This window comes from Sarcophilus harrisii, chromosome 2 (assembly GCF_902635505.1).
Source record: "Sarcophilus harrisii chromosome 2, mSarHar1.11, whole genome shotgun sequence".
Lineage (NCBI taxonomy): Eukaryota > Metazoa > Chordata > Mammalia > Dasyuromorphia > Dasyuridae > Sarcophilus > Sarcophilus harrisii.
This window is the reverse complement of record NC_045427.1, coordinates 601,805,200-601,949,378: the sequence shown is the minus strand read 5'-3', so window position 1 is coordinate 601,949,378 and position 144,179 is coordinate 601,805,200. Positions and strand designations below refer to the sequence as shown.

The window sequence follows — 144,179 nt, the reverse complement described above, 5'->3', positions numbered from 1 at the left end:
ATGGTTTTGAATAGATGCTTGATTATTTTAAGGAAAAGTCCATTTATTCCTATACTCTCAAGTGTTTTTAATAGGAATGGATGTTGGATTTTATCAAATGCTTTTCTGCATCTATTGAGATGATCATATGGTTTTGTTAATTTGGTATTAACATGGCCAATTATATTGATAGTTTTCCTAATATTGAACCAGCCCTGCATTCCTGGTATAAATCCTACTTGATCATAGTGTATTATCTTGGAGATGATTTTCTGTAGTCTTTTGCTAATATCTTATTTAAGATTTTAGCATCAATATTCATTAGGGAGATTGGTCTATAATTTTCTTTCTGCTGTTTCAGCCTACCTGGTTTAGGTATCAGTACCATGTTCTGTGTCATAGAAGGAATTTGGTAGGACTCCTTCATTCCTTTTTATCAAATAATTATATAGCATTGGGCCAATTGTTCTTTAAAGTTTGGTAAAATTCCATGTAAATCCATCTGGTCCTGGGGATTTTTTCTTAGGGAGTTGTTTAATTGCCTGTTCTATTTCTTTTTCTGAAATGGGACTATTCAAGCAATTACTTCCTCCTCTGTTAGTCTGGGAAGTCTATATTTTTGGAGGTAGTCATCCATTTCATTAGGTTATCAAATTTATTGGCATAAAGTTGAGCAAAATAACTCCTTATTATTTCTCTAATTTCCTCTTCCTTGGTGGAAAGTTCTCCCTTTTCATTTTTAAGACTACTAATTTCATTTTCCTCCTCCTTTTCTAATCAGATTTTACCAAAGGCTTATCTATTTTATTGGCTTTTTCTATAGAACCAACTCTTAGTTTTATTAATTAGTTCAATAGATTTTTACTTTCAATATTTTTAATTTCTCCTTTTAATTTTAGAATTTCCAATTTAGTATTTGATTGGGGGTTTTAATTTGGTCTTTTTTAGTTTTTTAGTTGCAAGCCCAATTCATTAATCTTTTCTTTCTGTTTTATTCAAGTGCCTTCTAAGGATATAAAATTCCTCTCTTATTACCGCTTTGCTGCATCCCACAAATTTTGGTATGATGTCTCATCATTGTCATTATCTTGAGTGAAATTATTAATTGTATCTATAATTTGCTGCTTCACCCAATCATTCTTTAAGATGAGATTGTTTAGTTTCCAATTACTTTTGGTCTATTTCCTAATTTTTGTTGAATGTAGTTTTTATTGCATCATGATCTGAAAAGAGCATTTACTATTTCTGCTTTCTTGCATTTAATTTTGAGGTCTTTATGTCCTAATATATGGTCAATTTTTGAATAGGTTCCATGAACTGCTGAGAAGAAAGTATATTCCTTCTATCTCCATTCAATTTTCTCCAAAGATTCCAACATACCTAATTTTTCTAATATTCTGTTTATTCTTTAATTTCTTTCTTATTTGTTTTGTGGTTTGATTTGTCTAATTCTGAGAGTGCAAGGTTGAGATCTCCTACTATTACAGTTTTGTTGTCTATTTCTTCTTGCAACTCTCTTAACTTCTCCTTAGGAAGCTGGAGTGCCATACCACTGGTGCATATATGTTTAATATTGATATTGCTTCGTTGTTTATGCTACCCTTTAGCAGGATGTAGTTTCTCCTTATCTCTTTAATTAGATCAATTTTTACTTTTGCTTGATCTGAGATAGGATGGCTACCCTGCTTTTTGACTTCACCTGAAGCATATAGATTTTGCTCCAGCCTTTTACCTTACTCTATATGTATCCCCTGCTTTAAATGTGTTTCTTGTAAACAACATATTGTAGGTTCTGACTTTTGATCCAGTCTGCTATCTGCCTCCTCTTATGGGGAGTTCATCCCATTCACATTTACGGTTAGAATTACTAAATCTGTATTTCCTGCCATCCTAATAACCCCAGATTGTGCTTTACTTATTCTTGCCTCCCCAACCTCTTTCCCTTTTTAAACTTATGTACCCTCTTGTATCACGATACTTATCCTCTTTATAATCCCTCCCTCCCTTTGAGTCTTTCCCTTCCTTCCTTATTATCTTTTCTTTTCCTTTTCCTCTCCCCCGTTTTTAATGAGGCGAGAGAGAATTTTCTCAAAACAAATGTCAATTATTTTTCCTTTGAGCCAACTCTGATGAGAGTAAGATTACACAATGTTCCTCCCTCTCTAAATTCCCTCAGATATGATAAGTTTCCTTAGCCTCTTTGTGGGATGTGGTTTCTTTTATCCCTCCTTCCCACCTTATTCTGCCATCATCCCTTTTCCATATCTACTCCCTTTTTATGTTATATCAGTACTATCAAATTTTACATGTATTTTTTGTATATCCACAACAGAAATACACTTCTCAAGAGTTATTTTACCTTTTTCTGCATCTCTTGAGTTCTATTCTTGAGATCAAATTTTTGTTTAATTCTGGTTTTTCTTCAGAAACAAATGGAATTCATTTGTTTCATTAAATGTCCATCTTCTTCCCTGGAAGAAAATGCTCAGCTTAGCTGGGTAGTTTATTCTTGGCTGCATCCCAAGTTCTTGTGCCTTTCTGAATATCATATTCCAGGCCCTTCTTTCCTTTAATGTAGAGGCAGCCAGATCCTGGGTGATCCTATATTGTGGCACCTCGGTATTTAAATGGTTTTTTTTGCTGCTTGTAAAATTTTTTCTTTTATCTGATAGTTCTTAAATTTTGCCACAATATTCCTTGGTGTTTTTTATTTTAGGGTTTCTTTCAGAAGGTGTTCTGATGAATTCTTTCAATGCCTATTTTACCTTCTGATTCTATTTCATCTGGGCAGTTCTCTTTGATGATTTCTTGTAAAATAGTATCTAGGCTCTTTTTTTCATCATAGTTTTCGGAAAGTCCAATAATCCTCAGATTATCTCTCCTAGATCTATTTTCCAAGTCTGTCATTTTAGCAAGTAGATAATTCATGGTTTTTTCCAGTTTGTCATTTTTTTTGGTTTTGCTTGACTGATTCTTGCTGTCTCAATGCATCATTAGTTTCAATTTGTTCAGTTCTAATTTTTTAAAGAATTATTTTCTTCATTAGCTTTTTACTTCTTTCTGTATATGTCCAATTGAGTTTTTGAATGTATTGTTTTGGTCTGTGGAATTTTTTCCATTTCACTAATTTTTTTTAGTGAATTATTTTCTTTTCCAATTCACGATCCTACTTTCTTGCTGTTCTTTGTCTTTTCCTTAACACGGATCCTACTTTCTAGTGAATTCTTTATTTTTCCAATTCACAATTCTTACTTTCCTGTGATTTTTTATTTTTTCCAATCTACCAATTTGCACTTCCTGGGAATTTTTAACTTTTCCAATCTGTATTTCAGGAAGTTGTTGCTCTCTTGTAAGGCTTCTCTTTCCTTTCCCCATTTATCTTCTAACTCTTTTGAGACTTTTAATGGTCTCTTCTATAGAGAGCATTATGTAAAGGAGGACAGTCTGATGCATTTTTGCTGTTTGAGGTCTCTTCAGGTTTGCTGACCTGCTCTTTTCTGCATAGAAGCTGTTGATTGTTCTTTTCATCTTTTTATTCATGTTTTAAAGCCTTTAGGGTAGGTCTCCTAGGGCAAGGGTTACCAGCTTCCTCTGCAGAGCAGGGAAAGATTTAAAGCGATTTCCGGCTCCTGAGGTATGGAGTGCTCTGGGTGAGAGTTTCCCTTCCCCAATAGGAAGTGGATTCAGCACTGGCCGAGCTATCAAACTGCTTAGTAGGGCTGAGTGGATTATCGATTGCCCTGGCTAGAGACTAAGGGTGAAAGTGTCACTGCCCCAGGCCGGAGCCTCTTGTGGGACTGAGTATTAGCAGCTGAGCGCAGACCGCCTGGAACTCTGCCCCAGTGTCTCCTGCCCAATGCAAATCGGCCCTGGAAAAGCTCTATGGCCCCAAGCCGAGCTCCCCACTGTTGCAGATTGAGGCTAACCGGGCTGCGTCCTCCTGCCGTGCAGGATCACAACTGCCCCAAGGAAAGCCCTTACTGCGGGTTGGGGCTGCGCTTGCTGCTGAGATTCTGTGATTTCACCCTCGGTTTGAGACTCTCCTCGGAACCTAATTTCTCTCCCTGTCTGCGCGATCTCCCCTGGCCCCGTAACCAACCTTTTTTGGCGAGACTGCAGATTTTCTTTGGCAGGTGAGTTGTTCTACTTCTTATCTTTACGAATTGTAGCAGTCAAGACTATTTTTGAGGCTCAATATAATATTGGTAACGAGGGTAAGAGAAGAGCTTAGAAAGTCGCTTGTGTCTTCTCCGCCATCTTGGCTCCGCCCCGGCCAGTGATAGAACTCATATCTATGGTCCATGGAGTTATGAAAGTCAGATGTGATTGAATAACTGAATATTGAAAAATATCTTTCTATATGTATATCCATGTATCTATCTATCCATCCATCATCTATCCACCTATCTATCTTGGCAAATGACAAACAAATATCATGATAGAGGACTATTTCAATAGGAGCTGGTGTATAGATTATAGATAGCTTAACAGGATGTCATGACCTCTTCTACAAAGGGGAAAGGGATTTAGAAAGATCCAGCTGAGAATGGAGGGTCTAAGGAGAGGAGAATATGTTCTCATAAGATTTACAAAAAAAATGTTTTTCAAAGAACCTTTAGCTTTACTGGGGAATGTAGCAGAATGTAGGGAATGTAGCATTTCCTTCATGCTACTCCTATACTAAGAAATGCTGTTCTTTGGATGAAGCAGAAATCACTTAGGTGGTGATAGAATCAACTAAATTTTTTCTGAAGCCATCAATATTTTCCCAATGATATGTGTGAGATAGATATTTTATATATCTTGATAGCAATATGATTTCTGAATGAGGATACAGATTTTTTTTTGAGGTTTTTAAAAAGAGCATAGGAATTAACTTGTCTTTAACAATTTAAATGTAATATCTAATATTGGATGGGAATCAACTGAATGACTTCATCCGACCTACCCCCTGAATCAAGAGAAATATTACGCATTACTGTAAGTCATACATACCATTTTGGAGACAAATTTGTCTTGCTTTTCCTGTATACTATATTCCATCTCTCATTCCTATACATTTCTTATACTTTTGAACAGATTATCTTCTGGATTTCAAATGTTCTCCATTTTCACTTGAATCTTTTCTGGATCCCTTTCTCCCTTGAAAAATTACTTATCTTCTACAATTTACTTAAATGGAGTTCACCATGATAATTCTCAGCTACTATTATCTTCAATTATCTTCTCCCCATTCAAATTACATTCTAATTTTTTTTCTTTCTTTCTTTTTTTTTTTTTGATGAACAAGTTGGGTAAGAGAGTATTTTTTTTTTCATTTTTAAATTGCCTTACAATTTTGTAATGTTTGTATAGACATTGCTCCAAATAAAATGTAAGTTCCTTGAAACCAACATCTATTTTCTTTCTGTATTTGTTGTATTTATAACTAGCTATTAGTGGGCATTTAATGAATTCATATTGAATTTCATTTTATTTTTAAATACATGAATGATTTATTAAGTTATTTAATTTTTTCAGTTTCAAATTTTCTTCCTCCTTCCCATGTTTTCTCACCTATTAAACAAGAAATATGATACCTTCTACACGCGACATCATGCAAAATTTTGTTTCTATATTTACTATGTTGTACAAAAAGGAAAACTAAAGTGAAAAATAAGGAGCACTTATTTCATTAGTTCTCTCACTAAAGGTGAAAAGCACTTAAAAAAATACATGAATGCTTTGAAATTCTCATGGATCTTTGCACTAATCAGAATAACTAAATATTTCACAGTTGATAATAATTATAATATTGTTTGTATGCCATCAATATTCATCTTGTTTTGCTGACTGTACTTTACATCCCTTCATATAACCCTTCCCAAATTTTAATGAAAACCTCCCTTTCATAATTTCTTATAGTACAATAATGTTTCATCAGAATCATATTTATTTAACAATGTTTCAATGGGCATCCCTTCAGTTTCCTACTGTTTGCCATTACAAAATGAGCTGCTATATTGCCTATTGTTTACTTTTGACAATACAAATCTGGAATTTTTGGTTAAAGAATTTGCACAGTTTTAGAGCCCTATGGATATAGTTCCAAATTATTCTCCAGAATGATTGGACTAGTTCACAACTTCACCAATAGTGCCTATTTCCCCATGTCCTTTCCAATATTTGTTATTTTCCTTTTCTGTCATTTTATCAAATCTCATAGGTGTGAGATAATACCTCAGAATTGTTTTAATCTGCATTTCTCTAATCAATAGTGATTTTTGTATACTGCTGAATTTTGGCAAAGGCTTTTTCAACATTTATTGGATATAATTGATTTTCATTATATGTTATATATATATATTATATTATATATATTACATATATATAAATATAATATTATATATTATATTATATGTTATATATATATATACTCTATATACATATATATATATATATGAATGTATGTATAATCAAGTACTTATAGTTTTCTCATGATCTCAGCCATCATTTTTTATATCATCCCAACAAAATATATTTATACCTATTTCTTCTATCTTGTAGATTCCTTTTAACTGTCTTAATGATGATAAACTTCTAGAGGATTACATTTTTTTCCTTTTGGAAATGTAAATGATTTAACCTTGTTAAATTCATCATGAATTTTTACTTTTGCTTACATTACTTATTATGTCTCTCTTGAGTTTCTGTGCATGTATGCCAAATTTCTTATTCAGCTCTGAACTTTTCATCAGGAATGATTAGAGGTAATTATTTTTCATTAAATGCCCTTTTTCTTCCCTTTGCAGTTATGCTCAATTTTACCTTCTGGAATGTCCTCTATTCTTTTCTCATAGTAGCTGCTAAATTGTATGTAACCCTGCCTCTGCCTTCTTGATATTTGAATTGTTTCTTTTTGGCTGTTTGCAATATTTTCTGCTTAACCACAGAATTCTTGAGTTTAATTATATTTTTCCTAAGAGTTTTCACTTTGAGATCTCTTTCAAGAAGAGATCAATTGATTCTTTCAACTTTTATTTTACCTCTGATTCTAAGATATTGAGACACTTTTCCTATATTATTTCTTGAAATATAATGGTTAGGCCTTTTTTTTTTTTTGATTATGGATTTCAGGTAGTTTTATAATTCTCAGATTATCTCTTTTCAGATTACTTTCCTCATCATTTTTTAAAATGATGTGATATTTAACCTTCTTATTTTTTCATTCTTTTGAATTTGTTATTTTTGGTTTTGGCCATTTGGCCAAATCTGTGTTTTAAGCAGTTATTTTCTTTAGTATTTTTGTATATATTTTGTGAAGCTGTTAATTTCTTTTCAAAATTTTCTTTTATTTTTCTCATCTGCCAATTTTTCTCTGCTAATCTTATTTAATTGGTTATTTTTTACTTTAAAAAATCTTTTGTAAAAGGTTTTTAGCTCTTCTGGACATTTTATTTTGTGTGTGTGCTGCATCCAACATTCATTTTTCTATGATGCTTTCCCTGCAGATATTTTCCATCATTATTTAATTCTTTATGTTTCAAGCTTCCCTGTCATTACAATATTTTTTATGGTCAGGCTATTTTGGGCCTATTTTTTTAATCTTATTTCTTGATTCATGACTTTATGTTACAGTTATGCGCTGCTTACCTCAGTGGAATGGGATGTCAGTGTTCCAAACATTGGGATTTTTTCCCCTATTGTTACCATAGCTGGTTCTGGAGGACTTTAAATTTTTGGTGCTTCCAGGTGTCATCTTGGAAAAGCTGTGACCACTGCTATCTTGGTCCATGTCATTGTCCCTACTCAAGGTCCCACATTTTACTGATCAGAATTCCTCTCAGAACTGCAAATTGTACCCAAGTGGGGCCATTGCTCCCTCATATTAACTGTTTCTCTCCAATTTCAACCTTTAACTATAAAAAGGGGAAATGAAGTTGCCCAATGACTCCCTGGCCTATTATTATTAGTAACATTAACATCCTTTATAATCTTTTTCTTACGAGATCTTCACTTCCAATGTTATATCTGGGAAGTAAATGCTCTTGATACTCTTCTATTCTTTTCTACTCTTTATGCTTCTGTTTCCAAAATCCACAACTGTTGTCAATACCTGTTATGCTCCCAGTACTATAGGCCTCCTCTTCAACTGATGTTTAAAGTTTCTCTAGGCTGCAAAAATATGTCATTTCAATCTTATTGGTTATGCTGATTAAGAATTTGATTTGATGTTTTATTTAAAAGTTTTTTTTAGTGAAGAGTGTTGAGAGGGAACTTGGATATAGTGTTTTCTTTCCTCTGATATCTCATCTCTATTCCTTTAAATTTTAAAGAGGATCGTCTCTTTGATCCATCTTTTCCCCAGCACTTACTCTGTATGTGATCTTTGCTACCAAATCTAAAATATGAGTTCATAACTGGGACACTGACACATTGTTGGTGGAATTGTGAATAGATCCAACCATTCTGGAGAGCAGTTTGGAACTCTGTGAATACTCTTTGACCCAGCAGTGTTTCTAATGGGCTTATATCCCAAAGAGATCCTAAAGTAGGGAAAGGGACCCACATGTGCAAAAATGTTCATGGCAGCCCTTTTTCTAGTGGCTAAAAACTGGAAACTGAGTGGATGCCCATCAGTTGGAGAATGGCTGAATAAGTTATGGTTTATTAATGATATGGAATATTATTGTTCTATAAGAAATGACCAGCAGGATGATTTCAGAGAAATCTGGAGAGACTTTCATGAACTGATGATGAATGAAATAAGCAGAACCAGGACATCACTGTACATGGCAACAACAAGCTTATACAATGATCAATTCTGAGGGACATGGCTCTCTTCAACAATGAGATGATTCAAACCAGTCCATATTGTTCAGTGATGAAGAGAGCCATCTATACCCAAAGAGAGGACTGTGAAAGCTGACTGTGGTCCATAACATAGCATTTTCACTCTTTTTGTTGATGTTTGCTTGTATTTTGTTTGCCTTCTGAGGTTTTTTTCCTTTCTAGATCTGATTTATCTTGTTCAGCAAGATAACTGTATAATTATATATACACATATTGGATTTAACATATATTTTAACATATTTAACATGTATTGGACTACCTGCCATCTAGGGAAGGGGGAGTGGAAGAAAGGAGGGAAAAAATTGGAACAGAAAGTTTTGCAAAGGTCACTGCTGAAAAATTACCAGTGCATATGTTTTATAAATAAAATGTTTTAATCAATCAATAAATAAAATATAGGTTCATAAAAATCATAGATTTAAAGTTGGCAGAAATTTTAGAAGTCATATAGTACAATTTTCTTTTTTTAATATAAAAGATATGAGGTCCAAAGCAGCTTAGTATTTGTCTCAGGGATTTCATTTATTTAGATAGCTTCTAAAAATTGGAAATCCCTCTGCAAATACACATTGGCTTACTTTGCAATTTGTAGTCTTAGAGATTGTTTAGTTGCTATGAGGATTATTAACTTTTGCATGCTTACATAGACTGTTTGTAGAAGAAGTTGAGTCTTGAAATGAATTTTTTTTTATTTAAAGGATGATTCTCTAACCATTTTAACCAAATTCATAAAGAATTGAATACCCAGGGCAGCTAGGTGGCACAGTGGATAGAGCGCCAGCCCTCAAGTTAGGAGGACCTAAGTTCAAATCTGGCTTTAGACACAACACTTCCTAGCTGTGTGACCCAGGGCAAGTCACTTAAGCTGATTTGCTTCAGCAAAATAAATAAATAGATGAATGAATAAACAAACAAATAAATAAACAGATAGATAGATGATAGATAGATAGATAGATAAAGGGACTGGAGACTCTCTTCATCAATATTCCCATAAAAGAAAAACTTGTAATTCTGGGTGACTAATGTTAGAATGGGTACAGGTTATTGGACATGGTTATAGACAAGTTATAGACATTCCTCCAAAGATGAAGAATTGGAGGAATGGAAAAAAGTAACAGCATTGGTACTTTACAATATAGACTTGAATATCTCATGACCTTTTCATCACTAATAATATCTTTTGTATAACTAAACTCACTGAAACTTCATGAATACACCCATGCAACAAATGTTAGCATTTAATAGAATATGCTATTGTAAGAAGAGAAAGACATGATGTGAGAGTACTGTGTGATGCAGAATGCTGAATTTATCATAAACATCATTTTCAAGGTAATTATTCACATTCAACAAAAGCAGCAGCTCCAAGGCAAGGCAACTAACAGAAAATTTGATATCAACAGATTAGAATGTTTTTATCGACTGGAACAGTTTATTGCTTATATGGAGGGAAAACTGAGCCAACACATGGTTGGCAAGAATGGAGCAGAAAAGGAGTGGACAGATTTCAGAGGTTTAGTATGTAGCATTTACTTATGTGGCCCAGAATACTAACAAACACCAAGATTGAATTGATGAAAATCATGGAGGAAAAAATCATGTTTAAAAAATAAATGAAAATTTTAAAGTGTTTACCAGTAGGAAAGTTCTTCCATCTCTAAGAAAGCAGGATTTAACTCTATCAAAAGTAAAGTGCAAGTGAGCTTAGAGAGATACAGGATTCTTGGCTTAATGAGAAGACAGATGTAATTCAGGTTTATTTTGACAGTAACAATGCAAAGAGCTTTTGTGATTCCCTGAATGCTATTTATGAACCAAAAAGCCATAATACATCTGAAACATACTGCTAGTTCAGTTAAACTGATTAATGATAAGGATACAAATTGGGAAAAAGGGGGTGAGTATTTCCATATTGTGCTCAATAGACCTTCATCAATCAATGATGTAGACACTTCAAATTGAAGTCAACTTCTCTCTAACCAAATTTCAAACTCAAGAAGAGGTCTTGAATGCCATTACATTCCTCTCTGGAGGCAAAGCACCTGTTGCTATTTCTATTCCAGATGAGACTTACAAAGCATTTACATTTATATGTTGATGTAAATCTTTCAATTTATGAGAAAAGGTTATCCCCCAAGGATTCAAGGATGCTTTGAGTGTCCTCTAAAAAAAGATAAAGGAAATAGATTTCCTGGGACTATCATTGCCTTTCTATTAGACTTTCTTTTAGTCATTTCTGACAAGATTCTATCAATAGTTTTGCTTAAAAGGCTATTGCTTCATCTGAAACATGGTTATCTATCTGAAAGCCAATGAGTCTTCAGACAGGCATGAGGACTAGTAGATAAGGTGTTTGCTGCTTGATAATTTTAGGAAAAATGCTAGTAACAGAACATAAATCTGTTCAAAATGTTCATCAATCTGAACAACTTCTTTGATGTTGTCAGTTATGAGCACTTATGGAAAATTATGGCCAAAGTTGGTGGCCTGGAGAAGCTAATTATCATTGTATATAAGTTTCATGATGTCGTGCTTACAGAGATTGAGAGTAATGACTAATGATCTCATGTTTCCAATGGAATGTAGAAGGACTTTGTGCTTGCTCCCTGGTTTTTAGTATGAAGTTTTAATTAATGAGGTCAAACCTCTTTAACAAGGACAAAAATGGCATCAAAGTCAGTCACCACACTGGCTAAATTATTTAACTTGAAAAGGCTACAAGCCAAGACTAAAGTGGAGAAAGAGTTGGTGCATAAAGTTTTTATTTGCAGATATTTGTGCACCCTATGTGGCCTCTGAAATATAATAAAGTATGGATTAATTCTCTGCTGGTTGTATCAATTTTGGCCTAAAGCTTATCACCAAGAAGACAGGTTTGCTATCAGTCAATATTACACCATCCTATACATGGACTCATTAGTTACAGCAAATGAAGAAAAATTAAATGCTGTGGATAAGTTTGCTTACCTTTCAGAGATATACACGTAGAGGATGATGTTAAAGCATACATTAGCAGAATTAAGTCAGTTTGGAGGAACCTGCAGAAGAAAAACATAAGAGAGGTGAAGTATTAAACTGCCTACTAAACTGAAGGTCTACAGAGCCATTGTGATGACCTCAATATTGCATAATTGTGAACCTTTTAGGAAACTGAATTGCTTCCATTTCAATTTTGAATCTTAATTAAGAAGATTCTGAAGATCATTGTCAAGATAAAGTACCTGACACAAAGGCTCTTTTTTGAGCTAAACAACAAAGCAATTAAACTCTATTGCAGAGCCCAATTGACTGACCAATGTCAAAAGTGTGTTTCCCTAAAAGACTATTTTATGGAAAACTCACGTCAGGCAAGAGCTCACATGGAGGTAAGAAGAAAGAGAAAAGGGGGCATTTTGAAGGTCTCTCTGAAGAACTTTGGAATTGATTGTGTAACAGAAGATACTGGCAATGGACTGCAAGGATAGTATGCTCTCATCAAAGAAGGTGCTATGCTCTATGTGCAAAGGACAATTGGAGTAACAAAAAACAAAACAAAACAAAATAAAACCAAACATGAAATACACAAATTTAGAGACATCTTTACTCTAACTATGTGGACTATATGGGTCTGATCTGTAATAAATCTTCCCTGCCTAATATTGGTCTGAACATCCACAGTTGGAGACACTATACCTTGACTCCAACATCAGTATGTCATTTTTTTCTTCTTTCAGGACAAAAGATAAAACCCAACCCACACAATCATGCATAGGTATGAGTGGGTATAGGGTATGGGTGAGTATGGGTGAGCATGTATCTTGGATATATTATTATAAAAATGTTAAATTTATATCTATATATTTAATATATAGATATTTATATACAAACACATACATATACATTTATACATGTTCATACATATATACACAGAATATATGTATGTATATATATGCATATATATTTCTATGTGTATATATGTATGTATATACACATATAGAAAAGTAGAGATAGATTTGTCTCTATCTATCTATGTGTCTGTCTGTCTTTCTATATCTCTATCCATCTATCTATTCACGGCAAGATGTGATAGAATCCTGACCATGGAGTTACGAAATCTATACTTTGATCAATAATTAGCTTTAGTCCTTTAGACCTGCTTACCCAATAATGAGTCATGGTATATTAGACCTTTTTAGTCTCCCTCTTAGACATATATTGGCTATGTGATTCTGGACCACTCTTTTGACCTCTCACTACTCAGTCAGCTCTTGAAGACTAACAAAGGTGACAGGATTTCTACAGTATAGTGATTTAGCATATTCCCTTCAATTCAATAGGTCTCCAACATCATATTGAGTAGACACATGAAGTTTTTTCTTTTAATCAGAACATTGGTTTCATAACAGGTTGATATATTATACTTCCACAGCTAAATGAGACTTTTTTTATTTAAAAAAAAAAGAATCTGCCAATATACATCAACAGAAAAATATCCTCATTAAGAGCCCCCATACAGAAAAAAAATCACAAGTTCTGTCAATAGATTAAAAAAAACAAACAGAAACTAGGACTAATCATCCTATCTCTCTGAAATTGTTTTTTCCTCTTTAAAAAAAATTCTATAAGTTTTTAGGATCCTTTTTAACTTTAGAAGTTTCTACATCCTTACTTCTGTGCTTTCTATAAATTTTGTTCACATATACATATATATGTATGAATGAGATAAATTCTCTGTGTGTGTATGTGGGTATAATTGTGTCTAAATAATATACTTACTGATTGAAAGGGGCTTTCATTATTTTATTTTTATGGTACAAATGAGAACAACCCAGTGTTCTTTGAATTATTGATATATATTTTATAGTCTTATTTCCCAGACCTCTTTAATATATAGTCCACTCCCTAATTCCACAAATTGCATGGAAGAACTTCTGAAAATTACCTTGATGTTCTTTCCTATTGAAAGAAGAAAAGTGCCTTCATTATTTTTACACGTGTATTTATCGTGACAAGTTTAAGGGCAGGCACAATCATGAAATTAAATTAATATTATCCAATAAGTGACAATAAGATGGTGTTGTATATGTATTTATTTGATTTGGGGAATGTTAGTTGAGACACATTTTAGTTGTCAACAAAAATAATAAATCATTTATGCTCTGTACAGCATATTTCCATCATACAAACTTATGTGGTACTTTAATATTTCTGCCACACATAGGAATATCTGTTATCATCACACAAATTATAAATAAAACAGATTATTCTATTCTTGATAGCTAATCTGGTTCAACAGATAAAGAATATTAATGCATATTTGAATTAGGTTTAAAAGTTGAAAGTAAACCCTTAATGTTTCAAAGAAATTATTGAATATGTTGTTCTTTTGTTCTAAAGGATAATTAAATCTAGATTGTTTAAAATCTTCTCTTATTTCTTTAGAATATGGATAATCAATCCAATTCAGATCCTATTGAATTTAGAATAAGTAAAGATGGAATCAATCCCACCCTGCAAATTATTTCCAAACAGTTATTGAAACTTTATGTGTATATACATTGATTCAGAATTCACATATTTGTGACATAAATGCTTCAGGTATACAATTTAGCTTCTACTGGCCAAATTAGGAATAGAAAATCAGAAGGGTCTAATGGCTACCTGGCTAATTCTGTTCTTATGAGTATTCCTTTCTTATTTAACTAGAAGTTAGACTATTATAAAGAAACAATTATACTATTTTTTATATATTACCAACAAAGCCCAGGAACAAGAAATAGAAAGGGAAATCCCATTTAAAATAACTGTAAGGGCAGCTAGGTGACGCAGTGGATAGAGCACCAGCTCTGAAGTCAGGAGGACTTGAGTTCAAATGTGACCTCATCCACTTAACACTTCCTAGCTCTGTGACCCTGGGCAAGTCACTTAACCCCAATTGCCTCAGCAAAAAAAAAACAACAACAACAACAAAAAAAAAAAAAAAAAAAAAAAAAAAAAAAACTGTAGACAATATGAAATGTTTGAGAAACTACTTTTTGACACAAAGCCAGGAACTATATGAATACAATAACAAAACACTTTTCCCACAAATGAAATTAGATCTAGACAATCAGAAAAAATATCAAGTACTCATGGGTAGGATGAGGTAATATAATAAAAATGAATATATTACCAAAAATAATCTACTTAATTATTACCATACAAATCAAAGTGCCAAGAAATTACTTTGTAGAGCTAGAAAAAATAATAGCAAAATTCAACTGGAACAACGGAAGGTCAAGAATATCAAAGCAATTAATGAAAAAATGCAAATGAAGGTGACCTAGCTGTTTTCAGATCTAAAGCTATATTTATATTTAAATGGTCATCAAAATCATTTGGCCACTGGCTAAGAAATAAAGTAGTAGATCAGTGGAATAGGTTAGGTCCATAAAATATAAAAGTCAATAACTACAGTTATCAAACTACAGTGTTTGATAAACTCAAAGACTACAGCTTTTGGGGTAAGAATTCATTATTTGACAATAAATTGCTGGGAAAACTGGAAAATAATGTGGCATAAACTAACCATTGATCAGCATCTAATATTACATACTAGGATAGGTCAAAATGGAGTCATGATTTAGACATAAAGAGCGAAACTATAAACAAATTAGGAGATCAAGGGGTAACTTCTAGTTAAATCTGAGATCTATTTCTCAGATTTGGGGAGAAGGAAGGAATTTATGGTCAAAGAAGAACTAGAGAACATGATGAAATGCATAATGGATTTTGATTACATTAAATTAAATGAAATTTTTGCTAAGGCTAATGAGGCCAAAATTATAAGGGAGGCAGAAATCTGAGGGGGAAATTACAGATAGTATTTTTGATAAAGGCCTCATTTCTAAACAATATATAAAACTGACTCCCATCATTCCTCAATTGAAAACTGATCAAAGAATGTAGACAATTTTCAGATGAAGAATTTAAAGCCCTTTTTTAGTCATGTGAAAAAAAAGACTCTAAATCACTATTAATTAGGGGGAAAAATAATTCTAGATGCCACCTTATATCTCTCAGATTGGCTAAGATGACAGGAAAAGATAAGGATAAATGTTGGAAGAGGAGTGAGAAAACTGAAATATTAATGCATTGGTGGTGCAGTTGTGAAATGATTCAACCATTCTGGAGAGAAGTTTGGAAGTATGCTCAAACGGCTATCAAACTGTGCATATCGTTTGATTCAGCAGTCTTTCTACTGGGTCTGTATCCCAAAAAGATCATAAAAGAGGGGAAAAGTCCCACATATGCAAAGATGTTTTTAGCAACTCTTTTTTTTATAGTGGCAAGGAATTGAAAATTGATGGATGGCCATCAATTAGGGAATGTTTGAATAAGTTATGATATATTAATGTGATGGAATATTATTGTTCTATAAGAAATGATGAATATACTGATTTCAGAAAACTTGAAAAGATTTTCATGAATCAACAGTGAGTGAAGTGAGCTGAACCAGGAAAATAAAGTATGTAATAACAAGAAGATTATATGTTGATCAACTTTGCCAGACTTGGCTCTTCTCAACAATGTAATGATGAAGGCAATTTCAATAACTTAGTATGGAAAATGCTAGTTGCATCCAGCCAGGAACTTTATAGTTTCTATATACAGTCTTTATAAGTTTAAAGCATAGTAATTTCACCTTTTTTGTTGTCTATATTTTTCTTTCTCATGGTTCCCCCTTCCCTTTTTGGTCTGATTTTTTTCTTTCATTTTCTTGATAAATATGGAAATATTTTAATTACACACATTCAACCTATATCATACTGCTTGCTGTCTTGGGGAGGGAAGACATAAGGAAAAGAGGTGAAAAATTTTAAATGAAAATTTTTACAAAAATCAATGCTGAAAACTATATTTACATATATTTGGAAAAATAAAATATTGGAAAAACAGAACAGAACAAAAGAACAACAGTTATGCAATTTTTTAGCTTTTGTTATGTATTCAACAATTTTCCCCAGCTTCTTCCTTGCTGCTTTCAAGCATTCCCACATTTCACTTATATTAAAACAAACAAGCAAAGGAAAACAAAAACAAAAGAAAATAGCAACAAAAAACTGCATTTGACCAACCATCCTTTTTTAGACATTAGCATCTTATAACTCCTTTTTTTGTCTAAACTTGTTGAGAAAGCAAACTACAATCCTTCATTACCTTTATGCTCACAGTATTTTGAACTATTCACTTTTTTGTTTTCCTACATTATAACTCAACTAGAATGATCTCTCCAAAATAAGATGCACACTTAATTGCAAACTTTTTTGCTCTTGTATCAGTCTTAATCCTTCTTTATTTTTCTTCATCCTTTGACATTGCTAGTCATTTTCCATTCCTTGGCACTCTCTCTTATATAAATTTTCATGACACTGCTCAGTTCTGCTTAATCTGTTTAACTGTTCCTTCTTAGTCTGCTTAGTTTATTCTTCCTATAAGTCATTTTTACTGCATGTCCTCAAAGATAACACTTTCAGTTCTCCATTCTACATCTACAACATTTCTTGATGAGAGCATCAGTTTCTCATAATTTTAATTATCATCTATCATCAAGATGCGTCTTGAAGTTATTTTTTAATACATTTTATTTGATCGTCAGTATTAAATGACTATTTATTGAACATCATGAACTGGATAATTAATAGCTATGTTAGGCTCGGTCTTTTTTGACTAAATAGTATTTTTCCCAATTACATGCCAAGACAGTTTTCAATTTTCATTTTTGTAAGATTTTGAGCTCCAAAATTTCCCATTCCTTTATTCCATTGCCCCTCCCTAAGACAGAAAAGAATCTGATATTGGTTAGAGATGTACAATAACAGTAATTAAAATTCCACATTAGCCATGTTGTGAAAGAAAAAAACAGTAAAGTCAGGAGAAAGAAAGACACCAAAAACAAAGTAAAAATCATATACTTCAATCTGCATTCAAAATTCACAGTTCGTAATTTTCTATCACAAGTTTACTGGAATTATTTTGGATCATTGCATTACTGGTAAGTGCTGAATTTGTCATAATTGATCCAGTGTCGCACAAAGTTGCTGTTACTGTGTACTATGTCCTCTTGATCTTGTTAACTTCATTCAGCATGAAATTAGCCTGCTCATTATTTGTTACAGAACGATTTTTTTTTTGTTTGTTTTCATTTGGCTTTCTCTAATCAATAGAGAAGTTCTATCTCCCAGAATTCAAATAAAGAATATGGATAGAAAACACAAGCAGAAGTAAATATATCTTAATCTTAGTGGAAATTACTATCCCAGGAGGTAATGGGAACATCTTCCTCTCAGAGATTCAATTCATATGCTTAATGGCTAATATTTGGCCTGAAATAGAAATAATTCTAGCAAGTTTTGGTTAGATTATATGGCTTCTTCAACTCTTTATAAATCTGAACTCCTGTAATGTTATATACATATCAAGATTTTGGTTTGATTTCCTGATAAGAAAAGATGAAATGTGAGAAAGCAAATATCTTAGAAAATAAAATTAGAAAATTTAATATATAAAAAACTTTGTTCTTTCTCTAGATTCCTATATTAATAAAAGTGATTGGCAATGTACAGTATTTTGGAGTAGGTTAAATATCTGATAATACCAATACAATGATCAAAAACTATAAGGTAGGGGAGGATTCTGGGAATATGGCAGAGTAAATTGTTAAATTTCAAGCTCTTCCAATTTCCCCTATAAATAATTGCAAATTTATTTTTCAGGGCAAACATATACTTAAGAAAAATCAAGAAGACTTGGGGTAGAACTGGGGTCCTCCTGATATAACCAAGAAGATCTGAAGATTGGGAGCAGGGATTAAGAGTGCAAACACCTCGGGGCTGGCTCTGGAGAGCCAGGGGGAGCCCTGGGACTAATTGGGTATGGCTCCAGCCACACTGCTGGAGGAATCCATGTCTGAGTCTGGTAAGACTGAGGCAATTTTGACTGATTGGGAATGTCAGGCCCACCTGTATTGCTGAGCTGTGGTCCTGGGTGAGAAGGAACAAGCATACCTGTGGGTACAGAGGCAGCAGGGCAGAGACACTGCAGGCTGCCGGCACTTGCTGCAGGGAGGGGCTCTTGTTTTGGGGTTCCTGGTTGTAGTGGAGAGAACTGAAAAGAAGCTTAAGACACCATTTTCCTCTCCCCCAGGATTAGAGGAGCTTCCACTAATAATTCTTAATTTAAAAAAAGAAAAGTAAGCAGCAAAGAAGAAATAAGCTCACTATAGAAACACATTATGGGAACAGGGAAGACTGGAGTTAATCTTCAGAGGAAGACACAGAAGTTAAAACAAAACAAAACAAAACAAAAAAAAACCTTCTACCTCAAAGAGGAATGTGAAATAGCCCCCTGACGGAGAGAATTTATAGAACTCAAAAAATAATTTAAAAATCAAATGAGAAACATTGAGGAAAAATAAATAAATAAATAAAAACCATCTATGAAAAATAGAAGATGATGGGAAAAAAATGATAAGCAATTAGAGATGTAGAGTCTGAAAAACTAAAATAATTATTTGAAAATTAGCAAGAGGAAGCTAGTGAAGGTATGGGAGACCAAAAAATAACAAAACAAATGATGAAGAATGAAAAAAAAAAAGAAGAAAATGTGAAACATAAGAAAAATGATAGATTTGGAGAACAGATCAAGAAGAGAAAATATAAGAATCATTGGACTGCCTGAAAGTAATGACCAATAAAAGAATCTTGACACAATAATCCAATAAATAATCTAGTGATAGAACATGAAAGGAAAGTAAAAATACAAAAAAGTCCACCTGATCACCACCTCAATGAGATGAGATTCTTTATAAAAAACAAACAGGATTATTGCCAAATTTTGAAACCTCCAGCTCAAAGAGAACATTTTGCAAGAAAAAAACGAAAAAGAAAAACAAATTAAATACTTTGCAATTACAATTAGAATTATATAGGATAGCAGCAACCATAATAAAAAATCACATGTCCTGTCATCATATCTACTGACAAGTAGTAGTAGTAGGCCTGCAGCCAAAAATATCATATCCAGAAAAATTTTTTATAATATTGAATGAGAAAAAATGGACATCCAATGAAATTGCAGATTTTCAGGACTTTCTATCAACCAAACCTAAACCTGATAGAAAATTTAGCCTATAAGAGATCAATTTCAAGGAACTCAACATGGACAAATTGTTTACATATATTTTACATGAGAAATTTATAGCATATGTTTAAGATTGACATAAACAATTCAACAGCTTAAAAGAAAGACTGAGGCAAAGTTAAAGTAAAAATATAAACTTTGTCATACAAATGAGGTACAGAGGAAGAATAGACAGAGGCATTAAAGGGGGGAGGAAGGTTTATAGTTTTGAAAACCTACTTTTTTCAGAAATGAGTTAAAAAGGCAACACTACATATATGTTATGAAGGGTATAGAATCTATACTAAAATCTATAAAGAAATAAGGGGGGAGGGATGGGCAAATAGAGAAGCAAAGGCTGAGGGAAGAAATACAAGGAAGGGATCCACGGATAGGGGGAGGTTAAGTAATAACAAGGCAAGTTAGGAGCAGAACTAAAACAAAGTGTCAGCAGGATTAGGAAAGTTATATACTTGTCTATCTGTAGGGATATATGTGTATGTATGTGTATATACATATGTATATATAAACATATCCTTTCTTAACTATAGCCTGCTTAGGGGTGGGGGTTGGGGAATGAAAAGGATAATAAAAGAATAAAATAAAAAATGTATGCAGCAAAAAACAAAAGAACAAGTTACAAGGAAGTTAAGAAATGGACACTCACGAATATAATTTCTTCTATTAATATATATATATATATATATATATATATATATATATATATATATATATACTTTTTTGAACTGGTATTTGTTGTTATATATTTTGAATCCTCCCTGATGTTCTTCTGGGCATGAAAATATTCTATTTTGTTTAATTTTGTTTTGTATCCCTTTTCTGTTTTTTTTCCTCTTATTCTGTTACCTTAAATAAATTTTGGGGAAAAAAAAACAAAACAAACAAACATAAGGGACACACAAAAGCATAAAATAATTTTATCCACAATTTGTTGCACAATTTTTAGTAACTGTAAAATAATAGAATAAATCTCAATCAATAACAGTACTTGTTGACCAGATATTTCAAGAAGTATTAATTAAGCCTGAAAAATATGCAACTGCTGTGCTAGGAATATAAAGAAATGCAAAAGACACCCCATTTCCTCAAGATGCAAATCACTATGTAAAAATATGATATAAGTTACTAGCTATAATATATCTTATAACATGGAGATATTAAGGAAAAAAATCAATATGGTCCTGGCTTCTGAGAAGCATAAGATAAAACTTTAAGGAAACACAGCCTATGAATAAAATAGAGGATCTTATGAGAAAACTACAACCAAAATATTTTTAAAGTTTTAAAGAAAAAATTTATATGCAGGTTATGGTGTATAAAAATGTTTTGGAAAATTTTTCTCATGATATATCACTCTTACTCATAGAGGGAGGTAAAAGAAACTGCTATATTAGTTCATAAATGCAACTGAGAATATTGACATTTTCATATGTCAATAAAATCAACAAACATTTATTAAAGATCTACTATCAGTCAGTCAGTAGAATAAGCCTTGGAGTTTCAAAGACAAAAGCAAAGTAGTCCCTGTCTTCAAACAACATATATCTATATCTAAATATTCAAGAAATCTATTGATCATATAAAAGGTAAATTGGAGCTACTAGATTTATAGGCCCTAGAGTGTTTATACAATTTCCAAATGCTACCAAAAATATTTATTTTGGGGCATGAGCCATTTTCATTCCAATTAATTCATTCTTTAAAAGTATAGGATTCAAATAGAACATGATGATGGGGTGCTGGGATGGATATAAAGGCAAAAAATATATAGTTCTTTCCCTCAAGCTATTTGTGTCTTACTGGGAATAATTTCTATCAAAGCAAAAATGGAAATCAAGATTTATGGTTTTTTCTGTTCCCATTTTCTGGTATTCCTATCATTCATTGATCCCTGCTAATCGACCTCGTTACATTGAGAAGATCACAGCAAAAGAAACTAAATTTAAAATAAGGCAAAATATCTCCAATTCCCAGCAACTTTACTTGCGTTTGATTTTGCTACCCATTGTCTTCCCTTATAATTTGGTCAATCCAATTAGAAAGACATCATAATTCCTTGAACCCAACTATTGTCTAAAACAGCAGACCTCTTAAAAAAAAAAAGAACCTTCTTGATTCTTTCTTTGTAAGAAATTCTCCTGAGAACTATCTTGAATGTAAATCTCAGAAGTAGAGCTCAGAGGGATATAAAGTTTAAAATCCTGAATGCATTCCCCCTTTTCCTTTGTATGAGACATAGTGAAAGAGGAACCTTTGGATGACAGCAATGATATCTAAAACTTTCTCTCTAAGGGGAATAAAAAGATGCTTTTTCCAAGTATATTCTGGTAAGTTTTGAATAAATTGTGTGTGACAGAAAAGCGGAGAGAAGAGGGGAGGGAAAGAAGTGAGAGAAAAATAGATTAGACAGAGAGCAAAAGAGTCAGAGACAGACAGAGATACACAGAGAGAGACAGAGAGAGAATGAGAATCTATTGCAGACTCCAATATTCTTAAAAATTCAGTAGAATATTTAATATTGCTACATTTCACCAGATACTTTGAAGTTTAATGTTTGCTCTTTGGAGTGTGAGCTATTCCCTAACCCAACAATGCATTTTGAGAGAAGTGTTGAAATTTTCATCAGACTTTTTCTTTTAATGTAATTCAGTGAAAAGCATTAGATTTACATATCTTCTGAGAACTATCTTTTTCTGATAAACACTGCCTGAAACATCCCCACCTTAAAATCTAGATGTTCTCCATTGTTATTCATCCTTGAAGAAAAGAAACCTTACTAGTAAAAATGAAACAAGGAGTTACTTCTCTTGTATTTGACAGGAAAGTGAAAGACATTTAAGGATATCAAAAGACACAGCAGAAAATAGTCCTTGTTGATTATTCTATTTCAGTGCCATTTTATGGAAGACCCTCTGAATTCATACAGGAAAGCTATATAAACCCCTGGTAGTTTAATTAAAGTGTTTTCAGGTGAAGGGAGATGTACTTATTTATTATTTTTCTGTTTCCCCTAAATGTTTATTAGTAAGTATTGTTTTAAAGTCTTACAACTTAAGAGTAGTAAGCAACCACAAAATAATATTTCTATTGATATTTTCATTCATTTAAAAATTAGGGAACTTGAGACATAAAAAATCCTTCTACTGATGTAGATTAAAAACTATTTAATAAATTATAATTTTAAAAAGCAATTGGAGAGCATTGAGGGTTGGAATGATGCTTCTTTGATTTTATGGAGGTACTTGAACCCATATTTTCCTAATTCTAAAACTTTAACCACTATATTACTTTGTGTATCAGGAGAGATAGCCTATGACCCAATATCTATGAGCTAGCAAAATTTCAATACCCCTCAGACCACTACTTTGACTTTCAGTCTGATAGACACAATTACCATTAAGGTAAATAGCCTTTGTGAAGAAGAGGGCCCACATTTTTTTTCCATTACCAAAAGTTACCATTGACCAACTTTTACTGATGGGCAAATATTTTCACTATATCCAGGAATAGTGGAGCCCCCAGAACTACTGAGCCTCCCATTAGTTTATCCATCAAATGTAGCCAAGCTGGTAAAGATATAACCTGAAATCTATCTTTTGTCTTCTTAGTTATCAAACTTTTGTTATCAATGCCTTTTGTCTTCTTAGTTATCAAAACTACTAAAAAGCTATAAATGCAAGTATTTGATACAAAAGTTCCTGACATTGTTAAATGGTTCATCATCTGTAATAGATGTAGATTTATCAATGGAATTAACATAAAAGAGGATATATTTCCATCTGCTTTCCTGAGAAGCCCTAAGAACTACTAGGTCTTTCCATGTGAGTTACAGCTAAAACCACCCATATTCATTGTCTCTTTGTAAAAGAATATGAGATTTTTGAGATCAGGAACTGGCTTACTTTTTCTCATATGTCTAAAGCACACAATAGTGATTTATATGTAATATGTGCTTAATAAATACATTTTCATACATAAAGAAATGCATTTATTTATTCATTTATTAATTTATTTTGAGATCATCTTACACCATAACTATTTCTTATACCATCTTGCCTCTTAGTCATCCTGGAATGGGCTAAACATAGGTTATTTAAATGTTATTTCCCTTTTATCTTACTTCAATTCTTTTTACAGTATTCATAGAATCACAAGAGTTATTATTGCCTCATATAAGTTGTGTTAAGGAAGGAGAGAGAAAAAATTATGAACAAACTGACAAATTTTCTATATTGGGGAGAACAGTTTTTTAAAGATCTCAGGAGAAAAAAAAGATAGGATTGTGTGACTTGTTGTTTAGGGTGGTGGTTGGTACAATTTATAGGTGGTGGGGTTCAAGAATGAAATTCTAAGAACATAAGCAGAAATTACTCCACTGAAGGAAAGTGTAAATACCAAAAGAGAATGGTATCCACAGAGGACTCATATACCAAGTCAGATTTTTAAAAGATATATATATATATATATAGGAGATGGAAGTGATGACAAATGACTGATGGATCATTCGGAAGGAAAAAAAGTTTTCCATGATAACCTATTGGAAGCACTTCAGTATGCAAAAATTATAAAGACTGTAAATAAAGATGTTAAACTGTCTGTTTAATAGTTGATTTAATAACAAAAACCCTACTTCAAATATTTAAATTCTAATTATTCACTGACCAGATTTTAAAATGACAAAGAAATTATTTTCTTTAAAGAAAAAGAAACAGAAGAAAAGACATGTCATCTTTCCTCATTGGATTTTGAGCATGTCAGAAGGACTAATTCAAGACTACAAAGGAAAATTAAATCCATTCTCAATAGATTAATCAATCAATCAACAAGCCTTTAATAAAGTATTAGCTCTTTCCCAAGCATTGTATTAAGTGCTTGGGGACTCAAAGAAGATTCAAAGTTCTAATTTCCCCCCAAACTTTCCAATATTGTATATTTCCTTTTACTTTGAGTGGATTGTTGTTTTACCAATCAATAAATTCCCTAATATATATGTCTGATTCCTCCCTCTCTCTGTGTTGAAAGGATTAATACCATCAGCACAAGAACAATTTTGTGGAGAAGGGTAGCCAGGTAGCCAGCTCTCCCCACCTGAAAATTATTCTTTTGTCATTTATTGATTGACTGGAGTGATTAACTAATTGATTTTGAAAATCAAGATTTTCCCTTAATATTGGTCATCAAGTGCCTATTAGAATAGAAAACTAGATAAAGGTTGACAAGTGTGATTATGTTTGAGAAAAATAACTCTGAGAGACATTAAATAAGTGTGGGTATTTCTATCACAGAAGATTATGTCATTTGAATAAATGAGGTATGTCCAAGAATTTCAATAACTTAAGCAGCTTGTGAGTCTGAATGCTTGGAAAGCCTGGCAGTATGTAGGTATTCCTAGAATAAGGAACTTGACTTACTATAGAAATCAAGAAAGTGGAAATTGGTAGGTCAGACAATGACCTGAGATCAATAAACCAAGCAAAAGGCAATATGTGTGACCTCTAGTTCCCAGTACCATTTGGTACAGGAAGGATTGGGTGAGATACAAAGAACAAGAGAGTATTATTATAGACTGTCTATCAGAATGTCATATTCCTTAGATCCTCGTAGTGTTTGCACAGGAAAAGAGACCCTAGGTAATTTGATGAGGAGCCCAGAGAGATTTCACAGCAGTGGCAAAAGCTGAGGAGTGAGTGTGAGTGGGTCTAGATCAATGGGAAATCCCCTTCCATTTGGTTTTTGTGAAAAACAATGTTATCTTAGGTTTAAGAATAATGGTGAGTTTTATGCCTTTCACAATAAAGTCAGAGTACCAGTTGTCATGAAAAATTACCTTTGTGTCAACATCTCAGTATATATGAGAGAAAGGAAGAGAATACATGAAGCTTTTTTTTTCTTCTAAGTCAAATTTTTTTTTAGAGAAAACTCTCAAAAATAAGTGCAGTCAGATTTTGTATTTTTTATATTTCCTAATTAATTTTGTGACTATTAAGAGATAGTAGGTATTTGTAAAAACCCATTTTTCATTTCTGAAGTTTCCTCAGTCTTATAAATTTACTTATAGATTTTTCTCATAAATAATTTTAGAAGATGAGAATATTGGATAGTAGTTTCTGAGAGCTCCTGCATCACTTAAAAAAAAAATTATCCACATAGCATAGGGGATCAATCACTGAGTCAAGAGTTAGAATAATCTGAATTCAAATCTATCCTCAGACTTACTGTGTTAATTTCTGTTTCCATTTCCTCCTGTAAAATGGAGATAGTATCATTTACCTTCAAGGGTTTAATATTTCTGAAATGATTAACACAATGCCCAAGATATGATAGGTGCTTAATAAATGATTTAAAAGAACATAAGAATATTTGTCAGTGTAGTTTTCCTCATTATTATAGAATTATCTCCAGTAAGATATATTGAAAATCAAATCCGGAGTGCCTATATTTTGTCATCTGTAACATAAATTTTCTCTGTTGTTATTTGGTCAGGTCTAAACACTTTTTTGCTGGAATATTATTTCAATATTGGGTATTGATGTGTGAGAGAGGCTAAATATGTTGGTTTTGCTGTCATTCATAATGAGAATATATTACTATAGAAATACTGGCAGATGGGTTTCATTTCACATTTATTTGTTTCCTCCTTCTTGTTTCACCTGTAAATGCTCTTGGGATGACTTGGCCTACTTGAATACCATATCCCATCTTCAGCAATCGTTTTGTACATTATCCCTCATCATTGCATTTTGGATTTTTCAAGGTTATGCTAATCATAATTTCCTTATAAAATTCTCCAGAATGTTTTGTACTGAGTTTATACTTTAAACCAGGATTTCCCTTGTCTTTCATATTTCTGAATTTGGGAAGAAATAAAGAATTGGTGGAATGATACTTTTACTTATTTCTTCAAGTCTTTTTAGGAGCAATTGGCTTGGATTTGAATGTAAAATCCTTAAGGACAAGGATTATTTTTGGTGTTTTTTTTCTTTGTAACATTAGAGACTGATAAAATATATGATACGTAGTAGATGCATAATAAATGTTTGTTGATTTATAGGAATTAGTTAAATTACTCAAATAGCAACTATGTGAGTCAATGTTTATACGTGTATACTTTTCCCATTCTTTAAAGTTAACTTGTGATATAGTAGAGCATGTTGCCAGCAGTTAGGAGGACCTGAATTCAAATCCTGCTTCAGGCAGTCCTAGGTGTATAATCCTGAGCAATTAACTCAACTTCTCTCTGCTTCAGTTAACTCAACTGTGGGGAAAATATGGATATTTATTTCCCAGAATTATTGTGACGATAAAATTAAATGATCTTTGCAATCCATTAGGTGCTTTAGAAATGCTTATTCCCTTTTCCTCAAATATGTCCAGGTTTGAGGTCCTTAGAATTATATAATGTCATATTTTCATCCCATTTCCTTAAATTTTAGCTATCTTTTCTAAATTATTCTAACAAGTTAATGTTCCAGTTAACCACAGATTCTGACACAACACTAAAGCTGTCAACCATGTATGTCCTCTGTGTTAATATATTGAATTAAGTTTCTGAAACACTATTTGATATTCATCATTTAGTGACTGCTTATTGGCAATGAATAATAGCTTTTTTGAGGAAAGGGGGTTTTCTAACTAACTTTTAAAAAATGGGTCTATTTCTATTATTATGAAACATTTTCCAAAGTTTGGTGGGGTCAGAGAAACATTTATTTATACTTAAATTAAATTAACTAAAAATCTGGCCAGAAACTGGAAACTGAGTGGATGCCCATCAACTGGAGAATGGCTGAATAAATTGTGGTATATGAAAATTATGGAATATTATTGTTCTGTAAGAAATGACCAACAGGATGATTTCAGAAAGGCCTGGAGAGACTTACATGAACTGATTCTGAGTGAAATGAGCAGGACCAGGAGATCATTATATACTTCAAAAACAATTCTATATGATGATCAATTCTGATGGATGTGGCCCTCTCCAGCAATGAGATGAACCAAATCAGTTCCAATAGAGCAGTAATGAATTGAACCAGCTACAGCCAGCAAAAAAACTCTAGGAGATGACTATGAACCATTACATAGAATTCCCAATCCCTATATTTTTGTCCACCTGCATTTTTGATTTCCTTTACAAGCTAATAGTACACTATTTCTAAGTCCAATTCTTTTTGTACAGCAAAATAATAGTTTGTACATGTATACTTATATTGTATTTAATTTATACTTTAACATATTTAACATGTATTGGTCAACCTGCCATCTGGGGGAGGGAATGGGGGAAAGAAGGAGAAAAATTGGAACAAAAGGTTTGGCAATTGTCAATGCTATAAAATTACTCGTACATATAGTAAATAAAAAGTTATAATAAAAAAATTAACTAAAAATCAAGGAATGTATTGACTTTTATTTGTATTTATTGTCAAATTTTTTATATAATTATTCAATTTCATTGTATTTACTTGTGGGTGAACAATAATTCAGTTATCTTCATACTGGTCCTTTGCTCAAAGATGATGAGCCAAATCTTAAAAGATGAAATTCAATATAAATTAATATTGAGTTCTGTAATTGGGTACAAAATATCCATATTATAAACATCATATGAATGAAGTAGAATTAGGCAACAATTTCTTGAGTAAACAATGATCTGGAAGGTGTAGTGGTGTATCACTACCACATGCATCCATATTGGGACAACAGTAAAAAAAAAAAATACAAAAAAACAAAACTTCATGTAAACTAGGCTGATGCTCAACTAAGATTATTATCGTCTCAACCTTGACTAGGCAGATTGTATAGAGAATATTGTGTTCAGTTCTGGGCATCACAATTTGAAAAGACATTGGTAAATTAAGGAATATCTACAGGAGCATCCCAAAGTTGACCAAAGGACCAAAGACCATGAAATTAAAAAAATCAATTGAAGATTTTTATCTTTTTAGAAGAGACTTTTAAAAAACAAGTCAGAACTCTGTCAATTCTGTTTCTATTCAGCAGCTAAAATGATTTTCCCAAGTGGTAGTCTGACCATGTCAGCTTGCCCCCATTTTATACTAAATAAATTCCAGCAACTCCCTCTTACCTCAATGATCAAATATAAAGTACGCTGGTATTTAAAACCCTTCACTATTAGATTCCTGTATATCTCTCCAGACTTCTTACTGTTAAATGACCTTCATTAACTCTACAATCTATCTGACCTTTTTACTGATCCTTGCACATAACACTCCATCTGTATGGCCTTTTACTGACTGTCCTACATGCTTTGTTCCCTATAGTTCTGCTTTCTTCAAATCTCATATTCTGTAAGAGTTTTTTCTAGTTCTTACTTCTCAATACTGACTGCCTTATTTCTGAGATTATGTAGTACTTGCTATGCACACACACACAAGCATACCCATTCCTTTTTTTTTCTCTTTGTAGCTTCAGAATATAATATACTCTAAAAGAATTGATATATTAAAGGACTTTTTGAACATGAACTAAATTTTCCATTTGCTTATGTGTGATATTATCTATGAAAAAGTCTACCTGAATGCAGAAAATGTCTTCCACTCAAACTGAGCCATGTAGAATACAAAATGAATACAGGAATAAACCCTGGAAACATTTCAAAATAACTCAGTTCATTATGTGTGTTATCTGCCAAGGTGAACAATTCACTTTTGTTTTGCTTTTCTCTTGAAGTTGTAAATAGTCTTATTTTTTTGGGGGGGAAAGCAATACTTATTCAACATCCTATATATATTTAAGTGTCCAGGTTCAAAAAAGTTGAGCCCCATATGAAAAAGGAACAAGTTTGAGAGACTTAAAATAATAAAGCATTTTAAAATAAATGAGGGAAATATGAATATTTTGATCTACAAAGGCAAACAAGAGATATTGATAAAGATTTTTAAAACTTTAATTTTTAAATCAATAATTTTGAGTACTCAATAGTTGATTATAAAATGAATACAGAACTTATAAAATCATTTTTTTCATGATATGCTAAAGTAGGAGACTGTAGAGGACCACAAATAGTAGGGAACCCTAGGTGAGGTATAAGATGCTTTTGTCCAGTAAAAACCCTGCTAACAATGTCTGGTTCGGCTCCAATCTCCCCTAAGGGTTCTCAACCTTCCTGAGAAGTCAGGAGGCAGTAACAACCTGTGTTGTAGTTAAATCAGAATTATACCAAATGTCAAAGAGACAACTACAAACAATAGCAAGTTGTTTCTGTAGTCCCGCATGGACAGTATATAGTTAGAGCATGCACAGTGTGCTATAGTTATGTAAGTGTATTAGAGTATATAAGACTGAGACTAAGTTTGAAATAAACAGACTCCATGTTTGACCATCCATGAGTCCCGCCTTTTCACTCCTCTTCTAAGATCAAGGACTTGGGCAGGTATGGGGATCTTGCAGAGAGCTAGTCCGGACTTTACAGGGGGCATTTCTGCTTTTTGACTTCTAATCTGATTTAAGTGATAGAGACATCAGAGACATATAGGCCTTAATATAGTTACTATAATAATGTGGGTGATACAAAGGGCAATTCTATAAGACAATTATTATAATTTTTATTGCTCAAATAGGTTATAATTTTAATATATGTATATCAGCTCAACCATAGCTTTAAGTGGCAGAGAAGGGGAAAAAGTAGTATATAATAATACCCACTATGTATCTGGCACTGCTCTAAGGACTTTGCATGTATTATCTCATTCAGTTTGAAAGTAAACACCATAACAGCCTATAAAGAAGTATTATTAACAACATGACTTTATTATCCCTTTGTTGACACTTCTATTCTCAAATTAATGATCCATATAGTTTTACATTATAGAATATAGAACATTCCAAGATTGTTAACAAATAAATACATGAGCCTCTATAAATGAATGGTTGAATGACCAAATGAATGGATGTATCAGTTCACAGTTAATGACTTTTTAAATGTAATCCATGGTGCCAAAATCTCTTATGACACAAAGCATTGCAATAGGGTTGGATTTTCCTTTCCCATATGCGTGACTGCAGAACACTGCAATTAATCAAATCATATCTAGTACATTCCACTCACTTGTGGGTCCCATATATGAGGAGAGATTTCAACAATCAAGTAAAAAGGAACACTCGAAGATACTTGACAAGATTTTATACTCTCTCCTATTATATTTTGACTTATATCTGACTCATTCTTCAAGTCTATTAATTTTTTTGCCTCTCAATTCCACCTTTGCTATTAGCAACTAGCTTTATAATTATTATATTTAAGAAGTAAAACTTTAATATCTTCATCTTAATTATTAATAATAATTTATCCTAGGACAAGATCAAGAAGAGATAAGACATTCTTCTCTCTGTGATATGAAGTCATTAAATAATACTTTGAATCTGTAATCCACTATGTTTCCATTGAGCTGTACTAGAATTCAATACGTATTTTCCTATTTTCCCCAAAGCATACTATAAAAGCCTTTTTCAAACACCTTACCAAAATTCAATATTCATTTCCCTGATTTTTACTCAGGATTCTTCTATGTGGATTTTTTTTTCAGTCTCTAAATATCCAAATATGTAGATAGCTAGTTATCTAATTATTTACTTAAATCTTTGCATCACACTAGAGTTTGACAGTAAGGCCTCAACTTTTATGATTGCATTGCAAACAATTATCCCTGATTCACTGGGGTGACATTCAAATATATCCCAATTTTGTTTGCACTGGGTAGCTAATAGAGAAAATAAGCTCTCATGTTGACAACTGTGGGACAATAAGCAGGAAAAGCAAAATCTTGATGCATGAGAGATTACACTGCATTAAATTGACCAGTAAAAAGATTTGGGTTTTATTATGAAAACATCTACTGTTGCCTCAGCTAAGTGCACAGGTACAATGAAAGAGGCTATGAAGATGTTAATTTGTTGTAGTGTCCATAAAATATAATACAAACCAGAGGGACAGATTGTTCGTGAGTTACTGAAGTACTAAATTATAACTCATAGAATTGTAAAACAAGAGAAAATAGTACAATTATGGGTATTTTCTGGACATGGTCCATTATTGAAAGTCATCCAATTTCCATGAGCCTATCAGCCTTTTGATTAAATGCAAATGATAGAAGATGATCTGAAAGTATTCATTTCTCAACACATTGGAAAATAATGTCCCTTCACAAACCAAAATGACAAAGAAATTTTATTTGGTTAATTGCAGAGGATGTAAGTTTTCTTTAAGACATTTTGTGGATTGTGGTTATTAATACTGATAAGAAGTCAGTACCTCAATAGGATGCTTTCCCAACTAGGTTTTCCACACTTGGAAATATCTCTCCATAAGAAATATAACACAGGGGGGCGGAGCCAAGATGGCGGAGAAGACACAAGCGACTTTCTAAGCTCTTCTCTTACCCTCGTTACCAATATTATATTGAGCCTCAAAAATAGTCTTGACTGCTAAATTGTAAAGATAAGAAGTAGAACAACCCAACGCCAAAGAAAATCTGCAGTCTCGCCAAAAAGGTTTACGGGCCAGGGGAGATCGCGCAGACGGGGAGAAATTAGTCCGAGGAGTCTCAAAACCGAGGGTGAAATCACAGATCTCAGCACAAGCGCGCAGCCCCCAACCCGCAGTAAGGGCTTTTCCTTGGAGTGGGATCCTGACGGCAGGAGGACGCAGCCCGGGTTAGCCTCCAATCTGCACAGTGGGGAGCTCGGCTTGGGCCATAGAGCTTTTCCAGGGCCGATTTGCATTGGCAGAGACACTGGGGCAGAGTTCGGCGGTCTGCAGTCTGCGCTCAGCTAAACCCAGTCCCACAAGAGGCTCGGCCTACGGTGAATTTCACCACTTAGTCTCTAGTCGAGGGCAATCCAACCCACTAGCCCACTGCCGTTTGATAACTCGGCCAGTGCTGAATCCGCTTCCTGTTGGGAAGGGAAACCTCACCCAGAGCACCCCATACCCGGAGCCGAAAATCGCTTTAAATCTTTCCCTGCTCTGCAGAGGAAGCTGGAACCCCCTTGCCTAGGAGACCTACCCTAAAGGCTTTTAAAACATGAATAAAAGATGAAAAGAACAATCGACAGCTTCTATGCAGAAAAAGAGCAGGTCAGCAAACCTGAAGAGACCCTCAAACAGCAAAATGATCAGACTGTCCTCCTTACATGATGTCTCATAGAAGAGACCATTAAAAGTCCAAAAGAGAAGAAGATAAAATGGGAAAGGAAAGAAAGCCCAAAGAGAGCAAAACTTCCTGAAATACGAATTGAAAAAGTTAAAAAATTCCAGGAAGTGCAAATTGGTGAATTGGAAAAATAAAAAATCACAGGAAAGTAAGAATTGTGAATTGAAAATAAAGAATCTACTAGAAGTAGGATCCGTGAATTGAAAAGACAAAGAACACGCAAGAAAGTAGGATCGAATTGAAAAGAAAATAATTCACTAAAAAAAATTAGTGAAATGGAAAAATCCACAGACCAAAACAATACATCTAAAACCAATTGACATATAACAGAAAGAAGTAAAAAGCTAATGAAGAAAATAATTCTTTTTAAAATTAGAACTGAACAAATTGAAACTAATGATGCATTGAGACAAAGAATCAGTCAAGCAAACCAAAAATGACAAACTGAAAACCATGAATTATCTACTTGCTAAAATGACAGACTTGAAAATAGATCTAGGAGAGATAATCTGAGATTATTGGACTTCCTGAAAACTATGATGAAAAAAAGAGCCTAGATACTATTTTACAAGAAATCACAAAGAGAACTGCCCAGATGAATAGAATCAGAAGGTAAAATAGGATTGAAAGAATTCATCGAACACCTTCTGAAAGAAACCCTAAAATAAAAAACACCAAGGAATATTGTGGAAAATTTCAGAACTATCAGATAAAGGAAAAAATTTTACAAGCAGCCAAAACCATTTAAATACGAGGTGCCACAATAAGGATCACCCAGGATCTGGCTGCCTCTACATTAAAGGAAAGAAGGGCCTGGAATATGATATCTGAAAGGCACAAGAACTTGGATGCAGCCAAGAATAAACTACCCAGCTGCTGAGCATTTTCTCCAGGGAAGAAGATGGACATTTAATGAAACAAATGAATTCCATTTGTTTCTGAAAAAACCAGAATTAAACAAAAATTTGATTCCAAAGAATAGAACTCAAGAGATGGGAAAGGTAAAAATAATCCTTGAGAATTGTATTTGTTGTGATATACAAAAAAATACAAAAATTTGATAGTACTGATATAACATAAAAAAGGGAAGTAGATATGGAAAAGGGATGAATGCAGAATAAGGTGGGGAGGGATAAAAAGGGAAACCACATCCCACAAAGAGGCTAAGGAAACTTATCATATCTGAGGGAATTTAGAGAGGGGAGGAACATGTGTGGAATCTTACCCATCAGAGTTCCAAAGGAAAATAATTGACATTTGTTTTAGAGAAAATTCCCCGCCCCATAAAACGGGGGAGAGGAAAAGGAAGAAAGAGTAATAAGGAAGGAAGGGAAAGACCCAAAGGGGAGGGAGGGATTATAAAGAGAATAAGTATCGTGATACAAGAGGGGTACATAAGTTTAAAAGGGGGAAAGAGGGTTGGGGAGGAGCAATAAAGCACAACTGGGGTTAGGATGGCAGGAATACAGAAGAATCCAACGAAATTGGAATGGATGAACCCCCAAAAAGAGGAGGCAGATAGCAGACTGGATCAAAAGTCAGAACCTCTAAATATGTTGTTTACAAGAAACACATTTAAAGCCAGGGGGATCATATAGAGTAAGGTAAAAGGCTGGAGCAAAATCTATAGTTTCAGGTGAAGTCAAAAAGAGGGTAGCCATCCTATCTCAGATCAACAAAAGTAAAATTGATCTAATTAAAGAGATAAAGGAAACTACAACCTGCCAAAGGGTAGCATAAACAACGAAGCAATATCAATATTAAACATATATGCACCAAGTGGTATGGCACTAGCTTCCAAAGGAGAAGCTAAAGTGAAGAAGAAATGACAAAAAACTGTAATAGTAGGAGATCTCAACCTTGACCTGAATTAGAAAATCAAAACCACAAAACAAATAAGAAAGAAATTAAAGAAGTAAACAGAATATTAGAAAAATTAGGTATGTTGATCTTTGGAGAAAATTGAATGGAGATAGAAGGAATATACTTTCTTCCTCAGAGTTCATGGAACCTATTCAAAAATTGACCATATATTAGGACATAAAGACCTCAAATTAAATGCAAGAAAGCAGAAATAGTAAATGCTTTCTTTTCAGATCATGATGCAATAAAACTCATTCAACAAAAAATAGGGAAATAGACCAAAAGTAATTGAAACTAAAAATCCATCTTAAAGAATGATTGGGAAGAGCAAATATAGATACAATTAATAATTTCACTAAGATAATGACAATGATGAGACATCATACCAAAATTTGTGGGATGCAGCCAAAGTGGTAATAAGAGGGAATTTTATATCCTTAGAGGCTTACTTGAATAAAACAGAGAAAGAAAAGATTAATGAATTGGGCTTGCAATTAAAAAAAAACTAAAAAAGACCAAATTAAAACCCCAATCAAATACAAATTGGAAATTTAAAATTAAAAGGAGAAATTAAAAATATTGAAAGTAAAAAAATCTATTGAACCAATTAATAAAACTAAGAGTTGGTTCTATGAAAAGCCAATAAAATAGATGTTTTGGTAAATCTGATTAGAAAAGGAGGGAGGAAATGAAATTAGTATCTTAAAATGAAAAGGGAGAACTTCCACCAAGGAAGAGGAAATTAGAGAAATAATAAGGAGTTATTTTGCTCAACTTTTATGCCAAAATTTGATAACCTAAGTGAAATGGATGACTACCCCAAAAATATAGACTTCCCAGACTAACAGAGGGGAAGGTAAATTGTTGAATAGTCCCATTTCAGAAAAAGAAAGAACAGGCAATTAAACAACTCCCTAAGAAAAACCCAGGACCATGGATTTATAGTGAATTTTACCAAACATTTAAAGAACAATTTCCTAATGCTATATAAATTCATTTGATAAAATAGGGAATAAGGAGTCCTACCAATTCTTCATGACAAGACATGGTAATTGATACCTAAAACCATCTGAAAACAGAAAGAAAATTATAGACCAATCTCCCTAATGAATATTGATGCTAAAATCTTAAAAAGATATTAGCAAAAATACTACAGAAAATCATCTCCAAGATAATACACTATGATCAAGTAGGATTTATACCAGGAATGCAGGCTGGTTCAATATTAGAAAACTATCAATATAATTGGCCATGTCAATAACCAAATTACAAAACCATATGATCATCCTAGATGCAGAAAAGCATTTGATAAAATCCAACATCACCTATTAAAACACTTGAGAGTATAGGAATAAATGGATTTTTCCAAAATAATCAGCAAGCATTATTTAAAACCATCAGTACATCATATGTAATGGAGAAAACCAACCATTCCCAATAAGATCTGGAGGAAACAAGGTTGCCCACATCACCGTTACTATTTAAATTGTATTAGAAACGCTAGCATAGCAAAAGAGCTGAGAAAGAGATTAAAGGAATAAGAATAGGCAATGAGGAAGCAGATTATCACCTTTGCCGATGACATGATGGTATACTTAGAAACCCAGAGATTCCTAAAAGTTATTAGAAATAATCCACAACTTTAGTAAAGTTGTTGGAATAAAATAAACCCACATAAAGTCATCAGCATTCTTATATATCACAAAAAATCCAACAGTCAGAGTTTACAAAGAGAAATTCCATTTAAAGTAACTACTGATAATATAAAATATTTAGGAATCTATCTGCCAAGGGAAAATCAGAAACTTTATGAGAAAAATTCAGACCACTTTTCACACAAATTAAGTCTGATCTAACCAATTGAAAATATTAAATGTCTTGGATAGGGCGAGCAAAATAATAAAGATGATAATATTACCTAAACTAATCTATTTATTTAGCGCTATACCAATCAGACTCCCAAAAACTATTTTAATGACCTAGAAAATAACAACAAAGTTATATGGAAAACAAAAGGTCAAGAATTTCAAGGAATTAATGAAAAAATCAAATGATGGTGTTTAGCTGACCAAGATCTAAAATTATATTATAGAGCAGCAGTTACCAAAACTATTTGGTATTGGCTATAGGAATAGATTATTGATAGTGGAATAATAGTTCAAGGATAAACAGTCCAACAAATATAGCAACCTAGTCTTGATAAACCCAAAGATCCAGCTTTGGGATAAGAACTACTGTTTGATAAAAATTGCTGGAAAATGAAACTAATATGGAGAAACTAGGCATGATCCATACTTAACGCTGTACACCAAGATAAGGTCAAAATGGTTCATGACCTAGGCATAAGAATGAAACCATTAATAAATTAGAGGAACATAGGATAGTTTTAATCCAGACCTGAAGGAAGGTCTTTATGACCAAAGCAGAACTAGAGATCATTACTGACCACAAAATAGAAAATTTTGATTATACCAAACTGAAAGTTTTGTACAAACAAATCTAATGCAGACAAGATTAGAAGGAAGCAATAAACCGAAAAATATTTTTACAGTCAAAGGTTCTGATAAAGGCCTCATTTCCAAAATATATAGAGAATTAACCTAATTTATAAAAAAACATTCTCCAATTGAAAATGGTCAAAGGATATGAACAGACAATTTCAGATGAAGAAATTGAAACTATTTCTAGTCATAGAAAAGATGCCCAAGTCATTATTAATCAGAGAAATGCAAATTAAGACAACCTAAGATATACTCACACCTGTCAGATTCTAAAATGACAGGAAAAAATAATGATGATTGTTGAGGGGATGGGAAAACTGGGACATTGATTCATTGTTGGTGGAGTTGTGAACGAATCCAACCATTTTGGAGAGTAGTTGAACATGCTCAAAAGTTATCAAACTGTGATACCCTTGATCCAGCAGTGTTACTACTGGGATTATATCCCAAAGAGATTATGGGGAAGGGAAAGGACCTGTATGTGCACGAATGTTTGTGGCAGCCCTTTGTAGTGGCTAGAAACTTGAAACTGAAATGGATGTCCATCAGTTGGAGAATGGCTGAATAAATTGTGGTATATGAAAAATTATGGAATATTACTGTTCTGTAAGAAATGACCAACAGGATGATTTCAGAAAGGCCTGGAGACTTACAAGAACTGATGCTGAGGAAATGGAGCAGGACCGGAGATCATTATATACTTAACAAAAATAGATGATGACCAGTTCTGATGGATCAGGCCATCCTCAAAGCAAATAAGTTCAACCAAACCATTCAAGGAGCAGTAATGAACTGAACCAGCAACCAAAAGAACTCTGGGGATGACTAAAACCATTACATTGAATTCAATCCCTATATTTATGCACACCTGCATTTTGATTTCTTCCAAGCTAATTGTACAATAATTCAGAGTCTGATTCTTTTGTACAGCAAAATAAATTTTTAATGTTATACTATTATGTATCTAAGTTATATTTAATATATTTAAATCTACTGCCATCCTGCCATTTAGGAGGGGGAAGAGGTGAAAATTGAATAAGAGGTTTTAAATGTTAATGTAAAGTACCATGTATATATCCTGTAATAAAAATGCTATTAAATTAAAAAAAAAAAAAAAAAAGAAATATAACACAAACAGAATAGCAATGTAAAATTTTACATGCTAATTACTATTTCAAGAACCAAACTAACAAAAATCATATGATTATCTCAATAGATGCTTAAAAAGCATTTGATAAAATCTAACATCCATTCCTATTTAAAACACTAGAGTATAGGAATGAATGGATTTTTTCCTTGAAATGATCAGTAGCATCTATTTAAAACCATTAGCAAGCATTATATGTAATGGAGACAAACTAGAACCATTCCCAATAGCATCAGGAGTGAAACAAGGTTGCTCACTATTGCTATTTCTGTTCAATATTGTATTAGAAATGCTAGCTTTGGTAATGAGATTAAAAGAATTAGAATATGTAATGAGGAACCAAATTATCACTCTTTGCATATGATATGATGGTATGCTTAGAGTTCCCTAGAGAATCAATGAAAAAACTACTAGAAACAATTCATAATTTAATAAAATTGCAGGATACAAAATAACTCCACATAAATCATCAGCATTTTTATATATTACCAACAAAGTCCAACAGCAAGAGACACAAAAAAAATTCCATTCAAAATATCTGTCAATAGTATTAAATATTTGGAAATATATCTACCAAGGAAAAGTCAGGAACTATATGAACACAGTTACAAAACACTTTCACACAAATAAAGTCATATCTAACCAGTTGGAAAAATATCAAGTGCTCATGGTAGCCCAAATGAATATAATAAAAATGACAATACTACCTAACTTAATCTACTTATTTAGTGCCATACTGTATTATTTTATATTATATTATAAAATATATTATAAAGCAGCAGCCATCAAAACCATTTGGTATTGGCTAAGAAATAGACTAGTTGATAAGTGGAATCGGTTAGGTTCATGGGACAGAATAGCAATAACTATAGCAATCTAATATTTGATAAACCCAAAGATGCCAGCTTTTGGGATAAGAACTCACTGTTTGACAAAAATTGCTGGGAAAACTGGAAACTAGTATGGAAGAAACTAGGCATTGACCAACACCTAACACCTCATACCAATATAAAGTCAAACAAAATGAATTCAAAATTTTTGATTATTGAATTATTGAAAGTCATCCAATTTCCATAAGCATATCAGCCTTTGATTAAATGCAAATGATAGAAGATGATCTGAAAGTCAAAATTATTATTTTGACATAAAGAGTGATATTATAAGCACATTGGAAGGACATAGGAAAGTTTACCTCTCAGATCTGTGAAGAAGGAAGGAATTTGTGTCTAAAGAAGAACTGGAACTCATAATTGAATTTCAAATAAGATGATTGATGCCAGTTCCAAATGATCTTGTGATGAAGAGAGCCATCCATCTACACCCAGAGAGAGAGAGGGCTGTGGGAACTGAATATGGATCACAGCATAACATTCTCACTCTTTTTGTTGTTGTTTGCTTGTATTTTGTTTTTTTTTTCTCATTTTCTTTTCTTTTTGATCTGATTTTTCTTGTGTAGCAAGAGAATTGTATAAATATCTTTACATATATTGGATTTAACATGTATTTTAATATGTATAACATATATTGGATTGTTTGCCATTTAGGAAAAGGGGTGGGGGATAATAAGGGAAAATCTGAAACACAAGACCATGCAAGGGTCAATTTTGAAAATTTATCTGTTGCATGTGTTTTGAAAATAAAAAGCTTTAAAAAAGAAAATAAGGGGAAAATTTTTTACATGCTTTTAACTCAGATGGTAGAAGGAATGAATATGGTCTTGGCCACAAAAGTCCAAAATATTCTTATTAAATTCACAGAAAATTTCTTAAAATTTGAAGTAAATTTACATCAAATACAATGAAGTTTAATTTAGATAGAAAAGAAAAATACATAGAAATGTTATAAGCTGAAACAGAGATTCAACTAAAGATATAAAGCCAAAATTAATTTAAATGGATTTAGATAAATTTTCTGTTAGACAGATTACTGATGTGACATGGGAAGCAGATTTCATGAGGCTGATTTCAGGGAACCAATAGAGCCATTCACAACAGAGCCCTTGGTGACAATATCAAAATGTCAGTTGGAAAAATGCTAATGCCTGGCTCCCTTTTTGGTTTCTTCATCATTCTTCTTATCCCCTGCCAATCTCTAGATATTCCTAATTACACCAAAGACTATAAGGGCCAAGTCTGTATTCACTCATTTCTGATAGAAACTAGTTGTGTTTATTTTATCCAAGTGTACACTAGAAGTAATAGGAGGGATGTCACTCTCATCAAAATGGTCCTTTCTTGACTTTTCAGATACATTCACCTTTGAACCAGTCAGTTCTCTAATAATTTGAATTTACTTCTTTAAATATGGACTTAGTCAATTAGAAACTTCTAACTAATTTTTATCCATAAAACAAGCCCTATTTAATGATTACTTATACAGTCATCAGTTACAAAAAGCAAAAACAAAACCGTAATAAAATAAGTCATGTAGAATTGATTTCAGGTAACTATTAAAAAATAATGTTTCTCCTATGGAATTTGTATTCCTGTTATAATATTTGACTCTGCATCATCAATGATATTTCTTATCTGGAAATTTGCCATTAAGAAGGACCACTTCTCCATTAAAGATAATAATTGTAAAAATAATATTTTTATATAACTATACTCAAGTGAGGCATATTTTTAATATTCTGATTTTTCTGTGACAGTAGCATCTAGAAAATTTGCTCATACATTTATACATATATGTCCACTCAGTAAACATTTATTAAACACCTAGTTAGACATTATCTTAGAAACTAAGGATAGAATACAAAGAAAAACTCACAATTGTTTTCTAATGTAGAAGAAGTATATAAGTGAGCACAGATAGAATAAATGCAAATAAATTCTGTATAATTAAGTAAATGTTTTAGAGGAAAGCCACTGGGCTAGTTTTGCTGAATCAAAAGTATAGGAAAGGGATAATGTTAAATAAGAATGGAAAGAAAGATAGATTGGTAAGCAGGTTTAATGTAAATTGAAAGACCATACAGAGTTTATATAATATCCTAGAAGCAACAGATACTGTAATTATGTGTTTCCAAATGCATGTGGAACACATACATATATACATAATTCATAAATAAAAATAATATAGTAGACAGAAGGCTGGCTTCAGAGTCACAAATACATAGCCTCATTTCCTATAGGACTTGAACCAGAAGCTATCTACTACACATCTAAAACAACATTCCATCAATGGAAAAATCACTAACCATTTAAGAGTTCCTAGGTAATTCTCTGAGATTTACGTTGTTGGGAATTGCTGGAAATAATGTCCTTACTGGGACTTCCAGTAGGGGAAAGGGGAAAGCACTAGGGTCTGGTTCTTTCCTCTCTTTACTCCTTTTCCCAGAAAGAAAAAAAATTATTATCCCAATTAGTATTGTGTTTTATCCACTGAGCTACTTGATTGATTCAACTGGATAAAGATAATGAGTCCCTAGGAATTAAGGACTATCAAGCTGACTAGGAAAGGACAAAACAGTTCATGTTGGAAAAAAAAAAAATGAAGGAAGTAGAAGCTGCCATAGCAATTAATATTGAGATTGAAGGCATGAATGTTTACTATACTTCCAACTTTGACAAAATAGAAAAGCATAGTCTTAATAAACAAACGAATGAATAATTGGAGAAAAAGAGAGTGACAGAGACAGAGATAGGCTGAAAATCATAGAAAGATAGAAACAAACATACAGAACAAAAAGTAGAAATAAAAAGAGAGATACACAAAGGAAATGATTTTTTTCAAGATTTATTACCAATATACTTTGGAAGCAATGCCATTCTTATCTAATAAAACACACAGAAAAAGATAGATATTCAGAACTATCACCATAACTTCTCTTCAGATTATTAGCTACAGATCTGTTTTTCTATCTTTATCTTTCTTTGCAATATGGAAATTAAAGGAAGTCAGAAGTTTATCTACTTCACATCTAAAAACTCATACCATTCCACAAAGTATTTTACCAAGTGGACCCTTTTACTGTTCATGTGTGTTTTAAAATATCCTAAATGCTAATATTTAGCAACAGAGTCCTTAAATTCATCATGAAATGCTAATTGAATGGGATTTTTCTCATTGCTTTTCATTATGATTGTAGTCTCAATTGCTGCAAAAGTAATTAACATAGTGTTTACTTAAGTGCTTTTAATATAGTGCTTTAAGGTTTCTAAAGTGCTTGCATGAAAACAATTATAAGAAATATTTATTGTTTTAAAAAGGTTTTCTTTTTAGGTATAATGCCAGATTAATGAGAGATAATTATGAGGTATACCATCCAAAAAATAAATTTTGACTGAATTTAAGATGTACATACTATTTAGTACATTGCAAGTAAAGATCAAACTATATTCAGCTTGGGTCAATCTACATGTGCTGTATGTTATTGTTGTTGTTCAATCATTTAAGTACCACCCAAATATCTGTGACCCTGTACACATGTACTGATTATGAGGAAACAGACAACACTATATTACTTACTTAGGACCTTACAGTTACTAAGTATTTGAGGCTAGATTTAAACTCAGGAAGATGAGTTTTTCTAACTTCAGGTCTGTTTTTCTATCCATGGTGCCACCTAGCTGGAGTATTTCAGGATTCAACTCTAAAAATCACAATTTAGGAAGGACATTAATGAACTAAAGAGCATCCAGAGGAAGAAAACCAGTATGATTAAGGGCTTTGGAATTATGGCTTCCGAAGTTCAAATGAAAGAGCAGAGCATATTATACCCTGGAAGGAAAATGATAGCTAGAAAGTTACTAGATAGATAAATAGACAGATAGATAAGATAGATAGATAGAGATATACACACAGATAGACATAGGGAGAGAGAAAGAAAGAGAGGAGAGAGAGATACATAGAGAGAGAGACAGAGAAAAATACATCTATAAGAAGGATTAGAATTATTCTACTTAGAACTTAGAATGGAAGTTACAAAAAGGGCAAATTTAGACTTTATTCAAGGAAAAAAAAAACTATCAATTGTAACTCTGTGAAAATAAGGTTAGCTAACTCAAGTAGGTTCCTCTTCATTATAGATTTTTAAGCAAAGATTCTATGACAACCTCTCCATTTTTTCCCAAATAAAGTTGAGGATAGTTTTCTTCTGAGGAACCTTCCAATTATGACTTTTTCATTCCATTATAATTTCTATTTTTAAAGATGAAGATATTAAAGTCTGGAAAGGTTAAGTGTACATGGTCACACAGTTGATAATGTGGGGATGATTGTTCTTTCTTTTTTAAAACCTGGTTGCAAGTAGTTTTCTTGCCAATTATGAAGCCTTGTGAACATTGCCCTTTGTATATTGTTTTAGGAAAAATGTGCTGATTAAAAACACTAATTAAACTAGATAATAAATAATTAGAACATGGTATACTAATATACCATAATATACTAATGGAATTGGTTACTGCCTTAAGGCATTGTGAAATCACTTATAGACTCATTTAAAATAATGATCAAGATAATTTCCCTGTGAAGATTTCTGACCACTATGATTATTTCCACCCATAGGCATCTCCCTATTTGGTATACTCCATTTGCTAATGTTGGATATAAAGACTAATGATGATAAAAACAATGGAATTATTTCTTCTCTTTGTTTTTACTTTGACATAGATTGGTCTTTTTTAAGAACTAGGTATTTCTGGTCTCTTTTCCATCTTTTACAAATGTGAATTGATTCAACATCACTTATTTTTCACATGAAGGGATTTTGCAAGGCATAGAATGGTTCCTAGAAAAGGATGCAGAACAATAAGGCAAACTTTTTAAGCATCAAAAAAAATAGAAATCTTTAAAGGATATTGGTTAATCTGAAAGAAATATTCATCTATTTGTCTACTTTTAAGGGCAAAATGCATGAGCTATAAAAATAGAGATGTTAAAAGACCACTGCATTTTTGTCTTAGAAAGAGAGAAAAAAATGGCTTCAGAAGAATGAACAATAAGAGCTCATTTTTATAATATTGAAACATTGCTGAGATATTCCACTTATTTTTCTATTGTTCAGTGAAGTGTTTCTTACCTTCCTACTGAGCACATCATGTTCAATCCGTAATGCAAATAGATTCAGTTCCAATTCATTTCATCCCCACATTTTACTTATTTGTATCCCACTGAGCCATTTTTAAAGCCAGCTATCTACTTACATTATTTCATATTTTATTTTAGTATTTTTCCACTTATTCACTTATTCTTCCTCCATTTCAGTTGGGATAGTCTGTCAATATAACATATTGAATGCAATACCATTTTTAAAAAAAATCATATATGCAGTAGTTATAAAGTCTGTAAAATGAACATCTTTGAAGATCTGCATGAGAGAATTATGGGAGAGGCTGATTAATTCTGACCTTTTAATTGGACCAGCTATATTAAATCTGGTTTTCTAATTAAAAAGCAAACCCTTTTAAAACTCTGTATGCGGTTCTCAGTTTGTAACAAATGTAGGATTGTTTTTTAATACTTGTCAGTAATTAACATAGTATCTGACTAAATATTGGATCCTTTTTTCAAGGATGAAATCAATTGAATTTGTTTCATACAATACTTAAAGTAATGCAAATATTTTATTTCACCAAATGTACAATGATAGATATTTGCCATTTAAATTTAGTTATTCTGCTTCTTATTATTTCTCGTTGCTATAATACTGTCCTAAATAAAGAGCTGTTGGGCATGCATCTATTGTCCCAGGTGGAATCTCTAAGAAAGTGGAAAGCAGAAATACCTGCAGTAAAACCAAAATGATATTGAAACTAAAACAAAATGGGAAAATAAATAATGAGAAAGTGTAAGTTTTAATGAAGACAGGATGTTGTGTTTCATATGAGAGAAATAATCTTATGATTTGATCAATAATGATAATACAATTTAATTTTATATTTCATTAAAATTTATTATAAGTGATAGGTGATATTTGATTTAAAATGGCATTTCTTCAGTAAATACAACTAATTTCTGTACCCAAAGTCAATGCATTATTCCCTTTTCATCTATTTGGTGCTGTTCTTCAGACTAGACTCATAGATTCATAAAATGTTAGAGGTCAACTAGTATTAAAAATTCATTTAACACATGAAGAAATTGTAGTTAAAGAGGTCAATTGATTTGTCCAAATTTACAAAACATATGATTGGAAGAGTATGAATTAAAGATCTTCTAACTTTATATTAGAATCATCTTTTCTTAATTCTATACTGAGTTTGAGTACTTGGACTTTCTATTTTTTGCCAATTTTATTTTAGATTTAGAGCTGGAAGATACTTTAGGATGCCAATAAGTCATATCACCTCATTGTATTGCCTCATTGTTCTCTAGTGTAAATTATGATTTATGAGTATTTATCTTGCTTATTTCTTATCCATTTCCTCACATAAAATCTTTAGAGAATATCTATTGCAAGTCTGGAGATCTTTCTTAAGCTCTTTCAACATCCCAAACGGATTAGGATACTTCTTTGAACATCAATTTGGTAGCTCTCTTACAACACAGGTGCTAACCCCATTATCCATTCATCTATGTCCCAGATTAATCAGACATTTTCAATATCATTTTTGACATGCAAGTTTTCATGATTATTGATATGCTTCAGCATAAATATTTCCACAATAATTCTGAGACACATAGAGGTGGTGTCTTCCCAATGCTGCTCAGTTACTATGAGACTGTGGGAGGTATTTATTCCCAATCTTTCTGATTTCAAGTGCACTGCCTTACACCTATCCACTACACTATGATGTAAAATAGAAAACAATGGAGTATATGTCCAACAAATTCTAGAGTTTTTTCAAAGGTGTATGCAGAAAACACATGTATTAAAATAAAAAGCCTAGATGCTGTTTCTGATAATTTATTTAAATAGACCTGAGGGAAAAAAATGTCAGAACCAGGAGAACATTATACATAGTAATAGAAACATTGTGTGATTATCAATCAGGAATGATAACTCTTCTGAGCAATACAGTGACCAAAACAATTACAAAAGATTCATAATGTAAAATAATATCCATATCCAGAGGAAGAACTAATGGAATCTGAATGCAGATCAAAGTATACTATTTTTATTTTCTTCATTTTTTTTCTTTTTGTCCATTTCTTCTTTCATTTCTTAGAACATAACTAATATATATGTATATACATATGCATATATATTTACATGAAATATATCAGAAATATATTTTACACGATTTCACTTATATAACTAATATAAAATTGTTTACAATTTTAGGAAAAAATGGAGAGAAAAATTTGGAACCCAAAATTTTGCACAAATTAATATAGAAATTGCCTTTACAAATAATTGGAAAACTACAATCCTATAAAATGAAACAAATTCTATTGCTATAATATTCTCTAGATTTGATAAATTTTTCTATCACATTTATTTTGTTCTCTTGTTTTTAGGAGGTGGGTTAGGATTCAGACTTCTGATTATTCTTGTTTAGAGAATTATCAAAAAAGAAAATATCTCCAACTATTTGTAAATTATAATTGATGTCCAGTGACTTATCTGTAATTACACAATCAATATAAATGAGAAGTAAGGTTTGTAGAAAGATCTTTCTGAATTCAAGTCTAATTCTCTGACCACAATATGATTCTACCTCTCATTAAGATTGGTAGAAAGAAGAAATCTTGTGAGGTAAACCTAACTGGAAGATAATTAGTGTAGTTAAAATGAAGGATGAAGGTTTGAGTTCACTTAGTAGTACTAGAAAGAGTACTGAAAAACAACTAAATATAGGTGAAATATTTACTTAAGCCAATGCATTCTTCAGTTGTACATGTTTCTCCAGACTTTCAGTCTAGTCAAGGCATTAAATATTTTAATTGGCTAATAATGGCACAGTTTTTAAGGACTTAAGGCAAAAGCCTTTTGAGAAGGATAATTACTGGTGCTGTGATTTCACTGATATAGGGAATTCTCAGATAAAGAAAGGGTATCTACCAAGGCAGGTAAATTTAAAGTCTTAAAAAGGTAGTTAGAATATTGTGAGACCAATAGTGCTTGACCAAATGCATGTAAGGCATCATGTGTCAAAGACTACTTTTGAACCAAACATTACAAACTTGTCCAGATTTCTTCAAGCCCTGTATTCCAAACCTTGTACCACCTAGTGGCTCTACAAAATATCTATGTATGTATTATTCCCTGAAAATATCAGAATGAAAGTCATCCTGTGCTGTCACTGGTAGGAATAGTACTTTCAATAATGGATGTAGCAGAGGGGGCAGAGCCCAGATGGCAAAGACAACTCACATTTCTTTCTGATCTTCTCCCACAAACCTCACAATAATTAAAAATCCAGCCTCTAAATTAACTCTGAAGAGGCAGAACCCACGAGTATCAGGAGTATAACAAATTACCAGCAGAAGATAATTTCAAAGATCACTAGGAAAGGAATGTTTTAATCAGGCAGAAGAAAGGCAGATCAAGTGCAAGCAGGCTGAGCACAGACTCTGGGGAGCAATGGCAGCACAGAGTCCCAGGGGGCTCCTTGGGGGCCAGAGAATCTATGGGGAGAAATCTACAGCAGCGTTGGCTATTCTGCCCTGGTTATAAGCCATTAGGTTGTCGGGGAAGTTATAAAATATCCAACACAAACACAAAAGGTAAATAGTGAACCACAAAATTCCAGAATTTCATGGGACCTGGCTATGCCCACCCAGCACTGGGAGTGAGTCAACACTGACCCAGTGTAGCTTCAGTGGCTTGTAGAGGAAGTTTGGAAAATCTCTCTTGCCCTAAAAACAGATCTCAGTGTTAAAAAAAAATCAGAATAAAAAAGTAAAGAGAATGCTGATGATAGACAACTTTTATGGTGAATGAGAAGAACAGATTTCAAAGATTCTACACTGAGGAGTCTAAAAGCAGATAGTCTCCAGATGAAGCCTCAGAAGGTGATATAAACTAGTCCTCCTCACACAAGGCTCTCCTAGAAGAGATTTAAAAAGGATCTTAAAAGACAGTTGGAAGAAAAATGGGGAAAGGAAATAAAAACTTTGCAAGAGGATTTGGAAAAGGCAACACAAAATAGACTTAGTGAAATGGAAAAAAGCATATAACTCATTAAAAGATATATTTGACAAAATGGAGAAAGAAAACAACTCCCAGAAAAACAAAATTTGTGAAACAGAAAAAGAAAATAACTTCTTAAAAAACAGAACTTGTGAAAAGGAAAAAGAAAATAACTCGTTAAAAAACATAATTTGTCACTGGGAAATGAATGTAAACTGTTTGCATTTTTGTTTTTCTTCCCGGGTTACTTCTACCTTCTGAATCCAATTCTCCCTGTGCAACAAGAAAACTGTTTGGATCTGCACACATACATTGTATCTAGGATATACTAGGACATATTCAACATATATAGGACTGCTTGCCATCTAGGGGAGGGGGTGGAAGGTGGGAGGGAAAAATCGGAACAGAAGTGAGTGCAAGGGATAATGTTGTAAAAAAAATTACCCAGGCATGGATTCTGTTAATAAAAAGTTACTATAATAAAAAAAAAAAACATAATTTGTGAAATAGTAAAAAATTCCATAGAAGAAAACAACTCATTTAAAAATTCAATTGGACAAATACATAAAGAAATAAAAAAAGTTAAATGAAGAAAATAATTCAATAAAAATCAGAACTGAAGAAATGGAAATGAATGACTCAATGAAGTATCAAGTGTCTATCAAGCAAAACCAAAAAAAATGAAAAAAATAGAAAAAAAAATGTAAAATTTAAAAATGTAAAATTGGGAAAACTGCTGACCTGGAAAATTGATTGAGAGGAGACAATCTAAGGATTATTGGACTTCCTGGAAACCATGATGAATAAAAAAGCCTAGACACTATTTTTTTAGGAAATCATCAAAGAGAATTGCCTGGATGTCATAGAGTCAGAAAGTAAAATAGCTGTTGAAAGAATCACTGAATACCTCCTGAAAGAAACCACAAAATTAAAATGCCAAGGAATATTGTGGCTAAATTTCAGATCTAATAATGAATATAGCAGTCAGTCCATACTCATTTATCTTCTGCCATTTTTATCCATCTTTTCCCATAAATTTACCATAGGACATTCATGCAAAGTATTAATCCTTTTATTCTTTTAGCATTGAAGTGATATCAGTGGAACACACAGATTTTTCATTTGTTGCTTTTTGTTTCACTGATTTTCTAAATATTTTTGTTTACTATTTATACTATTTCCCAATGATATCCTTTTTCTTGTTTATTAAATAAGAATATTTAATAAGTGTATATTATCATTGTAGATAGCTTGTATACATTCATGTGGAGTCTACATTAATCTCTGATTTCTTTAACACATTACATGGTATTTCTACACTGGCTATGCCATATCACCAATCCAAAGTGTCTGCAATATTATAAATATATGTTGGAGGGTTATAAGTACATTGGGCTTTACCTAATTCCAGTTGAAAATTAGTAGTAAGTAAAAATTTTGTGTATTTATTGAAATAAGAGTGAATGAGGGAATTAAAAGTTCAGGGATAATTTACTCACATTGAAATTCAATTTTCTTCTTTTAACGAACTCCTGTCTGAAGAAAAATGCTACACTATTTCTAGAAATTAAAAAAAAAGCATTTAAGGTGTGTCCTCTTGCTAGCTCTTCTTCTGGGATGCAGCACTAAGTCCAGAAGCCTCTCTTCTAGGGCTCCACCTATGCAGTTCTGAGTGGCCTGGGAACAGGCAATCCCAGAAGAAGAGAGGTAGTATAAACAGACAGCCCAGAGCAGAACTCACTCATTTTCTTGCTCTTGAGCTCCTGCCCTCCTGCTTCCCGACACCCCCACTGAGAGGATAACTGAATAGAGACACAATGATTGTACTTTCTGGTTGGTCTGTCTCACTGTGATCCCAGTTGGAGCCTGAATACTGGTATGTTGGCCTAGCCATACCAGCCAACAAGTGGGCAGTTAGGGCAGTTAAAGTAGCCTTAAGGGACACTACAATCACCTGTGTTATACTTGAAGCAAAGGATACTAACAGTAAAGAGAGGCATTTACATATCAATAGCAGGGTACTGTGGTGATGTAATGCTGCTATAGTTAGCACTTGCTTAGTGTGATGTGGTTATGTAATCATACTAAGCTATTTAGGGACTGAGAGGACTGGAAATAAATAGACTCCATCTTTGACCATCCTTGTGGGTCTCCTGCCTTTTTCACTCTTCTACTAAGACCAAGGACTTGGGCTGGTCCTGAGATCCTCCAGAGAGCTAGTCCAGATGGTATATTTTGGCACTCCAGTGTGGGGGATCTAGAAAGCACATTATACAAGAGTACTTATCATACTTTTAAGATATTTTTGTTTTACAAACAAACATGTAGAGAAACCAAAGGCTTCTCAAAAGAAAAAAAAAAAGATATGCAAGCATTATCACCACCAAAAATCTGTGACTATTTTTTATAATGTGCCATATAGAATTAATTTCTGCATCTCATTCTCTAAATGATTATTTGAAACATTTTCCAATTTAAAAAAAAAAAACGAAACAAAAACAAAAGTAAAGATTTCCTATATTCTCTGTAACATTTATAATTTTCTTTATCTGGATCATATTAACTAATCTAGGAAGTATGACATTGTACCTTAGAGTTGTTTTAATTTGCATTTCTCCAATCAAAAATGCTTTAGAACACTTCTTCATATGCATGCAGATAGCTTTGATTTCTTTGTCTAAAAACTAAATATCTATATCTTTAGACCATTTATCAATTGAGGAATGACTTGTATTATAATTTTGTCTCAGTTTTCTACATATTTGAGGAATGAGGCCTCTATTAGAGTTACCCACTGTAAACATTCCTTTCTTTTCCTCTTCTTTCTTCCCTCACTCCTTCCTTCTTTCCTTCCTTTTTCCCTTCCTTCCTTCCTTCCTTTCTTCCTTCCTTTCAATTTTATGCTCCTTTGGGTATAGATCCACATTGTTTACAAAATGGTTGGATCATCAGGTAACTGACTCATATTTGCAGCTCCTTGGCATCCTAGAATACCATGTTCCATGACCTCCAGTCCTTTAATGTTATAGCTGCTAAGTTCTATGTATTTCTGATTTCACTCCTTGATATTTTAATTGCTTCTTTCTACCCATTCATAGTACTTTTTTCCTTGACTTAATAGTTCTGTGATTTGGCTGTAATAATTCTTGGAGATTTATTTTCTTCTTGGGAGGAGGTATCTTTTATGAGATGATTGAGGGATTCTTTTAATGCTTATTTTGTCCTCTAGTTTCAGGATATCATGATATTTTTTCTTGATAATTTATTGAAATATGTGGTTCATTATCAATCTGTGCATATCCTTTGATCCAGCATTGTCCCTACTGGGTCTGTATCCTAAGGAGATCATAAAAAAGGGAAAAGAACCCACATGTGCAAAAACGTTTGTAGCAGCCCTTTTTGTGGTGACAAGAATTGAAAACTGAGGGGATGTTCATCAGTTGGAGAATGACTGAATAAGTTATGGTATATGAATGTAATGGAATATTATTCTATAAGAAATGATCAGCAAGATAATTTCAAAAAGACCTGAAGAAACTTACATGAATTGATGCTAAATGAAGAGTAGAACCAAGAAAATATTGTCCATAGTAACAAGATTATATGATGATCAACTCTGATGGACTTGAGTCTTTTTAACAATGACGTGATTCAGGTCAGTTCCAATAGATTTGTGATGGAGAAAGCCATCTGCTTCCCAAAAGAGGACTGTGGGGACTGAATGTGGATCACAACATAGTATTTTAACTTTTTTTTGTTGTTGTGTACTTGTTTTTTTTTTTTTTTCTTTCACATTTTTCTTTTCATTCTTGATCAGATTCTTCTTGAGCAGCATGATACATTTGGAAATATGTGTAGAAGAATTGTACGTTTTACATATATTGGATTGCTTATTGTCTAGGGAAGAAAACTGAAGAAAAGGGAAGGAGGAACAATTTGAAACAATGTTTTGTAAGGGTGAATGCTGAAAACTATCTTTTCAAGTATTTTAAAAATAAAAGGATATTAAGAAAGAAAGAAAGATGGAGGGAGGGAGGAAGGAAAGAAAGGAAAGAAAGAAAGAAAATGAAAGAGAAAGAAAGGAAGGAAGGAAGGAAAAAAGGAAGGAAGGAAGGAAGGAAGGAAGGAAGGAAGGAAGAAAGGAAGGAAGGAAGGAAGGAAGGAAGGAAAAGAAAGAAAGAAAGAAATATGCTGTCAAACTCCTCATTTTGATTATGGCATTCAGATAGTCCAGTGATTCTGACATTGTCTCTCCTGGATATCTTTTCTTTGTCAGTTGAATTTCCAAAGAGGTCTTTTACTTTTTCTTCTTCTTCTTTTTTTACCTTTCATTTGAATTTATTTGATCAGTTCTTGATTTCTTATAGAGTCATTAACTCTTACTTATCCAATTTTAACTTTTAAGAAGTTATTTTCCTCCATTCTGTACCTCCTTTTCCATTTGACCAATTGTACTTGTTTTCTGTAATCCCAGTCCCCTATATATCCTTTTCTTGACCAAGTCTCCTTTTTAAGTATTTGTTTTGTTTTCCCAAGCTGTTGATACTTTTTCATAATTTTCTTGCATCATTGTCAGTTCTTTCTGGGACTGAGATAACTTCTCATTTGTGGGGGGTGGGGAACAGAATTTTGCCCATAGGTGGTTTTACATTGTTGTCCTTTTCTGAGTTTGTGTCTTTATCTTCTCTGTCCCTATAATAACTTTCTATGTTCAAATTATTTTTGCTTGTTTGGTTTTTTTGTTCAGTTTTTTATCTATTTTCTTCTTTTACTTTTGAGCTCTGCTCCCAAAGTAGAAGGGGAGCTTTCTCAGGATTTTTGGACCAATGGCCATGGATCCTAGCTGTTTAGCATCTTAGTAGGGTGTTAGCCTTGAAACCCATGGGGATCTTTGTAACAGGTGGTCACTGGGTAGGGGAGAGTATTGGGGTATTGACACTGCTGCAGGCTGTAGAGGTCTTGCAGCTTACTTAATGCTGAGTCAGGGTCCTAGTACTGATGTTATGTCTTGTTCTGAGGTTGATGGAATTTTTTTTTTTTTTTTTTTTTTTGCATTTCTTTAGGATTACACTGAAGCACATGGTATTATGGCCAGTAAAAGCCTCTTTTTTGCTTAGGGATCTACTGAAGTATGTGAGGGTTCCAGATATTGCCATTTGTTTTTTCCCACTCATTGGGATTCAGGATCTCCAAGTAGTTTGCTGAGGTGGGATTTTTGCTGCTTACTAGGATACTTCTTATCCTGGCTTGTGGTTCCCTTTTACCTGAATGAGAATGCCATTTTGTGACAATCTTCCAAGTCTCTTGGGCTAAAGAATTATTTACCACAACTTTTTGCTGCTTCTGCTGTTCTAGGATTTGTATTGGGGTGCTATTTTATGGTTGTTTGGAGATAAATATGGGAGAGTTAAGCTGATTTACTACTTACTTTGTCATTTTGACTTGGAAGTCTCAACCATTCTTTTTCCTGGTCAGTAGCTTGATGATTACTAATTAGTATTACAGTTTGAGATCTATTACTGTGAGATAACCTTTCTTCATATTTTATTTTGTTTATTCCTTTGATATTCTTGACCTGTTGCTCTTCCATATTAATTTTGTTATGCTTTTTAACTATATAAAATAATTTATGGGTTGCTTATTATGCCACTGAATAAATAAATTTAGGTGAAATAGTCATTTTTATTATGTGATTATCCATGAGTAATTAATTAATATTTGTATGTTTCTTTACATCAAACTTTTTTTATGTGAAAATTGGTTTGTAATTGTGATCATATAGTTCCGGAATTTGTCTTGGCATTTCGACTCTTGAATATTTCTTATTGTCTGCAATTATTCAGATATATTTTCCCTTACTATCTCTGCTTAACATTGTTTGTATTATGTAGAAATTCTGAAGATTTATGGGAGTTTATTTAATGACCTGAAACACTGTTAAGGTTGTTAGTTATTTTCTCTTTTAAAATTTTGATCACATTGATTTTGCTGATGAAAAACCCATTTTTTTAAAATTTCATGTAATTAAAAATGCATTTTACTTCCATTTATCTATTTCCTATTTAATCACCAACTATTCCCATTTTCATAGATTAAAATTAATTTAAATAATGTGATTTCCATTACACTGCCTTACTTTACCCATGAAAAATTAATATTTTTCCAATTTCTCTTGTAGTTTCACAGTGTTCTTTGGTAGGTAGAATCCTAAATATTTAATACTGTCTGCAATTATCTTAAATGGAATTTCTCTTTCTATATTTTCCTGCTGGGTTTTGTTAGTAATACATAGAAATGCTGATGATTTATGTGGGTTTATTTTATATTCTTTCACTTTGCTAAGTTGTTAATTTTTTCAAATAGTTTTTTTTTATTCTTGTTGACTCTCTTTAGTTGATTCTTATAAATCATCTACCAAAAGTGATAATCTTGTTACCTTGCTGACTATATTTAATCCTTTTTTTTTTCTTATTGCTATAGCTAGCACTTCCAGTAAACATTGAAAAATAATGGTGGAAATTGATATCCTTGCTTCACTTCAGTCTTGTAAGAAAAACTTTATTTATTCTTATTACAGAAATTCTTGCTTTTGGGTTTAAAGATATGCTACTTTTCATTATAAGAACAGCTGCATTGAGTTGTATTTTCTATTGTTTTTAGCAGGAATGGTTGTAATATTTTGTCAAGAGCTTTTTTTAACTATTGATGCAATCATTTGATTTTGTTATTGTGGTATTTAAATTTTCAGATATGCCTATAGTTCCTAATATTGAAGCAATATTGAGGCACTAATATGCCATATTTCTAGTATAAATTTCACAAGGTCATGAAATATTTTTTCTACACATTATAATCTTGCAGCTATTCAATTTAATGTTTTCATCAATAATCTTTAGGGAAATTAATTTACAATTTTATGTTTTGCTTTTTGCTCTACCTGGTTGAGGTGTGTGTGTGTGTTCATGTGTGTATGCATGCATGTGCATGTTGGATGGAACAATTTGGTAGGTCCTTCTTTATCTATTTTTAACTGGTTTAAATAACTTTTTTTTTTAATGTGGCAGATTTAATTGTGAATTGATCTTGTTCTGGGTTTGTTTGCTTTTTTATTTCCAAAATACTAATTTATGGTTTATTCAAAAAAATTTTTTTACAAAATACTTATTGTTGTATTCTATTTCATCTCTTTTGATTTTAACAGGTTTCTTTTTTTTTTTTATTTGGGTAAATATTTATTCATTTAATTCAGAAGATCAGTTTTACTGGCATATAGTTGTACAAAAAATATGTCCTAATAATTTCTTTACTTTTATCTTCATTGGTATGGCAAATATCATTTTAATTTTTAAGATTAATAATTTGTTTTATTCATTTCTTTTTTTAAACATTAAAGTAAACTATAGCTTGTCAATTTTATTTTTCCCATAAAATCAGCTCCTACTTTTATCTACTAGTTCAATTTTGCTTTTGGTTTTATTAATTTCTCCTTTGATTTTCAGGATTTATAATTTGGTATTTAATTAGGGATATTATCTTTATTTTAAATTTCATTCAAGTATTTGGATGATAATATCACTTTATTTACTATGCAATATTTTAGTAAATTATAGTGGGAATATGTGTGTGTGTGTGTGTGTGTGTGTGTGTATTTATTTATTTTTTTCTTTGTCTGAAATCATGATGACTAACCCTACATTTTTTTTTAACTTCAGCTGAAAAATAACAGATTTTTCTTTGGACTCTTTTAAAACTCTTTGTATGTATTCATGTTTCAAAGGAGTCTTTTACAAAGAACATATTATTGGATTCTAGTTTCTAATCCATTCTACTATTTCCTTCCTGTTTTTTAGGAAGTTTGTCCCATTCACTTGTAGAGTTGACTGGTGTATTTCCCTCCATCATGTTATCTCCTATTTATCTTTCTGTTTGTTTGTTTTTTTTTAACCCTGTTCCATCCTCTAGTCAGTGTTGTTTCTTACCACTGTTTCCCTTAATTTGCCTTTCTTCTTACAACCCCTTCCTTCTTTTACATATTCCCTTCCTTTCTAAGGAAGATTGGAAAAGATGAATTTCTATTTTATTTCTGAGAGATGTTTAAACATTGCCTACTCACCTCCCTCCATATAAAAAATCTTCCATGAGTGATTCTTTTGTGAATGATTATTTTTTCATTCTTGTTCTCCCTTCCCTCTTCTTAAATTGTTTCCATTGTTTTCATCTCTTCATTCATTTTTTTGAGAGCATCTCACATAATCAATTCAGATTTCCACCCTCTGTTTACATATATTTCTAATAACCGTCCTAATGATAATAACATCTTAAGGAGTCAAATGCTTATATTTTTATGCTTCTCTTTAGTCTTGTGCTTATCACATTTTCTATTCTGCTTTGGTATTTTCATCAGTAGTGTTGAAGTCTTCTTCATTAAATAACCATTCTCCTCTGGTTGTTTTAAATTGAATTTTTCTGCCTAGAATATATTTGTTTTTCAATTTTGGTTTATTTTCTTCTAGGATTTCTTTTCAAAGATCTCTATTCCTTAAGAGGTTGTTTCTAAATCTTATATGATCTTGGCTGTAATTCCATTGTTTTTTATTTATTTTTTTCTGCCTATTTGTATGATTTTCTCCTTCACCTGAGAATTCATTTTATAATTGGAATTCAGTTATAATTTTCCTGAGAGTTTTTAATTTAAAATCTTCATGATGAGGTATATCCTGTGTTTTTCTAGACAAATAGACTACCAAGTATGTTATATTGCCTGGCCATTTTTAAATGGAATTTTTCCTTTTTTATATTATTCTGTTGGGTTTTGTGGGCAATATATAGAAATTCTATTGTTTAAAGATGGCTTTATTTTATATCCCACAATTTTTCTAACAAGTTTTTTAGTTGATTTTCTAGAATTTTCGGTATATACCATTGTACCATCTGCAAAGAGTGAGGGTTTTGTTTCCTCTTTGGCTTTTTAAAAATTTCTTCATTTTGCCTATTTTTTTCAAATAGTTTATACATAATTGGAACTAATCGAACTTTTTATGTCTCATAGAATTGACTTCTGAATCCATCTGGTCCTGGGGATTTTCTTCTTATGAAAATCATTGATGGCTTGTTCAATTTATTTTTTAAGGTTAGGTTATTGGAGTATTCCATTTGTATTTAAGGTCTCTATGCCCTAATACATGGTCATTTTTTTGTGTGTACCACTGACTATATGGTGTATTCTTTTTGAATTGCATTCCATTTTCTCCAGGGGTCTATAGTATCTAAACTTTTAAAAATTCTATTTATTGCCTTAATTTTTTTCTTGTTTTTTTTTTTTTTTTTTTTAAGATTTTCTAGTTCTGAGAGGGCTATACTACTTATTAAATATATATTTAGTATTAGTATTACTTCATTGTCTATGGTACATTTTAATGAGCTCTACTTTTGCTTTTGATTTTATGGAGAGCATGATTGCTATCCCTGTTTTTTTTTTTTTAACTATAATTATAATATATTATCTTCCAGTCCTTTAATTTTATTCTGCATGTCTTTCTGCTTCAGTTGTAGTTTTTGTATACAACATATGTAGAAGTTTGGTTTTTAATTTACTCTGTTATATGCTCCTATTTTATTGGTGAATTCATTCCATTAAAATTCAGTTATAAATACTTGACTTCCCTTTTTTATCTCTCTCCATTTACCCTCTCTTCTGATGACTGCCTGTCCCAATCTGTCCTTCCTTTTATAAGTCATTTCCCCTCACCCACAATTCATTTTGTTATTCCTTTCACCTCCTATACCTTTGTAAGGTAAGATAGATAACTACCTAACTGAGTTTTCATACTCTTATCACTGAGCTAATTCCAATGAAAATAATGTTCAAATATAGCCCATTACCACCTCCCTATGTGCTCTTCTGGTGTAAAAGCTCTTGTTTGACTCTTTCATTTAAGATATTTATTCCATTCCATTTTTGATATTTTTGAAGGGATATCCTACCATTATAGTCAACTCACATTCATGCCCTTTGACTAGATAAAGTCCTTTTTAAGTACTTTAAAAGAATTTTTAAGAGTTATAATAGTTATATTTCCAAGTATGATATAAACCAATCAGTCTTATTAATTCCTTTATTATTGCTCTATGAAGTTTACCTTTTAATGTTTCTTTTGTGTAATGTTTGAATGTCATTTTTTTCCTATTCAGCTTTGGTCTTTTAATCAACACTGACTGGAAGTCCTCTATTTCATTAAATATCCATTTTCCCCTCCTGAAAGATAATATTTCATTTTTCTTGTTCTGTGATTCTTGGTCATAATCCTAGCTTCATTGCCTTCTGGAATATCATATTCTAAGCTCTCAAATTTTTTGATGTGGTGTGATCCTGATTGTGACTGTGTATTTTTAAAAATTATTTCCTTCTTTTTGCAATATTTTCTTCTTGACCTCAATGTTCTGGAATTCAGCCATACTATTACATATTTTTATGTTTTTAACTCTTTTTAAAAATAGTATTTTATTTTCTCCCAATTACATATCCATTGCCAGATGATGTTCATTTTTGAGTTCCAAAAACTTTCACCTTTTCTCTATCCTCTTCCCTTTTCCAAAAATAGTAGGCAATTTGACATAATTTATAAAAGTTCTGTCTTATAAAATTAAAAATTCTCATAATAGTCACAGTTGTAAGAGGGGGAAAAAAAACCAGAGAGAAAGGGAAACAAAACATAAAAAGAAAAAAATTAGCGAAACAGATATGCTTCCTTCTGCTTTCAGAATTCTTCAGTTCTTTAACTGGATATAGATAGCATTTTCCTTTGTGTTACTCTCTTTGAATCCTTTGTACTTAGCTGTGTTGTTAAAAAATTTTGTCAGTCATAACTGATCATCACACAGTGAAGATACAGTGCACAGAGTTTGCATGATTCTGCTAATTCCACTTTGCATCAATTTATATAATTCTTTCCATGATTTTCTGAAATATGCTTGTTTTTCATATCTTATTGCAAAACACTGTTTTCACACATTCTGCTTCACACACATATATCACACATATATTACAGCTATTCCTTAATTGATGGTTTTCCCCTCAATTTCCAATATTTTGATACCATGGAAAGTTCTTATATATATTTGCAGAACCTATTTCACATTTTTATGATTTCTTTGGGATACAGACCTAGTAGTGGTGTTGCTAGACCAAAAAGTATGCAAAGCTTAGTTGCCCTTTGGGCATAATTCCAAATTGTTACCTAGAATGTCTGGATTACTATACAACTCCAGTAACAGTACATTAGTGTCCTAATTTCCCCACATCTTTTTGAACATTTATCATTTTTCTTTCTTTTGTGTTGTATTAGCTAATCTGAGAGGTGGGTAGTGGTATTTCAAAGTTATTTTAATTTGAATTTCTCTGTTCAAAATTGATTTAAAGCACTTCTCCTAATGTCTATAGATAGATTTGATTTTACCTGAAAACTGCGGGTTCATATCTTTTTACCATCTATCAATTTGAGAATACCTCATATTCTTATAAATTTAACTCTGGTTTCTCTATATTTGAGGCCTTTATCAGAGAAACTTGCTGTAAAATTTATTTCCCATATTCTTTCCTTCTAAGCTTGGTTGCAATTTTTTGTTGTTGTTCAGAGTATATGTTCATGCAATAATGTAATATACAATGTAATTTAATGTAATATAATAAAAATATACATTTTTTTCATAATGCTCTCAATTTTCTGTTTGGCCATGAACCTGTAAATTTCTCTAAGAAACTGGGTGCTATGCCACTTGGTGCACATATGTTTAGTATTGATATTGCTTCATTGTCTATGCCAAGTTTTAGTAAGATATAGTTTTTTTTCTTTATCTCTTTTAATTAGTTCTATGTTTGCTTTTGTTTTTTCTGAGATCCAGATTGTTACTTCTTTTTTTTAAAACTTCAGATGAACCATAATAAGTTCTACTCCAACCTCTTACCTTTACTCTGTGTGTGTCTCTGCTTCAAGAGTATTTCTTATAAACTATACATGCTCTCCCATTTCCATTTTATGGAAGTCATCCCATTCATATTGGCGTTATGATTTCTGATTGTGAATCTTCCTCTATTCTGTTTTTCTTTGTTTTCTCTCTCCTTTCTCCCTATATTCTTTTTGACAGTATTTTGCTTTTATGCACTACCTTCCCAAGTCTGCTTTCTCTCTCAGTCCCATTCCCTTGTTCTTAATCTTTTCCCCTCCTACTTTCCTGCTTGGTAAAATAGCTATTTTATATTCAACTAAATTCGTTATTCCCTTTTTGAGCCAAGACTGATGATAGTAAGATTCAAGCAAAGAAAATTGCTGGTTTTGCTGTTCTCATTATTTTTTTTGCTCAACTTTAGGGAAAACAGCTAGTATGAGGGTCTTTCCTTTTTTACACGTACATCATTTTTTTCTTTTTTCTTGTATTGTTTTTTTTTTTTAATTTTCAAAACATATACATAGATTTCAACATTCACTCTTATATATCTTGTGTTCCAAATTTTTTTCTTTCTCCCTTCCTCCCATCCCTCCCCTAGACAGAAATATATGTTAAACATGCACAATTCTTTATACATTTCCACATTTATCATGCTATATAAGAAAAATCAGATCAAAAAGGAAAAAAAATGAAAAAGAAAACTAAATGGAAACAAACAACACCAAAAAGAGTGAAAATACTATGTTGTGATCCACAGTCTTCTCTCTGGGTGCAGATGTTTCTTTTCATCATAAGACCTTTAGAACTGGCCTGAATCCCCACATTGTTGAAAGCAGCCAGGTTCATCAGAAGTGATTATCATATAATCTTGTTGTTGGTTGTGTTCACTTCATTTAGCATCAGTTTAGTCTCTCCAGGTTTTTCTGAAATCATCCTGCTTATCCTTTCTTATAGAACAATAATGTGCCATAACTTTTTCAGGCATTTTACAACTGCTGGGCATCCACTCAGTTTCAAGTTCCATGTCACTACAAAAAGGGCTGTCAAAACATTTTTGCCCATGTGGAATCCTTTTCTCTTTTTTATGATCTCTTTGGGATACAGACCCAATAGAGACATGTACATGTACATCATTTTAATGAACAATTTTGCATATTTACTTGTGTAAAAGATTTGGGTTCATTTTCTTAGAAGCTCCAAAAGATACTAAGAATACAGCTAATGGTATATTATCAATTAACTTCATATAAGAACAGCATGTTTCATCAAATCTAGAATTTCTAAAAAGTACACAAAGCCATGTACATAAAGGAAAAACCCAAAGACAACCATAATACATAATATTTGAAATCTGCAAATATTTTAAAGTTGTTATAAAGCATTTCTGAAGTAGACCTTTGTAATAATCATGGAATGTACTATATTCTAGATAATTCAACTAACCTGTAAAATATTACATACAAAGAAACTTAAAGTGACACTATATGCTGATGTTAGTGTTATATCTTATGGTCTTTAAAGTCCATATTTAGATGGTTATTAGAAATAACCAAGTATTACTTTTGTATTTAATAATTTGATAATATCAACCCACTTTCAAAATTTTGATAAAATATCATATGGATATATATACCAAATAATTAGAGTAAATAACTCATAAGCCTAAGGAACCAAAGAACCAGACTTCTCTAATAGAACTGGAAAGATAATTATAGACACATGTGTAAATAATTTACATATGTGTATTTGCATATATTCACAATTTATATGTATGTATGTATATTTAATGTACATAATCACAATATACTCAAATAATATATTTAATATACTCAAAAATGAATGACTGACCATTTTATTACTTCAAAGCTTACCTTAATGTACTTCATGATATAGTATTTCAAAATTACAAATACATTTAAAATCTGTTTAGATCATTTCTTGCTATAAAAATAATTCTCGGGTACCTAAGTTTTTCTTCAGTATAAGACTATGTCAAGTCTATAAGTTTTTTAAGTTTGCATACTGAAAAGTTTGTGTCAACTAGTAAAGCAAACTACTTCTAAAAGACAGTATTTAAATACACACAAAGAAAAATAAAAGTAGAATGAAACCCATTAGTGTTGTATATGAGTACAGGTGATCACATAATGAAAAATCTTCTAAACCTAATCACAGTGTTCCTTGCTTTTTAGAATAATCTCTTTTCCCACCAAATTTCATATTTTTAAAGTAATTTTGTAGTACAATCAATTGACTTAGACAATAGTTATATTTGTCTCTTCTCCAAAGCACATATCACAGTTCATTTAACTTGTCTATATGATAGTATTTTATGCCAGGCACAGAAAAAAAAAATGAAATATTCATCATGCTTTTCATGTAAGAGTTCTAATATTTACCTCTCAGCATGCCACTCATTTCTGTATATACCATGTCTTACATTTTGTTGTTATTGTTAAACAGGAGATAATACAAATTGGAAATAAACAATAGCTTAAAGCTAAAGGAATTTTCAAAAGAACTCTTAATTCTCCTATGGAGAAGGGAAAAATATATTTAAAAAATCCCCAACTATTTGAATGCAATCCCCAAAGAACCAAGGATGCCTAAGAAAGAAAAAGTATCACCAAGTATGGAATAGAATCAACATCCAAGACATAGCAGGGATGGGCAACAAGAGATAAACATAGGTACTTATAAAAAGGATTAGGAGTAATGTTTAGATTTAATTATCATTGATCTCAGATAAAGTCAAACTTTTCCTGGTTGTCTTTGGCTTAGCCTTCCTAAACAAAATCTTCTGTAAAATTCTTTAATTTCAGCAAGTTATATTCATTAACAGTTGATTTTGTACTAAATAGTCACCATAACATATCAGATATGGAAACAACTGATTCCAAAAATTTATCCTCAAAGATATTCAACCATTCATTTCACTGGTACCAGGTTCACCTGGAGAACATGGAGTAACTAAATCTCCTACTATGACATTAGGATGAGTTGGTGAAGGACCTCTAACTCTTTTGACATGAATAGCTGGCTGAACTTTTCCTCACTGACTGCATCAACGCAATTTATACAATGATACTGATGTCATCCACTGGATAGCCATCTATCTACTTTCCCAGTTCTCAGAATTTTGCTTTAAGTTCCTGCAACCACTAAAAACTGTAATCTTCCCCTAGAGATTGCTGAAAATATACATTCCAGCATGTAATTTTATAACATAAACAAGAATTCTGATAATTTATACTTTTTCTAATATGTAACCATTACATATGATTCCAAAATGTTTTTTAAATATTGCTGACTTGGGATGATCATCAGTTAAAGGAATATAACTATGTTTCTCAAATATTTGCCTAATAGCAGATTCCAGAACCCAGAGAATGAATAAATACTGTACATTCTGATATAGTTAGAGAGCTTCTTCATTGTTGCCTGCTTTTTCTTCTTGTGCTACTTGGCTAGTAATATCTATTGCTTTCTGGAGGTTAGCAGATGCCATGGCAGTGGGTGGAAGGCAAGAAGCCACAACAGTGATGGGTCTCAAACAACTGTGGCAGATTATGGGTGCTATATGCACAGACACCAGTCTCTGGTACAAAGACCAAGATATTACCTCTTGCCTCATTGGCTAGCTTGAGGTTCTTTATGTCTTTCTGGAAGCCCACAGATTTTTGTTGCATTTCAGGTATTATGATCCAGGGAGAGTTCTGGTCATTGTCCTCCTGGTCTATAACTTTGTCCTTATGCAAATAGGACTTCCACTTCTTCATAATCAGAGACCAAAAATACTCACTTCTCCCCTGAAAATGATATCTGAAAATAAATAAATAAATAATAAGTAAATGAGCTCCCAAATGGCAATCAATCCTGCATCCTGTGTTAGAATAGATGTTTTGGGTGATCGCTTTTTGACCAGATATTTAGTCTCCTTAGTCTCCCTGGCTTCTGAATATTTCAGGGGAAGTTTCTACCATAGTCTTTGCAGCTCTTACCCACTAAACCCCATAGGAGATCCTTTCATTATACTGGGATCCCAGACAATCTCTTCCACATTTGTCTTTTTTGCCTTCCTAAGATGTTCTGGCATGCAAAAATAACTGTGAATTTCTTCGTTACCTTGCTTAGAGATTTCACTTGATGAAAAGTTGTTTAGAGGTTTGATGTGGAGAGCTAAGCAGAAATATTCACTTATTTCTACCCTTTTTATCTTTTTTTTTTTTTTTAGAATTCAGAGATTATGAAAAAAAGTACTGGGCAAGCTACTATTCCGCTTTTTAAAAATATTTTTAGGTTTACTGTTCTGCAAAATACTGCATAAGTAAAATATCTTTGAAAATATTTGAATAGAATTATAGTCAATCCTCAGCATTCATATGCTTAACTTTTGCAACTATAAGCATTGATGTGATTTTATTAGTCACCTCATTTTCACTTTCATGTTGGCAAACTACACATATCTGCTGACATGCATCATAGAGGCAATAATGAGAGGCAAAATGAGTGTGCTTGTGGAGTATCTGGAATCCTACTGAGTGCTTCAATAGTTTCATTCTCCTTACCTTTGTACACTAAAGAGCTACCCATGCATTAATTGCATTGTTTTCCTTTAAAACATAAATATATTTTGTTGAAATTATTTCCCCAGAGAGTAGCATAAATTCTTTGAACTTTTAGCTCAAACATGCAAACCCAGTGATGGGACTCCTTGAAAACAAAGATGTTAGATTAACTTTGTTCTGGGATATCTGTAGCCTCTGTTGGCAACGTTTGATGTTAATGAATCAGTGACTCACTATATCCCCAAATAGAAGAAAGCATTTATTATGATGTAGATTTCATATTTTATTAAAAGTTTATATTATTTGAAATTGATGTTAATTTTTTTGAGATGTTAACGCAAAATATCATAACATTCTAGGGAAATACTAGTGAGGAAAATGTTTTGTATGTTATCAAATTTTTTTGTGTCCTGCATTTTAAGGATTATTTAATGATTACATATTAGAAAAAGTGTAAATTATCAAAATTCTTGTTTTATTATAAAATTACATGGTGAAATGTATATTTTCAGCAATCTCTAATGGAAGATTACAGTTTTTGGTGGTTGCAGGAACTTAATGCTCTATTTCTCCTTAGTTCAATGAAGCAACATTTACCTTTCAAAAAAATTTTGCTCCATTTTCTAGAAATATTGCCCCAGTGAAAACTGAAGATTGGATTATTAAGATGTAAACTTCTTTCCTTTTAAGAGACAAAAAGTGCTTCAGGAGATCTTTAGAATCATATAGGATGATCAGAATATGATATATCTCTTCCTATTCCCAAATGGAGATCATTTCTTCTGATACCTCTGTATTTTGAAAACTTTATTTTATATACTTGAAGAGTATTTCATACATTTAAATAATTTCCCCTAATGACTAAATAGTGAATTTTAGTGATGGCTCTCTAGTGACATTAACTTTCTCCTCAACTGTCATCCCAAACCTCTAACTAAGAGAAAGAGAAAGAGAGAGAGAGAGAGAGACAGACAGACAGACAGAGACAGACAGAGACAAAGAGACACAGAAAGAAGGAGAGAGAGGGAGAGAGAATGAGAATGAAAGAAGGGAGAGGGAGAAAGAGATGAAGGAAAGAAAGAAGAAAGGAAGGAAGGAAGGAAGAAAGAAAAGAAGGAAAGAAGGAAGGAAGGAAGCAAAGAAGAAAGAAAGGAAAGGAAGAAAGAAATGAAAAAAACAAAAACAAACAAAAAACAAAACAAAACCTCCATGACTCAATGTAATGCTTCTTCGGCAATGCATTGGTTCTATCAAATTTTGTTTAATAGGGAGTAATATTTGATTCAATCTCTGACTTTGTTGCTTTGTCTCTAGATAAACCACTTGTAGCTATATTTAACTTGTAAAGATTGTGTAATTGTTAATGTTATAATATTGCTTAGTTAAATTACATACACATGCACACATACACATACATACATATACACATATACGCACTTATATATACATATACACATACATACATCCATACAAAGTTTGAAGTTGCTCAGTGGGATAGTGGATTGATCAATGGGTCTATTGACAGGAAGATTTGAAGGTAGGAAGATTTGAGTTTAAATATGGGCTCAGACACTTACTAGATATGTGATCCTGGGCAATGTGTTTAACCTCTGCCTCATTTTTCTCAACCATAAGGCTGGAAAAATAATAGGATATATCCTACATTTGTGTAGATGATCAGGAACAATAGATGAAAAGTGCTTCTCCCAATGCCTAACACATAGTAGATATGTTATAAACCCGTCTTTACTTCCCTCCAAAATTATATGTGTTGGCATTTGACCTCTTTATTGTGTTTTTGGAAACTATTAGTCAATCTGTTTTTCTCCTTTTTGGTGAGTAAATGCTAATATTTCAAAAGATGCCTTGTATATAGTTAACATGTATAGGATTTTTGTTGTATTGTTTTATTTTTGTTAGTGTCCTGTTCTTATCTTTTTATTTGTTTTATTCATACAGTATAAGATAAGATGGATATCACATACTTTATCTGACTTAAATGTGTTCTTCACATTAAGAGTTTTTTAAATTATTTAGTTAAGACTAAATAAATATAATAAGAAAAAACAAAACAGAAAAAAAGAAAGAAAGAAAAGGAAACTTTTTAAAAGCAAAATAACAAATTGTCATGTGCCCAACAGAACATCAGAGGGGATTCAAACTATATAACAATAAAATTCCATTTTAAGAAAGCATATATAATAGAAAAGATTATTTTCATGATTTCATCTTTTTATTTGTTCCTTGTAGATTATTCTTTAGTTCTCTGCTGTGTGCTTTTTATTTTACTCTTTTTTTCTCTTTCTATCTTCCCACATCCCAAAAGTAGGTTACAGTTAAACATGAGTATATTCATATATACACATATACATACACATATATTTATGTATACATGCCTACATGCATACATACTCACAAACATACACACATATATGCATATGCATTTCCACAAATATAGACATATATCTAAAACAATATTAATATGGCTTAAAATTTGATGTAGATTTCTCTCTTGATGGAATCTTTGACTTTATCTGAAATCAATGATTATTACTTCTATTTTTCCCCCAATAAATTCTACTCCTGATCCTTTTTAAAGTGTTTGTGTTTATCTCTTAATTCCTATCCCTGCTAACTCAGGGATTTTAATTCTACTTCTTAACTAGCCTTAAGTAACCCCCACCCATGATTACTTCCCTTATCTTCTCCCTCCACCCTTTACTTCCTTCTCTATCACACTCCCATTAATCTACATACCTTATCTCACTCTCCTTAATCTAAACATTCTTCTTTACCCCTACCTTATCCTATGCCAAATTTCCCTCCCTCTTTATCCCTTTCTCATTAATATACTTGTTTTACTGCCATTAATGTACACACCCTTCTATACCCTACTTTATCCCATTTCCTCCTCTATGATTTCTTTATACTTTTATATTGGTTCTTCCTAAGAACCTCATTTGTGTGGCAAAATTGCTATTTTTCTCTTTTCTTTGACAATTTTGCTTTTTTAGAGTGAGATCATATTCAACTCTGCTATAATATTTCTTTTGAACTATCCAATTACTGATGTCATTCTTAAACAAATGGTTTACATTTCCATGTTAAAAAAATATACAATTTGTCTTTGTTGAGTCCTTTAAATTTAATCTTTGATATTCGCTCTCATAGATTGAATTTTCTATAAAGTTCAGGTTTGATGACCAAAGAGGAAGATTAAGCAGTAAAAACAATATAATTTTTTTCATAAACCTTACATAATATATAAATTCATTATAAAAATTAAATCCAAATCTAGACATAAAAACTAGCTACAGTAATGAAATAAGCTTTTGGCAAACTAAGACAAAGCTTGTAAAAATCTATATAAATCTATTCCAATATGAATGACAACACTGCTATAACAGAAATGGTAATTTGGATTTAAAATATCGTTAATTTCAATGTTGCCTGTGTTATTTCCCAACCATGTTACCTTATACTAGTTACTTCACTGAGAAAGAGTTAAAGGACTTAGGAATCAAAAATTACTTAGAACTCTTATGTATGTACTGGGTTTCCTTGAACAAGGATTCTAAATTACTTAGTCTTAAGTCTCATTTGTAAAACAATGGAAACTGACTTGTTCACCTCTGAAGTTGTTTTCAACCCTCAATGTATGACCTTTATTTCTTTCAGCTTTCTAAATTAGTTTCCTCATCTTCAAAAAGGACTAATCTCCAAATTCCAGTTCCTAAGGTCCTCTGATATGAGATGTGCCTTCTCAATACACTGAAACATCATTAGAAGTCATCACAACATTATTCTTGTTGCCATCAATGGGGACTTTTCAATTTTTTTTTTATTATTTTTAAATCATTGTATTTTTCTTTTTTTTTTTTCTTTTTATTCATTCATTTATTTGGTTTATTTATTTATTTATTTTGCTGAGGCAATTGAGGTTAAGTGACTTGCCCAGGGTCACACAGCTAGGACATGTTAAATGTCTAAGGTCAGATTTGAACTCAGGTCCTCCTGACTTCAGGGCTGATGCTCTATTCACTGTGCTACCTAGTTGCCCCTCATTTTATTTTTTTCAGGGGAAAATGGTTTTCTTATTCCCACATACTTCAGAATGAAGAAAGTCTGTGGTCAAGAACTCAGATCAGGGGCAGTAGTAGCTTGCCCTTTTCCTAATGGCCATTACTCAACCAGAGTTGCCATGGCAACAAATTGTCATCATCTTAAAGGAATCTGCATAGTGAAAAGAGACCATCATATTACTATCCTGCAACTGAATTTTCCAAATAAACAATGAATGGAAAATGGAACTAGGATGCTACAATACAGAGCAAATTGTTGAAATGCCCCCTCCCCTTTTGGAGAAAAAGCCTTCTACTGTGACAATAGGGCTATTGAAAGTGACTAGCTTTATTCATCACTGATGAGGCTTCATGCTTAAAATGCAGTAAAATGAGTATCTTGTCAGATCAGCTCTTTTACACAGAAGCAGATGCTGGCAGAGCCAATAACGGAAAGACCTGGTTTGGGGTTTGAAAAGAATGTTTTGTTTCTTTTCACAGTAAAAAATTCAAATAGCTCATCTGGCAGCATAGTACCATACTATTTTATCATCAGCATCATTTACATTGTATTTTTAAATTTATCTTACCTCCCCCATTTCTATGTAAACTGACAGCCTGGAACTCGTGTAAACATGCTACCATTCCCAGAAAGAGCATATTACACTCCTTCAGTTTGATGGTCAACCGAAGACAGATGTGCTTTTCTTTGTGCTTCCGGTTCTCAAACCTGCCCTTTACATTTATTAGAAACAATCCTTCCATTAATAAGAATCTCTGGTTAATGTCACTGTTCAGCCACCACTGAGATGTGCTAATGCTAATTTAAAAATTGATTCGCTGAAGATCCTTAAAGGCATCTATAAAACCTGCCTGAAACACAGATCTTTTTGGGAAGGCAGACATTTCCCTCCAAAAAGGGAGTGTTACAAATGGAAAGTTCAACTATTCCCTTGAATTTTTAATCAAAGTCAGGTGCAGGATTATAATAATTTAGGAAAGAGAATGTGACCAAGAACTGTGGAAACTCAATGGACTCTTAGGAACTGGAGATTTTAAAGTTGAAACAAGACAGAGAAGAGGAATGAGTGCCAGTTAGTTCACAGGGAAGGTCTGTTTAGGAATATGGGTCTGCTAGGCATGCCATTCTTCAAAAATGAAAGTATATGTGGATGGAGAAAGGAATACCAAATGAGATATGAGGCTTAGGGTATCTAGAGAATCCCCTTGTGATAAGTAGGAATGACTTTAATATTTTGGTACTTATCAGTACAACTACTATACAATCTAATTGCTGAATTGCTGGCATTGGAGCAAAAAGATGCAAAGAGAGTAATGCAGATTTGGGAAATGACTTTATTTAAAATGAAGGATAGAATGACAACAGAAGTGAATATTGTAGAGAGCCAAGCTGAGTCTTGATTGAGAGAGCAGAGGAAGGCATTTTGGTTTAGTGTGCCTATGGGGAGTAAATACACTGACTCCATAAAAAAGAATAAGATTCACAGCAGTCCATGCCTGGAGGGCTCTCAGTATCTTAGAATGAGACAATAAAGTCACAATTAAAAAAAAAAAGTAAATGCAAGAATTCAAGAATGAAAGGGACTGAATCCTCCTCATAAGGAAGTGAACCTAAAATCTATAACCTTTAACAAAACCAAAGAGGCTAAAGTGACTTCTTTGGAACATTTTCTCAAATATATTATCAGTGTGATTTTTGGACTTATCTGTCTTTTCACTGAGGTAAAGCCAACATCCCTTTTCTGGCCAATAAGGCTCTCCTATGAAATAAAAATGAAAAGGGTAGATGCCAATTCTCTAAACCTTTAACTTTATTTATATATATGGAAGAATTTTCTGCAGTTCCCATTTTTTATGAAATCAGATAATCTATTACATATTGAATATTATGTTGAACTTAAAGACAGGAAAATTTAAATTCAAATCCTGCCCCTGACACTACTAGGGATCATGTGAGCAAAGACAAACCAGCTAACCAGTCTTAATTTTTCCATCTATAAAATTAACTTGCATCATTAGATACTCTTGAAAGCTACTTTAAGCTATACATCTTTGATCCTAAATAAAAAAAAAAAATACAGCTTTTTCTCTCACCATTTCAAAAAGAAAATAGTCAATATATTTATTAATATTAGTCAATATAAAATCAATATGTTTAATCATTTAGAGATGTTTTAGTATCTTGAAATTCAAGGTTAAAGACATTCACTAAGCCATCAAAAGCAAAATAAATTCTCATTGTTGAATGACACATAAAAGTGCATAATAAATTAACCCATTAAGTAATATTATCCTTGATGCCTTGATGTCCATCTTTCAGGTAGTCAAGACTTTAGCTGTTACTATTAAAACATTAGAATTAAGAGAAGAGAATCTTGGGATCTGGCCATTACACAGTCTATCAAAAAATAAGTAAATTAACTAAAATGAATTTAAAAAAAAAACCTATGAGGCATAATTAATTTACATATGATATTAAGAACATAATGGAATGAGAGAATTAACTGTCATGGAAAAAGAATTTCTTTGAAGTCCAGAAAATAAAGTTGTTTGTTTTTTTTGTTTTTTTCTTGAGAAAACTGTTGAGATAATAGCCATTTTTCAAAGAGACCAAGGAAATATTTTTGAGAGAAATGAGATTAATAATTCTGTGCAGAGGATATTCTCTGGTAAAGACATCCTAAAAATAATTTTGGGAGAGATTTTAACTTTCATCCTGAAAGAAATGGCTTGTGGGAACTAGTACCTTTAATAGGATCATATTTGCCTTTATTGCCTTGTCAGTAACTGATGAGAAACAATTTTATTACCTTTCTTAAGAGCTGATATTTTGTGGACATATTAGTTTCTTTATATTATTATTTTTATTACTCAATATATTATATAGTCAGTAATATTAGGATTTCTAAAATACTTATGAGATTGAGTTTTGAGTTTCAGAGAGAGAAATCTCATGACAAGAAAGGTTTCCCTCACAATTTTTTTTATAAACTAATGTGGATATGTGCTTGAAAGTGAATCAGTTAATAAGATATTCTGCAGTTTTGTAATTCGTGAAGAAACAATAGGATATACTCTGGTTATTTTTGAACTCCAAATGAGAAAAAATTATAAACTATCATGAGAAATGGAGTTTTGCTATGTTTGTGCCTCAGAGTACTTAAGAACTAATATTTTTATCTTGTAAAATCAATATGACTTCAATCAAGAATTTGCTATCTGCAAAAATATTGTTTCTCCTATAAAATATAATTCTAAGTATTTTAAAGGAAAATTCTTACTCCTTGTGATTTAAAAAAAAAAAGAAAAATATCATAAATTTTCATATTTTAAAGGTTTCTAACATGTCCTCAGAAGTTACTAAGGTTTATGGATGACATTGATCAGAGGATTTTGCTGTGCTCCCTCCCTCTGCTGGGATTCAAGGACCTGTAACTGTTCCAGGAAGACAGTGATCACTCCATCAAGTCCTAAAAAAGATAACAGAAATTGTAGAAGGAATGAGAAATGAGGAATGAGGTAAGAGTAACTTGATAATTCAACTTTGAAAGAATTTGGGAGAAACTAGGGCAGATTCATAGATAAGTTGGAGTTGGTTTGCTATTGAAGCCTTGCTACTGCCTATAATATTCTTCTCTAAAATGTAATGTTCTCTTGTTAGAGTTTCCTTGGGGTCTCTGGAAGCAGCCTTAGTTTCAGTTCAGTAATCACCACAAGTGCAGCCAGGTGTTAAGTCAAAATCCTTTATTGTCTCCTTCAAAGTCTTGTCTCCTTTACTTGGGGCTCTACTAGCTTTTCTGGAAGCCTTCCAGATCATGGTTTCAATGGAGAAGCAAAGGAGGACAGCCTGTCACCAATTCTCTGGTCTTCCCTCATTCTGATTCTGGTTAAGCTTGTCTGAGCTTTATATGGTCTCTTAGCAAAGGTGTGAATCTTGTAGAACTATAGTAAATTCTAAGTACATGTACTGAACTAGAGAACTGTTACGCACCATGCTAAATTAGATAACTATTGTCTCTATCAATTCTACTGAATTAGAACCTTGTTTCAAGTTCTGGCCCATAACAACTGCCACTGCTAATATACGAGCTTCACTGTTTCCCCTAACCGGCCCTCAAGTTGGGTAGTGGATAAAAACTTCAGTTCAACCAAAGAGTAATCTTTGTTCCTCATTTTTATTATTATTTTTAAATAATAGTTCTTTAGTTTCAAAAAAAAAAAAATGCTAAGATATTTTTCAATATTTTCCATTGCAAAACCTTGTGTTACAAATTTTTCTTTCTTCCTTCCCTCATCCTCTCCCTTAGGTAGCACATAATCTAATATATATTAAAGTTGTGCAATTTTCCCATAAATTTTTCCACATTTATCATGCTGCACAAGAAAAATCAGATCAAAAAGAAAATGAAAAAAAAAAGAAAGAAAAAGCAAGCAAACAACAAAAAAGTGAAAATACTATTATGATACACATTAAGTCCCCACAGTTCTACTGGATACAAATGCTTTTTCCATCACAAGTCCAGTGGAATTGGCCTAAATTAATTCATGTAATGGGCTGAAGCTTGAGTTGATGCACTGAGGTCCCAAGCACGTGAAGTTAAATAGTAATTGGACCATACTCTATTAATATATATGCTTGGAGAAAGAATGGCCCCCACCCACTCTCTGTGCAAGTCCTGATGTGTTGTATAGGAAATGATAATTTTGGTGGATGGAGGCAGAGGGGCGGAGAGAGGAGCAGAAGAGAGATGGCGGGCTGGCTTCTTGTCTGTCTGGCTTCTTGATGCAGCTGCTCACATTGCTATCATGATCCCCCCTTCACCTCCGATCCTTCTTCACCTCTACTGAGAATAAATATTGAAGATTTTCGCTTAACCTGAATTCCTGACTCCGGCTGATTTTAAAATACATGGTCATCACAAATTCATTGCTGAAAAAACAAAACAAAACAAAACAAGTCCAACGGAGTTGATCATCACATTCTTGTTACTGCTGCATACAATATTCTCCTGTTTCTACTCATTTCACTTAGCATACATTCATGTAAATCTTTCCAGGCCTTTCTAAAATCTTTCTAAATCTTTTAAAAATCTTTCTAAAATCATCTTAATGATTATTTCCTATAGTTTCCTATTTTATATGGTATATTCCATAACATTCATATACCATAACTTATTCAGTCAATCCCTGACTGATGGGCATCAAGTAAATTTCCAATTCCTTGACATTACAAAAACGAATGCTACAAACATTTTTGCATGTGTAGGTCCTTTTCCCTTTTTAATGAATAAAGAGTAATCTTGCTACAGTGAAACCAACTTTTAGCTATCTTTAGCTAAAAAAAGAAATGAGAATAAATGAACTTGTTAAAGGTTCAACTAGCCCACATGTCTAATTAATCAAAAGCTTATACCTGCCTCTTCACAAACTGCTATATTTTTATACATATAAATCCTTTTTCTTTTTAATTTCTTTTGGGATTTAGATCTAGCAGTGGTATTACTAGGTTACAGGGCATGCATGATTTTATATCCCTTTGGGCATAGCTCCATGTCGTACTGAATGGTTAGATTTGTTCATAACTGCAACAATGATGCATTGTTGTCTCTTTTTTCCCCCACATCCTTTCCAATATTTGTTATTTGTTTTTTCATTATTATTATTATTATTATTTTTTTTATTTATTTAATAGCCTTTAATTTACAGGATATATACATGGGTAACTTTACAGCATTAACAATTGCCAAACCTCTTGTTCCAATTTTTCACCTCTTACCCCCCCCCCACCCCCTCCCCTAAATGGCAGGATGACCAGTAGATGTTAAATATATTAAAATATAACTTAGATACACAATAAGTATACATGACCAAAACATTATAAAATAGCATTTCAAATGTTGGCTTAATAATAACAATGCCTACTTATATAACTTTAAGATTTGTAAGATAGTTTCCCCATAATAATTTTGTGGAATAGGTATCCCTACTTTGTGGATGAAGAAGTTGAGCAGAGAAGTTAAATGACTTGACAATGATCACATGGCTAGTATGTATCAGAACTAATATTTGAAATCAGTACTCTTATGATTGTACTATGACCTACTAGCATTCTAAACTAGAATGCAAATAATTCCAACTTGAAGAGGAAAATTGGGGTTTTTTATTTTGCTTCGTTTTCCATAAAAGCTCAAGTAAAACACTAGATGAGGGGGTCTAGACCAACAAAATGGTTTGTAAGAAAAATGTTGAAGGTTGGCAATTGTTTTTTCATTATTATTAACCAATTTTATTGGTATGAGGTAGTATCTGAAAATTGGTTTACTTTATATTAAATATTGAGTTAGAGCATTTTGAGTAAGAGAATTCTTTTATATGGCTAAAGCTAGATTTAATTACTTCATCTGAAAACTGTTCATATCTTTTGATCATTTATTGTTTGGGAAATGATTCTTATTCTGGTTCTCTTTAAGTCTGAAAAATAAGGAAAATAAGAAGAAATTTTTTTTAAAAAATCACACTTACTTTCACACTTACTTACTTTTGCTAACTTAACTTTGCACATTCCATTCCCCATTTATTCTATTCTCTCTTTCCTTAAACCCTGTTCCTTCACAAAAGTGCTTTTTTTTTTAACTACATACTACTTCCAATCTTCTGTCCCTTCTGTTATCTCTCCAATTTACTATCTCCTTTCCTTCCTGCTTTCTTTTCTATAAAAATAGATTTCCATGCCCAGTTGACTATGTGTGTTATTATTTCTTTGAGCCAATTCTGATGAAAAGAACGTTTCCTCATTCCACTTTTCATCTACATCCCTTTCTCAACCAGTATAAAAGCTTTTTCTTGTCTCTTTTTGTGAGATAACTTATCTCATTCTACCTCTCCTTTTCCTTTCTTCCTATAAATTCCACTCTCATCATTTAATTTTAGATTTTTAGATATCATCCTTTCATATTAAACTTACATTGTGCCCTCTGTCTATATATATTACTTTTAATTACTCTAACCATGCGCAAGTTCTTATCAGTAACAAGTAGCATCTTCCTATGTAGGACTATAAACAATTTAAGCTTATTAAGTCCCTTATGATTTCACTTTCTTATTTGCCTTTTTTATGTTTTACTGAGCCTTGTATTTGGATGTCAAATTTTGTATTCAGCTCTGGTCTATTCATTAAAAATGATTGAAAGTTCACTATTTCATTGAATATTCACCTTTTCCTCTGAAGGATTATACTCAATTTTGCTAGGTAGGTGATTCTTGGTTATAACCCTAAATCCTTTGCCTTCAGAATATCATACTTCAAGCCCTAAGATGCTTTAATGTAGAGGATCTTAAATTAGTGTTATCTTGACTGTAGCTCCACAGTTGAATTGTTTCTTTCTGATGCTTGCAATATTTTTCTCCTTGAACTGAGAGTTCTGGAACTTGGCAATAATATTCCTGGTAGTTTTCATTTGTGTAACTCTTTCAGGAGGTGACATTTTCCAATTTCTATTTTATTCCATACTTCTAAAATAGCAGATTAGTTTTCTTTAATAATTTCTTGAAAGATGATGTCTATATTTGTTTTTTTTTTTGATCCTGATCAGATAGATAGTCCAACAAATTTTAAATTATCTCTCCTGGATCTATTTTATGCATTAATTGTTTTTCCAAGGAAATATTTCACCTTTTCGTCTATGTTTGTGTGTGTGTGTGTTATTATTGTTTTTTGATTGTTTGAAAGTAATTCACTGTCATTTGGCCAATTCTAATTTTTAAGGAATTATTTTATTCAGAGAGCTTTTATACATCCTTGAGCATTTGACCAATTCTACTTTTTAAGAATTTTTCTTCAATGAATTTTTTTGTGTGTGTGTGTGCCTTTATTTTCATTCAGCTAAATCTGCCTTTAGGAATTAATGAAAAAAAAATCAAATGAAGGTGGCTTAGCTGTACCAGATCTAAAATTATATTATAGAGCAGCAGTTACCAAAACCATTTGGTATTGACTAAGGAACAGATTAGTTGATCAGTGGAATAGGTTAGGTTCAAGGGACAAAACAATCAACAACTATAGCAACCTACTGTTTGACAAAAATTGCTGGGAAAATTGGAAACTAATATGGCAGAAACTAGGCATTGATCCACACTTAATACCTTACACCAAGATAAGGTCAAAATGAGTTCATGATTTAGGCATAAAGAATGAGATTATAAATAAATTAGAGGAACACAGGATAGTTTACCTCTCAGACCTGTGGAAGAGGAAGGAATTTATGACCAAAGCAGAACTAGAGATCATTACTGATCACAAAATAGAAAATTTCGATTATACCAAACTGAAAAGTTTTTGTACAAACAAAACTAATGCAGACAAGATTAGAAGGGAAGCAATAAACTGGGAAAATATTTTTACAGTCAAAGGTTCTGATAAAGTCCTCATTTCCAAAATAGAGAATTGACTCTAATTTATAAAAAATCAAGCCATTCTTCAATTGATAAATGATCAAAGGATATGAACAGACAATTCTCAGATGAAGAAATTGAAATTATTTCTTGCCATATGAAAAGATGCTCCAAGTCATTATTAATCAGAGAAATGAAAATTAAGACAACTCTGAGATACCACTACACACCTGTCAGATTGGCTAGAATGACAGAGAAAGAAAATGCGGAATGTTGGAAGGGATGTGGGAAAACAGGGACACTGATGCATTGTTGGTGGAGTTGTGAACGAATCCAACCATTTTGGAGAGTAGTTTGGAACTATGCTCAAAAAGTTATCAAACTGTGCATACCCTTTGATCCAGCAGTGTTACTACTGGGCTTATATCCAAAAGAGATCATAAAGAAGGGAAAGGGACCTGTATGTGTACGAATGTTTGGGGCAGCCCTGTTTGTAGTGGCCAGAAACTGGAAACTGAGTGGATGCCCATCAGTTGGAAAATGGCTGAATAAATTGTGGTATATGAATATTATGGAATATTATTGTTCTGTAAGAAATGACCAACAGGATGATTTTGTAAGAAATGACCAACAGGATGATTTCAGAAAGGCCTGGAGAAACTTACACGGACTGATGCTGAGTGAAACGAGCAGGGCCAAGAGATATGATGACCAGTTCTGATGGACCTGGCCATCCTCAGCAATGAGATCAACCAAATCATTTCCAATGGAGCAGTAATGAACTGAACCAGCTAAGCCCAGCAAAAGAACTATGGGAGATGACTAAAAACCATTACATTGAATTCCCAATGCCTACATTTTTGCCCACCTGCATTTTTGATTTCCTTCACAAGCTAATTGTACAATATTTTAGAGTCTGATTCTTTTTGTACAGCAAAATAATGGTTTGGTCATATTGTGTATCTAATTTATATTTTAACATATTTAACATCTACTGGTCATCCTGTCATCTGGAGGAGGGAGTGGGGGGTAAGAGGGGAAAAATTGGAACAAGAAGTTTGGCAATTGTCAATGCTGTAAAGTTACCCATACATATAACCTGTAAATAAAAGGCTATTAAATTATATATAAATATATATATATATATATATATATATATATATATATATATATATGAAAAGATGATCATTGAAAAAATAAATAAATAAATCTGCCTTTCAAGGCATTCTTCTTGCCACTGGCTTTTTGTACCTTTTTGATCATTGTGCCTAGTCTGGTTTTTAAGGTGTTATTTCTTCAGACTTTATTGGGAGGGGTCTCCTTTGCCAAGTTGTTGACTAGTTTTTCATGATTTTGTTGTATTACTCTTATTACATTTCCCTGTTATTCCTCTATCTTATTTGACTTCTAAAATCTTTTTTGAGTTCTTCCATGACCTGAGACCAATTCATATATATATATATATATATATATATATATATATATATTTTTTAAGGCTTTAAATGTAGGGGTTTTGATTTTCTTTTCTTGTTCAGAGTGTATGTATTTTGATCTTCCTTATCACCATAGTAATGTTCTATGTCAGAATTTTTTTTTTCTATTATTTGGACTTTTCCCCACTATATTACTTTCCTTTTTGTTAAAATAGGATGGCTTCCAGCATGAAATTCTCATTGTTTCAAACTCCAGAAAGATTTATGAATATTGTGTATTTATGAATATTCAATATGAAGATATTTTTAGATACTTTTAATGATACTTTTAGGGACTCACTGCATCTTTTTGTGAGGTCTCCAACTCTAAAATTTTTTTAGAGTCATTATCTAAAGGTATTTCTAAGGGTCTGAAAAAGAGCTAGGAGGAGTTTCTGCATTTAATCCAACATATTGTTTCTACCTTGAAGGATTTTTATAGCATTCAGTGAAGCTCTATTAATTAAAATTTCATAAATAAAACTGGTAAGATCAGGCTCCCATATTCCATTGGCATGGTTTTATGATACTGCCATATCATCTCATGAGCTCTGTATGAAATGGAGCAAGAGAGAAAAAAAAAAGAGAGAGAGATTGAAATCAATACCATTAGCCTGTGACAATATCAGGGATGTAAAAATCATTTATCATGGCTTTGCAAGTCCCTGAAACCACATTCATCTCCATCTTTTTTCCATTCTTCTTCCTTGTTCCTTACTTAGCTCACATCGTTATTGTTTTTTCCTCTGGGTTATATGAATGCTCTCTTCATCGCTTCTAATTCTCTCTTCTTTCCAACTCATCCTGCATAAGATACTCTTACAAGATTATTCTTCTCATAGTATAGATCAGATTCTGTCACTCTAATGGTACAAGACTTTCAAGGTACCTGATGACTCTCCCTCTACCATATAGTTCATTTGTCTTTACATCATTTCCACAAAAATCACCCACTTTAGATCCCTCTATTTTATTATTTAAAATATCAGGCTAGCTTTCTGGCTAAGCTTCTAAACAAAGTCCTTTTCAATTCATCCCTCATCTCAATATTCAACCTTCTTAATTCCTGATTCTGATTACTCCTTAGCTTTGAAATATTACATTAGTGCATGTTGAACTGCTTTTTAAACCAAAAACTCTCATTTAAAAAAAAGAGAGAGAGATTTTGGAAACCCCTGGGCTACAATCACCAGCATAACAAATATATATGGAATCAACATGAGGAGTACATTAAGATATGTTTTATCTCTGCACATTGTTTCTAACTTGAGAAACTTCCCAATTTTCTGGAGACTCTGTGACATTTGCATTCCCTCATTTCTGCCTATTTCTTTAATATCTCTAGGTGTGTCCTAAACATAAGTGCAATTTTTTTTTCTCCTACAACAGCTGTTTAAATTATTTTTAATGGGCACATTACCTACTCTTAATAAGTGCATTGGAAAAACTATGAAAGGAAAATGTCTTGCTACTGAGAATTTTTAATAAGTAAAGGGTAAAACTATTTCTTTTCTGAAAATTTTACATGTCAGGCAGAATTTACATTTGCAAAATTTGTAGGTTAAGAATTCAGATCTAGAAGCATTACATATCTTAAAAATGCAGTTAGATTCTAATAACCCTAAAATTTTCATGTATTCACTTGGAAATTGATTAGAGGGGCACCACAAATTTAATCTTTTGGACACATAAAAATTTTATGTATCTATACACACAAACATATATTCTTATATAAGGATGGACAAACCATATTAACATTAACAAATCTGGCTAAACAAAATTTACATACTATATTTACTTAATGTATACATATATAGATAAGTATAGAGGGAAGCATATATAAATATAAACATAATATATACAGTATATTAATATATAAACAAATTAATATGCAGATAAATTTCAACATTAGTAAATTAAGATGAACAATATATACATAGAACCATACATATATTTGTGTATGCTCACATCTTTATATGTATATATTACATGTATGTATACATGTGTATGTATATATTTCAGCATCACTGAGGATAAACAAACTTACTTCTTTCTATGACAAAAGGCACAATAGATAATGAAGTAGCTTTGTAGACAGAAAGATCTGGTTTCAAATTGTACCTCTTGTATATGACATTTATATCATCTTAAATAAGATGGTTAATGTCTTGGTACTCTAATTGATGCTCTGAAACTATAACTTTGCAGAGAAAATAGCAGCCTCATTTCATAAAGAATTTTACTTTCCTGGGATTTACCCAAGCCAATAAAATCAATGTTCATTCACTATTCTCATTCCTATCCTCTATGAGTATATAGAAAAAAGTTCATAAAGTACAAAATAGTTAAAATTACAGTATCTAGGAAATCAAAATTATGCTGTATTATTTAATAATTCATCCTACTCTGTAATTTTTATTCTGTTAAAACCCATTTCTCAATTTAGCTCAAAAATTGCAGTTCTTCCATCCCAGGAGTGGTGGAATAATGTGATTACTCTTAGCCCTCTAGACTTGGTAAGTAGTTTAACCTGGGATCCCTGTTTTGTTTATGTGTAGAAACCAGTTAGGCTGAGATTCTCCCCAAGGGACAATCTTACTTTCTTGTCTCTCATTGTAAGGATAAAACAAACAAACAAACAAAAAAGGGAGATTTGGTCTATACAAGTATATGGCTAATCTAGTTATCCCAATTGTATGGTTCTGACTTTTTACTCAAGACTGCTAGAGAGTTGAGGCCCATAAAACAATTAACATTCCTTGTCCATGATCAACAAAATCTGAAGGTCAACATACTTTGTCCAGCTGCAGACAATCATAAGGTTTCCCCCTTCTTTCTTTTATCTTATTATAAAACTTTTTTTTTTTCTGTAAGATCTATATGATTTGAAGGAATGGTTGGAAAAATCCAGTTTATTAACAGCTAAATGTGGCCCTGTTAATGTTCTATTATCTTTACCTCAGGAAAACATGCCTCAGTTTGCCTGTTTTATTTTACTGTCCACAAAAGAAATGACCTTGAAAATGTGCTCACCCACACTGAGAGCATGATAGCATTTAGAGTTGGGAGGAGTTGTATACAAATGTCTCATTTTTAAAAAGGTGGAAATGTGTCCAGAAAGATGAAGTAACCTTACTTACAATCTCTAAATTAGGAATTCAAATCCAAGTCTTTTTATCTGTAATTCAGTGACTTCTTCAGTCACCATTTTCTAAATTATCCTAAACTTATCTTTGGCAGCTAAGTAAGTGCTTGTGTGCTTGTTTCCTTGTGAAGTCATATATAAAAGTTATTATACTAGATTCACACAAAGTAGAAGTTCCAGAATAAAACTGACAAACACGTGTCTAATAAAGACAAAATTGTGATCATTGATAATAATCCAAATTGAATGGCATAAAACATTGTGTTGGTCCTCTGAGACTACTCCTTTCAAGTCCCAGAAGGAGTATTCTTTACCAGCTGCTTATGGCCTAGCATGTGGGCAACAATCCCATATTCAAAGTATGGAAAGGCATGGATTACAATGTTGCACTAACTCATCTTCTTCCTTTTTGGGATCCATGTGCTTTATTCTAATGACTGACTCCTTGGATCTTAGATGACAGACCTCTATTTTGTTGCTTCTTTTGTGGTTCATTTATATTATGGCTCTCTAGCTTGTTTCTTTTCAACTCTGCCACTTTTCCCCAAGATTCATTTCTGTCTAATCCCATTGGATCTCTGGATTAATTACACATCACATAGTACATAATGATCTCAACCTGTAGTCCATTAGTCGTTTACCTTCTGCTACTGAGGAGTTAAAAAGCCAGTTAGAGAAATATATATATGCAAATTGAAAGTTAAGAAAGATTAAAAATAATAAATGCTATAGGAGCTTAGGAGATGGATTGAATACATTGTATTGTAATAGTTGTAGAAGTGTTCCTCAGGCTGAACACTTCCTATCCTATTTGAAGGATAAATGGGGGAAATTATTTATATATGTATACATGCATATATATATATATATAATACATTTATATGTGTATACATGAATATATGTATAAAATATAAATGCATGTACACATGTTCCAAATGTCATTATACTTTAAAATTTACAGATATATGTACATATATGTTTAGATATAATAATATAAATATTTAATAGCTTAAAACTGCATCAGGACTAGTTGATTTATATATGCATATGTGTATGTATATGTTCATATATGTTTTATGTGTAAGTATGCACATATATACACAGAAAAATGGGGAAGATTTGAATGAGGGGAATAATATAAGGCTATTGAGTCTAACAGATGAATTTCTTATAAAGTATGCAATGTTTTATGCATACACTCTTTGCCATAACTTCCATCAAACAATTTCTCCACTCAAACCAGTCATTTTCCCTCTACTTAATCCATTCATTTACTGCATTTGCTTATTCAATTGACTAGAGGCTTACTATTTTCTATATGCTCTTATTTCATTGTTGAGATAAAACCTGTTTCTTAGAAATAGTTGTTTCCTGTGATGGCATTCTTAGAGAGAAAAAAAAGCATATATAGTGGCTTTGAAATTTTAAATAAAATGTATTGTAGTCATAGACCTATTATATATACAAGCTTCTTTAATTGCACCCGATATAAAATTTATACATGTGCTCCAGCATTAAAACCAAAAGTTTAAGAATGTTTTTTATTTATTAATTTTTTATGAATCGGAGGAATTCTGTATTACATGGAGAAATAAAATGGTGTCTTTCCTTGTCCTGATCTCTAATTTATCCCAAAATTTCATTTAGCAATTCTGATTTTCTTTTTTCGAACAAAGTTCTAACATTCAGAGTTCTTTACTTTATTCTAATACAAAGATACTCAATCTTTTGAGTGTCTTTGGATCATTTCAGCAGTCTGGTGTTCTATATATCACTACTCAGAATAATATAAAGGAGAACTGAAAAAGAATATAGCAATAATACAGGTATAAAGCTATAATAATACAGCTAAATACAGATATTATATCTATATCTATCTCTTTATCTGTATGTAAGTCTCTATGTAACTATAATTCAGGACGTCAGGATAAGAACTTTTGTTTTAAAGGATCTTTGAAAATTCAATTTTTACTAGAATGATAAATACAGTTATTGTTTTTGTTTTTTTTTAAGAATTCAATAAATTATCTCACTTAATTCTTCAAAAAGACTTTGTGGTATGTTTTATTATACATCCCCATTTTGGAGATGAGGCAAATGAAGTATGGAGAAATTAAGTGAACACATGTAATAGATATGCTTTTATGTAGAATGGGAAAGGGAAGGGGGAGTGCAGAGAAAGCAGTAGAAAAAAGGTAAAGAATTGTTGAAACATTATTTCCTTCACCCCATTCTATTTTGACTTAGGTAAAAAGGTAATCCTCTTCTAAATTTAGAAAAGTTGTCTCTTTTCTGAGTTTCTCATCTTTTACTCAGGTCTGTACCCCAAATCACAGAACCTAAAAACTAAACCTTTTATCAAAAATGCTACTCTAAGAGCATAAAATAACCAGACAAATCAGAATTAACTTTTTAAGTCATAATATTCATATTGTCTCACCCACAAATCAGGATAAGGGGATTTGAGATGTGAAAAGACAGTACAAACTTTGTTAAGCTTCAATTAGGACAAGATGTTTAAATTTGTTGGTGAGGAGAGGTAGTGAGGATGAGTAAGCTATATATAGTATGGCTGCAGTGACCTGGAAAGTAATGAGAGTTGAGGGTGCTAATCATTTCTTTCTGGGTAACTGATGTAGCAATTCAACTGTCCCCATATATCTATTAAAATCCAAACTTTCTTTCAGTGTAAGGGTATTTGCCAATTCCACTTCAAATTCTAGCTTTTAGCTACTTAAAGGGGTAACAAATATGTAATAAGGAGTAGTCTGATAAGATCAGCACAGTTTCCATAATTATCACTTGGCCTGCCAATTTTACTTAATAAAATGTTTGATATTTATAGATAGAAGACTATTGCTGTTCACTGACATGGACATAATAGTCTATAAAAAATAAAGATTTTTTCTTTTCTTTTTTTCTTTCTTTCTTTTTTTCTTTCTTTCTTTCTTTCTTTCTTTCTTTCTTTCTTTCTTTCTTTCTTTCTTTCTAAGGCCATTTCCATTTTTACTTAGTGTTTGGTTCTAACTTTTGCTTACCCACTGAGATGACATATGACATTCCCCACATTAAATACCATTTAAGCCTGAATGGGACTGAATTGGTTTCTCAAGTCTGAGTCTAGGCCTAAGTCACATGATCCCTATTCCCAGAGCCTGAATATGAGATCTTGGGCAAAGGTTGCAGAAAGTCACATGATTTCTAAAAGTCAGACCCTAAATTACAGGAAGTTACAGGAAGTGCTATATGACCCACAGAAAGCAGACAACATTAATAACCATTGATCAGTGATGGTTATGTCTTTTTAGTATATCCAATGTAAAGGCTTGGATCTTTTGCTATTTAAATCCTGATAAGCCAGAAACTGGTCAGGTTTTATGAGCACATGGTGGGAGCTGAGATGTCTCCCAAGTGTGCTGGGCCTTTCCCTCTAGGGACTAAATAAATGCTTTCTTTTTGTACCTGAAGATGACTGAGTAGTTAATTTGGGAAAGGGGGTCTTGCCCCTGTCCCACACAAGCCTCTTCATAATAGTGGAAAATGATATTAAAAAGGCTCTACTGAAAGTTCCCTTAAAAAATTCAATTATTTGCGTTTACACAACACAATTACATTAGTCTTTTCTAACTAGCCTTAAGGCTCCCTACAAATGATTTTTTTGTCTCAACCAGCATAAGTTAAAAGAGAAGGGAGAGCATTATTCCTATTGAAAGATTTTTGAATGATACTTTCCTTTCAACTATTGCTAAAGGATATAATTTGAAATTCTCAGCCTAGCCTTTATAGATCACACAATACAGCTGCCACTTAGCTTTCTAGTCATTTAATATCATTCACCTTTACTCTTTCTCCATGTTGGGGAGAAAAAAATGTGGTAGAGAAGAAGGATTATTGATTTGTTTGTTAGGGTGACTTGGATACTCTTTCCAGTTCAGGCACTAGATGACAGTATGAATTGGGTTAATCCCTTAATCATTTTGAACTTAAGATTCTTTATCTGAATTTATCAACTTTGCATTTCAAAATGAAATTGTTGTAATGTTCTTTGCTAAATCTACTCGACTCTAAAAGGTGGCTCTATTCATCTTCCCATCCTCCCAAACTACCCCTTGAAGGCACAAATAGTCTTTCTCCTAAGGTAAATTAATATTGAATTGTATAATTAGTTGCCAATATTTCTTTGTGAATCCATCTATTTTCTCAGATCTCTAATTTCAGAAAAGTTTGGCCATTTGTTAAGGGTGTGATTGACAAATGTAATCTTTTTACAACCCCCTCAGAAGTCTACCTAGGGAAGGATTATTTTTGTTTATCCCATAAACAAAGCTCAGCTCCTGTAACAGGTATCTTTATCCTTGTTAATCCCTTCAACAATACTTGCAGTTTCTATAAAAGAAAGACTCAGGCACAAAAGCCTGGTTGATATGGCTTATGTTTTGTTTTGTTTTATTTTTTTATTTTTTTTTCTGGCCAAATTTATAAAAGTAAACTGGGTTTCTTAAACCAGCTAAAATTCTATTCCTTAATTGCCAGAGAGCAATGAGTCAGCCACATTTAAAGGCCATTTTCCCCAGTTATATATTGATCTACCCAAGTTCCCTCCCCCTCCCCCCAACAATGAAGTAACAGGGAAGAATTTAGGACTCTTGACCCACTTCTTCATTAAAATATTTACAATTTAGGATGGATGGAAGAGTACCCACTGGTGTTCAAAAAGGAAGACATAGCTGTAAGACAGGAAGACTAGATTATAAAAGAAGTGGATGCCTCTTTTTCTGGGGATTTTGGCACAAATTGGAGGCAAGCCAATAAAACCCCTAAGTTACCAGAATGCATACCCTTGATAATAAAGAATGTCACTCACATAATTGCCTTTTGTTAAATTCTGGGCCCCACATTCCTGACTGTCTTCATTCTAAGACTTTCTACCTAGATGACCTAATTCTTCCATTAGAATTCATTAGCTTCTTAGATGTTCTGTTCATCTTGTTTCAATTTGGTTTGTGTCTTGGTATCTCACCCTATCTGCTATGAGACTCAGAGTTTGGCCCAGGGCTTTATATGTCATAGAAATTAAATAAATATTGGCTAGTTAAATTCACTTATAATTATATGATCCCATTGTTACTTTTATTTTCAGTTCTCTAAAGGCAACTTTATTTCATTGTCATGATTCAAATAATGACTTCAAAGTAATGGTAATAATGAAATCTAATATTTAAACAAGATATTAAGGTTCACAAATAATTTACAGATGTCATCAATAGGGTATATCTTGGCATAAACTTTAATATGATAGTATCTTGTTGAGACTATTAAATACTTTTTGAATGAAATCCTTACTATATATGGAAACATCTGTAACATGGGGTTATATGCTGCTTTCAAATATATTGCAGGTATGGGGATAAAAACATATTAGGTAACCATATAGTTAATGAAGATATGTTTACATTCTGCCTTTGCCATTAAATTACTTATGTGACTATGTGGGACAGCAGCTCTTATCCAAATTAAAATCAGGGAAATTTCACTCAAGATAAAGAGCAAAAACAGATTTATTAGGATCTCTTAAGGTAGGATATCTCCCAGCAGACAAAATGTCAGTAGAAGAGTGCAAAGTACTAACTACAAAACACAAGATTATATAGATCCTAACTAGAAAGCCCCATCCCCATTTCTGAACTTTTCTCCTATTGACTGGGGAGTTCTAATTTGCCCAGAGCTCAGAAACAAATAACACTAGTCAGTTAACATACTCTTTACTGTATTAGGTATTTAAATGTTGATGAAAAGATATGTATTGGGTGGATGTTTGTTTGTTTTTTTAAGATAATTGAATATCTACTGCTTTTAGCTATAGTTCAACTTGTTCTTGCAAAGTCTCAAGTCACAATTAGGGCATAGGTCAAGGCCACATTCTTAAGTCTTCAGTTAGTTTATCCCATTCATGACTTTAAATGTTATTTAACTTCCCTGGGTCTCAATTTTCTTATTTTTGAAATGAGTTTGAATTAAATAGCCTCTCTCTAAAGTTCTTTCCAACTCTGATAGACTTTGGATCAAAATTTTTTTTTGATTTCTTTAAAATAACTTACTTTAGAATTAAAAGGGATCTCAAAAGGTCCTGTGTTCTAACATGTAGTCTTACCCCCATTTCATTTGAAAATCAAGGGAGATCCTGAGAGGTTACATAATTTTCCTGAAATGATAAGGCTATTGAGTGGATGAATAATAAGTACCTGTTGTTTAACTAAGGAACTCAGAGGAATCTAAAATACTAGACTGTATACCATGAATGTGAGTCAAAAGGAGTCCAATAATGCTTTTCTTTTGTTATTCCTAGACCTTTTCAGATATTCATAAAAGTATGCAAGTGATAGGAAAATAACTTATTGATCTTGAACACCTTTCTGTTATTTCTGATGAATCATACTCATATTAGTAATGCCCAGGAGATTAAAACTCACGCTAAATGTGCTCTTCTCTTTTTATTCCTTCCTGACCAAATTCTACCTCTGGGACCCATAGGTGAATATACACACATACAAATATACATATACACATTAAGACATATCATGAATATTTTTTGTCTTCCTTCTTTGTGAGCTTAGTAGTTGTTAGAAACTCATGGAATTTGGTACTAATGAATCTTCAAATTCCACAGTATATGTTTTCTAGGAGCAATTCTAGGGCTTGTTTGGGATAAAAAGACCTACCTAAATTGACTACTACAGAGATCACTCATAGAAAGCAGAATTATTTATTAGAATCTCGAGAAGTGGACCCCATCCTGGTCTGCAAGCAAAATTTCACAGCAGGATAGGGCCAGAGCCTTGAAAATGCTTACAGCTTTTATACATTTCAGACAAAGAACCTCCAAAACCCCACCCTCTATATGTTGTGATTGGCCACATAAATCTACTGTTCCCCTAGTTGGTCAGTGGAATGTAGTAGACAAGGTGATATTCGGCCATGTAGTCCAGGCCTTATCTAAAATCATGTGACTCTGGAGAAACCGAAACTGAGGGCTATAAGGCCTGATCTACTTTAGAATTTGTAAGTTCTTTACCTTTTCCCACACAGGCTGATGGTCTGAATCTCTCTAGGACTTAGCTCATTATAATTCATTTATTTTTGTCAATGGCTAGCCTCTATGTGAAAGATTCAACTTACTTGATTTTCATCATGGCTTGTATGGCCCCACATTTGGTGTTTATCACAAAGTCCCTGGAAACTGCTCTCTTCCTACTTCCAGCAGAATGAGTGATGAACTGGCCAGCAGTCCTCTGAAGCAGGTTCACCACAATGCTGACATGATAAAGTGGAAAATTGCCTATAAAGTGGATATATATTAATGCAGCAGTTTTTCACAGCTGTCGGCAAGCGATCTTCATAAATTACCACACCCGTCCAAAACACAACAGAAGAAAAAGCTAAACCTTGTGAAACACGGACTATTCATTACTGAAAGCTTTTGTGGAATAATGTTGGTATAGATTTGAAAATATTTTTTAAGCATAAAGGGGAAGTGCCTTCTTTGTGAAACAACAGAGAGTTATTAATGGAGGCCTGAGAATGGAAAAAACAGCTGCTGAAGGAAGGCATCACAAATGCTTTAAGCTAATATTATCTACAGCCTTAAGCACAAGTCTTGTGAGACTAAAATGCTACCATTGCAATTCGTTAAATATCCCTTTTTCTCAACCAGATGCACCAACTTAAGGTCCTTTTAGAAAGGGAAGAAATCAAAATAAATCATATTATTAAAGTCAAATGGACAATGAGAAATTTATAATGACATTATTATCACTATTGACATGTTGCTAGAAAATTGCAGGAGAATTTTTTGAGAGATAGATGATGTAAACTAAGAAAAGAATATTATGCTTTTGGATAAGTAGCATAGAAGCTAAAATTTTTTATTGCTGAGTCATTCTATCATGTCCAACTTCCCATTACCCCATTCCCAGTATTTTTGGCACAGATACCAAAGTGTTTTGCCATTTGTTTTTCCAGACATTTTTTACAAATGAGGAACTGAGGCAAAAAGGGTAAAGTGAATTTCCCAGGGTTACATAGTAGGTGTCTGAGATCATATTTGGATTCAGGAAAATGAGTCTTCCTGATTCTATATACTGTGCCAAGTTGCCCTCAGAAGGAAATATCTATCTGTATATCTATGTATATACATATAGTATATCTATCTATAGCTATATATATGTAGGTATGTGTGCATGTATCCATTAATATAGATATAATAGATGCACACATAATCATATTCTCACACATACATATAATCATACACATATACACATGTGTGTATCTGTATTTATATTTATATATACACATATATATCTATACTCACATATGTGTGTTGATTGAATCTCAAAAGCAAAGATTTAAATAATACCATTTTAAAATTTTTTATAGAAAAAAAATAATTTTTTTTCTAAAACTTTATATTTGACAATGAAGATAAGATGCCTAGAAAGTACTATAGGCAAAGGAAGTTTCATCTTCTTATGTAAATCACAATCCTAAAACAGAGAGAGCTTGAGGACCTCATCTACATTTATATAACAAATGAGTGAATGAGCAGGATCTTACACCAGGGCTATTTAAATTCTGTGCTTTTCCCACTATACTTGAAATAATAAAAATAATATCACAATATAAAATTGCTTTGCTACTAAAACTGTTTTCTAAATAATACAGGAGGTAGGTAGTATAAGTGTCTAGTTTTACTTGATTGTTTGTTTGTTTGGACTTGAGTTTGTTTATTTTTGAAGAGGACCAATGACATCACAGGGTGACATCTTGACTTGTGATTGAATTGGATTTACATGAAGCAGGATTGTATAAGATCATCAACTTTACTCTCTCCTCCTGAATCATCAAAGTTAAGTAGCAAAACAAAAGTAAAGATGACCAGGGAAGGCCCAAAATATAATGATGACCTTGGCATCATCAATGTCTGATCAAGCTCTAAGCACTTCACAGCATCTGTTTAAGCCACCTTCATCATCAGTGTAAGATGCCCATTTTTCCAGGAAAGTCTTCACACGTTTGTGGTGGAAATCTCATAATTCACTGATAGTTTTGAGGACAGTCAATAACCCTCAACCTAGTTTAGCCCATTTGCCAAGATAGTATGGCCACTGCACATGCTACAGTTTCTTGAAGTCACTGATTAGAATTGAGTGCCAGATTGATATAAACAGTTTTTGAGCAACTCTGAAGAGGTTTTAGCATGTTCTCACACCAGATATTCTAGTTCTCCTACTTACTCTATGTACATCAAACATCTCCTTTGATTTTATCAGTCAATCAATAGATGTTTTTTATGCAGCTACTTTGCTAAACAAACAGACCATACCTGCTTTTTTATTGTGTAATGCAAAAGACAACATGTAAACAACTATGTATAAATTCCTCGCTTCAATTTATGATGAAACTGGATATAAAAAAAATCATTAAATGCAAAATGGATAATTTTGATTATATTAAATTTAAAAAAAAGTTTTTGTACAAGCATAACCAATGCAGTCAACAATAGAAAGGAAGCAGAAATCAGAGAAACAATTTTTAGCCAGTGTTTCTAATAAAAGACTTATTTTTTTCAATATATAGGAAATTGAGTCAAATTTATAAGAATACAAATCATTCCCTATTGATAAATTGTCAAAAGCTAAGAACAGACAATTTTTAGATGAAGATATTAAAGTCATCCATAGTCATATGAAAAAAGATGCTCTAAATCATTACTGGATAGAGAAAAAAAATTCAAACAACTCTGAGATACCGCTTCACCACCCATCAGATTGGCTGAGAGGACAGAAAAAAATATAATGATAAATGTTGGAAGGGATATGGAAAAACTGCAACACTAAAGCACTTTTTGTGGAGTTGTGAACTGATTAGTCATTCTGGAGAGCAATTTGGAATTATGCCCAAAGACATCTCCACAGCTATTATTGGATCTGTATCTTTAAGAAATCATAAAACAGGGTAAAGGACCCACATGTGCAAAAATTATTTGTGGCAATTCTTTTTATGGTGGCAAAAAATGGAAAAATGAGTGGTTGGTTGCCCATCAATTGGGGCATTGATGAATAAGTTATGGTATATGAAAGTAATGAGATATTATTCTATAAGAAATGATGAAAAAGTTAATTTCAGGAAAGTCTGGGAAGACTCACACAAACTGATGCTGAGTGAAATAAGTGGAATCAGAAGAACATTATACACAGTAATAACAAGATAGTTTGATAATCATCTTTTGATATTATCTAGTTCTTTTTATTAATACAATGATCCAAAGCAATTCAAATAGACTTGTGATGGAAAATGCTATCTGGAGATAGAGATAGAATTGTGGAGCCTGAATGCAAATCGAAGCATACTATTTTCACTTGATTTTGTTTTTTCTTTCTTGTGATTTTTCCCTTTTGTACTGATTTTTCTTTTATGACATGATTAATATGGAAATAGATTTGAAATGATTGTACATATATAATCTATCTCAGATTCCTTCCTATCTTGGGAAGGGGGAACAGAAATAAAGAAGGGAGAAAAAATGTAACTAAAAATCTTACAAAAATGGAATATTGAAAACCATCTTTAAATGTTATCAGAAAAAAAAAAACACTTAAATAAAAAAAAAAACTTAAGGTTAAAAATTATATACTATGCTAAATATTATACACTACATTCTCCACAAAAAAAGGATAATCCTGAGCATTTAAACAGTAGTTCAACTTACCTCAGTATTTTGAATAAAAGAAAAAAAAAACTATTATAAATATTTCTTATTGATATTAGCCTTTTCCCAGTTCACTTTTGTAGTATTTTCATTATGAGGGAATACTCCGGTTATCAACTATCAAAATTCATATATATATATATATATGGGGAGAGAGATTTCTATCTATATTTATATATGTATCTATATCCATATTTACCTTATCTATCTATCAATCTATATTAAATGAGCTGAATGGATTCTGAGTTTAGTGTAAAATAATCCCAATCCCAGCCTTAAACAGAAATTACCATGTTGATTTTATCCTCTAACTTTTGGAACATTAATCATAAAAATACTAACACTGCAGCTAGAAATTGTTAATTTATTCGTTTACTATTTAATTTATCATTTCTATGATTTCCTGGGGGAAAGCATCCTTCACCACTCCCCTAAGTATATTGTTTCTCACTTTATATGCAACCTCTTGAGGGCAGGCATTCCTTATTTTTTTGTATTTTTATACCCAAAACTTAATCCTGTCCCCAAAACATGGTATTTAATATATTATTTTCTCATGTATTTATTTATTTTTCTGATTTCCCCCCATTTGTAGGGGCTCAATGATCTTAGAAAAATATGGAAAGACTTACACTAGAAAACAAAGAACAAAATTAACAGAACAAGAGGACATTATACATAGTAACACCATTATTTTACGAACAACTTTACTTTTTCCTTCCTTACATTTTTAATTAAAGCTTTTTATTTGCAAAACATTTTTATAGATACTTTTCCATATTCACTCTTTTAAAACCTTTTGTCCCAATTTTTCCCTCCCTTCTCCCCACCTCTTCCCCTAGGTGACAAGTAAGCTATATTAAATATGTGCATTCTTCTATACATATTTCCACCATTATCATGCTGCACAAGAAAAATCAGATCAAAAAGGAAAAAAAATGAGAAAGAAAACAAAATGCAAACAAGCAATCACAAAAAAGTGAAAATACTACATTGTGATCCAAACTCTGTCCTTTCAGTCTTCTCTCTGAGTATAGATGGCTCTTTTCATCATATGACCACTGAAACTAGTTTGAATCATCTCAGAGTTGAAAAGAGCCATGTTCATCAGAATTGATTACAGGAACAACTTTTAGTGAATATTATTTTATTATAAATTATTATAAAGACCCAAAATGTCCCATAAAGGACATTTGGAGAAAGATGTTGTCTACATCCAGAAAAAGAAGTGATAAATAAAATTATGTTGAGATAATTTTACGTATACACATATATAACACACACACACACACATGCATATACACAGTATTGTATAAATGCATACATGGATATATACACATACACTATATATGTGTATGCATATGTGTATATTCATATAAATTCATTTATATACATATACACATACTGTGTATACCTATTTGTGTCAAATAATAGCCATCTTTAGAGCAGGGAAGAAAAAAATTAAAAATTTACATGATAATTTTGTTATTAATTTATAATTTCATGTACAATCATATTTTATTGCACTGTTATTTAAATGTTTGCTTTATCCCATGAATTAAAATAAAATTATATATAGATAGATCTTTACCTCAGTTTAAGAATTTTTTTCCATTTTCCTCATTATTTCAAAATCTGCCCTATTTGAAACTATTTGTATCTCTTTCAGCTCATAGAGTACAAATAAAGATGCCTAGAATGTAGGATTTCTGACACATCATACGTTAATCACATTCAAATCTTGGTCTGTCAGGTTTGGTTGAGTGGTTAGCTGGAGACAGCTTCATTATGTCTTCTTCATGAACTTTCCTTACATCAATCAAAATTCTTAATGTGCTGAAGAATTTCTTTGCTCTGTTGTATTTCCCCAGTCATAATGAGGTGCTTGGGTTTTATTACTCCAGATATTGTAGGCAGCTTTTTTGAGTGTAAATGATTCAAAGTGTCACCTTCTTTCATTGCTTTGAAGTTAAGACACTTTCAAGAAAATAAAATATAATTGATTTTATTCATAGTTCATTTTAGACAACAAATGAGACAATATTTGCTCTCATTGATCATTGTTTCACTTTCTATATGTTCATAACCCATCCCTTTAAGAAGATATTCTAGAATTTTCTCCATATATCAAAGAAAAAGCTCACTATGCTGTATATAAAAGATGCAATTCCCTCCTTTCCCCACTACCCAAATCAGTTCAGCATTAGCCCTTTGTTGCTGTTACTTCAACTGTTCTCTGTGCCTTCTCCAAAGATGATTCACATACTCAATAAGAATTTATCAATCACTTATTTTATGTTCTGCAGGAGATATAGAATATCTTTTAAGGATCTTCTCTGAACAAGATTTGGGGAACTTAAAGATTTAAATATAAATCATTTACTAGGCTGCTATTCTAGGCTATAAAAGGATATACAGAAGATTAGAGCAAAGCATGGAAAATAAAAATTGCACAACCTACTATAAGGGACTACCTTTTTGTATATGAGGCAATTGGGGTTAAATGATTTACCTAGGGTCATACAGCTAGTACAAGTTGGCCAGATTGGAACTCAAGTCTTCTTGAGTTCAAGGCCAGTGCTCTATCTACTGTGCCATCTAGCCCTCATAGGGTTATTTTTGAGGAAAGAACTTTGAACCAACAAAATGTTTTTAAAATTGATGGGATATTTCCAGTAGACTGTGAGGTACTTAAGTGCAGTAACAATTTTCCCTCTCATTGTATCCGCAGGATGTAGCTGAGTTCCTGTTTCAGAGTAGGGACTTTACTAAGTATTTATTGACTGGTTGACTAAAAAGAAATAGTAGCAGCAGCTATTGTTTTCACTAATATTTCTACTTGGAATTTATTCCCAAGGTATTAAGGAAATCAGTGAAAAAAATTGTCAAAGATATCAAACATGGGTTTATTTTAATCATCTAGGTATAGTGAATATTAACTATTGAATTTAAACCCTACTTCCAGCATACATGCCATTTATTGACAATGAGCAAGTTGGATAATCTTTCTGAGACTCTGTTTTCTTGATTTTTAAAATGAGGGTTTTGATAATGGTAGCATCTAACTCATAAGCCTATTGTGAGGCTCAAAGAGATAATTTATGTAAAATGCTTAGTAACCATTTTTTCATTAAGTGTAAATATCGTTAATATGTAAATATCCCTAATAAATGTGCTTTCAATGTTGGACCAAGAGAAAGAAGAAATTCTGAGATCAGCTTTGATTTCACATTCAGGATTTGGAGGCATTTAGTCTGAGGAACTCTGATTTTAGGATTGAGGGCTAGAAGTAGATATGGAGGTCGAGTCCAGTCACCAATTTTGACAGAAAATCAATCCTTCCACCAATCAACAAGTATATTAATACTCTTTTATGTCCTAAACACTATTCTAGCTACTGTTAAAAAAGAGACAATTTTTGCTGTCAAAGAAACTAAGGTCCAGAGAAGTTAAATGACTTTTTAGGATTATATAGTAGTGAGTAGCATAGCTGATCTATCTGGATTTTTTTTTTTTAATTTAGTTGGAACAATTTTTTTTTTTCCTGTTGTGTGCTACCTATCCAAAAGTGTACAATATTCTAACTGTAGCTATTACCAGGCTCTCTTGTTTTATTTACTTATTTTATCCAGAGATTAGTGTTTCTGATTATAGTACACCAGCTACAGCCAGCAATGGAGGTTTAAACTCCATGGTTACAATGTCCAACTATATCAGCTATTTAATATGGATGTTATAGTTTGTATGAGCACATATGATGTTAACTCACAAGAAGGGGTTGAATGTTTTGACACAGGAGAGAGCTGCAGATTGTACCAACAGTTTTCACTGGAACAATATTTTAGAAGAAGCTGAGTCACACTAACAAAATATAACCAGCAATTCCAATAGACTTGTGATGGACAGTGCCATCTGCATCCAGAAAGAGAACTATGGAGACTGAATGTGGATCAAAGCACAGTATTTTCACCTTTTTTGTTATTGTTGTGGTTATTTGCTTGTTTTTTTTTTTTTCTTGTGATTTTTTTTCCTGTTGATCTGATTTCTTTTGCACAGCAAGATGAATATGGAAATATGTTAGAAGAATTGCACATGTTAATCTATATGGGACTGCTTTTTGTCTTGGGTAGGGAAGGGAGCGAAGAGATGGAGAAAAATTTGGAACACAAAGTTTTACAAAGGTGAAAAACTTTACAAAAATCTTTTACAAAAAAAAAAACACTTTATAAAAATTATCTTTGTATGTATTTGAAAAATAAAATACTATTTTAAAAATCTAGTCAGAGGAAAACTTAGGAAAGTAAGGGGGATGTACTTGACAGACTGAATTCAGGGCCTCTAGTGTGATGGAATCAAGACACAAAAAAGAAACAAGTACAAATTTTCCAAATATCAATCCCAGTTTTTCAATACTATTTACATGTGTAGTACCATGTCCTTAGTACAAAATATCCACCCTTCTGCCACCATATTTCTATTAATATCTTGCAGGTGGGTTTGCCATGTGCCCCCTCTTAGCTATCAATTTTGGTTATAATCTTAATATGAATAATTTACAAACTTCATATCTGCCAAATCAATGATATGATTATCAATATAATGTAAAAGTAAATATAAATTTAGCAGATTAGCCTGGTATTTTGCAATATGTCAGGAGGATAAAAAACAGCAGTATTACTTTTCATGAGTTAGTGAAGGCTTGTATTTCAAGTTTTACCTTCCATATCCCTTTCTCTGTACCTCTCAAAATCCCATGTCATTTATAGGGACAAAAGAGAGACAATTACTAAATTGTTTTGAATTTTAATTTCTATCTTTAAGCAACTTACTTGGTTTAAGTAGATCAAGTGATCAAGAAATTCAGGTAAGCACTGAGATAAATAAGAAACTAAAATCATTTTTAAAATATTTCATAAAACATATCATTCTTATATCCCTTTCAACTGGCCAGGGTAGGGGTAGATCTTCAGTATTTCTAATTCAGGAGTTGAGAGAGCCTGCTCGTTTGCAGTTGCAGATATTTTTTCCTATCCTGATTTTAAAAATATTGGTTACATTTCAGCTCTGGCCATAAATTTCAAAAGAACACACTCCCCCAAATGGAAAATAATCCATTCAGAGAAGAAGGAATCAGATGTGAATAAATATATTGCTACTTGATTGGAATAATCACACAAAATTTTGTTATAATTCCAAATATATAAATATTGTGAAGGAGTAGAAATCATCTGGCCCCAAAAGTCACAGTTGAAAAAAAAGCTAAGAAATCCTCATTATCAAGAAATGATGAGTTCTAACTAAAAATAGATTATTTTTAGAACAAAAAGATGTCCACATAAAGTCTGATATTATTTACTGATTTCAAGTATCTCATAGCAAAGAAGACTAGAAAAAAAGTGTTTATTGAAAAAGGACTAGACATTAGTCTCAAAATGAACATGAACTTCATTATTACATAATTTTTTAAGCTTTTTATTTTCAAAACATATGTATTGATAATTTTTCAACATATACTTTTGCATAGCCTTGTGTTTCAGATTTTCCCTTACTGTCCCCACCCCCCTCCTAGATGGCAAGCAATCTAATATATGTTATACATGTTAAAATATATGTTAAATCCAATAAGTGTAAACATTTATATAATTCTCTTGCTGCATAAGAAAAATCAGATCAAAAAGGAAAAAAAAAAGAGTAAGAAAGCAAAATGCAAGCAAAGAACAACAAAGAGTGAGAATGTTAAGTTGTGATCTACATTCAGTTCTCACAGTCCTCTCTCTGGTGCAGATGGCTCTCTTCATCACAAGATTATTGGAAACAGTATCAGTCATCTTATTGTTGGACCGAGTCATGTTCATCAGAATTGATCATCATATAATCTTGCTGTTGCCGTGCACAATGATCTCCTGGTTTTGCTCATTTCACTTAGCAACAGTTCACATAAGTCTCTCCAGACCACTCTAAAATCATCCTCCTAATACTTTCTTACAGAACAATAGTATTCCATAACATTCATATACTGTAACATATTCAGTCATTCTTCAACTGATAGGCATCCACTCAGTTTCCAGTTTTTTGTCACTTCAAAAAGGGCTGCCAACAACATTTTTACACACATGGATCCCTTTCCCTCCTTTCAGATCTCTTTGGGATATAGGCCCAATAGAAACATTGCTGGGTCAAAGGGTATGCACAGTTTGATAACTTTTTGAGCATTTTTGCTCCAGAATGGTTGGATTCATACACAGTTCCATCAACAATGTATCAGTGTCCCAGTTTTCCCACATCCCCTCCAACATTCATTATTATCTTTTCCTGTCATCTTAGCCAATCTGAGAGGTATGTAGGTACCTCAGAGTTGCCTTAATTTGCATTTCTCTGATCAAAAGTAATTTAGAGAAACTTTTCATATGATTAGAAATGGTTTTGATTTCTTCATCTGAAAATATCTGTTCATATCTTTTGACCATTTATCAATTGGGGAATGGCTTGAATTCTTATAAATTTGAGTCAATTCTCTATATATTTTAGAAATGAGGTCTTTATCAGAATGCTTAAATGTAAAAATGTTTTCCCAATTTATTTCTTCCCTTCTGATTTTATCTGCATTAATTTTGTTTGTACAAAATCTTTTTAACTTAATATAATCAAAATATCTCTTTGGTGGTCAATTATGAATTCCAGTTCTTTTTGGGAAACAAATTCCTTTCTTCTCCAAAGATCTGAGAGGTAAACTATTCTATGCTCTTCTAATTTGCTTATAATATCACTCTTTATGTCTAAATCATGTACCCATTTTGACGTTATCTTGGTAAGTGATGTTAGGTGTGGGTCAATGCCTTCCATTCTATTTTCCAATTTTCCCAACAGTTTTTATTAAATAGTGAGTTCTTATACCAAAAGCTGGGGTCTTTGGTTTTGTCAAACACTACATTGATATAGTTATTGACTATTTTGTCTTTTGATCCTAATCTCTATTCCACCAATTGACTATTATATTTCTTAGCAAGTAGCAAATGGTTTTGATGACTGCTACTTTTTAATATAGTTTTAGGTCTGGCACAGCTAGACCACCTTTGTTGCCATTTTTTTTTTTCATTAATTTCCTTGAAATTCTTGACCTTTTGTTTTTACAGATGGATTTTGTTATTATTTTTTCTAGGTCTGTAAAATAATTTCTTGGGAGTTTGATTGGTATGACACTAAATAGGTAGATTAATTTAGACAGTATAGTCATTTTTATTATATTTTTTCAGCTTATCCATGAGCACTTGATATTTTTCCAGATTATTAGATCTGATTTTATTTCTGTGGAAAGTGTTTTGTAGTTTTGCTTATATAGTTCCTGAATTTCCCTTATAAATTCCCAAATAGTTTATAATATCAACAGTTATTTTCAAGGGAATTTCTTTTTTTTTTTTTTTTTTACCTCTTACTTTTGGACTTTGTTGGTAATATATAAAAATGCTGATGATTTATGTAGATTTATTTTGTATCATGCAATTTTGCTAAAGTTGTGAATTTCTTCTAGTAGTTTTTTTAGTTGATTCTCTAAGTATACCATCATATCATCTGAAAAGAGTGATAATTTAATTTCCTCATTACCAACTCTAATTTCTTTAATCTCTTTTTCTTCTCTTATTGCCAAAGCTAAAATTTCTAATACAATATTGTGTAGTAATGGTGATAATGGGCAAATTTGTTTCACTCTTGATCTTTTTGAGAATGGTTCTAGTTTGTCCCCATTACATATAAAGTTTGCTGATGGTTTTAGATAGATGCTACAGATCATATGAAAGAAAATTTCATTTAGTTGTATACTTGCTAGTGTTTTTAATAGAAATATGTGTTGGATTTTATCAAATGCTTTTTCTACATTTCTTGAGATAATCATATGATTTTTATTAGTTTGGTTACTGATATAGTCAAATATGCTAATAGTTTTTCTAATATTGAACCAGCCCTGAATTCTTGGTATAAATCCTACATTGTCATAATGGGGTCATCCTGGGAATGACTTTCTGTAATCACATTGCTAATATTTTATTTAAGATTTTTGCATCAATATTCATTAGGGAAATTGGTCTATAATTTTCTTACTTTTTTTTTCACCCTACCTGCTTTAGCTTTCAGCACCATAACTGGGTCATAAAAGGAATTTGGTAGGATTCTTTCTTTCCTTTTTTTCAAATAGTTTATAAAGTATTGGAATTAATTGTTATTTAAATATTTGGTAGAATTCACATGTAAATACATTTGGTCTTATAGATTTTTGCTTAGGAAGTTGATTTAATAGCTTATTCTAATTTTTTCTAAAATGGTACTAGTTAAATAACTTATTTCCTCTTTTGTAACCTAGCCAATCTTTATTTTTGTAACTATTCCTCCATGTCACTTAGATAATAAAATTAATTGGCATATACTTGGGCAAAATAACTTGTAATTATTGCTCTAATTTCTTCTTCATTGGTGGAAAGTCCTCCCTTTCCAATTTTTTGAGACTAACGATTTATTTTTCTGTTTTCCTTTTTATAATCAAATTGACTAAACATTTATTAATTTTATTGTTCTGTTTTTCATAAAACCAACTTTTATTTTTATTTATTAATTCAATACTTTTCTTATCTTCAGAATTTCAAATTTGGTATTTAATTGAGGGTTTTTAATTTATTCTTTTTCTAGCTTTTTTAGTTGCAAGCCCAATTAATTGATATTCTCTTTCTTTATTTTATGTAAGGAATCATCTAGAGATATAAAATTTCCTCTAATAACTGCTTTGGCTGCATCCCACAAATTTTGGTTTGTTGTCTCATTATTGTCATTTTCTAGGATAAAGTCGTTGATCATGTCTATGATTTGTTGTTTCACCCATTCTCATTAGTATTAGATTTTAAATTTCAAATTAATTTGTGGTCTATTTTCCTCTGACCTTATATTGCTTGTGGTTTTTATTGCATCATGATTTGAAAAAATGCATTAACTACTTTTGCCTTTCTGCATTTGATTTTGAGGTTTTTATTCCTTAACACATTGTCAATTTTTGTATAGGTTCCATAAACCACTGAGAAAAAAAAATAAACTCCTTTTTGTCTCTATTTAATTTTTTCCAAAGATGTATTATACCTAACTTTTCTAACATTGTGTTTACCTCCTTAACTTTTCTTATTTATTTTGTGGTTTGATTTATCTAATTCTAAGAGAGCAAGGTTGAGATCCCCCACTAGTATAATTTTGCTGTCTATTTCTTCTTGCATCTCTCAACTTCTCTTTTAAGAATTTCCATGCTATCCCACTTGGGGTGTGTGTGTGTGTGTGTGTGTGTGTGTGTGTGTGTGTGTATGTGTGTATATGTATATATAGTATTGATATTGCTTCATTATCCATGATACCTGTTAGTAAAATATAGTTTCCTTCCTTATCTCTTTTAATTAGATCTATCTTTGCTTTTACTTGATTTGAGATAAAGATGGATACCCCCTGCTTTTTTTTTACTTCACGTGAAGCATAATTGATTCTGCTCCAGCCCTTTACTTTCATGATATATGTGTCACTTTGCTTTAAATGTGTTTATTGTAAAGACCATTTTGTAGGATTCATGCTTTAGTCCAGTATGCTATCTGTTTCCATTTTATGGGGGAGTTCATCCCATTCACATTCACAGTTAAAATAACTAAATCTGTATTTCCTGCCATCTTATTTACCTTGTTATGCTTTTCTCTCCTTTCTCTCTTTCCTCTTCCCCAGTATTTTGCCCTCAAACATCTCTTTCTTTAAAGCTCTTTCCCCATTTTTACATCTTTCCTTTAATACTTCTGTTTTCTCTTTTATTAGTCTTTTCCTTTCTTTTCTCCTTTTCCCTTCCACTTTCCTATGAGACAAGTTTCTCTGAAAGAAAGTATGCTTGATGTTCTCTCTTAGAGTCAAATCTGATGAGAGTAAGATTCGCACAATGCTCCTCCACTTCCCTTCTTTTTCTCACTTATAATAGGTCTTCTTTTCCTCTTGATGAGATGGATTTTCCCTTATTTTATCTTCTTTTCCCTCTTTTTCCAGTACAATCCCCTTTCCACCTCGTTTCTTTTTCATATTATCATAATAAAATCAAATTATCTCCACTTTCTCTAAACATACCCATAAGAGAAATATAGTTCTCAAGAGTTTATTTCTTTTTACCTTTTCATGCTTCTCTTGAGTTCTATGTTTGGAGATCAATGTTCTGTTCAGTTCTGGTCTTTTCTTTAGAAATAGAGGTTTACCTATATCATTGAATATACATCTTCTTCCCTGAAAGATAGTGCTCATTTTAGTTAGATATTTTATTCTTTGCTGTAATCCAAGTTCCTTTGCCTTTCAGAATATCGGATTTCTAGGCCCTTTGATCCTTTAAGGTGAAAACTGCTAGGTCTTAGGTAATCTTAATTGTGGCTTCCTGGTATTTAAATTTTTATTTTTTTCTGGCTGCTTGAAATATCTTTCTAATAGCTCTGAAATTTAGCCAAGGTATTGCTTGGGGTTTTAATTTAAGCACCTTTTTAAAGAGGTGATTGGTGGAATAGAGTACCATCCCTGAATTCAAATTTGGTGTCAGACACTTAACACTTTCTGGCTGTGTGAGCAAGTCACTTAGCCCCAATTGCCTCAGCAAAACAAAAAACAAACAAACAAACAAAAAAAAAAAAAACCACTGATGTGATTTGGTTAATTCTTTCAATGGCTAGTTTACCTTCTGATTTTAAGATATCAGAGAAGTTTTCCTTTATGATTTCCTGTAAGATAATATCTATGTTATTTTTTTCATCATGGCTTTCAGGAAGTCCAGTAATCCTTAGATTGTCTCTCTTAGATTTTTTTCCAGGTCAATTTTCTTTCGTAGGAGGTATTTCATATTTTCTTCTATTTTTTTCTTTCCTTTTTTTTTTTTTTTTTTTGTAAAAATGAATTTTTTTGAAACAAATTGAAACACATCTTTCTGTTTGAATGATTCTTGAAGTCTTATTGACTTATTCCATGTATTCAACTCTAATTTTTAGTGTATTATTTTCTTCAGTTACCTTTTTTAGCTCCTTTTGTATTTGGCCAATCAAATTGTTTTGTTCATTGCTTTTTTTTTTTTTTTTTCATTTCCTGAATTTTGTTTTTTAATGAATTGGTATCTTTTCCATATCTATTTTGTAAGGTTTTATATGCCTTTTCCATTTCATTAAATCTATTTTATAGGGAGGTATATGTTTTTCCTATCCCTTCTTGCAAAGATCTCATTTCTTTTCCCATTTTTCTTCTAATTCTCTCTTAAGATTCTTAATGAAATCTTCCACAAAAGCCTTGTGAAGTGGGGACCAGCAAATATATATATCCCTTTGGGGCTTCATCTGGAGTTGATTTGTCTTTAGGAACCTCAGGATTTGAGGCCTGATATTCTCTTTTCATAAAAGCTGTCTATGGTGAGAGTTCTTTTTGTTTTTTTTGCTCATTTTTTTAAGGCTCGAGGTCTACTTTTAAAGAAAAGGAGCTACAGCTGCTTTAATTTGCCTTGGGGCACTTCTACTTATTGACTTCCCCAACTTAGCTATTGTGGTTAGGTCTCCTATTCTTCTGGGGCTTAGTGGTTTACAATATGCCTTCAGTAGCAAATCTACCAAATTCCTTGCTTGTAACCAGGACTGAGTATCTTAAAAGGCTCACTGAAAATTCCCAGGTGTGGCAAAAGTATAATGCTCTGACTCTCCCTTGCAGCTTCTTGCTCCAGGCTCCCTGTGCTGCAGTCTGAGCTTAGCAGACTGTCCCCTTACCCACATGAAACAGACCTGTTCTGAAGTTCTTCCAAGGTATCTTCTGGGAATATGTTGTACTGCAAATATTTGTGGGTTTGTTGCCTCCAAAAGCAACTTAGAACTTAGTCTGCTGTTGATTTGAGAGAAGGTCAGAGGAAGTCACAGAAAATGAGTCTGATTTCTACCATCTTGGCTCTTCCTCTCTATTACATCAATCTTTACTCCACTATGGACATTCTTTGGAACAGAGAGATTCTTAACTCTTTTATGTTTGTTATGAACTCCTTTGACAGTATGGTAAAGCCCAGGGACTCCTCTTCACTATGATAATTTCATATGTATAAAATAAAATGCATTTGATTATACAGAAACTATAAGGATGCATTACCCATATCCATGAATTCTCTTCACTCTTCTGAAGAATAGGAACTTGTATGATAAAAGATAAATATAATCTTGGGATACAGACCCAGTAATGGGACTGCTGGATCAAAAAAAGCATGCACAGTTTTATAGCCCTTTGAACATAGTTCCAGATTGCTCTCCATAATGGTTGGATCATTTCACAACCCTACCAACAATGCATTAGTGTTCCATTTTTTCCACATCCTCTCCAACATTTATTATTATCTATTCTTGTCATTTCAACCAACCTGAGAGGTTTAAAGTATACTTCTGAATTATTTTGATTTGCATTTCTCAAATCAATAGTAATTTAGAGTATTTTTTTTCATATTCCTATAACTGGCTTTAATTTTGACTCTGAAAATTGTGTGTTCATATCCTTTGACCATTTATTAATTGGGGAATGACATAGATTCTAATAAATTTGACACAGTTCTTTATCTATTTTAGAAATGAGACCTTTATCAAAACTACTGGCTATAAAGATTTTTTTTCCCATTTTTGTCCTTCTCTTTTTATCTTGTTTCTGTTGGTTTTGTTTGTGCAAATTTTTTTTAATTAGTATAATCAAAGTTATCCATTTTTCCTTTCATAATGTTCTCTAATTCTTCTTTGGTCATAAATTCTTCCCTTCTCCAAAGATCTGATAGGTAAATTGTCCTTTGTTCTCCTAATTTTTATGACATCATCCTTTATGCCCAAATTATTAATCCATTTTGACCATATTTTGGTATGGGGTGTGAGATATAGGTCTATGCCAATTTTCTGACATTATTTTTATGTTTTCCAGCACTTTTTGTCAAATCGTGTGTTCTTATTCCAAAAGTTGTAATTTTTTTAATAGTAGATGGAGTTTCCAAAATTAATATCTTACACTTCCTCCAAATATTTATATATTGTTTTTAATTCACCATTTGATTTCTCCAACATTCAATTGTTCAAAGGATTGTTCCAGGCAGCCTTGCTTCTCAGAGACATAAATGATTATTCCTAATAATATAAATAAGACTGATAATCACCAATTGATGCAATAATTTAAAGTCTGCAAATATACATGCATATCTGCATATATCTATGACAAAGATTTAGTTCAGTAGTCACTGTCTCTCTCTGGACCTCAGCCTCATTTGGAAAGTGCTATTCTATTCCCAGCCTCTGTAATCAGGCAGAACTTCTCTTTAGTTATTATTCTCTGCTTCACTTCTTGGCAGGCACACTTCCTTAATTCTACCCACCAAATATAGTGATAGGAATGATAATCACTTGAAGCCATTGCTATAGGAGCAGTTATGTATTCCAGCTGATAAAACAATGGACCTGGAAGCAGGAAGATGTGAGTTTATTTATTTTTTTATTATAACTTTTTATTTACAAGATATATGCATGGATAATTTTTCAGCACTGGCCCTTGCAAAACCCTCTTGCTGCAATTTTTCCCCTCCTCCCCACCCTTTCCCCCAGATGGCAGGTTGACCAATACATTTTAAATATGTTAAAGTACATGCTAAAAAACAATATATATGTACATATCCATACAGTTATTTTGCTGCACAAGAAGAATCGAACTTTGAAATAATGTACAATTAACCTGTGAAGGAAATCAAAAATGCAGGCAGACAAAAATAGAGGGATTGGGAATGCTATGTAGTGGTTCACACTCATTTTCCAGAGTTTTTTTGCCGGGTATAGCTAGTTCTATTCGTTATTGAACAAATGGAATTGATATGTTTCATCTCACTGTTGAGGGCCAAGCCCATCAGAATTGATCATCCTATAGTGTTGTTGTTGAAGTATATAATGATCTCCTGGTCCTGCTCATTTCATTCAGCATCAGTTCATGTAAGTCTCTCCAGGCCTTTCTGAAATCATCCTACTGGTCATTTCTTACAGAACCATAATATTCCATAAGATTCATATACCACAATTTATTCAGCCATTCTCTAGTTTCTGGCCACCACAAAGAGGGCTGCCACAAACATTCTTGCACATGCAGGTCCCTTTCCCTTCTTTAAGATATCTTTAGAATATAAACCCAGTAGTGACATTGCTGGATCAAAGCGTAGTACAGTTTGATAACTTTTTGAGCATAGTTCCAAATCACTCTCCAGAATGGCTGAATGTATTCACAATTCCACCAACAATGTATCAGTATCCCAATTTAACCACATCCCCTCCAACATTAAGTATTATCTTTTCCTGTTATCCTAACCAATTTGACAGGTGTGTAGTGATATCTCAGAGTTGACTTAATTTGCATTTCTCTGATTAATAATGACTTGGAGCATCTTTTCATATGGCTAGAAATAGTTTCTATTTCTTCATCTGAAGAAAGATGTGAGTTTTAATTTGGCCTCTAGTTGTGTGACTCTGAGCAAATCACTTAATCCTATTTGTCTCAGTTTCCTTATCTGTGAAATGAACTAACAAAAGAAATGGTAGACTACTACAGTATCTTTGCCAAGAAAACCCCAAATGAGATCTAAAAGAATTGGACATCAAAAGGCTATCAACCTTTCATACTCTTTGATCCAGCAGTATCTCAACTGGGCCTGTATCCCAAAGAGATTTTAAAGGAGGGAGAGGGACCCACATGTGCAAAAATGTTTGTTGGCAGCCCTTTTTGTAGGAGTCAGAAACTGGAAACTGAATATATGCCCGTCAATTGGAGAATGGCTGAATAGGTTATGGTATATGAATGTTATGGAATATTATTGTTCTGTAAGAAACAACCAGTAGGATGATTTCAGAAAGGCCTAGAAAGACTTACAAGAACTGTCACTGTTACAAGAACTGATGCTAAGAGAAATGGACAGAACCAGATAGAACCATAAGATCATTGTACACAGCAACAACAAGATTATATGATGATCAATTGTGATGGATGTGCCTTTTTTCAACAATCAGATTATTCAGGCCATTTCCAATGATCTTGTGATGAAGAGCCATCTACACTCAGAGAGAGGACTAGGAACTGATTGTGGATCACAACATAGTATTTTCAATCTTTTTGTTGTTTGCATTTTTTCTTTTTCATTTTTTCCTTTTTGACCTGATTTTTCTTGTGCAGCAGGATAATTGTAGAAATATGTATAGAAGAATTGCACATGTTTAACATATATTGGAATATTCGCCATCTAGGGGATGGGTTGAGGGAAAGGGGAAGAAAATCTGTAACATAAGATTTTGCAAATGTCAATGTTGAAATATTTTATATGTATATGTTTTGAAAATAAAAAGCTTTAATTAATTAGAAAAAAGAATTGGATATAACTGAAACAATTGAACAAAGTAACCTCCTACTACCCAAAAAAGTGCTAGTTCTTTTTGTCCAGGAGAATTCAGAATTGTTTATTGTCCACTACTTTGGGGGAAGTTATATATCAGTAAAATTTCTTTTGTTCAGTTCAAGCACTCAAATGGTACTTTCATCCAGTAGTTATGACCAACTTTTCTTTTTCCATGTATTTTATCAACTAAATTTCCTTTTTCTATGCTCAACCCTCAAGAAACATATAAAATTTACAAAAAAAAAGATTCATATTTTGGCTTCAAATGCGATAAATTAGGATAAAAACTTTATAATAATATTAAAACTTTTTTTTTCTAACATAATAAGTATCAATAGATATCACTCCCATTGAAGAAAAAAAAATATGGGGGTCATCAATAATTTTTAAGTTTATGAAGGGGATATGAGACCAAAAAGTTTAGGAATTGCTATCTTAAAGAATTTTTTTTTTATTTAATAATCTTTTATTTACAGGATATATACATGGGTAACTTCATAGCACTAACAATTGCCAAACCTCTTGTTCCAATTTTTCACCTCTTACCCCCCCCTCCGTAGATGGAGGATGACAGTAGATGTTAAATATATTAAAATATAACTTAGATACACAATAAGTAACTGACAAAATGTTATTTTTGTGTACAAAAAGAATCCAGATTAAATATTGTACAATTAGCTTGTGAAGGAAATCAAAAATGCAGGTGGCATAAAATAGGGATTGGGAATTCAATGTAATGGTTTTTTAGTCATCTCCCAGAGTTCTTTTTCTATAGTGTTCACATTTGCTCCATTAGAAATGATTTGGTTGATCTGTTGTTGAGGATGGCCTGTCCATCAGAACTGGTCATCAATAGTATTGTGTTGAAGATATAATGACACCTGGTCCTGCCTCATTCCACCGATCAGTTCCTGTAAGTCTTCTCCAGGCCTTTTCTAAATATCCTGTTTATTTCTTAAGAAAGTAATATTCCATAATATTCATATAAATTTCATTTAAATTCTCCAACTGATGGAATCCATTCAGTTTCCAGTTTCTAGCACTACAAAAGAGTGCCCAAACATTCGTGCACATACAGGTCCCTTTCCCTTTTTTATAACCTTTTGGGATATAATCCCAGTAGTAACACTGTGGACGGGGTATGCACAGTTTGATAACTTTTAATGTTCCAAACTACTTCCAAAATGGTTGGATTTGTCACAACCCACCAACAATGCATCAATGTCCTAGTTTTCCTGCATCCCTCCAACAATCAATATTTTTTCCTTATCTTAGCCAATCTGAAGGTATGTAGTGGTATTTAGAGTTGTCCAATTTGATTTTCTGATTAATAATGATTGGAGCATCTTTTTTCATATGACTAGTAGTTTCAATTTCTTCATTAAATTGTCTGCAATCCTTTTGACCATTTTTTCAATTGAGAATGGCTTGATTTTTATAAATTAGAGTTAATTTCTATATATTTTGAAATGAGGCCTTTATCAGAACCTTTGACTGTAAAAATATTTTCCAATTTATTGCTTCCCTTCTAATCTTGTATGCATTAGTTTTGTTTGCAAAAACTTTTCAGTTTGGTATAATCGAAATTTTTTATTTTGTGATCAGTAATGATTCTGTTCTGCTTTTGGTCATAAAACCTTCCCTTCCACAGGTCTGAGAGGTAAACTATCCTGTGTTCCTCTAATTTATTAATAATTTACCCTTATGCTTAGGTCATGAACCCATTTTGACCTTATTCTGGTGGATTGGATGGATCAATGCCTAGTTTCGCCAATTAGTTTCAATTTTCCCAGCAATTTTATCAAACAGTAAGTTCTTATCCCAAAAAGTGGGTCTTTGGGTTTGTCAAAGACTAGGGTATATTTGTTGATGTTTTATCCCTTTGAACCTAGTCTATTCCACTGATCAACTGATCTATTCCCAGCTAAATTTAAAATAGTTTTGGCAACTGTGCTCTTAATATATTTTAGATCTGGTAAGCAAGTCACCTCATTTGATTTTTTTTTCATTCATTCCCTTGAAATTTTGCCTTTTTTTTTCCAATGAACTTTGTTATTTTTTTCTAGGTTTAAAATAGTTTTTGGGAGTCTGATTGGTATAGGTTAAATAAATAGATTAGTTTAGGTAAATTGTCACTTTATTATATTTTTGGGTTCCCTATCAAGGGCATTTAATATTTTTCCAATGTTGATCAGACTTAATTTGTGTGAAAAGGGTTGTAATTTTGCCTATAAAGTTTGATTTTCCTTGCGATAGATTCCTAAATATTTTATATTATCATACTTACTTTAAATGGAATTTCTTTGTCCTATTGTTGGATTTTGTTAGTGATATATAAGAAGTGATGACTTATGTGGGTTTATTTTTTAAACCAGCAACTTAAAAGTTGTGGATTATTTCTAATAACTTTTTGGCAGAATCTCTGGGGTTCTCTAAGTATACCATAGTCATTCAAAGAGGATAATTTGTTTCATTGTTTATTCTTATCCCTTTTAATCTCTTTCTCAGTTTATTGCAAGCTAGTTTCTAAAATTAATATTAAATAGTAACGGTGATGTGGCAACCTTTGTTTCTACCCAGATCTTATTGGAATGGTTGCAGTTTGTCTCCATTACATATGATGCTTACTGATGGTTTTAAATAGATGCTGCTGATTATTTTAAGGAAAAGTCCATTTATTCCCATACTTAAAGAAATTTTTCATTTCAAGGTATTTAGCAAGTAGAGCAAATGAGAGCAAGTTTAAATGAATAAAAACTAAGGACTTAGAGTCAGAGTAAGAGGCATATTTAAGAGGCAGATAGGGAACTAATCAGAGCCAAGAGGGAATTTCCTTTGACAATGCATATAGGCCAGTCAGCTCTTATTTATATTATTAAAATTATCTGGTATCTTGAGATTTAAAGTAATGCTGGTCATCACAAAGCTGGTGAATTTTAAAGGCAGAACTGGAAACTTTTTCTTAACTCCAAAGATAAGCTATCTATTCCCTTTACTAATTCATTTTTCTTCTGCAGTAGATTGTTGCCTAGTCATTTATAGTCATGTCTGACTCTTTGTAATCCCATTTGGGACTTTCTTGGCAAAGACACCAGAGTGATTTGCTATTTACTTTTCTAGAATCAACTTGAGGCATCCTTAATGCCTAGTCTCAAATATCTTCCATCTGTTTTTGTTAAGTAAATCTCCTTTTAATTGTTGAATAACATTACTTGTATCTCATTTTATTCTAATATTAAATGTATCTGGGGACTAGCATCAGGAAACACCTTAGAACAACTTCTTTCTATTCATATGTCAGTAATTTTTATCATACCTTGCTTCTGGTCTTAAAATGTATAGTTCTGTGTCTTTGCTTGCCTTATTCTTTAGACCCGACTCAAAACGACTTCTCTTTTTCCCCAAATGTTTAATCCATTCTTAGAGGAGTGACTTTGCACAATTAGGTAGTGGTGATAAAAAGACATGTGACAGACTATAAAAGTAATTTTAGGGGGAAAAAACATCGCAAAAGCATTCTAAGTAGTGTCTGCATCTTTTAAATTGTCATCAATCATCAAATTTAATCTTAGAAATTCTTTAAAGATATAAGTTCAAGGAATAAGAAGATAATTGTCTCACTCCACTCAACCTTAGTTTGATCATATCTGGAATATTGCATTCAATTTTTGGTACTACATTTTTGAAGAATTGTTGATTCAAAAAGGAGAAAAACAAGAATGGTGAAGGGTCTCATGTTAGTGACGTGTGATGATCAAATGAAGAAATGGGGAATATCCTAGCTAGAGAGAAAATGGAAAAGAAAATCAAGAACAATTACTAATCTTCAAATTTTTAAAGATTTTTATATAAAAGAGTGATTATAGTTGTATCATTTGTCTCCAGAGGACATAAATAAAAGGAAGATGGAAGGTACAAAGATGAAAATCTAGACTTGATGTCAGTGAAAAACAAAGAACAACAAAGAAACTTTAAGAATTAGAGCTACACAAAAAATTAATTCAGGAGGGAACAGCAACAAAGACTCAATAGCCACCTGATGCTACATTGAAGAAGATTGTTCCTCATGTACTGGCCGCTCTAAATGGTCTCTGAGAATTCCTTTCAGCTGAAATTCTGTGAGCCAGATTCTATCTTTAGTAACTTATTTGAAGGCAATAGCATTTTTTTTTGCATATTTGTGAAAAGTATCATTTGCATCATATGCTTCAAGACTGTTCTGTAGATTCACACTTGTGGCAGAGTTGAAAAAGAGGTGGTCCTGAAAGAAGGAAAATATCTTAGGTAATACTTATCAGAGAGACTAACTTGACAAGAAATTAAGAGGAAAGTCAAGCAGGAGTAGATATGGATACGTGGAGATGTGGAAATTAATGCACTCTTGGAATTGATCCAACTATTCAGGAAAGCAATTTGGAAATATTCCCACAGAACTATAAAATTATGCAAAACCCTTTGACCAACAATACTACTACTAGGTCTGTCTACCAAAGAAATGAAAGGATAAGGAAAAAGATATATGTATAAAAATAGTTATAGCAGATCTTTTTGTGGTGACAAAGAATTAGAAATTAAGGGAAAACTCATTAATTAGAGGAATGGCTGTAAAAGTTGTGGTTTAATTGCGATGGAATACAATAATATTGTACTAAAAGAAATAATAAGTAGGAGAGGATCATAAAAAAGCTGGGAAGATCTATATAAATGAATGCAAAGTGATGTCAGCAGGACCAGGAGATCACTGTACCTGGTAGCAGCAATGTTGTTACAATAATCAACTGTGAATGACTTAGCTATTCTGATCAATACAATAATCTAAGATAATTAGCTTACATAATGATGGATTTAGGATGAAAAATACTATCTACCTCCAGAGAGGGGAAAATGATGGAGTCTAAATGTAGAATGAAGCATAGCTTTTTCACTTACTTTATTTTTCCTGGTGTGTGTGTGTTTGTGCATGTAACTTAGCTAACATGAAAGCATATTTTGCATGATTTTGTAAGGTTCTGGTTAGCTTTCTGGAGATCTTGGGCCTAGCCTTCATTTTAGCAGAATAATTACCACGAGAATAGTCAGGGATAAAGTCCAAAGTCTTTATTATCTCCTTCACAGTCTGTCTCCTTCCCCTGAGGCAGGACTAGATTTCTGGAGGCCCTCAGAATGGGTTTTGGTTTTAATAGGAGGAGGCAGGAGAGCCACCAGAATGGTCTCTATCTTGAAGTCTCTCTCTTCTCAGATTTTTTAGCTTTTATATACTCTATTATAAGTACATCATCTTAGGCATCAATCTTGTAGAATAGGTTTCAACTTGAAGAGCTATACTAAGTAATTCTACTGAGTTAACACCTTGTTGTAGGATTAAATCAATCATACAGAATGCCTGTCCTTTATACTATTTAATGTGCTAGGGGAAATGTCTACCCCAAACATATGAAGATTTTCCCAGCCGGTAGATGAGACTTTATTTAGAGCTTGCTTAGATATTGAAGGTATCAAGGTCATTCACTGCATCTTAAGTCATCACCAGTAGGCTTGACTTTGTCTTGTGACTGGATTTTGATAACTCTGGAAGAGAGAATGAAGCTTACAACTTTGGCAAATACAACTCACTCAACTCCAATTTATATGCAAATTAAAAGATATTATTAATACCATTTTACCATTTTTATCTGCCTCAAAGTTATGGAGTACTGGGCAAGTGATAAAGCAACCAATGTGACCACACTGGGAGCTATAGTAATAACACTGGCTGCATAGAGCCCAGGTCATAGGATTATCTTCTTACTGGAAGCAGCAGTGGGATTCTACAATCCTTTGTATATCTGAGCAATCTTTGTTGAGGACCATATTTCTTACTTCCTAGTGTGAGGAAGGGACTAGAAACGCTGCCCTAAAAATTGTCTGCTTGACCTAATCTTGCCCTGCTTATCATGATTAACCCTGTTAAAAAACAAATAAAAATATAAACAACTTTTGGAATGTGTTAATGCTTTTTAAAGGCAGCACAAAGTCTGAGAGCCCTGAAAGGTGAACAGCTCTTGTCACAAGACAATTCTGTAAATTACAATCAAATAGCAGCACTTTGTGAAACAAGGCTGGCAAATGAAGAACAGCTTACTGAAATCAGAGCTGTATACATACATACATACATACATACATATATATATACATATATATGTGTATATATATATATATATATATATATATATAATGGTTTTTTTTTCTGGAGTAGTAAACTCTCACAGTAAATGTGAACACTATGAAGTTGGCATAGGGTTTGCAATCAAAATTAATCTAATCAACAAGTTTGTGTGCTTACCAAAATTAGTGAAGAAAAGAAAAGTCTATGACAATAAGATTGCCAAATGCAAAAAGTGCCATTCTACCATCATCACTATGACCTTTTGATGAGGTCAAATAAAATTTTCTGAAGACCTGGATCCCTTCATCATCAATTTGCTGAAGGAGAACAAGCTTATAATTTTGTATGACTTCAATCATCATAACATTATCTTCTGTTTAATTAAATACAACAAACTCTGTGGATGCATATATTCAACCAACAATAGTATTTAATACACTATGTCAATGTAAAGAGAAGAGACAAACAGAATGTGAGAATAGGAAAGCCTTGTGGGGCACAGAGTGCTGGACTGATCATAGGCTTATCCTCTCCAAACTATATATTCGCATTCAACAAAAGCTTTGGCCTCAAGGCAAAATGACTACCAAAAGGCAATGCCAACAGACAAATATGCTTCTGTGACTCTTAACAATTCATCAATAATTTGGAGGAAAGACTGAGCCAATCTACAGTTGGTGACAGCAGAGCAGAAATGGAGTGGGCAGAATTCAGAGATTTTGTGATAAAACTGATGTAGAAATACAGAAGCTGACATATGAAAATGAGAACTCCATCAGGTTTATGGGGAAAACAAACAAACAAACAAACAAACAAAAAACCAAGTATTTTGTCTTTCTCCAAGAAGGTAATGTTTAACTCCATTAAAAGTAAAGTGCAAACAAAGTTCAGAGAAATGAAGGATTTTAGGTTCAAAAAAAAAAAGACAAATGAAATTCAACTTTACACTTATACTAACAATCAAAATTTCTTTTATGATGCTTTGAAGACTATTTATGGGCCAACAACCTATGATGCATTTCAGTTATTCAGCTGATGGAACCACATTGATTGGTAGTAAAGACATGATCCTAGAAAGCTGGCTTGAACATTTTCAAGTGTTCTTAACAGACCTTCATTAATCAAGAGTGAAGCCCCTGACTGTATAGGTCTAAATCAATTTCTCTCTAGCTAAATTTCCAATTGAAGAAAAGGTTTTGTATGCCATTAAGCTCTTCTAAAGTGGAAAAGTGCCAGATTCTATTCAAGCTGAAATTTATAAAGCAAGAGATCCACTGTTTATGCAAAAGGTGACTGAAATTTCCCAAGCTATTTGGCAAGACAGATATTAGATTATTTAACATGTTGGAGGGCATAGTTCTTTCAGCAAATTGTTGATGAAAGGTTCTAAGTATGAACACACTTTGCCTCTAATCTAGTGATATCACTTTGGTCTTTTGCAAGAATGAAAGACAGCAACTATGGCACAATAGTATTCCACCATAATTGTATACTGTAACTTTGTCATTCTCCAATTGATGAAAACCCTTAAGTTTATTTTTTGCCACCACTAAGAGATTTTGTATGTGTGTGTGTGTATTGCTAAGCAATCTGACAAATATGACAAATATGAGAGTATCTAAGAGTTGTTTTATTTGGTGCTTCTTTAATCAATATCGATTTTGCCCATTTTTTCACATTGCTCTAGATGACTTTATTCTGAAATATGAGTGTCCATATCCTTTGACCATTAATCAATTCTTTTTAATTTTTTTTTTAATTTGATTGAGCTCTCTATATATTTGAGGAAGGAAGCTTTTATCAGACAAACATGTAAATTTCTTTGTTGTTTTTTTTTGCTTTGCTTCTAATTTTGTCTAACTTTATTTTGTTTATGCAACAACTTTTTAAATTTAATGTAATTAAAATATCATTTCAGTGTTTTCTATCTCTTGTTTGGTCATAAATTTCTCCCTCTCTATAGATTTTACAGGTAAACTATTCTATGATCCCTAATTTGCTTATGATGTTACCCCTTATTTCTAAGGCAGTACCCATTTTAACCTTCACATGATTTAAAATACAAGATGTTGTTTTATACCTAGATTCTGCCAAAATGTTTTCTATTTTCCTAATAATTTTTGTCAAATAGTGAGTTCTTTTCCCCAAAGCTTAGATCTTGTACAAGATTACTAAGATCATTTATTACATTGTATTATTTACCTAATTTTTTTCCACAGATCCCTCACTCTATTTCACTCTACTTCTTAGCTATTAAAAGATTGTTTGGGTAATTGCCACTTTGCCATACAGTTTGAGATTTAGTAATAGTAGTTAACTTTCCCTCATTCTTTTCATTGATTCCCTTCATATCTTTAACCTTTTGTTTTTGCAAATTAATTTTGTTATTATATTTTTCTAATTCAATAAAGTACTTGTTGGCAGTTTGTTTTTTTATGGCACTGAATAAATAAACTAGGTAGAATGGTCATTTTTATTATATTTGTTCAACCTATTTTTACAGTTTTTCAGATCTGGAATTTATTTGTTTGAACATTTTTTGGTGATTGTATTCATCCAGTTTTTGTGTTTGCCTTGGTAGGAAGACCCAAGTATTTTATATGGTCTGCAGTTATATTAAATGAAATTTCTCTTTCTGTTAGATACTGCTGTACTTTGTTGGTAATATATAAAAATTCTGATGAATTGTGCATGTATTTTATTGATGGTGATGTGGGGGAAGAGGAGGAGAAGGAAAATAAGAAAAGTAGGAAGGTCATGGTTGGATTTCTTAATAGCTGAAGACAATTTTAGAGATTCTTTAATCCAATCTCCTTATTTAACAGGTGATTGAAGTAAATGAATTAAACAAAATAAGACAAAATATAAATGGCAGAGCTGAGACCCAACTCCAAATTCCATTATCTTTCTTTTGCTTAAGATGTTAAGGTTTTATTTAGTGGAAAATAAAAAGACACTGAACTTTTTTTTTTTTCAGTTCAGAAGCGATATGATCAGATTTCTTCAATGTTGCTTTTTGTCTTTGTCATTTATATAGCTATTTAAAGTCCGGAAAGCACATTATGCACATTACCTCATTGGAGCTTGATAATCACTCTATTAGGTATATGTGGATGAGGGAGCAGAAGCTCACCTAAGCAAAATGGTAGGTAGGCAAAATAATGAGAGAATGCTGGGCCTGGACATAGGAGTTCAACTCTGTCCTCACATAAAATGGCAGTGTGATGTTGGGCAAGGTACTTGTTTGTTTGTTTGTCTCAGTTTCCTCTTCTGTAAAATGAGGGTAATAATAGCACTTAACTTTCAGGGTTATTGTGTGTAGGAAATGAGATAAAAATTTTAAACTGGTTTATATGGGACAGTTGTCCTATATAATAGATGCAATATAAATGCTTATTAATATTACTTATGGTATTGAGATTTGAACCCATGGCTTTCTGATTCCAAAGCCAGTATAAATTATATCATATCTTCTTTGTAATAGAACTCTATTCTCAAGTCCATCTCATATAGACTAGGAGCAGAAGTATTTGTGTTGGGGCTTACAACATGATCAAAAGTATTGCTTGAAGTCTACTCAAAAATCTCAAATTTAAACAAGAATAAGAATGGTGCTCTTGACTTATGTCAGGTACTCATCATGAATCTTGAAATGACCAATATCCTAATACTGAGAAAATCAAAATTGTTTTTTTCCCCTTCCATTGTGAAAAACAGCTGGATGCTATCAGAGCTGAATGGGGGAATGTTTCAGCTCTCTATTTAAAACAGTTGCATATATTCTTTGAATCATCTGTGGCATCTGTTGTAGCAAGTAGCAGCATCTGGTTAGAAAATCAGAGGTCTGGTACAATTAAGAAAAATTGTTATTTCCTTTCTAGTGTGTTATATTTAGTATTGGGGAGTTGTGATGATAACTTTCACCATAACTCCCTTTTTGCCTCTCTACATATATATAAAAAAAACATAATCAATCATTCTATGGATATTGGCTTAAGATTCTGATTAAAGATTCATTTTTTATTTGTAGGTTTATCTTCTATCTAAATTAACATATGAACCAGAACATGTTAAAAGGAAAGTTGAGATTTCCTAAAATGCAGTCACAAAATTATCCTTTTCTAAGAAATAGATAACTATTAATTCTTGTTCCATTTTTTCATCCAAATTCTATATCAATATTGATCAATATTCTGTTCTTGAGCCTCTTTTCTTCTTCCTGTATACTCTTCTTGGCTGACATTTTTCCCCCAGTTTTCAATTATCACTTCTTTGTTGATTAGTCATAGACATACCTACAAACATACACACATTTACACACACCCACCCACCCACACACACACACACACACACACACACACCCCTGACTCCTGTTTTGTAAATCTGATCTTTGAGAACCTCAATTTTAAGGAATGTGCTAGGGCCAGCCATGTCTTCTTTCTTCTCCAGCTTCCCCTTTTGATTCTTTTCCACGCCATACCCAAGAAGAGATATTTTTCTTTTAAACCCACTGTACTACTGTGACTTTTTTCCAGCACTGTCTTCATCTTTTAAAATGTACTTTCCTAAAGAGCACAGACAGCTTTTTTGTTGTATTTTTATTTCTAATATTCATCATAGCACAAAGCATTTAATAAATGCTTATTGTCTTGCCTTGTTTTGCCTTGACTAATCCTACATTTATGCTGCTTGATAGATATTTTCATTTTTATGCATCAAACACAAATTTTTTCCAAACTGAATTCATCATCTTTTTCTTCCTCCAATATCTATTTCTGTTCACTGCATTACTATTACTAGTTATTCTTTCCTTCTCATATATCTAACATTACCCTTACCAAATTCTGCTGTTTCTTTCTTCCTACTGAATCTTACGTTTTCCATCTTTTCCGTTTGTATTGTCACTATCTTATTTACCTACAATTTCCTAAAATGCTCTCTTCCAGCATTCCTATTTCTTCCAGTTTACCTTATTCACTTTGTTATTTTCAATCTTTTTTTTTTTCATGTATGACTTTTTATGATACCATTTAGGGTTTTCATGGCAAAGTTACCAGAGTGCTTTGCTATTTCCTTTTTAAACTTATTGTACCAGTGAGGAAACTGAAGCAAATGGGTTAAGTGACTTGCCTAGAATCACATAACTAGTAAGTATCTGAAGCTAAATTTGGACTTGGGTCTTCCTGAATCCAGGTTTGGTGCTCTCTATCTACTGTGCCACCTAGCTAATTACATAAAGCTTCCAGATGAATCTTTCTAATGCTAAACCTTATTCACATAATTTCATTGCTTCAAGAAAGACAAAAAAAAAATTATCAACTAAAGTCTCAACAAACACACACACAATACCTTACTTTAAAATTCAAGATCCTTCAAAATCTATCTTCAATTTACCTTTAAACATATTTTATTATTCCTTCAAGTATATGCTACTCTCATATCAAACAGAACTCCTTAATACTTTCATGCTTCCTTATCTTTGCAACCCCATCTTAAGGCCTAGATAAAGATGAACCTCAGTAAAAATCTTCTATAATATTCTTGGAAGTGAACTCTCTCTGCTGTGAATTTCTAAAAATTCTGACTTGAGCCTTTCTTTGTGTCTTTCATACTCTACATAGGGTTAGGGCTATTTGTGAATATGTGTGCATGTAAACACATAGTAAATTCCAAGTAGCCTGAGAATTATGTTTTCTTTCTTTTTATATCTTCTGAAAGCACACTAAGTATTTTATATATGTTTGTTCAACAAACATTTAAATGCCTCTTGTCTGCAGAATATTATGGAATATAATGGCTAGCATATTAAACCTTGTAAAATTATTTACATTTTATATTTTTTGTTTTTCTCTTTACTCTACTCAAATATGGACCATGAAATTATTCTGTGTACTTTTCACAGATAAGCAAGTTGTTTATCAGAGACATTCAATAACTTGTCCAAGATAGTGAGTGGCTGAGTTAGACTTTAAACCCAGGTACTCTAACTCTACTGTCAATCATTGGCTTGGAATGGCCTATGAGAACATCTTAAGTTTAAGAATCACATTTTGAGTTTAGTTTTTTCTTGTATCACATCATCTGAGTTGTCATTCTTTAGACTGTTATATTCATATCTTAATTGTGATTGAATTTTTAGGTTGATTTCAACTTTAATAGTTCTCATGTTGACTTGTTACTTTTCCCCTTTTTTCTAAGTCCTGCCAAATTGCTGTTTCCCCCATTTCTAAGTTACTTATTCCTAAGTTATCAAATTCCTTATTTGATAGAATATCAAAATAAACTTAATAAGGTTTGGCCTTTCAATAAGTTGGAATATTTCAATGAATACAAAATTCATAAACTCTTTATTTTAATGAGTAAAGACTAATAAAATATATTTTATCTTACTAAGAATGATGAGATTTAAACTCATGATAGTGATAATATATTGCATATGTATATGTGTGTCTGTGTTGATATATACATACATACACATATTATATGTGTCATATATATGTCATTATAAATATGTTATTAGCACCTATGTATACATATATAAGTTCTAATATATGGGTGCTAATGACAAGTTGCTACAGTACCAATTAAGTGTTTTTAATGTCATCTATGGATGTCTTCACAACATGAATAAATGGAATAACAGATGGGACAGCTGTGATTCACAGGTGTTTAATTCTGGACTTGTAAATTAGCTAGAAAATGTCAGAGATAGCTATAGACAGAAAACAAAAGAGATGAAGAAAGGAAAAGTGGGTGAAGATTCAGGAGAGATCAAATATTCTTTAATAATGATATCTCAAAGGCAGAGAGCTTATCAAAAGATCAGAACCATCTATTCCTACATCAAACAGTCTGGAAAATTTATTAGTTTATTTCTCTGGTCATTACTCAATAACCAAACAACTTATATTAGCATGCATTCTTTTTCAGATGTGTGTGTGTGTGTGTGTGTGTCTTTCCACTGCCATGTGACAGGCCTTAAAAAATATTATTTTAAAATCACCGAGGAAACACTAGTTTATAAAATTGACTAACATTTACTGAATTGATCAATCAATTTAGTCCAATTATTAAATTATTTAATAGAATTTTATGTTATGCCTTCATTGAATAATAACTTAATTGAATAAAAACAACACTTATTTTATTTAAATAGGTCATCAAAGCATGCAATGTATTATATATATATTCTTTCATTTTATCTTCTCATAGGCAGACAGACCACATAGAAATTCTTCCCAATAACCTAATCTTTCTTCTAAAAGAATAGGGGGAATATTGAACTTTGAGATTACAAAATTATGTCACAAAAATTAAATTGATTATATTTAAAAGATAGAATTGATTACTTATGTAAAAATCATTGCAAAATTATCAACCAATCTTCAGTCAGACCAAATCAAAAATTATTTATTAAGGACGTATTAATATGTCAGATACTATACTAAATGCTGGATGAAAAACAAAAACTAGTTGTAGTAAAGGCATAAAGAACAAATGCTCTTAGTATGGAGACAAATCTAACCTGATTTATTTAAACAATATTTTGATGCAAAAAAAGGCAATATATAAGAGAACAGACACAGACCATCACTAATTATGAAGGAAATTTAGCTTACTTTACAACACGAGAAGACTTTAAAATACAGTCAGCAAACATTTGAACTCCTTGACAACTGGAAGTTGAGTTAAGTTCATCTCCTTGAGATTTGGGAGGTTAAAAAAATAACTAGTTTAAAATATTTTTATTTGGTGCCTGACATTCCATAATGCTTTACTATATTGTGATAGAGAATGGGGTTGTTTTTCTTGTATAAATGAGGATAAGGGAAATAGAAAAGCCTAAAGCATTCCCACTAAGGCTCATTCCAGCATAAAAATGTTGCTCAATGGATAATAAATTTGGGGGATGATTTTCTGTCAGAAAGAGGGTAGTGTTCTGAATCTAATACTGTTGAGTATGCATATTGAAGTGAATATTAGACCCCCTTTCATTTTGACTTCTGCTGCCAGAGAATTCAGAACAAACAAGTATTAGTCTACTAATTTACAATATGAAAGGGCTTTATTTTATCTTTAAAGAAGTAGAACTGAAAGAAGATATAACTGAATGTGTGACTTAGTTATCTTTTGGAGTGTTTACCCTTGCATGTTGCTCCTGTTTTCTTCAGTTAGTAATGTGAAAGAAGCAAAATACTGATGTCTCTGCTACTATCTTTGCTCTTTTGCTTTGTGTATCTGAGAAGAGAGGACCCTAAATCCTGTATTCCTATTTCTGTTCTCTAATTTTCTAGCAATTCATATGTTTAATGTTAAAATTCTTATATAGCTTCTATTGTTAATATTTATTATGTTAAATGTGTTTACATTTAGAACAACATTGGGTAGTTAATTTGTAGGTTCAGATTTGCTGATATGCTAAAACCAAGTCAATTTTTTTCCCCTATAGGCTCAACATTCCAGTGCACCTTGAGGCTGCAGAAAAGAATGACTTGTAAACATTAAGAGCTGTCCCACAGGCTCAACACCAATTTAAATTCATCTGACACATTTTAGAGAAGAGGTTGGTAGAACATTCTGAATGGTACCACAGCAGAAAACTGAAGATGCTACAAGTTTGCAGACAGCATAGGAAAAGAAACAAAAAATTTAAAAATCCATACAAGGACATTTAAGGATCTGGAAAGAGAACAACAAACACATGAACAAATAATAAATATGGTAAATGTATTTTATGACAACCCAATTCAATGTCATCTACAATGTTATACTGAAACATAAATGATGCAGATGTCCTATGAGGAAGTAAAAAGGGCACTGAAGAAAACAGATAAGGCAAAGACTATTACATAAATAAAATTATACATGGTGTCAGTCCATGATGAGCATAAATAATAAAATTGTAAGGTCATTGAAGCATTTGTTCTCATTATCAGAAAAAAGATAGAAGGACAAAAGATAGGAAAAATTCAATATTACCCAAAGCAAGAAAAGAGTACACTGAGAGCAACTTATTCACATGCCTACTTTCTCATGCCTAAATTTTTTTAATTATTATTTTTTATTATAACTTTTTATTGACAGTACATATGCCTGGGTAAAATACAATATTATCCCTTGCACTCACTTCTGTTCCAACTTTTCCCGTCCTTCCCTCCACCCCCTCCACTAGATGGCAGGCAGTCTTATACAAGTTAAATATGTTATAGTATACCCTTGATACAATATATGAGTGTAGAACCAAACAGTTCTTTTGTTGCACAGGAAGAATTAGATTCAGAATCCTAAAAATTTTGTGAGAAAAATATATACATTCATCAAGATCATGATATGTTAACAGTGAGATATCATAGATCATATTCTACCCAAAATCATATATTTATAAGCACAAGTTTGTCTCATAATCATAGTACAATTTATTATGAATATGCTATCACCCCTGTTAGATTTCAAACTCCCTGAAGGAAGGGAATGCCTTTTTGTCTTCTTTTGTATCAGTTATTTTGCCATACAAAAAAAAATTGGTCTTTGAAATAGTGTACAATTAGCCTGTGAAGGAAATAAAAAATTCAGGCTGACAAAAATAGAGGGATTGGGAATTCTATCTAGTGGTTCATAATCATCTTCCAGAGTTCTTTCATGGGTTCAGTTCATTACTGCTCTATTGGAACTGATTTGGTTCATCTCATTGTTGAAGAGGGCCACATCTATCAGAATTGATCATCATATAGTATTGTTGTTGGAGTATATAATGATATCCTGGTCCTGCTCATTTTACTCAAAATCAGTTCATGTAAGTCTCTCCAGGCCTTTCTGAAATCATCCTGCTGGTCATTTCTTACAGAAAAATAATATTCCATAATATTCATATACCATCAATTTATTCAGCCATTCTCCAATTGATGAGCATCCACTCAGTTTCCAGTTTCTGGCCACTACAAAGAGGACTGCTACAAACATTCTTGCATATACAGTTTCCTTTCCCTTCTTTAAAATCTCCTTAGGATATGAGCCCAGTAGAGACACTGCTAGATCAAAGAGTATGCACAATTTGATAACTTTTTGGGCATAGTTCCAAACCAATCTCCAGGATGGCTGGATGTATTCACAATTCCACCAACAATGTATCCAGTGTCCCAGTTTTCCCACATCCCTTCCAACGTTCTGCATTATCTTCCCTTGTCATTCTAGCCAATCTGACAGGAGTGTAATGGTATGTCAGAGTTGTCTTAATTTGCATTTCTCAGATTAATAATGACTTGCAGCATCTTTTCATATGACTAGAAATATTTTCGTCTTCGTCTGAGAATTTCCTGTTCATATCTTTTGACCATTTATCAATTGGAGAATGGCTTGATTTCTTATAAATTAGAGTCAATTTTCTATATGTTGGAAATGAGGCCTTTATCAGAACCTTTGACTGTAAAAATATTTTCCCAGTTTATTGCTTCCCTTCTAATCTTGTCTGCATTAGTTTTGTTTGTACAAAAATTTTCACTTTGATATAATCATAATTTTTTATTTTATGATCAATAATGATTTCTAGTTCTTCTTTGGACATAAATTCCTTCCTCTTCCACAGGTTTGACAGGTAAACTATCCTATGTTCTTCTAATTTATTTATAATCTCATTCTTTTTGCCTAAGTCATGAACTGATTTTGATCTTATCTTGGTATACGGTGTTAAGTGTGGGTCAATGCCTAGTTTCTGCCATACTAATTTCCAATTTTCTCAGCAATTTTTGTTAAACAGTGAGTTCTCATCCCAAAAGGTGGGATCTTTGGATTTGTCAAACACTAGATTATCAAAGTTATTAACTATTTTGTCTTTTGAACCTAACTTATTCCACTGATCAACTAGTCTATTTCTTAGATTAGGTTTCATAACCACTGCTTTGTAATATAATATTAGATCTAGTACAGTTAGGCCACCTTCATTTGATTTTTTAAAATGAATTCCTTTGAAATTCTTGACCTTTTGTTATTTCATATGAACTTTGTTGTTATTTTTTCTAAGTCATTAAAATAGTGTTTTGGGAGTCTGTAATAGCACTAAATAGATTAGTTTAGGTAGTATTGTTATCTTTATTATATTTGCTTGCCCTATGCAAGAACATTTGATATTTTTCCAATTGGTTAGATATGACTTTATTTGTGTGGAAAGTGTTTTATAGTTTTACTCATATATTTCTTGATTTTCCATTGGCAGATACATTCCCAAATATTTTATACTATCAGTAGTTACTTTAAATGGAATTTCTCTTTGTAACTCTATGTGTTGGATTTTGTTAGTGATATATAAGAATGCTGATGACTTATGTGGGTTTATTTTGTATTCTGCAATTATGCTAAAAGTCTTGATTATTTCTAGATATTTATTATTATTATATTAATTGTTTAGTAGAATTTTTAGTAGAATCTCTGGGGTTCTCTAAGTATACCATCATATCATCAGTGAAGAATGATAATTTGGTTTCCTCATTATCTACTCTAATTTCAACTCATTGCCAAAGCTAGCATTTCTAATACAATATTAAATAGTAATGGTGATAGTAGGCAACCTATTTTCACTCCTGATCTTATTGGGAATGGTTGCAATTTATCCCCATTACATATGATGCTTACTGATGGTTTTAAATATAGATGCTAATGGTTATTTTAAGGAAAACTCCATTTATTTCTATACTCTCAAGTGTTTTTAATAGGAATGGATGTTGGATTTTATCAAATGCTTTTTCTGCATCTATTGAAACGTTCATATGGTTTTTGTTAATTAATATGGTCAATTATATTAATAATTTTCCTAATATTAAGCCGGCCCTGTATTCCTGGTATAAACCCTACTTGCTCATGGTGTATTATCCTGGGGATGATTTTCTGTAATCTTTTTGCTAATATCTTATTCAAGATTTTAGCATCAATATTCATTAGTGAGATTGGTTTATAATTTTCTTTCTCTGTTTTCAACCTACCTGATTTAGGTATCAGTATCATGTTTGTGTCATAATAGGAATTTGGTAGGACTCCTTCCTTCCCTATTTTTTCAAATAGTTTATATAGCATTGGGCCTAATAGTTCTTTAAATGTTTGGTAGAATTCACATGTAAATCCATCTTGTCCTGGAGATTTTTTCTTAGGAAGTTGGTTAATAGTTTGTTCTATTTTTTTTTTTTCTAAAATGGGACTGTTTAGACTATTTACTTCTTCCTCTGTTAATCTGGGAAGCCTATATTTTTTGAAGTAGTCATCCATTTTACATAGGTTATCAAATTTATTGGCATAAAGCTGGACAAACAACTCCTTATTATTGCTCTAATTTCCTCTTCATTGGTGGAAAGTTCTCCCTTTTCATTTTTAAGACTAACAATTTGATTTTCCTCTTTCCTTTTTCTAATGAGATTGACCAAAGGTTTATCTATTTTATTGTTTTTTTCATAAAACCAACGCTTAGTTTAATTTATTATTTCAATAGTTTTTTTGACTTTCAATATTATTAATTTCTCTTTTTAATTTTGGATTTTTAAGTTTAGTATTTGATTGGGGATTTTTAATTTGTTTTTTTTTCCCTAACTTTTTAAGTTGCAAGCCCAATTCACTGATCTTCTCTAAACAGCCTCTAAAGATATAAAATTTCCCCTTATTATTGCTTTGGCTGCATCCCACAAATTTTGATCCAGTCTGCTATCCACCTCCACTTTATGGGACAGTTCATCCCATTCACATTTATGGTTAAAATTACTATATCTGTATTTCCTGCCATCTTATTATCCCCAGATTATGCTTTTCTTTTTCTTGCCCTCTCTTACCCCTTTTCCCAGTATTAAACTTATGGGCCCTACTTGTGTCAAGTAGCTCTCCCTCTTTAGGATCCCTCCTGCCTCCCTTTGAATCCCTTTCCCTTTCTTGTACCCTTCCCTTATTAATCTTTTCCTTTTCCCTTTCTTCTCCCCCTTTTTAATGAGGTGAGAGAATATTCCCTGTAAACAAAATATGTCAATTGTTTTCTCTTTGAGCTAACTCTGATGAGAGTAAGATTCATTTACAATGTTCCTCCCCCTCTCTAAATTCCCTCAGATATGATAGGTTTCCTTTGCCTCTTCGTGGGATGTAGTTTCCCTCTTTTTATCTCCCCTTTTCCTCTTTTTCTGACACTATCCCCTTTCCATTTCTACTTCCCTTTTTTATGTTATATCAGTAACACCAAATTATACATGTGGTCTTTATGTATATCCACCACAGAAATACAGTTCTCAAGAGTTCCTTTTATCTTTTTCTGCTTCTTTTGAGTCCTATGCTTGGAGATAAAATTTTTTGTTTAGATTTGGGTTTTTTCTTAGAAAAAAAATGGAATTCATCTGTTTCATTAAATGCTCATCTTCTTCCATGGAAGAAAATGCTCAGCTTAGCTGGGTAGTTTATTCTTGGCTGCATTCTAAGTTCTTTTGCCTTTCAGAATATCAGATTCTAGGCCCTTCGATCCTTTAATGTGGAGGAAGCCAGATCTTTTGTGATCCTTATTGTGGCACCTTGGTATTTGAATTGTTTTTTCCTGGCTGCTTATAACATTTTTTCCTTAGTCTGATAATTCTAAAATGGGGCCACAATATTCCTTGGAGTTTTTATTTTACGGTCTTTTTCAGAAGGTACTCAATGAATTCTTTCAATGTCTATTTTATCTTATGATTCTACTACATCAGGGCAGTTCTCTTTGATGATTTTTTCATCATATTTTTCAGGAAGTCCAGTAATCCTCAAATAATGTCTACTAGATCTATTTTCCAGGTCTGTTGTTTTTTTGAGTAGATATTTAATGTTTTTTCCCTAATTTTTCATTTTTTTAGTTTTGCTTGACTAATTTTTGATTCCTCAATGAATCAGTCATTTCTATTTGTTCAGTTCTGATTTTTAATGAGTTATTTTCTTCATTAGCTTTTTTTTGTTTCTTTTTGTATATGTCCAATTGAGTTTTTAAATGAGTTATTTTGCTCTATGGAATTTTTTTCCATTTCACTATTTTTTTGTTTTGTTTTGTTTTGTTTTGTTTTGTTTTGTTTTACTGTGTTATTTTCTTTTTCCATGTCACAAATCCTACTTTCTTGGGAATTCTTAATGCTTTCCAATTTACAAATCCTACTTGTTTGGGATTTCTTTACCTTTTCCAATTCACAAATTCTGTTAATCTGCACTTCCTGGGAATTTTTTACCTTTTCCAATTCACATTTCAGGAAGTTGTTGCTCTCTTGCATAGCTTCTTTTTCCGTTCCACATTTTTCTTCTTTCTTTTAAGATTTTTAATAGTCTCTTCTAGGAGAGATTTGTATGATGGGAATCAGGTTACATCCCCTTTGCAATTTTGTCTGGAGACTCTTTGCTATTAGCCTCCTTGTGTTTGAAAAGCTGCTCTCTTTCTGTATAGAAGCTATCGATTGTCCTTTTGACCTTTTTACTCATTTTTTTTTTTTTTTAAAGCCTATAGGATCTGCCTTCAGGGCAAGGAGGTTACCAGCTTCCTCTGCAGAGCAGGGAGAGGTGTGTGGATGGTAGCTGTCCCACCAACAGGCTGTAGCAGCGAGGTACAGGAGTGCTCTGGGAAAGAGTTCCCCACCTGAAATGACTCAGACCTAGGTAGCATGGGTGAGCTGTGGAAGTGCCCAGTGAAAAACGTAGCTGTGCGGATTAGTGACTGCCCTGGGGCTAGAGACTGAGCAGTGAAAGTGTCACTACCCCCAAGCCAAAGCCTGCTATAGGGCTGTGGGTATTAGCAGTTGTCCAGGGAACAGTCCCACACGGACCAGAAGTGTCCCTGCCCAGGGAAGCACAGTCGTGCTGGGGAAATTCTATTGCCCCAGGCCGAGCCTCCCAATGTGCAGATTAGAACTGCCTTGGGCTGTGCCCCCCTGCTGTGCAGATTTGTGACTGCAGAATATAGGTGTACTGCTGTGCTGTGGTCTGTGCTGAGTCACTTCCGGTTTTGGGTGGGTATAGCCAGATCCTTTTAGGTTTTTTTTTTTTTGTTGTTTTTGTTTTTGAATACCCTCTGTCTTTGGCTTTAATTTCTCTGCTGCTCTACTTTGTAATCAAGGCAGAGCAGTCACCCTATGCCAGAATCATCTCTGTAAATTTTCTAACTACAGAGACCACCCTAGTCCCTGGTCCGTTCTGGACCTTAGCCTCTGGTTCTATCCCTGCTTGTGCTGATCTGCTCTGGCCTCTCAGGACAAAACTTTTCTGGTGATCTTCCAGATTATCTTCATCTGGTGAGTTGTTGTACTTCTAATCTTTGTGAATTTTACCAATCAAGTGCTATTTTTGAGGCTGCATTTAATAATTGGTTGTGAGGGTATGAGAGGAACTTAGAAAATCGCGTGTGCCTTCTCTGCCATATTGACTCCCCCCTCCCCTCCCTACAATTTCTTTGTTATTGGGATTTCCATGATGAATAAGCTTCTACTATCAATGCAGGGTTACACTTTCTTCACAACTTTAAATCATGAATATTTGTCTAGAGATTGAGAATCCTGCACAGTTAACACAGCCAGCATATATTAGAGTCAATACATAAACCTAGGCATTCCTACCACTGAGACTGAATCTATCATACTGTCTCTTTTGATGTGTTATAAGAAGTGAAAATAAGGATAGATATTTTGAGGCTAGAGAAGTAAAAAGGTAGAATATCTGCTATATTTTCTTTTGATGCTAATTTTATCTTCAATAATATGTTTAACAATACTATAACTGGTTGGAAGCTATTTTCCTCACTTTTCAAAACCTCAGCTGTTCTTTGTCTTTTCCCATTTCTATCTAAAGATTCCATTTTGTTTAATTACCTAATTCACAGTCCAATAATTAAGCAAGTGTCTTAAATTGGTGAAATTGTAGCTGCAATAATTTTTATTTTTGCACTGAAGTCATGTTTGATAATAATAGACAGTTTGATAGGAATTGAAAATCCATAGGGAGTGGTGAAATCAACCTCTTGGCTCTTGATAATAATAGAGTATATTTTCAGGAAAATATGCTTAATTTATTTTCACAGATTCTACACAATTACTCTTTTCTTTTACTTTAATTAGCTTTTCATAGGATCAGAGCTGAACCTCACAGGAATCGTTGATCCCAACTGTTGCAAAGAATTTTAAAAAATGGTAACTGTGATGTGACAAAAAAGACCTTTGTTTTTCAACAAACTTGCATGTCAACAATATATGAGTAACACTAGGACTTTAGCCTATTCAATATTTTACTAAAAAGTGATTTGAGTAGGTAACTAATTTGTATATTAATAATTTTGGCATTGACAATTTTTGTATATCAGTTGCAAGACATCTTCAAATATACCAAAACTACCCATCTTCAGGAAAAAATCATATGATTATTCAAATAACATACAAATGCTAAGCTAAACTTCCACTTTGTTTTTGTATTAGGATGCCTACTTATTCCTAGGGTCCAAAATCTATCAATTATTTTAGGCACAATTACATTAGAATCTTAAAAACAAAGAAACAAATATGATTCAATGGGCCTGGCAATTCACTTGATTCAAACCTCATTACAATAAAACCTATAATTTGTATTCTGTGTCCATTAGAAATTGGACACTTCATTAAAAATAGCTTTAATATCCAAGTTAATTCTTTTAATTTATCCTTATTAATCTATTATAGTATTTGTTATATTCCTTTTGTATTTGAATTGGGAAAAATATTATCTAGGATCCTCTTCAATTCAAAAATTCTGTTTATTCTGTCAATTTGTACTACACAAAAATAGAATCCACTCCCAAATCTATCTGATTTCAATCCTACCATTTTAACTTCTTTGAAAACTACTTATATTATTACTTGGATAACTTTAATTTGTTAATGTTATTTATTGTGCTATCTTTCCTTTTGACCTTTTTTTTTTTTGCAAGTCCACTACTGCAAGGTAAGCTCTGTCAGAAGAATGATCCAAACTATTTTGTGAGATGGTCTATAGATTATTAAAGTGTTTTCTAAGGCCAAATTAAAGACAGAAAATCCCAGCCTAAGATTATCGATATATTAAAGTTTATTTGCAAAATTTCTTTGTTTATGATTTTAAAGTGGGGAAAAATTACTTATTCCAATATTTTATTTGGTGTGGGAAGATAAAATTCCTTCCAATTTTCACATTTCATTGCAAGCTAATATTGCTCATATATAATATGAAAATAAATTTGAGAACCTTTGCCCTACTGTGGCAACAAAATTAATTTTCTTTTCATATGTGCTTAAATGACACTAAAGATTTCTAGATCATATAAGCAATAAGATGAGGAGTGAAACTTTTTTTCTGATCCCAAATACATAAATATGAAGGACAATATAGAAGAAGAGATGAAAAATATATTTAAAGGAAAATATACTGCACAGCTTCCTTTTCACATATGTTTTGCTCACAAGCAAAACATGTGAAACTTGAAGATAGAGTGAGTAGAAACAACTTAAGTATCATTAGATCCAAGAAGATCATGATGTGGCAAGAAATCTTAGCTCCATAATGAAATAAATAAGATAAGATAGCTGTCCAGAATTTCTTAAGATAAAAAATGAAAAATGAAACTCTAATTTGTAAAAAAAAAAAAAAAAAAAATCAGAATACCACAAGCTAAAAAAAATAAGGCTGATAGCCTCAAGAAACATAGTGATTAAACTTAACAATTTAATTTATAAACAAGTTCTGCAAGTCATCAGGAGAAAGATCTTCAAATACAAAAGAAAGGGTTGTAACAATTTTTCTATATCCACTAAAAAAGGTAGAAAGACTGGAATAAATATGCGCCAAAGAGCAATGGAACTCAGGATGAAATGTCTATTTACCTGCAAATCTAAGTTTATATAAGAAGGAAAAAATGGATGCTTAATGATAATGAAGACTATAAATCATTTTTTAGAAAGGAAACCACAATTGAAAATAGCATTTACTTCCTAAGAATCTCAAATAATAATTTATTCACATAAGAAGTGAATAAATGCACAAACAAGGACAACAAAAGGAACACAATAACAGAGACCAATAAGAGATTTATTTCCTAATAAATACAAAGACAGAGAGGTGAAGTTAGAAATCTTTTTTTTTTTTTTGGTATACTTAATAGTGTTGTATGTTTTTCTGATGACATGGAAAATCATTTTCAACATTAATTTTTGTAAGATTTTAAGCTATAAATTTTTCTTCACTGCTCCCTTCCCCCAACCATTCTCAAGACAGCAAAGATCTGATATAGCTTGTACATGTGAAGTCACATTAAACACATTTCCACATCAGACAAGCTGTGAAAGAACACTCAATAAAATGGAAAAAAAAAAGTATAAGAAAGGAGGAGGGGAAGGGGAAAATTGAAAATAATATGCTTTGTTCTGAATTCAGTTAGTTTTCTCTTGTTCTTTCTCTTGATATAATCATCTTTTTCAAAAGTCCCTTGGAATTTGTCTTGGATCATTGTATTGTTGAGAAGAGCTAAGTCTATTATAGTTGATCATTGCACAATGTTGTTACTGTGTACAATTTTTTCCTAGTTCTACTTTCTTCACTCAAAATCAGTTCATGTAAGTCTTCCCAGGTTTTCCTGAAATCAACCTGCTCATTATTTCTTATAGCATAATAATATTCTATTACATTGATAATCTACAACTTGTTTAGGCATTCTGTGATTGACAGATGTTCATAAATTTCCAGTTTCTTGATACTACAAAAAGAGCTGCTACAAACATTTTTTGACCATGTGGGCCCTTTCCCTTTTTTAATGCTCTCTTTGGGCATAGTTTCTAATTGTTCTTAAGAACGATTAAATCATTTCACGGCTCCACCAACAATGCATTAGTGTCCTAGTTTTCCCACATTCCCTCCAACATTTATCATTATCTTTTCTTATCATCTTTGACAATCTAAGAGGTAAGAAGAAACATATCTAAGTTGTCTTAATTTATATTTTTTCTAATTAATAGTGATTTAGAACATTTTTGTATGACTAGAAATGTCTTTAATTTCTTAATATGAAAATTGTTTATATCTTTGACCATTTATCAATTTGGGAATAACTTGTACTCTTATAATTTTGAGTCACTTGTATATATATTTTAGAAATGAGGCTTTTATAAGAATCACTGGCTGTAAAAATTTCCCCAGCTTTTTGATTCACTTCTATTCTTGGTTGCATTGGTTATGTTTGTTCAGGACTTATTAATTTAATGTGATCAAAGTTACTCATTTTGCATTTCATAATGTTTGCTTGTTCTTCTTTGGCCATATATTTCTCCTTTTCCCACAAATCTGGGAAGTAGGCTATTTTTTGTTCTCCTAATTTGCTTATAATATCACTCTTTATGATTAAATCAAGAACCCTTTTCAACCTTATCTTACTATATAGTGTTAGGTGTGGATCAGTGCCTAGTTTTTGCCATACTATGTTCTAATTTTCCCGCTATTTTTGTCAAATAGTGAGTTCTTATCCTAGAAGCTATAGTCTTTGAGTTTCTTAAACAAATAAAATATCATTATTGTTATTGATTACTGTCTTGGGTCTCTTACCTATTCCACTGATCCACTACTATTATTTCTTAACTAGCACCAAATGGTTTTGATGACTCTTGCTTTATAATATTGTTTCAGGACTTGTACAGCCCACTTATTTTTTGCATGTTTTCATCAATTCCCTTGATATTCTTGTCCTTTTGTTCTTTCAGATGAATTTTGTTAGTATTTTTCTAGTTCTATCAAGGAAGTTTTTTGGCCATTTGATTGGTATTGCACTGACTAAATAGACTGATTTAGATAGATAAAATAGATAGATACATAGATGAGCAATAGATATCTTTCCAATTATTTATATCTAACTTTATTTATGTGAAGTGTTTTGTAATTGTGTTCATATAGTTTTGGTTTGTTTTGACATGTAGACTCCCAAATATGCTATACTGTCTACAATTATTTTAAATGAGATTTTGAATCTCTTCCTGCTGGGCTTTGGCAATAATGTATAGAAAGTCTGATGACTTATGTAGGTTTATTTTATATCCAACCAATTTGTTAAACTTGTTGATTATTTCAAGAAGTTTTTTTTATTGATTCTCTAGGAATGCTATCTCATCATTTGCAAAGAGTTATACCTCTGTTTCCTTACTGCCTACTCTAATTCCTTCAATATATTATTCTTATTGCTAAAGCTAATGTTTCTAGTACGATGTTGAGTAATATTGCTAATAACAGGCATCTTTTCTTCCCTCCTGATACTGTTAGGAAGACTTCAAGCTTATCTTCTTTGTATTTAATGCTTCTTGATGAGATACTACTTATCATTAAAAAAAAACTTCATTATTTTTTTCCTTGGTAGTATTTTTTTTAAATTAGGACTGAGTGTTGCATTTTGTCAAAAGCCCCTTCTGAATCTATTAAGAAAATTGTATGATTTGTGTTGGTTTCTTTATTGCTATAGTCAAATAGGATGATACTTTCCCTAACATTGAATTAGCCCTGCATTCCTGGTATAAATCACACCTGGTCATAGTATATCAATGTGATAATAAATTAATGTAATTATTTTGGTCATATGTCATTTAAAATATTTGCATCAATCTTCATTAGGAAATTGATCTATAATTTTCTTCCTTTGGTTCTTCCTGGTTTACGTATCAACAAAATATCTGTGTCATAAAAATAATTTTGTAGAACTCTTTCATGTACTTTGGCAAATAGTTTATGTGGTATTGTAATTAATTTTTCTTTATAAAGGTTTGATGGAATTCTTTTAAATCCACTTGGCCCTAGAAATTTTTTCTTAGGGAGTTCCTTGATAAATTGTTCAATTTCTTTTCTCTAAAATGGGGTTACTCAAGTATTTTTCCCTTCTCTTAATCTGGACAATCCATATTTTTATAAATATTCATCCATTTCAACTTGATTGTCAGACTTATTGGCATGCAATTATTCAAAATCATGCCTAATTATCACTTCAGATCTTCATTGGTTGTGAACTCAGCCTTTTCACTTTTTGATTTGGTACTTTAGTTTTTGAAATCAGAAATCTGATAGAGTTAATAGGGAATAGTCAATGAGTAAAATATGAATGGGACCTGATAAAACCCTGCCTACAGATGAATCATTACAATTTTAGGACTCCTTTAAGATAGGAAAGAAAATATATAAGGTAGGATTTCTAATATCAGGGGAACTGAAAAGAGTATATAATGCTCTGGAATCAAATGAAGAAAGTAACTTTTGACATCTCAGAAAGAGAAAATTATATAGAGGAGAGAAAAAGGAGAACAGAAGAAAGGTTGAAAACAGTAAAGAAAAGGTTCTTACTTTGAAGGCATGAATAAATTCTATGATGAATGTTTTCATGGGAAAAGAAAGATGGCCAATCCAGAGAGATGAGGACCTTTTACTGGATGATATGAAATCTACAATTTTTCTTACCAAATTCAACTTGTTTTACACATTCTGACTTCTAAGACCAAGAAGAAAAAAAAAAGTGATCCATTTTGAAATGATCATCTTTAAACTACTTTGATAAATGGATTAAATGGTTCATTCATCTGACTGTGAAAATATACTCATGACATATTTTTCATTTACTTTATTCTTTTTTTGTGATATTTTTTCTTTTGATCTGTTCTGTGACATATTTTTGTTTTATTTTTATTAACATTTTTTTCTCCTTCACTTTCTTATCTAGGAAATCAACAAAACAAGAAATCTCTCTCTTATTTGTAGCTTTTGTTTACTTCTGAACTGTATATGCTCACATTGAAAGTTTAACAATTGTTCTCAAGAGACATTTGGAACTAATTCCAATATAGTATTGTTATTCCCTTGCCACTAACCAGTTTTCAGTTCAAAAAAAATTTCAAGTTAATAAAAGCAGTATTCATATGAAAAGATTTTTAGTCCTTTCACTTGAAGGCAGGAAAAGGGCACACACACACACACACACACACACAAACACACACACACACACACACACACACACACACAGAGAAAGAGAGAGAGAGAGAGAGATCATCATCAACAATAGAAAAGTGCATTTACAGCCAGATGACTTGGCTTTAGATCCTGGTAAAGTTTCTTAATATCTTTGTGACACTGGGCAAGCTTCTTTTCTTCTTCCACAACTCTCACTTTCCTTTTCTATGATATCAGATTTGAGTGGGTGACATTATATGAATGAAACAGAGATGTTCTCTGACTGTTGTCTAATTAATGTTTTTTCTAAATGATAGCTCTCAGGACTGAATGTGACACTTCAGATGTATTCTGAACAGGAAAGACTATATTACACTTATTGTTTCCCTGTTATAAATGGTTTCTCTTAATATACTGTACATTTTCATTAGCTTTTCTGGCTTCCATAATATTTTGCTGACTCATATGCTTCATCATATTTTACAAATATGTGACAACACAGCCGGTGATGTTTTCCATCTGGGTTTCCTCTAGAGGATGTTCAGATATAGTTATTATTATTATTTTAAAATTTTTTCTTAGACTATATAAAAATCCCTTAAGAGAATTAGAACAGTTTGTTTTACTATTAAACTTTACTTGATTAATGAATCCTGGATAAACCACAAATTATTGAATCAAGAGAACCTTTCATTTCTTCCTAGATGCAAAGAGAATGTGTGAGATGATTGAGTGAAAAGTTCCTGGGGCTAAATCTTTATTTGATGGATAATCACTTGAGATTTCCTTTTCAATTATACAAAATTTTATTTAAATTCTTTCATTGTAATCAAATAGATATTGCTATTCAGTAAAACATAAATATTTATTTTCTTAAAGGTTTAAAAAATCAGCTAAAATAAAGCTAATTCTTCTCAAGAATAAGAAACACTAGAATAGGGATAGCTAGACAGTGAAGTAGATAGAGCACCAGCTCTGAAGTCAAGAAGATCCAAGTTCAAATCAAGCCTCAGACATTTAACACTTCTAGCTGTATGATCCTGGACAAGTGATGTAATCCCAATCTCCAATAAATAAGTATTGTACTTATAGAATAAAAAAAAAAAGGTGAATAATTTATTTGAAAGGAAGTTACACTTAGAGTACACTTAACCATAATCTAGAATCTAGAACTTAAGGCTTCCTGATTGTTGGCCCAGCACTCTATCCATTGGGTCACTCAACTATCTTAATTATATATTCAATCCAATGCTTCCTTTTCCTTACTAAAGGACATTCTTCTTATTTCCATGCTTTAGCAAAAGTTATAATGCCTGACTAGAAAGCTATCATTATCTATTTCTCTTAGAACCCCTAATATCTTTAAGGTTATTTTATTTTTTTTTTTTTTTTACCTCCTGAATTTATCTCCCAAAAGAGGGTTTTTTCAATTCCCATTTATTTTTATTTTTTGCTTTTTTTTGAGAGGCAATTGGGGTTAAGTGACTTGCCCAGGGTCACATGGTTAGTAGTTAGTATTAAGTGTTGAGACTAAATTTGAACTCAAGTCCACCTGACTCCAGATCTGATGCTTTATCTGCACTGCAACATCTAGTTGCAGCCCCATTTATTCTTTCAATTATTATACCACCCATTATTTTTACCTTGATATTAAATATATTTTGTATCTACTTATTTGTGATGCTTCACCACTGTAGAACATAGTCTTTGAGGGAAAGGATAATTTTACTCATGCTTTTCTATTATCCATAATGTCTAATTCAGTGAGTAGTATATTGTATATATTTAATAAATTGCTTGGAAATTCGAATTAGTTTATTATCAGTGTTATCATTAATACAGTGTTTTTCTTACAACAGTATTATACAGATATTATCATCTCCATTTCACAGAAAATGAAACACAAATTGGACTCATTGTAACTCTACTGATAAAAAAAGATGGTTCTTTAGAACAATTGTACTAAAAAGAAAATGAAACTAAGAGGTGATTCTCATATCTCCCATCATGTTTCAACTAGTCAGGACCTTGATTTGATTTTTTTTTGCACATTGAAAAACAGACACGTTAACCCTGGACCAATGCCAGACAGATATCACCAAAAGAAAGATGAACAATGCTAGAAAGTAAGAGTCTGTTATGACAAGATGCAGTTGGAAAGACTCCAATGACAACTTCCTCTATTCAGAGATCAAAAAATTGTGGGCTAGATAGTTAAAGTACTTTGACCAGGATCACCAATCATTTGTGGTAAAGACAATGGTGAATTCAGTTCATATAACGTCAAGTAGACTGATTTTATATACTGCTTCATAATGCCCATTTTGGCAATAATCCATAACTAGAACACATCAATTGTAGAATGTTTGAACAGATTGTTGCATGTGAAAGTAAGGAATAAAATAATTCTTTTACCCACAAAAATAAGAATAATTCAGAGAAATATGGGGAAAATATATGAAGAATTCAGCAAATACTGAAGAATCTGGAAAAATGACTATAAGGAATAATATAATGAAATACATTGCAATATTATTATATAAGATGTGTGTGATGTAATAAAATATTATAAATAAGATGAGATCATTTAATATGATTTAATATGATACAATGAAATATCCTATAATATTATATATATATAATATGATGTGACCTAATTAATACATTGTAATCAATATAATGTTATACAATATTATACAATTATAATAATAATGTATGTTTGAGATAAAGTTTAGAAAATTTCAGATGTTAGATTAAACATTGTTATAAGAAAGAAGTCTATGGATTCCTGCTCCTAAGGAAACACTGTAGCATTTCACAAAACAATTATTTTTTTTTTGCTTTATATGAATGACATATATGATATTATTATTAATAATAATGATGTGAATAATAATCATTTTAATGGAGTTTAGATTGAAATGGTTTAAGGACAAATTAAGATTTGCATTATTCTTGTTATAGCTAACTGCAAAGTATCATAAAAATGAATTATTTTTATGTTATAATTACTATTATTAATTCAATAAGAATAATTGTATAAAAACTCAATTTCCATAGATTTACCAAAACTATTTTCAATTCTAGTGGCAAAAAAGAAGATAGTAATGACATATGGCATATGCTTTGGAGATCATGAATTTTGAGTCTGGCAACATGAAATTGAGAGATCTCTAAAATTTGTATTGGTCAATGCTTTATGTAGGAAATTTGGTTGATAGTTGCTTTTAATTGTATTCCCTTTCCAGAAATGTATCTTTTTTGAATATCAATGATATTTGGGAGGTTTTATTTGTAGCATGAGTATTTACCCATGTCAGTTGTTATTGATGATAATATAATAATTAAGATGAGGATAAGGATGATAAAAGATGATAATGATGATGATGATATTTTTGTGTAAAATTCATAGCACAATGAGAGAAGGCACATATATGGGATTGCATTTTATGTAGGATTGGACAAGGAACATGTATTCCTTGCTGGATCTTACATATAAAACTGCCAGATTGTGTTTTCCTCTGATGAGCAGGAACTAAAACATCTGAGGTCTTCACCATTGCCAGTAGTCTTACCAGTGATTTGACTGGTAATAGAGATGATCAAGCTTCAGTCTTTTATTTTCAAGTCTTCTGTTAGCCTATTTAATTATTCGAAATTCTCAGTGCTAATGAATAAATTTTTATATTTGTCCAAAATATATTCCCTCACTTTTTGAAATTTCTAAATATTTGGAGAAATCAAATAAAAAAGACTACAAAAATATGTTCAGGTGAGGAACTATTTTGAGGAACTTTCCTGATGTAGAATACATTATGCATCAAAGACAGTTCATTTCTGAATATCCTGAGATGGGAATTTCCTAACTACCGGCAAAGATATTAATCTCTCCAGCCAAGAAGAAATGAAATGTCATGCTTTGTAATCCATTCTTTCTAGTGGTTCCTAAGTAGTCTGTCCACAGATGCTTTTGTTAGTGGGAAATGAATCAAAATGATACTTGAAAAGTTGAAAAGGAGCAGATATCAATTAGGAGCAGATAGAGAGCACAGCGAATAAATTTTAGGACCTAGAGTCAGGAATATTCATTTTCCTGAATTTAATCTGGCATCAAAACACTTATTAATAATGTAACCTTAGGTAAGTCAATTAATCCTCTTTGACTTATTTTTCTTATCTATAAAATGAGTTAGAGAAAGAAATGTCAGATTACTCCATGACCTTTGCAAAGAAATCCTCAAATTAATTATGTATGTGTTAATAGTTATACACTTGAAGTCTTATGAGTCAGATTAAAAAGCAATTCCTCTAATTTCATATAGAGGAAGCAGCTAGGAAGCGCAGTGGATAGAGAATCAACCCTGAAGTCAGGGGACCTGAGTTCAAATCTGATGTCAGACTTTTTCTTAAAAGTCCTAACTTTGTGACTTGGGGATAGTCACTTAAACCCAATTGCCTCAGGGGGGGAAAAACTAATTTTATATTATTCATGAGTTACTCTCTTATGTGTAATAATATGACCAATATTCACATTTTTTCCTTCTCAGAGTACATATACAGCCAGAAAAAGTAAGGATATTAGGTTAACTTACCTAGTGCCTTGAATCAGAACTAGGAAGGTATGTGCTTAAGAGTGATAGAATCTAAAAATCATTTGGTCACCTGATCTGATAGATACATTAATTCTATATTCCCCCAATTATGATTATCCTGCCCCACCTTAAACAATTCCAGCAATAAGAAACTCATTATGTCACCAAGTAGATATGTATTTCTTGAGGGTACATTTTTTCTTCTTGAAAAATTATTAGGTTGGAAATTAGTAGCATTTTAACCTGAGGTATATGAATTCCCAAATAATTTGTAGATACATTTCAAGGGGACCATGAAACTTGAATGGGGAAAAAATTTCATTTTCAATTCATTTTCATTATAATTGGTTCCTTTGTAATCCTGTGAGTTTGTTCAATATCTTTAAAATATTATTTGGGTAAAGGGTTCATATGCTTCACCAGACTGCTAAAGGACTCCATTCTCTTTTTCTTTCTCTCCCACTTCGCTCTTGCTCTCTCTCTCTCTCTCTCACACACACACACACACACACACACACACACACACACACCCTCTGGCTTAGAGGAAAGTTGGTTTGTGAGAGATGTCTACAACCCTCCTATTCCCAATCAGCAGTTTAAAAGCAGCAGGGAAATTTGATGTGGTTTACTTGGTTGGCAGGAGAGTTAGGATTTTAGGATGAGGGTAGCAGAAAAGAGGATCTTGTACATGGACAATCACTTCTGAGGATAAAATCAAGATTAATGTAAGTAGAAAGCAAATTGGAATTTTGCTTTGAGCAGACAAATGGGAAAAAAAGAAATTGTTTAGCCTAGCAACTCAACTGTATACACATATTGCATTATATTGTGTTCTAACTCTCAATTCATGTTAATGAGATTTATTCTTCACAAGGTGGTTAAGTATACATGGCCACGATTTTAGTTTAGGAATAAAATTAGTTTTTATAGCCAATGGCAAAATAGGAAGATCCCAGAATAAAGAATAGGTATCCCTGTAACCCTCAGGAATCATTGGATTTTCTGAGAAATGTTAAGACTGTTGCAGGACTTCAAAATCTGAAGGACTCATTGGATTCCCTGACATTTAAAAGACTGTTGTAGGACTTCAGAAAAATGCAGGGATCATTGGGTTCCCTGACATGTGAAGCAATGGACAGTAGATTGGTTTTGGACTATCTCTTGGCTGCTGAAGAAGACATATGTGTGATTGTTGTTTACGTACCCTCCTTTTAGGACTTCTGGAAATCTTTTACAACATCATGTTGATTTATATCATTTGTTATCTTACTACTTGCATGTACAATTCATGTTTGTTACACCACATTGAGCCTGCACTGGCTGTGGGAAGTATCATCACTAATAGCCTGTGCGTTATGGATATGTGTTTGTGTAATACCTCCCATGCTAATGGATTTGTGCATACCTGTTTCTAGTAAGATCCTTCAGCCCAGAAACTTGCTAACAATATCTGGCTTGACTCTGCACTTTCCTTTGGTGCTTTTCATCTCCCTTCCTGAGAAGTTAGGGGGAGCACGACCATCTTTTTAGTGCTTTCACATCCCTTCCTGAGAAGTCGGGGGGGCAGGGCATGATCACCTCCTTTTCAGTGTTTTCATCTCCTTTCCTGAGAAGTCAGAGAGGGCATGATCACCTCCTTTTTGGGGTTCTTATCTCCCTGAGAAGTCAGGGATGGCATGACCACCTGTGTTCTAAAACAAAAGAAAGCAGGAGATGTAAAGAGCTGAAACTTTTGAGTTGATGCACTGGGGTCGGCCAACTGAGCACTTAAGGCTAATTACCAATTGGACAATACTCTATTAGCATATGCTTGGAAAATGGCCCTTCTCATCATTCTGTGCTGGATCGATCTGTTGGGGTATACAGAAAATTGTAGGAGGGATTAGAGGGTGGAGTAAGACAACCCAAAGTTACTTTTTAGTGGTAGAGGAAGAGAAAGAAGGTATGGAGATGGCTGTGTCAATTCCCTTCACTTCTACCCCTAAAGACCAAGAGTAAAGACCAAGTACTTTTGCTTGTCCTGACTCTGGCTGATTCTAAGGCAGACACGGTGCTAACTCAGTCCTCACAAGAGGGTACTCTAAAAAGCACATTACAGGATCTGGCTATACTCACCCAAAATCAGTCAGCATAGACCACAGCACAACTGTGCAAATGCCTTCTGTAGCACGGCCAGAGCAGTCACAAATCTGCAAGGCTGGGGGATGCAGGTCGGTGCAGCCTCTAACCTGCACAGTGGAAGACTGGGCCTAGGGCAATAGAACTTCTGCAGGAAAACTGTGCTTCCCTGGGCAGAGACACTTCTGGTGCCTTGCAGGGTTATTCCTTGAGCAATTGCTAATACTCACAGCCAGACAATGGGCTTTAGCTTGGGGGAGTGACCCTTTCACTGCTCAGCCTCTAGCCCAAAAGCAGTCGTTAATTCACACAGTGGGGTTCTTCACTAGGCACTTTGGCAGCTTGGCAGTGATACCCAGACCTGAGTAATTTTTGATGTGGAGCTCTTCCCAGAGCACTCCCACACCTCACCCTCTTTGCAACCCATTGGCAGGACAGCTACCATCCATACATCTATCACTGCTCTGCAGAGGAAGCTGGTAACCTCCTTGCCCTGAAGGCAGACCCTTCAGTCTTTAAAAGAAAATGAGTAAAAAATCAAAAGGACTATTGATAGCTTCTATACAGAAAGAGAGCAGGTTTTCAACCCCAAGGAGACTAATAGCAGACAGTCTCCAGACAATACCTCAAAGAAGGATCTAAGTTGATCCCCATTACACAAGGCTCTGCTAGAAAAGACTATTAAAAATCTTAAAAGAGAGCTAGAAGAAAAATGGGGAAAAAAAGAGAAGCTATGCAATTCGCAACCCTCTGAAATGTGAATTGGAAAAGGTAGAGAATTCCCAGGAAGTGCAGGAAAACAGAATTTGTGAATTGGAAAAGGTAACTCCCAGGAAAGCAGGATTTGTGAATTGGAAAAAATAAAGAACTCCCAAGAAAGTAGGATTTGTGAATTG

General features: G+C 32.4%; 1 long non-coding RNA gene across 2 annotated transcripts; it reads left to right on the top strand.

Moving 5' to 3' along the window:
- The first annotated feature begins 50,254 nt into the window (after positions 1-50,254).
- On the top strand, positions 50,255-123,328 carry LOC116421933. Of its 2 annotated transcripts, XR_004232529.1 has the most exons (4): positions 50,255-50,545; positions 55,150-55,215; positions 72,601-72,784; positions 123,093-123,328. It is a non-coding gene; the product is annotated as an uncharacterized LOC116421933 (long non-coding RNA). The 2 variants fall into 2 exon arrangements; XR_004232528.1 differs by lacking the exons at positions 50,255-50,545; positions 55,150-55,215; positions 72,601-72,784 and adding an exon at positions 75,416-75,516.
- The last annotated feature ends 20,851 nt before the right edge of the window (positions 123,329-144,179 follow it).